This window comes from Corvus moneduloides, chromosome 3 (genome assembly GCF_009650955.1).
Source record: "Corvus moneduloides isolate bCorMon1 chromosome 3, bCorMon1.pri, whole genome shotgun sequence".
In the NCBI taxonomy this organism is placed as follows: Eukaryota; Metazoa; Chordata; class Aves; order Passeriformes; family Corvidae; genus Corvus; species Corvus moneduloides.
In genome coordinates, this window is record NC_045478.1 from 11,974,653 (window position 1) to 12,118,831 (window position 144,179).

A 144,179-nucleotide genomic window follows, 5' to 3' on the forward strand; every position below is an offset into this window, starting at 1 on the left:
TTTTAATTTGATTAAGAAGGTCCCTTTAAATAATTTTGTTTCATATATTCATTGTACCTCTCATCACTCCAAGCCACTAACATGGGGGTCCCCACATCAATCCATTGACTATGGATGGAATCTGGAGGGTTTGAATAAGGAAAAATTTTCTCTCAAATTCTGACTTCTTTTATCATACAGGCTGCGTCATCTGGGCACCTTTGACCTCATTATTGGGATCTTGAATCCACAACTGCCTCCTCTTCATCCTCATCCTCCTCTTCCTCCTCCTCCTCCTCTGTGGTGTCTTCATATGTCTGCACTGCAGAGCGAGACATGTCCCGGGAGGGACGCTCAGCACTGAGACCCTTTTCCTACACTCAGCACTGTTTTTTCCCTACCTCCTTCTGGAAATCTACAACAATATTTCTCCAAGAAAAATCCTAGGGCAGTCCTGGGGGGCAGTTTACCTGCTTGGAGGCAATATCATTAAATCTACCCATTTCCCAGATGCAAGCATCCTTAACTCTCACTCATGCTGAGGGGTGGGCAGGTTGCGCCATAACTGCAGAAAAACTACAAAAATGTTGTTTCCAGACCACAAGGTCATCAAATGTGGACACATAGTGCTGTTCTGTGCTGTATGGTCACATACAGTCTGTCACAGAGGGAGCTAGATCAGGACTGTGGGGTGTTTTAAATATTGAGTTTAATTTACTCATTATTCTTACTCCTTCACCATCATCTCCCCCAGAACAAAGAAAAATTTTATTACTATCCACTTATTCCAGTGAAATGTTTCTTAGAATTGGCCTTAAAGAGACAGAAAATTACCTCAGTGCAATTACATAAATTGTTGATGCCAGTCCAGGAAATCTTAATATTTCTTTTTGTTTGAAAAGTGCATATGTGCTTGTATACATATACTGCAACTCAGAAAAGCTACTGCTTAGCAAATAAAAGCATATTGTCAATGGAAAATTTGTCGAAATCCCAATTTCTAAAGGCTCTTATTTTTCTAGCAGCTTTTATATGTCACCAGTGCCATTGCTGAGAGTAGACTGATTTTGGGGGTTTACACAGGTTAAATTACCTTATGACATTGTATGATTGCTTTGGAACACAGCAATATATCTACTAGATCCAGTGCTTAGGTTCTAGGCACTAGCAACATTACTTAAAGCAAGGAGCTGTCATGAAGATTCTGCACTCACTCTCTGCCCCCATACAATTCATAAGGAGGATACAGGTGCTTCATGCTTCCAAAGATTTTAGCAAAAGAAATCACATTTTTTGTTCCACACTTTTTATTCTGCTTCTGCTATTTACATAGTTAGGATATAGACGAAATTAAAGATTTCTTGCATATTAAATGTAGTGAGAGCTCAGATCTGAAGGGAGAGGGTTCAGGAGCTGTGGTTTTATTATCAGTAACTTTGGGCATCTGTCCCTGATCTTTCCCTGGGCCTGGGATTATAACAGTTATTTTCTGCATTGATGGAGGAGGAAGAGAAAAAGAGGAACAAATGTCAACACAGTGATGTGTTTAAAAGGTCAAAATTAAACATGAAGTTAGATCCGCCACGGGACAGGACAGCAGTGCACTAAAAAAGGAATGACCATCCCTGAGGAAGTGTCCTGGCAGTTCTGCACCAGGGCAACAGCCAGGAGTTTTCACTGTATTTGCCAGCAAGGACACAACTCCTGCCACAGTGGCATCAGGGACAGTGAAAAGCCAGTCTCTGTCCTCTGCATGGACTCCACCACTCTGCCCAGCTGCCGGTGGCTCTGCACTGCCCCTTAGGCATGGAGATGTCACAGGTCCAGCCACCTGAAAATCTGCTGGGCGGTTTCCAAGCCATTGTCAGATCCCACAGACAACAGACCTCAAGGCTCTTCTTTCCTGTATGAAAACAAAACAAATATCTGATTTATCCCTGGTTTTAATTTATAATATCTAATATGACTGGAAACAAGTAATTTGTAAATATGGACAATATTTGACTTATTTTTAATTTTTATTTTAATCAATATCCCAAGGCATATCCCCAAGGATTTTTGTTAATACTGACTTTAAGCAATTAACAGATGTGATTCTTCTACCAAATGTTAATTAAGGTAGTATAGTGAACAACCTGTACTAAGACTAGATCTTGAAAGGATGTGCAGAAATTCTTCTTAAAAATCTGGTGCTTTTCCACAGCAATTAACAATCCTTTCCACTCATGTTACGATGAATCTATAGGAATTTACAGGAATCTCAAAGCATTCTGGATCCCAGAGGATGCCAGGGGGTGATGCCAAAGCTAATCAATGCTCTCTCTCTCAGCTATCCACCCCCTAAAACTCATTATGAACAATTGTCAATGACATTATAGTATTTGCTGCAGGATGAGAAATAAATTAAAAAAAAAAAAAAAAAAAAAAAGAAAAAATAAAAAAAAAAAAAAGCTCCCAGACAAATACATTTTGAAACAAACAAAAACCCCAAAACCACCAAAAAAAACCTCAGAAAACCCACCGAAGTAGCTGTTGGTTACAGGGAAATGTAAACGTCAACGAGATGCTTTCCCTACCTCTTCTTTTTTTTTTTTTTGGTAATATATTTCATTTTGTTTGTTCTGAGCACCACCTGCTGGATGTCGCCAGCTTGCACGAATATCCATCCCTGCAGTGAGGTTATTTTAACACACAAGCTGAGTGAGGTGGATCCTGCTCCCACATACAAAGACAACACCTTTTATATAAATATCGCCCCAATCCTCATAAAGCAGAGGCAAGTGATATATGTTTTACCATTTATTTCTAAACACATGAGAAGCACTTAGTAGGTCATGGATTGCATCAGTGTTGGAGGTGCTGAAATGAATCAGTGGTCAGTGGCACAGCTGAGTGCTCCTGCATTAGGCACTAATCTGCTCTGACCTCCAGACAAGCATTGGCCAGAGTGTGCCTGGGGAAGGACAAGCTCTAGTCCTAATTGTCAGACTCATGTTTACTTGGTGTTAGAAGGTGTAAAAAGAGGGGTTTAACCTTCCACTTCTGTTTTAGGCTTACTATCCTGCCTTGTAATGTAGCGGCCATATTCTGATGTGTTTGCTCCTTGGAAAATCCCATCTGAATTTCCCCAAAAGGTCTGGTTACACTGACTCTCGTACTTCCCCATTAGAGCTTACTAGACTTGTATGAGGAAAACACAATCTTATCTCATCTTGTGATCCCCAAGACACCTACTTTAGAAGCCTTTCAAACTATGTGCACGTAAGCTGTGACATTAAAGTGTCCAAACTGGTCTTTATTAGCTGCAGCTTAATTTTTTTTACATTAATTTTGCAAAATTTAGGGGGTTTTGACAGGTATTTCATGCAAATCTTGAGGGAAAAGAATAGCAATATTATAAATCGTTATCTGCTGAATTGCTAACATACAATTATTATCTGTGTGGAGCTGATACAGTTATGAAGAGGACTGTACCAATCGCTTTTGAGCAGAAAAGTATCCCTGACTGAGCTATACCTTGAAGAGAGAATGAGATAAAGAAGGAACCATCTCTTCCAGAATTGTCTTTCATTTTTTGCCACAAATCCCCTGACTTCTCCCTGAAAACTGAGGCAAAATGCAGATGTTGCTAAGGGCAAGGCAAAGCTAACTAGTGCAGAGAGAAGGAGCAAAATAGAACATACCTAGAACCCCGTTTGAGAAGGATTCTATCCATGTGCCCCAAAATTCAAGCTATTTACTCCATAAAGGACACATGTTAAACAGAAACCACTTCAGGACAATTTCCACTTGTTATTTTTCCTTTGGTAGCACAGGATATATAGACCAAATTGAATATACAGTCTACAGTGTTTACAAAAATAAATTTGTTCCACTTTGGATTTTATTGTGAATATATGAAGAATATAGGAGTCTAGATAATAGTATGTGTCTGCAAAGGGTAGATCAAGAACCATCACTGTGAATTTTAAAACACCCTCATAATTCCTTAGAGAATTCTTTCCTTAGAGACTTTCTTTTCTGAAATAGAAAAATTATTAAAAAGTTGGGGTTTTTTATTCCTTAGTCCCACTGTGATTGCTCTAGCATTCCAAAAGATAATATCCAGGGTTCATAAGCAAAGAAATAGATTGCTGGGTGACAGAACAAAAGAGTGAGAAATCATACGCCATCATCAAAAGATGAAATCAGATGCACTATTGTTAATAATTTACTCCAGATGGCACAGCACTATTGCCACTGTGATCCAACTGAAGTAGAAAAAAAAATATTTAAGATTTATGGAAAGATGGAGGAAGCTGATGTTCTTATTGCCTGAGAATGTTCTTGCAATATCTGATAACATTAAAATATGTTTACTGAGGTAAAATCAGAGTGTTGTGCCATAACATAGGTTGAAATGGATCTTTGGAAGTCACGTGTCCAACTCCCCACCCAAAGTAGAGCTGGTTACAAAGTTGAATCCAAATTTGAAACCATAAGGTTTGTCAAGCCAAATTTTGTATCTAAGGATCAAGATCCCACAGCCTCTCTTGGCAACCCCTTCCAGTGATTTATCACCCTCATCAGAGTAATTGGCTTTGTCTTACCTCTTAATTGGGATTTTAACTGTCTGTGGCTTGTGCCCATTTCCCCCAGCACTGGAGGCTGTGCACCTCTAAGGGGAATCTGGCTCCATCATCACTATAAACACTCACTCATCCGTTGGAGAAAAAGCAGTTTGTTTGCTCTTCTGTGGGCTGGACAAACGCACCTCCCTACAACATCTCCATGTCACATGTACCAGTCCCCCAATCATGGTGGTGGCCCTCTGCCACTCTCAGCTCAGCTAATCAGTGTCTTATTTGTACTGAGAAGCACAAAATTGGACGTAGTACTTTTAAGGCAGTCTTAGGACTGTTACACTGAATAGACAGCAGCAATCACATCCCTCTTCCTGTACCTGTGGTCTTACTAGTACAGTTATTGATGTTCTTAGACTTCACTGAAATACACACAAACCAGCTGCATATAAACCAAACACTGCTGTGTACTGTGTTGCTCTAATATAATTGTAATGTTGCTGTGTTGGACTGTAACTGAATTTCCAGACACAATGTGTTGTTAACTGCTGGTGTTATTTAATTAATAAACATGCAATGTAAGCCGTATTATCTATTTTTAAGATAATATCTTAATGAAGGTCTGTAAGCTGGAGAATCTCTCCTATGAGCTATACAACAAAATACCGTGTGGAAAAACGCAGCAAATGCAACTGCAGTAGAGACACACACCACTTTGCACTGCTGCAGTCAGTTTTATCCAACACTAATGAAGCTTTGTAGAACTCCTACAGAGCAGATAATTGTTATATTATACAGAGGGGAGGAACTGAAGCATAAATAAGCAACTGAACTAATTTTGAAGTCCGCAGTTATGGCCTAAATGACCTCTTACTGAGTGGGAGTTTTAGGAATGATTTAATTAGAGAAGAACTGGGTCAAGGCTAAATGCTTTCTAAAATCTCAAGCTACCTTTTCTAACTCAAGGTCGAGCAGAGAACAGAAATCAAAGAAGGCTCCCCTCCTAATCCTACAATTTATTTATGCATATCATACTCATAAACAGTAAATCAGATTCCTCCTATCCATGTTCTACCATTCCCATTGGGAGCAACACAGAGTAAAAAATGTGATAGTATATGGATTTTTTTGAACCATTTAATAATTCAGATATTTAGTTTTTATGTACAATACATTGGTATCCAGAACACTTTTCACACATTGCAAATAAATGATATCCCATGAACACCATGTTAGCAGGGCACCATGTCAAGCTACCTTCTTAAGAACATGTTTTCATAGCATGATAAGACACTTTGCTTACCTTCAAATCCTGAAATATCTTTTAGAAGATGTAAGGACTTTTTATTTAACAGAATGAAAATTTTTGTTAGAAGTGAGATAAAAGATCTCAAAAATGTTTCTGGGTGAACAGTGAGATTTTCTTTAATTGTTTTCTTGGAAAAACATTTCACGACTCATATTAAAGACCTTAAAATCAGGGGTGCTTATTGTATCACAAAGAAATTTACACTCTTGAAAATGTCAACTTTATAAAGTAATATAGCAGAAAAATCAGGAAATAGCCACACAAGTTATGAGTGCCACAAGATGGCACTGCTTCGTGCCATCGGCTCTATTCTAAGTGTCCTAAAACTACAAACAGGTTAGCAGAGATGGTAAAATAAAACCCATAAAGGATACATGTATAGGTTTATATATATAAAATTAATAGTAATAAATTAACACAAAATATGAAATATTAGCTAAATAGCAGATTCCATAGAAATAGGGTAGAACTCATTCAGCAATGACATATTTGCCTCAATGTTATCCAGCGGTGGAGAAGGCCTGGAGGTAAAGAACTCATCATTAAGATGGTCTAGTATTAAAGCTTTCATTGTAAGACTTAAGGTTCAGGAAATATTTGTCCCCACAGCATTCCTCAACCTTTTTCTTTTCCTTGAAAGATAAAATTCATCTACACTGGTTTCTATGGTCAGAACAAGTATTTTGCAGAAGAAAGGAATTCTGTAGCATGGGCACTTACACATTTGTGCAGAATGTGTGTATTAACATTATTGACAGGCCTAAGAAGAATTGTACCCAAGCTTCCCAGAACAGCAGCGTGACACAAAGCTCCATGTTTTGATCCTGGAGAACAGGAATTTGTTTCAAGTTGGGAGAAAGGTGGATCAAAATAACTTATTGGGCACACCCAATACAGTCAGTTTGGTATTGTCGGTGGAAACTTAAGACAGCTGATGCTTATTCAGACCTAAAAAGTTGTGTCTCTTCTATTAGTGGGTTGCTCCATAAAGCTCAGGTAGCTTTATTCCCCACATTCCTGCATGAATGTCAAGATCAATTTTACCTGGAAGGTCTTGTCCTGCACCTTCTTTGCATTTCTCAAGGAACATTTTGTTCCCAAAGGCCTATGGAAGAAGGCGTTCATTCCCACTGACATCACTGGGAAAATGTAGGCCGTTAAATCTTTGTCTGGTTAGCAGTCTTAAGTTCTACATACAAGTCCTGCTGGGGAGTGCGTCACAAAATTAATGTGCAGCCTGTCTGTATGTCTGTCTTTGTGTCAACACAGGTGAGGGCAACTTTCTCTCTTGAGGGAAAATGTTAATTTACAATATTTTTCAGGTGTATCTTAGAAAAACAGGCCTGGGACATTTGACTGTGTTTTGAGTTGCAACTCATCACAAGTAGATCTGTGTCTTCAAACAAAGCCAACAATAAAAGGAAAATCTCTGCTGAATTTAAAGGGATGTCTGAAATTCTTTCCTTTTTGGATTATTTAAATATTGCCCTTATTTTTTCTACCTCTGTATTTGGAATATGCAAGAAAAGAAAATATTTAGCTACAAAATGTGCATGTCTGTGTACAATATTACCTCAAGTAAGAAACATCAAATTTGATAAGCATTGCTAGAAGCCTTTCTAAAAAGTATTAATTTGCTATTCTAAAACATTTTCCAACCCTTTCTTAATAGTAGAATCAATTAGGTTGGAAAAGACCTTAAGACTGAGTTCAACCATCAACCCATCCCTGCCAAGCCCAGCACTAAACCATGTCCCTGAGCACCACATCCACATGCCTGCAGGGATGGTGACTCACTTCCCCATCCCAACACTTGACAACTCTTCTGGCAAACAGATTTTTCCTAATACCCAATCTAAACCTACCCTGGTGCAACCTGAGGCCATTTCCTGTCATCCTGTTGCTTGTTACTTGGGAAAAGAGATTGACACCCACACCACTACCCAACATGGTGAAGTGCACTGCAATAGACTGTCTTGAAAAGCTACGACTTCATTGATTAAAGGTCCGTTCAGCTCTACTATTGGAAAAAATATTTTTTTGCAGGCATTATTTTAGCAGCCTTCATGGAGAAGGAAAGCAGCAAAAAAAAAAAGGGGGAGTAGGATGAGGGATTTGGGATATTTTAATATATTCAAGACAGGAAACGAATAATAACTGTGAATCTTGGCAAAGGGTTTCTCAGCTCAGATCTTTATGTGTTTGCTGGGAAGGGAGGAGAGATAGGAGCAGGGAAAAACAGACATAGTGTTTGGAAGGTTGGCTCAGGACCCTGAAAAATGTGTTTGTAGAGAGTTCCTATTCTGCAGATAGTCCAGCCTTGTCATGTCTCTAAGCAACAAGATCTATAATATGCACTTGCACTGAGAGAGAGTAAATTGCCTCAAATGTGCATAAATTTTAAGCCAGACCTGAATCTTTATTTAGTGATTGCTTTCTTATCACAGTAAGTAGGGGAATAAATATTGTCATGGCTTCAAGACCTTCATAAAGCTTATTATTTTGCAGTATTCATGTAATATCTAGAAATTATTTATATTCAGAGTTCTGAGTAATGCTCAAAATTACTGTGTGGGCAAGGCCCTTCACCTGCAAAATTCACCTCTTAATATTTTTCAGAGGATAGTGATGACAGAATGTAGAAATCTCTGGATTATGGAATATTCATTTGTGTTATACCTTTATGTAAAATACACATTTTTATCAGTGCTTGTGATCTATATGACACTAAAAGTTTACATAAATAGTAATAAATGAATGCTCTAAATCTAGGAATAAATTGAGTTGAATTATGAATAAAAGATTTCATAATTCCATTAGAAGTAGACTTCTAAATTGCCACATGTAAATATGAAGTATACTACCTCTATTCCAGGTATATTTATATATTTACATAATTATATTTAATTTTTTTATAAAAAATGTCACAAATTAGATTTAAATCTTTCTGTTTATTTACAACACTCATTAAAAACTGTACAAGAGCTGAAATAATATTTTTAAATGGAAAACCAATGTTTTGAAGATTAGAAAAAACCCCAGTATTTATGGGACTTGAAAATTGGACATTTTTTCTTTTTTATACCTGCATTAAGGTAACTAGAAACATTTCAATATGACTGAATAAGTCTACTATAAATGATTGAATTTTACCACACAGAAACAACATTCTAGAGCTCAAAGAACAAAGAGAAGATAGTAACAGCTCAAATGACATATTAAAAGTGTGAATTTGGCCATCATGATAAAGTTGGTGCTATTGAAGATATGGGAGATTTATTTATTCATTAAATATGCCAAGGTAGGTGTATAGCAACAACACTCTAACTGGTAACATTGGAGGTCAATGTGTAATCAATACAAATTGCTATATAACTATATACAGGACAATACAAATTAGCTAGGTTGGACAAGAACTTGGGGGAGAATTTGGTATCTGTACTTCCCTTGATAAAGTCTCTTTCATTGGTAATGTCCTCTGAACTGGATCATCTTGTCAAATAATAATAAACACCAAGCACACATACAGACTCCTACAGTTAGAAACATAAGCATAGGTGCCTCCATCTCAAGTTTAATTCCATCCTAGATGTATTTCTAGAAGACCATTAGAGAGCTGACGTGATGGTCCATGCCTTGACGTCTAGGATTGTCAGATATGTGTTAGTGTTGACTTGGTCCCTACCTGCCACTGCAGAATGGCCTGGATCACCTTTGCATTTGACACATCTCTTCAAGGCTTCCAAATATGCAAGGCATGTCAAAAAGCAGTGGGTACTTATGTGTGAGCAGGTGAACAGAGAATATTTTGAGTTTATGTATGCCTTCACAGCAAAAATGGCTCAGCAAGCACTCATCATCTATAATTTTCCTGGTACCAACTAGCTTTAGTATCCTTTTTTTTCCTCTTTCTTTTGTGGAATCTCTTACATAGTCAGGTCTCTGTTTTCAGATAGTTTAAATGGTATTCATCTGTCCTATTTTTGATACTTTTATATGATCAGATCTCTTAGAATAATTTTCTAGTCAAGGTGGCTATGACACAATTTTAGACTGCAATTAAACTCATCCTAAGGTACGTGGTTAAAATAGGTCAGATGAATCACATGCCCATTTCTCCTCATTGTCTGTACAGTATGGCTAATTCAGGTGTACACCTCTAAAGTCAGGTCAAATGAATCATGCAATGTGGTATCTCCTCAAGGACAGATTTGGAGGGAGGAGTTGCATTCCTTCCAAAATGACTTGTTACCACAGTGTTGTCAGAAGTCAGAAAGATTAATTCTACTTGCATATTTGTGTGTGATTGTCATTTTGCATGTTATTGTTTATAAGTCTGAATAAGTAAAAAGTTTCACCTTGGGAAAATAGGTATATCATTAATATTTGACTGAGCATTTTAAAATGGTTTGGTTTAAAAAGAAGCACATAATCATGCTTTCACAGCATTAGCCTCAAACATATGGCACAAAATTTGTTGGATTTATGTCTTTCTGCCATGCTGAACACAGGAGAACAGCAAGCATTTTATGCAGCACAAGGGGGACCAGATAGATAATGACTTAACAATGCATAAAACCTAGCAGCGCAAGGTCCATGCCTCACATAAATTAATCATTAAAAGAGACTTGGATTTACACAGCTGGTTTATACCAGAATAATTATTATTATCATGTGCTTATTTTGTTCTGGTGCTAGGAGTCCTAGACCTAAATTTGCTCTGTCCTCTAAACAAAGACTGAGAGTTGAATGAGGCCTTTCTGGGATGAATATTCTACCAAAAGCTTTTTTCGGCATAGAATAATCCTCTTCGCTTTTGATCCAATTCATCAAATATTCCTTCATGCAAATACAGTTCCTACTGAAACTGGATTGTACACAGATCAGTGAAATTATGGAAGCTATAAATAACTGGCAGCATCTAAAAGTTCAGCAAACAGGAGCAGAAGAAAGAGCAGAAAGCAGGAACGAGGAGGATGAGGGAGCTTCACTGTCAAGCTGGCTTCGGTGTCAAGAAAATGCCACATGTTTACTGCTAGGCAATAAATAACTGCATATGGTCATGACATATGCATATGCAAGTTGCTAAAGCTCAAGGCGCTGAACAACTATGAAATGACAAGAAAGTTGAAATACCTTCCTGATGGAACTGAGGACCAAGAAATCCTTAAAGAAGGAAAAGACGTGGAGGACTAAACCTGAATATCCTTGAAGGGAAGTTCTGAAGAGCTGCGTGAGTTCACATGTGAACCAGCTCTAGTGCAGCCTGGAGATTTAATACTGGAGGAGGTACATGCATATGTGACTGTGAAGCATCTATAAGTTAGACGAAGGATGAGAGAAACCTTTAGAATCCAAATATTACATAAAAACATATGTTACTAGTATTTACATTAAAACTGTTTTCTAAGCCTTTATGACAGTATTGTTTACCTTTACACATATGCCTTCTTAGTGAGAAGGCTGCTCTCTTTAGCGACTCCCAGTTGGATGACCTGGTTCCACATTCCCAAAGCCTGGAACTTGCAAGAGCTGGACACCATAGTAATGGATCAAAGTTATGTTTAACACCTTGCTATTTCACAGGAATTGAAAACAGAGAGACACAGAAAAAGAGGCTTTATAGAAAGGGAAAAGAGATAGCAAAAATTACCTGTAGTTTGCAGTAGTCAGGTAGATGTGAATCTTCGTTAAAAGGGATGTTATGTGCCTCAGAAATTTTTTGCCTCTCCTTTTGAAGCACATTAATGATTATTATAACATGGCATTTTTTGTTGTAGCTCCATGCATTATATATTATCTATAACTATTTTGTCTCTGGGAAAGTTATGAATATTGAAGTTATTTTACTGTCTTGAATTTTGCATCCTAGCTTTCTCACAAAAAAGAAAAAAGGAACAAAGGGGGAAAAAAAGCATTAAACATGTATTCAAATGAAAGATAGTATCTATAAAAAAGATCATCTTGAAATAAGCCAGTAGACCTCCCAGGAATGTTCTATTACAAATATTGTCGCAGTTGGAATGAATACCTCCTGCAGCCTAAGCCTGCTACCATAACTGGTCTGACTCTGTTACAAGGCGTCCCAACAGGAAAAAAAAAAAAAAAAAAAAAAAAAAGTAGGGACATTTTAACGACGTGCGATGACTCTTAAGGGCTGTCCTCATTGACTATGACACAAACATCTAATGTTCCTAGTGTCACTTTCTACAATCAGCACTTTAATATGTGCAGCAATTTTTTTTTTTTTTTAAAGGAGATCCTATTTCACTAGATCTTTTGTAAGGGCTTTTTAGAACTGGTTGCACAGAAGCTGCCAAGACCCATATTTGCCAGTTCTTTGAACAGTTAAGCCTTCTCTCAAGTGACCTCTCTGGTCGCAGTTGGGCCACCAGCCCTACACTTTGTTCCTTTTCTTTTAGCATGCTTATAAACAAAAGTAGCTGCAAGTGTGTATCTATAAAGAAGAAAAGCCATACAAGGTTTGATCAAGAGCCAACCTGTACCTTTACAACTACCTACAAACATTTGGCTTGTGACAGACTCCACATTACCTCCAAATGTCTGTATGGATCTCTGAGACAAAAATGACATGCTCCTGCAGGCATTTGCAGGTCTGACAGAAATGCTGGCCTCTGATGAAGATTCAGAATAGACATGTACAAAAATGGGCCACTGGATTTTTAAATAACTGTTAAGAAAAATAATTACTCATTTCTGACATAACCAGTGGGAAGACAGGAGTTAGGAGCTTTGCTTTTCTAGAACACTTTTTGCTTGAGCCTAAGATACACTAAAATTAAAATTCATTACATACACCATTAAAATTCATGTCTCTTACAGAAATACACTGTTAAGTAATTATAACAGGACTGCATTTTGCTGGCCTTGGCCACATGGCACCGTGGCAGGGGCCATGACTGACCCTATTCCCCCATCCTGGGCTTTGGCACTGGGAAGCGGCGCTGGCGGGGCGAGGGCACCCTTGGTGCTCCCCAAACCGACCCCTGGCCCACACCCCACTGCCCCATGACACCTCATTTGAAACAGAGACCCCCAGCCCTTCCCAAGGTGCCTTCTGCAGAAAATGAATGGGAGCAGCTCAATATGCCATGTCCTTTGCAGGGGACCTCCAAGGGCAGCTTTGACCCCAAGGAGAGGCTGGGCTGGCAGGCAGAGCTCTCCTCCTACCCTTACTGGGCTCCAGGAATGTGTTGACAGTTTGTGCTCATCACCTGGCTGAAGCACAGGGCCTATTCCTGGTTCCTAGAATGGGCTTGATTTGTGAAAGGAGGGTGTAGATGCTTGCTCTAAAATGACAGTAATTTTAAGTAAAGGCTTAAATCAAAGCTGTGGGAAACACAACTGATGAAATATTGAGATATCTGTGAAATAAAGTAGGGATTTTGAGAACTGCTTTCCAGATTAAGATGCCTCAGCCACAAATATCACAACTTGCACTCATCGCTAGGCACCACCTATGTTTTGAGGTGACAGCTGCTGCAGAAAAAAAAAGATTTCTATAATCACAATACATTTTTGTGAAATACATTTTGAGATGTCTTCTTTTTCTTTCCTTCATAGGGTGTATCACTGCTATGTCAATTATCCCAGCCCTTTATTGCTGTTCTTAGCAACTTATCCAGGCCATGATAGCCATTATGACTTGCTGAGATGCACATAGCACAGCACAGTACTAATGCTCCAGCTGTGAATGGGAAATCAGGGATGGAGTCACATTTTTCCCTACTGCATGCAGGTAGTAATTAAAGCTACCAGAGATTTTCTTCATTGGATTCTCCCCTGGCTCCCTGAAGTTCCACTCACAAACTTTATTAAAATACAATCTGTGCAATGTTTTTCTGTGCAAGGTATAAAGTCCCCTTGAGAACAATTGTTTGTGAAGCGATGGGCTTTTGTTGTGCTTTAAAGTAGTTCTGATATTTCTGTATATACAGGAATACACATCACTGTACACATCCAAGTACTTTGTTTGAAGTTTGAGTTTTATCAGTCTACACTAACATAAACATGCCCTTGACAGTTATGGGACTATGTAGATACAGTGTCATAACATTTTAAGACTTCAAAGATGAATTCTCACTATTAGAGGGTTTTGGGTGTTCTATTATATGCACAGAAATGGTTACAGACAGAAGAGAAGGGAATCAGAATGCTCAGGTTTATTTAAGAAAGTCTGATAAATATTGCTGCTCATTTTCAGCTCTTACTTTACAACTTCATGCTTCACATTTTATACATAAAACTCCTCTTGGTGTATTTGTGACTTTTCCAAACTGCAGACTAAAAGTTCAGTGCCAGCTAACTTTGTCTTCTATCAATTTTTTCAATGACAAGAACGTGTGCACATGTGCTTCCTGCTCGAGGTGAGATTCATATTTACAGGATATGGAAAGTTAGCATGACAAAAGTAATGACTGTGTAGAAGGAAACTCACTTTCGTTAGCAGGCATCCTATTTACTCTACTGTCACCTCCCATGATACGCTACATACCATTTCAGACACCAAAGTTCTTTCAGTGAAAACTTCCTGCAGAGAAAATGGAAACTTTGACAGAAAAACAACAATAACATTAAAAAAAAAAAAAGGCTGCGTTTACCCTGGGAAAAAATGTATCAGTGAGATCCTTTCCTCAGATATACCCACCCAGCTTCTACTGAGTCCTCTGATCACATATGAACTTGATCACAGAAGATTATTGAGAATTATTTGGTTTAATAAATAAAAAACCCACTTTTTTTTTTTTTTATGCCCACTGCATTCTACTCACTGAGAGGCCTGGCTGTCTTCAAAATAGTTTTTCCAAAACCTTTTAATTATAACCAAAGCTTAATTTTTCTGTCAATGGCAGAACTGCAGGTCTCACTGTTACTACCCATCTGCCTACATCTTTCCGCAAGAACTGGAAATTTAAGGGAAATCATTTTCCATGCACTTTACTCTCCTACAAGTCCTCTGCACTTAAAAACTGGGCTCCATGTGATTGCAACTCAAAGCACTGAAATGAACATGAAACCAGGAGAAATTCTTGTGAACTAGTGCAAAGACTAATTTTGTTTAAATTTTTTTAGGATTTCCAAAACATAATAAGAAAATAACTATTAATTTGAGTGTTTCAAGAAATGGCAAGCTTTGCATTTTTGCTTTTAAAATGAAAGTTTAGGATGCTGATTTCACCCCAGATTATAATCACCTGCAACCGTTTTTTGCAAAGGCTATAACACTAAAATTTAAAAGAATGTCATTTACCCACATGATAAATTATATTCTGTGAAGCAAGATTTGACTGTAAGTCAGCTCATATGAATGACTGAATTTAGAATCATGGAATAATATTCTTCTGTGCTCTGTGATGCATGAATTTAATTTTGCACAGTGATACGGATCACTGAAAATGACCATTTGCAGGGTTATGGAAGAGCTTGTCACTGATTAGAAACCATTGAGTGCAGCTGAATTTAGGAACAAAAAGGCTGAGAATGAGTATAAAGATCTGAAGTTTTAGCTTCTGAGAAAAAAAATGTGTGAATGGTTCACTAGTTACTAAAATAGATCGAGTGTTACAACAGCAAGAGCTTGTAGACGTTTCTTGTGTAATAAAAATATGGGTGGTTGCAAATTATATTGCTGTGAAGAGCAGATGAGGAGAGACGCCTACTGAAACCTGATGCTGCCTTTGAACTTTAAAATTTTGACTTAATAAGCTTTGCAGTGGCGCTGCTTAGCAAAGAGCTGTCACGAAGGGCAGATTTGTTTCACAGCAGAGTTGCTTTATTAAAAATCCTCAGCATTTCCATGAAGTCCTGATTCAGAAACAGAAGGAGGAGTTACACTGAACTTGACTGCTGACCTGACAGTGAGAATGGAGCTATTGTGCCCAGGACTGAATATGCATATCTGTGCTTCTCGCCGAGCTTCACAGGGCAGTTCCCCTCCAAGAGAGATGAACCCTTTAGAGATCTGAAAGCTTCTACTGCCAGATACTGAAACCCCAAAACAGACCCTAAAGTCTGTAGGTTTCATAGCCATTAAGAGGTTAAAATACAGCTTCTAACCTTCTCCCTTTTTTTCCTCTGCTGTAGGGTAATCAATGGACTGCAAGCCATGTGCAGCAGCGTGGCCCATGGCGTCATCTTTGTGCTATTCAGCAAACTGCAAGCTAGATGTGCTCAATTAATAGTAAAGATTGTCAGGAAAGCAGAGCTGGAAATGCTTAATTGGTACTGCATGAATTGAACCTGCTTGTTTGAATAAAATCCTAATTACCTCACTGACTCTTTTGCATTAAGCCTTCTCTTTATACTGTGCTTTACTTGGTGGGAAGGAGTTAGTACAATTCAGCACAAAATGTGATACAAACTAATGCTTGGGAAGGAAAAACTCTAATGGCACATTAAGTGTTGTCAATTGCATGGCTTTCTCTATTATTGCTGAGCTTTCAGGATAAAGAAAATACCATCTGTAATCATTGGTTGCACAAATAAAACACACAGAAAGGAAATTAATTCCCTCATCTTGAACCTCGGAAAAAGGCAGGGCTCTTTTCTGCTCTGCATGTGTTACTAGGAAGACTGGCATGCAACTAAATCACATTTTTTCCCAAGATTTTAACTGAATTTCAGACTCTGTGATGCAGATAGATCTGCTTGTGATTTTATCTAGTAATGATGACAAGAAAAGGTATTTTAGTTGACTTCTTCTGTGCCATCCTTGAGACATAGAGGCTGTCTTTTCTAGGAAATTTTTTAATCCTTTTTCAATCTTCATCTGTGGTTTTCTTCTTTCTTCATCCTGATGGAAGCTGTGGTGCAGTTAAGCATTTTCTTGTTAAGGCTGCACTGAGACAGAGCTTTTGGTTCACTCTAGCAGCTCCTTCTAAAAGTGATACCAGCAGCAGTAACCACTTCTTTTAAGCAAAGACATGCAGAAAATGCACTGAAAGACTTAGAGAATATGCTTCATTCCTGTTTTGAGATCTGTAAGGAGTCAACAGAAGGCTTTTTATGTTTCATTTGTTTTATGCAAAATCATATTGTTCTACAATTCAGTGCTCAGTTGCTCCTCTAACAACTGAATGAGCAGAATTTTTGTCATAGGAGAAATAGTTTTCTATTGCCACCTATTAATGAGCTAGAAAAGATGTTTGCACATACTGTTGTCCGAGAAATACTTTTTTTTCAGTGACAAACTGAAATCTCTCTACAAGCTAGAATTGCAGGATGTCTGACTAGGACCATTGCAATAAACAATGCCAATGAAAGGAGACCCTCCGAGCTCTTGTCACCAGTGGTGAGAAGCTCCTCTCCCTAGAATGAAAGCTCAAGGCAACATCATGATGGAAGATGGCTTTGTGAGCTTTGGGATGAATGGATCTCAAAAGACACAACATGGAGGGGGATGAGATTAGGAAAGGTGATGTTATTGGCTAAACAGAAGAAAGTGAGATGGAATAAGGTATTTATTTCCTATTCATAGCAATGGATGGGAAAAATGAGGCAAAGATTTATGATCTATTGCTTACCTCTGCTAGGTGGGAACTAAGAGCAGCTTTCTAACCCTTGAGAAGGTTATCAAGAAGACCCATCCCTTCTGCATCCCTGGAAGTTTTCAAGGCCAGGCTGTATGGAGCCCTGAGCAGCCTGGCCTCGTGGAATGAGATGATTTTTGTAGAGGGATTCCTTATGGAACAAGGGCATATGATACCCCTGGAAAGATTGGACAACCCAGGGTTGCTGAGGAAAGGCCCCTGGCTGCAGGCAGGCCTGGAAAGCACCTGGCTGCAGGCAGCCCTGAGAGTCCTTGGCAAGGTATACACTGGCCAGCTCCCCCCTGATTAGAGGCTGTCTAGAGGGACTGGGGGTGAATCTTTGCAAAAGTAGATATAAGTTGGCATAGCTGAACAATAAAGGGAGAATGATGCTTAATCGTATTGGTGTACGTGTCGTTTATCTGGCCAGCTCTCCAGACTCGGTCCCTAACAGATTTTTAAGGTCCCTTCCAACCCAAACTGTTCTGTGATTGATTCTAAGAGAGGGACACGCTCTGCTGAGTGGTGCATGGCAGGTGGAGGAGTTTCAACGCATGTATGGTGAAAAAAGGCAAAGTTCAGACTGGTTGTAAGGCAGTGTCCTCAACACGAGGACAGTCACGGGCAGAACAGCTTTCACACAGAGGCTATGCAGTTTCCTTTCTTGAGGCTTTTCAAGGTCCAACTGGATAAACACCAGAGCAACATGGTCTGATCTCACAGATGACCCTACGTGGAACAGGATGTTGGACTAGAAATTGCCTGAGGTCCCTTCCAACACGAATTATTTTATGATTCTGTGAGCCTATGATTTTTTAATTTTTTGTGGACACAGATCTTTTTCCACACATATAAATGAACCTTCCATTTATCCTTACAATTGACTCAGAATTAATCATTGTTCATTATAAACATCTGTTTGACTGCTGACTATTGACTTTCCATAATTACCACTGTATTTATCTTTCAGATTAGTGATATTTTATTTCATTTACATATAGACTCAATGCTTGTAAGAAGAGATGTAAGGTTATTTAGAGGACTCGGAAGAACATGTTTAGCTTTTCTAGTTCAGATGCCAGAAAAGGACAAAATAGTTTACTAAGAATAAGGATATTTACTTCTTTTTAAGTAGTTTTAACATCATCTAGCTGGAGGATAGTATATGGGCTATAATTATTCTCATTCTAATAAGACAGAATAAAGAATAATGCACTTTTGGAAGTGAGGAAAGCATTATCTCAATGTTCCTAACACTTCTGTTGCTGTGCTGTTTGAATTATGTGCTAGACAAATGATAGTCTAGGCTTGGAATGTCTAAATTGTAGAGGGCCTAAATTTTCATGTTGGCACCATCTCAAATGGAATCTAACAGTACTGATACATGTATACTTTCTTTGAATTTTTGTACACCTTTTTAAAAAGGTAGCATTCTTGATTTTTCAGATTTTAGGTAAAAAAAATAATTATAGGAATGTGAGGGGTTTTTTTGTCAAATGACATGTAAGACAGTTTTATACTTCTCTCCCTTGTTCTCAAATAAAAGAAAAAAGAAGAAAGAGGCCAGTCTCCTACTGGCTTGCATGTAGTATAAATGTTCTACAGTTTGTCAAACATGGATAAAGAGAAAAAAGGGCCCTGCAGAAAAAAACTCATTAGATTTACTCCAAGTAATTTTTATACATCCTGATACTTGTTTTGACACAACAAAGAACAGATAAATACAAGTGACTTTAATAAAAGCTATAGCATGTGCTTCAAGTTATTTCCTATAGCAGAAGAGCCAAATAATTGTAGGAGAATTCAGTTTTTTAAATTCCTTGAGTTTGCTGGGCACTAAGCTGATGCCCACTCCAGGAACAACCAGACCATCTCTCTCCATACTGTGCTGGAGGCTGTCACATCTGCTCATATCTTCTTCTAGAGTTGACAAGGTGAGCAACCTCTTAATATGATTCAGTCAAAATGAAGTGACCCAGGAGAGACCTACTACTTAAACTGTTTAATCTGTCTCATTTTTGACTGTAATAGCAAATCATCCCAGAAAATCTTTGGAGACAATAAACACAGGCAAGCTGGGAGTGGTGATGTGGTGGTACCAATACAATGGAACTGAGAAGATGACATCCATTCACAACTTAATGCTCCTGCAGAGGATGGTCTGGATCCTGCAAATCCTTTCCAAATAGTCAATGCAAGACAGGGTATTAGATCATATTTGGTTTGATGTATTCTTTAAACAATGGAACTGCATACATAAAGCATGCGTTAAAAACAGTATTTAAAGCTGCAAAGTTAAAATTTCAAGAATTAGGAAATATCAGAATCAAGATTTTAATGTACATTTCCCATGGTCCGATTGGGCACCTACCCTACTTTCTGGCTGAAAATCAGAGGCTTGGAGAAATGGTTTATAAACAAACATGAACATTCACGTACCTGGATTTTGCCAAAGTGTATGTATTGGATCCACACTGAGATAATATGGGAAATTCAAAGCCTGGCTTTTCCTATTACAAAAGATAGGAATCTAATTTAGCAATCCAACTGTTACTTCAAAGCACTTGTGTAATTTCCTATAACAACTGCTCATCACTTCATACATCTTCAAATTGGACTCCTGACCTTTTTAAATTACTAACAAAGATTTCAGCTCAATTGAAGTCCACTGACTGCCATGTAGCAACGGGGAAAAATCAGATGGCTGAAATTCCATTTCCATCAGCTCTGTCCCCCTCTCCTTTGACAGAGCCTGCTGTACTCAAGGAAAGCTCTACTGCTTATTTCCTGAAGCATATTTTGAATATTGTGTTGGTCAGTAGCTATATGAAGGTCTAGGCCACCTGAAAACTTCAGTGGCTCAGGAGTTGCTTCAGAAACTGTTCTCTTGCTGCATGTACATTTAACTCTGATATGAGTACAGGAAAAGTGACTGAGGACCATTTCAGCTGTCTAATTTGAATTTATTCTCGGTATAACTGAGTCCTACTGGTCAGCAGAGAAAAATAATTTCAGGAGTAGAACAACAACAGCTGTCATTTTCACTGAGGAGTAGCTGTAGGGCTGTGGTTCAGCCTACCAGCAATGCTTCTTCATTTATTGATGTTGCTTTGAAAGGAGCTACCTAGGCCTGGCTGTTCAGAGTATTCAGACTCCACGATTTTGATCCAGGCTGAGAGCTTGTGAGGAGCACAAATTTAAAAAAAAAAAACAAAACAGGAAAGAATAATCTACTTTTATAAATGTTCTGCATTTATAGGGTACTATACATGGTACATTTCTATAAACAAGCTTTGTCCCTGCTGAACTCCATGGATCTTATCAAATTTTTTTTTTAAATGTTTTATAATACTAGAATATACCAAAGATACACAGGTTTCTGTAAAACGTCTTCTATAGCAAATATATTAAAAAAACTGACACATAACCACCAAAACCAGAAGACAGCTCTCTGAGAAATGTCCTTTCAATGACATTCACAGATGATATAATAACACATATATATAGCACCTCAACTTCATGTTTGCTGTAGATGCTGTGTTAGCTTCCCAATCTTCCAAGTCAGCATTTCTAGGTGTGGTAATGTTGGGAGCCTTTGCTCCTCTTCTTTTCTCCATAAGTTCTATGTGAGTTTGGTGAAAAATAGAGGATTTTCAATACAGAAAATAATAGAGAAGAAGCAGGGCTGTGGTTTGGGATAATCATGACTTCACAACACACAAGTTGGGATGCTTCTTGCTTTCCATGTTTGAGTAAAAGTATGTGAATCATGCCAGATACACGTTTAAGCTGGATAAATACACTGCAGAAAATGTTTAACAGATTATTAAAAAAAAAAATCTAACTCACATAAATTCCTAATCATCTATCTATAGCTCTGAACGATGGAAGTTATCCATCTTGTATTCTCGTGATTCCTGCAGTATTGGTTACCTCATTTGCATAAAATGAATAGAATAAATTGTTACGAATCCAAAAATATACGGTTGCCAGGATACATCTTGCTCGATGCAAATGAAAATGGGTTTGTGCCGACCAGCTTAAAGTAGTTTGGAACTTAGACATTTTCTTATTAACATTAATAGTGATAAATGAAACATTACCTATGCAGTGAGCTATTGAAATTATTAATATTTGTTTTGCAAAAGGAATGTTATTTCAAGAAAATCTGAACTAATGGTTGTACAGTGTAATTCTACTAAAATATCCTGAGGTTGCATTGTAGAAGCAGCATTCAGAGTGAATATTCCATGCTTGCTCCTTTATAAACTTTTTAATTTAAAAGGTAAGTTTCTTGTTAATTGTTTTTATGATTTTCAGTGCTACAGCCTTAATAACAAGTATCTATCAGTGTATAGAAACACTATTATTATGCTTTATCCATGCATAATATGGGGGCAAGTTAGTTACAGTTGACAACCATATCCAAAAAAAATCCTAGGGTCTAACCACATTTCTGTACAATGACATAGAGAAACTCTTATTTAATATATATTATTCTGACTTGCTAAAAATGACAAAAATATAATTTATTTTTATTTTGAGCACTATATTTTATAAATCTCGATTTTTTTAAGCTGTACACATGCATATCAATATTTTTCACTTAATTTTACTTAAATTTATAATTTAATATCAGAAGTTAAACTATATAACCTTTTTGAGTAAATTTCTTTAATTTTCACTGAATGCCTAATGAAGATAATTAATGCATAAAATAATTATATTTTTATTGTTTGTCATTCAAGGTGTGTACATGTCTTTAAAGGGGGAATATATATCCTATATATTGACTTCCAAAGAGGTAGATAACAGATCAGATTTCCAGCTGTATTCAGATGAGACTCCAGTGTTTTTGGTGAGTGTTGTAGCTGCTCTAATCTGCCATGGCTGGTCCCTTGTCAGCAATGTCATGTGCCAGTTGATACAAGAGATATACTGTTTCTGCAGTAAAGGCTCAATGTGCTCTGAGAAAGAAAGCTCTTCAAGCTGAAGATACTTGAGACAATTGAGGTGAGCAAGTTTTCTCTACCCCGTGACTAATGGCTGGTTCTTTGAGAGGAGAGAAAAATATTGACAAAGCCACAGCAGCACTGTTCTTTCATAGGAAACAATTTCAGACACAAGTCAGAGTTGTAAAATTATAGATTAACTCCCTCCTCTCATCTTTTGGTTTGTTGTGTCTCAGAAGTTACTGGCTTCACTGCTAATTTTCAGTCATATAACTGAAAAAGAAGATTATGTCCCTAAATTATAAAATAGCACTGAGGTTCCTCTTCACAAGTTACCATTAAAAACAATATCGGTGGTACTGTGAATTATACAAATGACAGGATCGTACTGAATATTCATATAATTTATTTCACAGAATATATAATTATCCTTTTTTTTCTGTGTTAACCTCAAAAATAAAGGGCTTCCAGACTGAGGAAATGATTGAGGGGCTGATGGAATGGGCACTGAAATTAAAGACCTTCTCCTTTGAATTTGGTAATTTCTGAAGAGAGCTCTAAACCTTTCTTTTCCTGAAAATGCCCTTTGTACTAACCTTCTTCCTTTCAGTCTGCACAGAGCTAAAATGAGCATTAAGGAAGATTTCCTTTTATTCTACAAATATACTCCCACATGCAATACTGGAGAAAAGTGCTAGATAAATACATTAGTTCTGCCTAGCAAGTTAAACATCAAAAGCTGAAAACTCATGTGCCCATCTGTTCTGAGACTGCTGGTTGCATCCAGGTGATTTTGAATGCAATTCTGCATAAAGCCATGAGTTTCAAGACTTGCAAGGCACCATACTCTACAAAAGACTAAACAACACTGTTCCAGGTAAATAAAAAACCAAGTATTTGCCACTATTGCAGATGACTTTATGAATCATGCCTTTTTAAAAAAAGAATCTATGTCACCATTCAAATTTCAGCAGATATTATAAGGCCAGCACCTAAAAAATCCGGAGATTGCTGCTATGCTGCTATGTCCCAGTTGAGCCATGGCAAATGGTTGTGTATACATTGTCATAACCGTGAAATAAAATGTGTTAAAATCTCCTCAGATTTCAGATTGCAAATCGATTTGGATGGGATTCAGTGTGAGATTCAGACTCCTAAACTTTAGATGTCTGTCAGCAGGTGTCTTTAGCTAAGTGACTTAAATATCCACTGCAGTGATGACAGATGCACTTAGCAATGGGCATTCTGAGCTACATTTACAGGTCACAGGACCTACAGGTGCTTCTGGAAGACCAGTAGAAAATAAGGCAAGATACCAAGGGTAACTTAAAAATCTCTGGATGTTTGTGCTTATCCCACCCATGGATCAGGACTGGGGTAGCTTTAAGCTGTGATAACACAGACTGTTACTGGCTGGCCCATTGCACCTCTCACCAGAGAACTGAGCATAAGTGCCTACCTGCTTCTTGTGATGTGTGAAACAACCTCATGAAAGCACCAGACCTGGACTTTAGCACTGCCTGTAATGGGAGATTAGACACCTAATTAGTGTCTAAGAAATGGAGGTGTCTGTATACCCAGATTTAGGGTATATGAAGGTCTTTTCTATTCACACAATTCGCCTCATAAAGGCAAGCACATCCTTTAACCTGAAAAAGTTTAGGGTGCTTGAGGTATTGGGATGGCACTGGTAGAGATGAACCAGAAATTTATGGGTATCCTGAATCTCTTCAAAGAAAAAACAGGTGATATGTGAGATCACTCACAGAGTCTAAGCGATAAGAAATTACTTTATTGAGGAATCTGATCCCTTTGTGTACAAACTGAATTTGTCTCACACAAGCACTAAGATAACAGTTTCACACATACAGTTGTGGCTTGGCTAATATGCCAGTAGCCAGTTAAACAATTGTTTTCTGGTCTCCAACGTCATCGTCCAAAGCTGAGAATCTGAAATCTATCACTCGCCTGCCATTTCCCCTACAGGCTGATCAACTTCACTCTTATGGTAGTATGTTACACTACATGTAGATGTTCTACAGTTCATTTCATCAATATCTAGCAGTCCCTTTGTTTTGGCAGGATTTAAAAGTTGGATTTTTCTAACTCCTAAATATTATCTGTATGCAGAATAAAAATATTCTTGTGGCTAAGTCCTTGATGCATTCAGTGCAGACAACTTAAGAGCATACATAGCATGCGGTCATAGAGTCAGAATATTTCCAAAAGATGGGTGATAGCTGCCTCTTCTTTTGTAAAACTATCCAGTTAAAGACACGACCATTATAAAGCAGTCAGAATGCATGCCCCAGAAAAATAATTAAAAGGGGACATTACGTTGCTAGCTGGGAATCTGAGGTTCAGTTCTTTCTCCTGGTTCAAGTTTTCCATGTGACTGTTCTTCCCGCTTGAAAGTGGAGCAATGCTATTTACTTCTTTTAAAAAGTACTTTGAGACTCGTGGGTAAAAAATGCAAGCCAGCAGCTCAGTGTTCTACTAAGCTGGGTGCTGAAAGGGTAGCTATACTAAATATGTGCTACAGCAACAGACACACAGCCTTTTAATAGACTAAGTATGTCACTTGAATTATTTGCTAGACAATTTGGAATTTTCAGACCAAAAAAAGAACAATTCAAGGACATCTGGATCCAGCCTGGGTAAAGGGAAGCAGTTAAATCATGGAAGTGATGCTGCTCTGGGGTACTTGATCAGAGGGAGTGACAGGCCAGAGGCTCAAGTCAGCAACAGGCCCTACATCCTCATAGCTCCACCAAACCACTCCACTTCTCACAGCGCTCCAAAACTTGCCTCATTCATGAGAATCACACCTCTCGGAGCACAGAGCTCTCCTCAACACATTTGCCCGAGGCAGGAGGCAGTTGTGAACTCTCAGGCTCACAAGCATAGAGCTGTGATAGCTTTGTGGTCAGCATCACAGCTTCTCACAATTAAAGAGCTCAGCAAGCAAAGTCCTGGTATGAACAAATAAGAAGATATTTCTGTACTGTACTCCCAATACTGTCACTTGTAGGTTTTTTTGTTTTGTTTTTCTTTTCTTGCTTTCTTTCTTGCTGTTAATGACGCACAGACTGGCTTTTGGGGAAGGGGGAAACCGAGTGCTGCACAGCCGTTCTGGCGACTTTAACCTCATTTAACCCTCCGCACAGCAAGAGGAAGTACAAAGTATTTTCACGAGCTGTGAATGGGCTCAGATCTGGTTTTGACGTCTTGAGGAAGCGCTGTGTTCTGCAAAGCCAGAAATACAAAAAAAAAAAAAAAAAAAAAAAATGTATGTGAAGTCCCGAACTCCAGCGTTTGTACAGACACCGTCCCGTCCCACCTCCCCCCACCCCGAAACAGAGGCCACCGGAGAGAGGGGGATGGAATCTCTACGAAACGGGGAGGGTTTGGGTCAGCGCCGATGTTCCCCGGCGGGGCGCAGCGCGGGTGACAGCCACACGCACCCCTGCACTGATTCCTGAGCGGACACCCCAGCGCCCCGACCCGCCGACTGGGGACCCAGGGCGTCCCTGCGTGCGGTCTGCACTGGGTGGGGGACCCATCCCTATCCCTATCCCTATCCCTATCCCTATCCCTATCCCTACCCCTATCCCCATCCCCATCCCCATCCCCATCCCCATCCTCATCCCCGTCGGAGGCCGCCTCGCCCCGCGGCGGCGGGAGGCGGGTCCGGGGAGCCGCGCCCGGGGCGGCCGCCGGCGGGAGCCGCACGCAGCCACCGCGGGGCGGGGCGGGTCTGCCAGCGTCGCGCTGGGCCGGGCGGGCTGGGCCGCGCCGCAGCGCCGGCGGCTGACTCGGAGGCAGCGGCGGGGGATGGACGAGGGTACCTGCGGCGGCCAGCGGCGACGGGCGGCCCAGGTAAGAGCGGGGAGGCACGGCGGAAACGGGGGCTGCCGCCCGCCCGGGGGCTGCACGGGGTGGGGGCTGAGCCACCTCTGCCGCTCCTTCTCTCGGCGCCCCCGCATCGCGGCGGGGCGGGGACGGCGCGCTGCAGCCCCGGAGTTTCTCCGCTCCCCTCGCCCCTTGAACCTCCGCAGCCGCCTTTGTGCTCGCTCTCCCGCCCCGGGTCACCCTCCCCGCGGTGCCCCTGCCCCTCGCACAGCGGGGGCTGCGGGCGGTGGCGGGGGGACGCGGAGGGACACAGCCAACTGTTGCCTGGGAAGCGCCGGCCCCGGAGCGCTGCCAGCGGCCCCGGGGCCGTGAGCGCCGGGGGGCCGGATTCGCCCCCAGCCCCGCTCGGAGAGGCATCGGGTGCGGTGCGAGCCCGAGCGGAGGCTCCCGGTTGGCCTCGCCCAGCCGGGGAGACGCTTCCCCGGCCACTGGCTCTCCCGGGTAGGCGCCTCCGGGTTTTTGCTGCCGGGCGGTGGATGCCGGAGCCGCCGCGGCCGCAGGGACGAGCAGCGCGGGTGCGGGAGCCGGCTGTGCCCGCGGCAGGGCCTGGGGGAGCCCGGCGGAGCTCCGCGCTGGCCCGGGCTGTCGGTCGGACAGCGCGTCGCTGTGCCTGGCTGGACTGAGTGCGGTGCGGGGCAAAGGGAGATTAAGCGTCAAACTTTGATTGTACCGAAAACTTTCTGTTCCAGCTGCTGGTGGTTGCTGGATGCGGGGTGCCATAAGCGTGGTGCTTCCAGAGGGATGTATCTAGACAGGAGATGAAAGACAGGTTCTGTAATGCTGCATTCATCTCGTTTGAATCGCTGTCCATTTTGGGAGCTGTTACAGTGAACAGATAGCTCGGTTGCATCTATTCTTCCTATTATTATTTTTCTCCTAATTTGATTCCAAGACCGTTTACTTTTACTTTTTTTTCAATCTGGGGTTTGTTCTGCTAAGGTCTCAGTAATACATTACGCCACTGTGCAAAATCGAATGCTCCATAATTCACTGGCAACACAGCGAGTCACTTAACTGCACAGGCTTTCAGTGGTGCTGCTAATAACTTGCCGAGGGTGATGATGTGAGTTGGTTTCCAGCCTGTTCCTAGTCTCTAATTGCCATACAGACTATCTGTTTTTGTTACCAGTTCTAAAGGCAGTTTATGTGTGTTTGGGGAAAGGGTAGGTTGAGTGGGACAGATGTGTTTGCTTTACTCCTTCTGTTTTGATCATCTGCAAGGCCAGAAAAAAATGAAAATTGCTTTGGCAGTGAACTCTTAGGTGGGGAGATTTGAAATGAAATGCTGTCGTGACATGAGGTTGCCTTGTGGGCAAAGATTTTCACATGCTCAGCACAGCTCTACAAAAATACCCCAACTCCTGTTACACAGGGAAGAACTGAGCTGATACTTCCCTTTTCTCTGTTACGGTAACTTTCGTATTTCTATGAAATGTAAGGAAGACTGTTACATCAGCAATGTACTTTTTAAAAGTAATTTTAAAAAATAAACCTTGTAATTTCTTGTGTTTAAATCTGCTTTCTACTCTCCTGTAATACCCCCGCTCCCCCATCTCACAAGGCCCAAATTAAAAACTAGTGATAAAGTCCTACTACTTCCTACAGTAGACTTTAAAAATATGTTTTAATGAAATGAAATTACAGATTATGGGAACATCATGAAAGGTTTGACTTAACTTTATAAAAAGCATAAGGTAGCAACTAAGAATAAAATTCTTCAATTTGAACTGCTGTAGTATTGTTTAACCGCTGGTCTTTAAAGTTTCACTTGATGTAGACGATGGCAAGTATAAGCAAGGCTTTCTGAGTTACTTATACGGTTTCTCAAAGACTCTGCAATGTTTTATTGTATTCTGCTGTGTACTTTTCCAGTACCCTCCTCTGCTGCTGCTTTTGCAGTGATGCTTTGTTTATTGCCCCGTGAACTTATGCTCTTTATTAAAAACTGAAAATAAACAAACCACAAGCGATTAAAAAGACAATGTGTGTCAGTAATTAGAATAAAACCTCCTTGATTAAGTAAGAAAGGAAAAATGGTGATCATCTTGGATACTACTGCATAGTCACTGTCGTCAGATGTCATTTTGCCATGACAGTGAGCCTATTAGTGAATTTTACAGTGGTGAGAAGATAATTCATTGTTAGTGTGCTTAGCTTGTCCTCATGACATCATTTTTGACGCTGTTTTGTCAGGCTGAAATATCTTGTCCTCAGCAGTATGGCAGCCTTACAAAGACATTGAGGATTTGCATGTGCAATATGTTGCAGATTTCCAGGTTATGTGATATACAAAATGAGCTTAAAATGTCTGTCAAAAATACTAGATGTTATTTAGATGAATAAAAATTCCTATACTTGGACAGAAATAATATTTTGTAGGTATACAAATACTATGAGTAAGACCTCTGTCATATTTTTATCTACTTCCAAATGCCATTCTAATTAGAGTTTTTTGAGAAACTGTAAACTATTTTTGTGGAATTACTGGCATTCTTTAGCAATGGATGCATATTACATGCAATAGCACACGAACTTAATCATTCAGTTCACATTTTATACAAACTAGAAAAATACTATTCTATATCCAAACCCTATATATGATCCAGACATCATTAAGTCTCCTTTTAAAATCCCATTGGGACAAACTGAGTATGTTACTGGGACCTATAACATCAGTGGATAGCGGTGTATGGATGCTAACAATATATGTTAATTTGAAGCAGCCAAACCTCTTAGTGTTTCCTCTGTACTGAATTCAGTATGTATTTGGATCCATTTCAATATTATCAATCATTCTTTTAGCAGTGCTTTCTACTCATGTTATCTAGGAATGCAAAACAGTAACACTAAATCAGAGAAAACAGTTTGAGAGGCATGAATTAAAATATTTAATATATGGGGCAGTTTGAGAGCTGCAAAAAAATGCAGTCATAAATTTGAATTTTGTTGTTTAAATTAAAATTGTAATAGATGCTGCTCTGCACTCGTGTGAATAATGAGTGCAATGTGACTGATTTGAGTTGTACAGGTCCTAATTCTTATGAAGTACCAAGAATTTACTATTCTTCTACTTACATAAAATTCCAATTCTCACTTCCAGTTAAAATGAAAAATGTGCCTAATTTTCTGTCTTTACATACTGCTCAATACAAGTTCTTGATTTAAAGTGGTAGCAGTAATTTAGTATTTAGTATTGTGGATTTAAAATGTTAAGAAATGATGCCATCATGAGGATACCAACCATGAGATTTAGTTAAACATCAGTCAGCCTTACCTTAACTCAGGAATGGTTACTTTTGCATGCTAACAACTAAACTACTCTTGTCTAATTTATAAACTTGTCAATAGACTAGAAAACCAGTGCTCTGAGGGACTTCTTTATGTATATTACCTTTTTTTTTTCCCCTCCTGTCCACTACAGTACTTCTGTAGTGCTTTTCATCGTGGACAGGTAGACTTTTAACAACATGGTTTGGATGATCAGCAGCGCAAAAGGTGAAGCTAATGCGTAAGTCCCAGGATTATCTTTGAGTAAATCTGTGTAAGGAATTGATGATGTTTATAGTGTATGAAAAGTAAATTTTGAAGGTTCCAGTAGCAGTGCAGGTTGTGGTGTTATGTGTGCCTGTCATAAGTGCTAGTCTGGTTTGGTTCAAGTCTTGGGTTAATAAATGTGATTCATGAACACGTGTTCCTCAGGCCTGGTGAAGAGTATCCATAGCATCCATACAGCATGGGAGTTGTCATGTCTAGAATATGGCATGGAGCATACTGGAATCTTGAGTTTCATCCCATTTTTCTGTGGTGAGCTCGGGATGGCAGAGTGTAAGTTCACACAATATAATAACACCGTGGAGGTGGTTTGGTGTTTTAAGGGAATGTGTAGACTTATTTTAGATAAAAGTCATTCTGTACTGTCCTGTATCTCTCTGATACACAAAGGTTTAACTTAAAATTTAAATAGTTGTTAGAAGCTTTCTTATATATAATTTATGGGATTTGGGCAGGGGGGAAATCCTTCTCTCTGCTGTGTTACTGCCTGAATTCATAAATTATTTGAGTGGCCTATTTTACAATTAGATGCCTCAAAGCTGAGGTTGATGGTCCTAAAACTCGTGTCTGAAAGCACACTTTTCTACAATTTTTACTGTGAAGAAAATGAGATGCACAGAGCTTCCATTTTGCATCCATCCATAGCTGTTACCACCGAGGCTGTTCTGGAGAGTGGAATCTCTTTCCTGCCTCACTGCCTTTGGCATCCAGAGATGGGAATGTTCCCTCAGGATTAGAAAAGCTTGTTTTGCTAAGAAATAAGTGTAAGCTATTTACTCAAACTTGAGTAGAAGCATTTGCAATGATGTTAATCTCTCTTCATGTTTTATGGTGCATTAGTTGCATCCCATATTCATTGTGTGACACTTTATTCTCTGTCCTTTTCAGCTTTAAGTACCTTGAGCTCACATCACCCTCTTCCCGAGAGAGTGAAACAGTGTGTCATAAACTGTCCTTTATTTAACCTGCAACCTTTGGAAAAATACCCAGAACAAAACAGTAATTAGGCCAGAGGGAGAGTGACTCCTGCCCTGTGATTAAAGCATTCAGGTGAGAGAAACCTGGTTTCTATAGGTGTTTCATTCTTTCATCCAGTAAATATTTTTCCATTTCATAACTTCAGCAGGAATAGTCTTAGGACAGACAATAGCCTGTGGTTTAGGGCACTACCCTGGTGTGCAGAGATGTGGTTGGGAGCCAGTCTCTCAACCTGAAAAGAGCCTACCACCCACTTCTACTTCCTCTGTGGTTGGTTTCCTGATGCTTTTAGATAGCTCGGTGGTGCTTAAGGGCATGCTCCTGCCCTCTCATCCGAAACTTCAAAATTGCATGACTCCTTTCCTTGGGAGCTTGTGAAAGGAATGACTTTGTATCTTGCTTCTAGGGAGGCCTGAGGGTTTTACAACCCTTTTTGATAACATAGGTACCTCTTCAGCTTCCAGGAATAGGTGACATCAGTTTAAGGTACAGCCTTCACAACTTTCTTACCTGTTAGGTTAGATGGCTTCCTGCTTGCTATCCGAGTTATCTTACTTTCCCTTATATACCTAAATATGTTGCAGCCATGCTCAAAATTCTCCTGTGAGTCCAATTTGGGCTTCTAGACTCATATGGATTAGTAAATCTATGATGAGTATAGATTTTGAAGAGATGAAGGCCAGAATTCAGCAAGACTAAGGACTTCCAGAGAAGGTCTTTTGGGTTTAGGACACAATTTGAGTCTGGTTTGATTCAGTTGTCCAGTGTAAATGTTTTTTCTTTGATGAGATGCTTTGCAACGTCTGTTGCATCTATACTTGGTTAGCAGATGCAAGGAGGCTGGAAAACCCATGTCCTGCATAGGCCCATGTCCTGGAGTACCTACTAGGATATTTTAAAAGAGCTCAGTACTATTTGCCTCTGCAGCTGAACTGAGCCCAGTAGAGTCCTAAGACTATTGTTGCTTAAGCTGAATGTGGTTATACTGAGAAGTGGGAGGGAGGGGTTATTTTAATGTTTTTCAAAGATATTTCAAAGTAAACCTGCTTTTTGTGTTTTTAATATCTAGCTTGATAATTATAATTTTCATTTTGCAGCTGCCCCAGATAAAATCTGGAAGGTTAGCTTGAGTTAATGGCTTTCTGGGAAGAGGGGAGAAAGTTCATCTTCTGGTTTCTCTCGTGCATGTTAATAATGGTGTGGAGCTGTGGGGCAAAAATTCATTACTGATTTTAGCTGGTATCGAAATGCTGAGTGGTAGTGCCACTTACAGAGCAGAACTGACTGAGGAAGAAGGAAAATTTTCTCTGATAACTGATCCATATGATTCTATCTCCAGTAAATTGGTTCCAGAATTGTGTTTAAATAGCCTCCCTAGGAGACATACAGTAGTATTTATGTGGTGTGGGTGATCTGTTGGTCCTAATTTTTCAGAGGGGATTGCTATAATGCTGTGGAAACTGGGGAGGGAAACAATGGCAAGGGGAAAATTCTATAACATTTCTCAGAGTTGTGAGATCTCTTCATATTTGAGAAGGCTAGACTGTTAAATTTGTTATGTTGTATTTCCAGGAACAGTCTAATTTTGTCTGTTACACTTTGTCCCACCCACATACACACAGTCTGACTCCCTGTGCTGTATTGCTCTGTAATTGCAGTGTTTTGCTTCAAGGATCATCTGTAGGCAGTTGGCGACTTCTTCAGATACAGATTTCATGATGGATATTGGCATCTTTAGAAGCTTCTGGGAATAAGTCCTCTCCCTAATAATTGATGGTGGCAGAGGAAATGGGTTCTGATATTTTGTAACCGTTTTCCCTATGTTTTTATTACTAACTCATAAAAGCCCTGTAGGACTGACTGGAGTACTTCCCTCACCCTCTCACAAGGCTGTGCTGCAGCAGGGCTCTGTAACACCAATTACTGCGGGGACAGTTTTGCTGTTCCAGGTGAGATTGTGATGGGGGTGTTGGGAAATGAGTCTCCCTCAAAATGTGTTTTATGCTCTGAATACAAGAGATTGTGTTACTATAGTGCAATGCTTAGGTCTATGGGGTTCATGTTTTTAGTTAGTGAAGGTGAAATCCATTTAGAATTTTTTATCAGCATCTCTTGTATTCGACAGGAAAACAGAAAATATTTCTTGATCTTGAAGTATTTTGGGACTGTGTTGCCTGTAGAACTGATGTGTATTTCCATAACTAGATAATCTTACTGCTTTTATTAATTTTATTTTTTTCCCTGGAAGACAAGGACAGAGCACACATATTAGAGGTCCTACACGTACAGGTAATATGTTTGTCCGTTTTTATACTGTGAGACAGAAAATGATTGGGGTCTGAATACTTACGCCTTTGTTTTACAGAGGTTTTGATTCATTAAGGCACAGACAGTATCATGTTGTCCTTTACTGAACTAAAAGTAAAACTGCCAAAAAAAATCCCCTTTTGTTCTGCTGCTGAGGAGCACTGTGGGCTGCCAAATCCTGACAGTCTGAGTCACCACAATTGTAATAAAGTGTTTGTACTTTGGCGGTTGCTGTTATTCAGCGTCTTCTAAGTTATTCATAAGGCAAAGGGACACCTACAGGTTTAAAATACTACTTTTAAAAGAAATAGTCCATGTTTATAAAGAAACAACATTTTCAATAGGGAATTAAATAAACTGTGGTAACACTTCAAATCTTCTAAGGAGTATATGGTTAATCTTTAACAGTAAGAAATATGCTTATATACATATATTTAACAAGTTCCATGTTTTGTGTAATAGCAATGCTAGACTTCAAAAAATGATGGGATCATTTTAAACTCCTTACTGAACTCTGCTGTTTTGGCCATCTGATCTGACCTGATAACAATCTGATAACCAGGGAGACTGCTTCCTTCCTAAAAAAAACCAAAAAAAAAAAAAAAAAAAGTTTTGAGGACAGGGCCTCTAACCCTGGAAATGCTTATCTACATTTTAACTTTGAAGTGTGGGCTGTGACCCAGCAAACATAGCTCATGTAATTGAATTCAGTTGTTTTCAGCATCATTTCCAAACAAAGTAGTCAAAGTTTAAGTTCTAGTAGTCAAATTAAGTTGTAATAGTCAAATAAAACTCAGAATGAGGGCCCATAAAGAGCTGGAGGAAAGCAGGGTGGCTCTGACTCAGGGGTGATACCTGTAAGGCTGACAGGTGTGTTCCCAGACTCACAGCAGGTGTCCTGCCTGTGGCCATATGCACACTGTGGTGCTCTGGCTGATGGATGCTGCTGCCTATGCTTGGGTGGGACATGAGAGTACTTACAAATTCTTGATCACATCACCTGTGCATGGAGAGGAGGTGTATTTCTTTATAATTTCTCAATACTATAGCTGTTTATGGATGTGAGTCCTCATATTGTTTAGTATCAGTTATTGAGGCAGAAACAATGATTCCTTTCTTTCCATTGATAAAATAACAATAAGGCTTTTATTCTTGATACATAGGGAATTTTGTATGTTATTTACCTTTCCCTAACATTAAGCTAATGAAATTTCCACAGTTCTCTCTCTTAAAAAAAGCGACAGATTTGCTAAACTGGATTACTAATAACTTTCCCAGCTTCCATCTTGTAGAGCTGCTGAGAAAAAGGATTGAGGTGAATGTGGGTGGTAGTCACTGGGGCAGTGTGGGACACATGTAAATTCTTGCAGCAGAAAGTACTATAATTTTATTGCTGCTCAGTGTCATACTATCACTACAGCTGTTTCCCAAAGAAGAGGTTTTCCTGCTATTGACAGGACATTCAGACAAAGGAAGGAGATGGTAGATAAGCAAATGCAAATATATTACATGCCTTCTATCCTTTGGTTTCTAATGCATGCTGTGGTGACGGGTTCAGCGTGAAACACTCAGTGACATGTAATTATATATGCATTAAGTGGAAGCTGATTCATAGTGTCCCTCTCTGAGAGTACCTATCCATAAAGCACTGAGGTAGGGATGCAAGAGGAGCAGCACAACTCTGGGCTGCTTAATTCATGTGGCAGTGCAGTCCTGCTCAGCTGCTGACTTCCTTTCTCCTTTTTTTTTTGCCCATAAAAGGAGAAAAGTGCTGCCATATGACTCGCTTTAGAGAGAATCACAAGATGAGGTTGGGGCCAGAGGGAGGGGGGCACGAGGGGGGGAAATTATTCAGGTAGCTTTGTTTCTTGTACATGGTACAAAACATTCAGCTTTCTGTGTTTAATGTGGTATTACGAGCAAAGTATGTGGTAGTATTTCCTTTAAGTGACATTGAAATCAAACATTTCATTCTTATAATAACTTTTTTTTCCTTTTTTTTTTTTTTTTTCTGCATGGATGAGAGATTCTGAAGGGAAGGGATATAAATGAGTTTGGAAAGGAGATAACTTCAGTTCTTAGGGATTAGGCTATCCTTCAAACCTGCAGACACTTTCCTGCTGGTTGTTAAGGAACGACTGTATGTGGTATTCTCCCATCTCGTGCCAGTGACTGTAGGTAGGCATGCCTGAATTCATTGCTTAATTTTGCACTGTTAAAATCTTCATCTCCAGTTTTTCCAGAAAACAGGCTAATTGGGTGATACTCTGAAGACTTGCTCAGAGATCAAATCTGGACACCTCTGTGCCTTTTCACAAAACGTTTGAGCTCTCTTACTCTGCAGTCTCACAGTGACTCTCAGTGTACAATAAAGCAAGAGTTCCTTTGACATATTCTGACAAAAAGCATAGCCCTCTCACTGACGAGGGTTACAGTTTTAGGCAATTAGCAACTTTAAAGAGTTCCACCCAGTTTCTGGCATGGGTCACTAGGTGGTGTTTGATGGGCTCCTGATTCTACATCAGAGTGCAGAGCAAGCACCAGGATGGTCAAGTCCAACCATGCTGCCAGCTAAAGTCCTGTGTGTGTGTGTGTTCAAAGCCATCTCTGAGTCAATATTTCACAGTATTGATCAGCTTGGATTTAGTCAGCCTTGCACATTCCCTTTATTTACTGATGCTGTGAAGCGATTTGACATGGGGGCATATAAATCAGATGTCTCTCTTCTTGCTCACTCCAACACAAGATGTTTTAGAAATCACAGCAAAATAGATGTGTCTGTGCAAACCAGACTTTTTTCTTTGACAACTATGAAAAATGGAGATCTTCAACCCAAACATGTACTTTCATATGAATTGAAGCATTTTGTCAAGGAGTCCAAAGGGAGCTGGAGAAAATTAAGATCTTAGTAATGAACAGTCATTTCCTATATTTCCTAGCATCACCGTTTTCTAGTAGGTATCCTGGGAACAGAGCAAAAGGACCATACTAATTATGGATCTAAAGTAATTTTTTCTTTTTTTCTCTCTAGCTGTTGTTTTTGGGGATTTTTTACATCAGAACTAGGGTGTAGGCCAAGATCTTTGAAAAACAGATGTCTGTCTCATGCCTGCAGTGTTATCATCACTGGGATTTAATAAATTTTTTACTTCACATATGTGGGTGGGTTTTTGTTGTGTTTTAGACTTTTGGTTGTTTTTCTTGAAACATCTGATGGTTTTATGGTTTATTGGAGTAATGGTCTTTAGTTGTGTTGATGTCACTGTTGAGATACATTTGTCATCTTTTCATCTCTTTGGAAGACTGAAATTGTACCTGTAGTTCAAGACACTACAATTAAAGTATTCACTGGTAAATCAGAGCGTAGGAGTTCATCTGGGACTATTAGGTTGGAGCAGATGGTTATTAGGTGGATTATTAGATGGACCCACTGGACCAGATTGGCAGCTGCTATCCCAACAGTTATAAATGGGTGCTCAAGGTTTTACAGAGTAATAAGCAGTTTTGTCAATACTGAGGTGGGTTGACCCTGGTTGGATGGCAGGTGCCCACCAAAGCTGCCCTGTCACTGCCCTCCTCAGCTGGGCAGGGAAGAGAAAACATAATGAAAAGCTTGTGGGCTGAGATAAGGGCAGAGAGAGATCCCTCATCAGTGACTGTCATGGGCAAAACAGACTTCACTTGGGGAAATTAGTTTAACTTACTACCAATCATATCAGAGTAGGATAATGAGAAATAAATCCAAATCTTAAAACACCTTCTCCCCACCCTACTCTTCTTCCTGTACTCAACTTCACTGTCAAATTCTCTACTTCTTTCCCTCAAGCAACACAGGGGGACAGATAATGTAGGTTGCAGTCAGTTCAGCCCACCTCTGCCACTCCTTCCTCCTCACATTCTTCTTCTTCTCCAGCATGGGGTCCCTCGCACAGGAGACAGTCCTTCATGAACTTTCCTAACATGAGTGCTTCCCATGGCCTGCAGTTCATGAAATGCTCCAATGTGATCCCTCCCTCAAGATGCAGTCCTTCAGGAACAGCTTGCTGCAGTGTGGGCTCCTCTCTCCATAGGCCACAGGTCCTGCCAGGAGCCTGCTCCAGCAGGGGCTTCCCACAGAGTCACAGCCTCCTTCAGACATCCACCAGCTCAGGGGTGTGCCTCCATGGGCTGCAGGTGGATCTCTGCTCTGCCGTGTGCCTCCATGGGCTGCAGGGGCACAGCTGCCTCACCGTGGGCTGCACCAGGGGCTGCTGATGGATCTCTGCTCAAGTGCCTGGAGCACCTTCGGCCCCTCTGGCACTCACCTTGGGTCTGCAGGGCTGTTGCTTTCATGCTCTCACTTCTCTCTTTGGCTGCTGTTCTGCAGCAGTTTTTTTTCCCCCCTTCTTAACTCAGTTATCCCAGAGGTGCTGCCACCATCACTGATGGGCTTGTCCTTAGCCAATGGCGAGTTGTGTCATTCTGTCCTGTTCCCCCTCACTGCCCTCCCCACTACCAAAACCTTGCCATGGAAACCCGAAATACAATACCATTGCACTTAAGACTCCAAGGTAAGGAGTTGGCGCTGAAGATGATGATCTGTAGGTCAGCAGGTGTGAAAGGGTTGTATGTTTTTGTACTGTCAGGATGATTTTTCAGTCCCCTATGACACTGCATAATCACATCTATACAAAGTTTTACACACAGTAATTCTGGCCAAGTACAATATTTACATCCAGATTTGCACCACATTAGTTGTGTTTTCCTTTGGAAGGTTTTATGTGCCTCTCTGGTGTTTACAAAAACTTCTTGATTGTGTTCCTTTTTGAGAAAAACAAGGGCAAGTGCTTACAATTCAGGTTTGCATGAAGTTTTTTTAAGTAATTAATTTGATTTCTGACTTCGACAAAAGAAACAAATTTGTGAAGACATACATAACTTTGTGAATTATCGAAAAAAAAGATTTGTTCTTAAAATGCTTGTAAGCATTGATCTTGTAAGATGAATTTCTTCCTTGCCTATCACCACGATGTGGGTGAAGCTTGGAGAAGCAGAGTCTCAGCTGTGCATTGGGATGCAGTTGATAGAGCTATGCCCACTTCATACCAACTGACAGTCAGGGCCAATGTTCTACTGGCAGCAATCCAGGCTTGCCGAAATTAAGAAATCAGATGCTCATGTTCAGTCCATCTGAACACATTAAAAAGCTCCAAAACCTAGAGAGTGCAAATTTTCACTTGTGTTGCCTATGACACCTGTGGAAACACAAATGCTCAGCTCTTATGTTTATGTGGTTCTGTTCCCCTGATCTGAAAGCAACAACCACCTAGGTGAGGGTGACTTGTTAATTCTGAAATGCATTTGGCTGGTTATGGAATTAACTTCTAAAAATTATGTTCTCCAGAAGCAACTGGGTACTGTATTTGTGATGCACGTTCATAGTAGGAACTAAATGAGGAGTGGATATGGCATGCAACTCTACTGTTACATTTTTAGTACTTCTCATGACACAGTTTTGTTCTATGCCAACTAACACTCTCCCAGATAATGCCCAAGCATAGTTCTGGGGTTAGGAGACACTATGGACCATTTCCAAAAGGCGGTTTGGATCTGGCCAGGCTGTATGGAGGAGTAGGATTTTAGTTGTCCAGCTTCAAGCTGTGACATGTTTGCTGGTTCCAAGCCCAGAACGTGGCTGTGTGCCCTGGTCTATTTTATTTTTTGACATATATGTGGCCACAGATCCTGCTTTCCAGGAAGCTGGGATTCAGCAGCTTCTTTGGGAAGGCAGTGGCAGCATTGTCACTGTGTGCTTAGGAAGGTAGAAGAAAAATTCTTTCAAGCCTGGAAGTGAGAAGCTGTCTGGAAAGCAGGAAAAATAAGCCAGAGCAACTTAAAATCATAGAATAATTGAGTTTCATATTTTTTTAATAAGACAAGCCCCAGGGAATACACAAATATAATCAGCCATTTTGAAAGCACTTGTTTAAAAAAAAAAAAGAATATATTTGAAGAATTATGGCCTGGCATTTTAAATCAAAATGAATAAACTGAATGTTAAGCAGATGGCATCTACAACATCCTCAACCAGAGGATGTATATCCTGGCAGTAGAGTAAAATTTATCCCTGGCCTAAGCTTTGCCTTCTGTTAGCTAAAGGAGCAGTAGCAACATGCTAGTGCAAACCTGAGTTGGCATGATCCTTAGCTTTTCCCTGGGGAATCCCTGTCTTAAGCAGATGTCTCAGCCCTCTTCTTCTAATTGTCTGTTTGCCTCCTGTCAGGGAGGTGCAAGTCTAACCTTATATTTAGCAAAAACTGTAGGGTGTGAAGTTTTGTGTGTGGGTGTTTTTTACTTTAAGCAGTGTTAAAGCTATTAGCATCCTAATGACTTAACAGTGTCTGGTCCAACAGACAGCTCAAGGGTTGACTCTAGTCAGTAGAGCACAGCCATCTGTCTCACCACCTCGCTTCTGCAGGACACGAGGAATAGCTGCTGGGATGGCATAGGCTTCTTGGTAACCTTGTCATGTATTTCTCCACCTGGAAGTGGTCCAGCAATCAGAAACTGAGCTCCCAGTCCCCACACTGACAGTGACAAGGCTGAGTGCCATCCCTGGGCTGGGAATTCCTGGTGCAGTTTGTGCTTTGAGGGTTGTGTGGGGAGAGAATTGGAAGTGCAGGTCAGGATGCTCTAAGGATGAGCTGCCCTGAATTACCTATATTGCCATTGACATCTCTCGCATTTTTCTGCGTAATATTTAAATAGTACTGGCTTGGTAGTAGAAGTTTTAAGGATTCTGTGCTTTTTCAGTTTATACATAGATAAGTGTGTTCAGCTGCTGCTCCTTTTTTGTATTTTAAATCAGAATAGAATTCATTGCTTCATTTTGGAACTTTTACTTTCTACTTCTTGAGTAAAGGACTTTAAAACATGAAATAATGTTGTGGTTGCATATTTAGGATTGAGAGTTTGACCTCTGATGCACACTTCATCTCATTTAACTCTTCTCTTTTGCCTTTGAACTACAACATTATGTATTCTGTTCTGTAATGCAGCTTCACTTAACTCTTTATTTCCAAATAGAATTAATTTAACATCTTTGCTATTTATGCTTACTTGAATACTGATTGTACAGCCTTAATTATTTCTTACACAGCAGGAAACTTTCAAAATAGCAGCTGTGTTTTTCCTTAATCAAATTGGTTGTGAACTACGACTGCTCAAATCCCTAGGTGGATAATAAGCTTTACTCCCCGCAGGTCCCCCAGACTACTACACTGAGGGAACTGAACTGACTCCCATGTTTCATTGTATAAATGCATTTTAACTATGGATAAATTGACTTGCTGGATCTTGCCAAAGTAGTAAAAGAGAATTTTCTCTTCTGTGTTAATATGTGATGCCTCCTTGTTAATATCCTTCCCTTAAAGCAGCATTAAGGTTTCTACTAAAGTAGAAAAGAGTGCCTTATTTATTTCAGTCCATTTTTATCAGGCTGGTGTTTAAGAAATGATCACTTTACTTTTTTTCTGACTCACAAATTCTCCCAAGGACAGGAGCAGTTACTCATAAATATGTTTCTTCACCCTGTGGTTATGTAACAGTGTTGTAAGGAGTATCTTGATATTTAGTTATTTTCTAAACTCATTAAATTGTTGTTCCTCTTCATTCCCCTCAGCTTTCCTATGGAAAACTCTTGATACCAATCTTGGGATGTTTATCTCCACTTTAAAAGGAATATTTTAAAGATATGAAACTGGAAACTCTAAACTTTTCAGAGTAGTTTATCCTCCTTCCCTTCCATGGCATCGGCTTTCCCACTCGATGGCATCTCAATCCAAATGTGATACCTCAGTGAACTTGCCTTGCAGCCCATTCCGTGCAGTTATTGCTCACGAACAAGAAATGCTTCCTGGCATCTGTTCGTAGTCTTCTTTTTAATGCCCCTTTCATACCTGCTAATCACATTAACCCCGTGAATTACACTGACATCGTTTTTACATCCCGTTTGATTTTGTGTTTCATTTTGTTTTATATTGAAAGAAATTTAGATATCTGAGATAATTTTTTTAAAAGATTAAAAAGCAGACTTCCAGAATGTTGTGTGTATTTGATTAAAAAGCTAATTCAGTCCTAGTTACTACTTAAGTTGTGCTGAGGGATAGCTATTCTGTGTAAGTTGCAAAAGTTTTGTAATTTTATAATTCAGCTGAAAAGGAGGTTCTCCTTGATAGTTGATGGGTTTTTATTTCCAAAATTTAGTTTTTCTATATAAATGTAATCAATGCTGGAATTAGAGAGTCTTTCAGGCCTGTCATTTTTGTTGTTGTTGGGTCAAAAGGTAAGGGGACAAAACAATGGTATTTAGAGCTGGTTTTTGCAGTCCTGTAGCACTGGAGGGTCAGAAGTTGTCTCTTACTACATCACTTCTCTATGGGAAAGGGTGGGTTTCTGGGTTCTGTGAGGTGCTGCCAGTCCTTTCCCTGTCCTGAGGTGTTCCTGCAACAGTAGTTCACTACCCTGGTGTGTGGCAGTATGAGATTAATTGACCTTTGGCTCTGGGAGTAATGCACGGTAGAAGACACCTTGCAGAGTGCTCTTTGCTTTTGAAAAAAGGGAAGTTATTCTCTATTGAAGGCATTTAAGTAACTTTTCTGATTTTTACTCAGTAATTAAAACTGTTTCATTGATAACAATCCTTTTAAATAAATTTTAAAATTCACAGATTGCAGCCTCTGTCTAAGTATTGGGAAGGCTCTGGATCATCCTCAACAAGGTAAGAGTCAACTCTAGTACTTTCAGGCTTGCACAGAACAGCTGTTGAGCAGATTTGAACATCATCAATGATAAATGAACACTCAGCCCCCCTTGAATACCATCCTTTATGCAGTTTTACTCTTGCACCTCACTGATGCTTTCAGAATGCTATCTGGGCATAATATTCTCGCCTTGAGGTTTTTATTTGTTTGCTTTTCTCATTATAGAACAACAATTGAGAATAATTCTTCCCATGTACTTTTTTCATTTACTCCACTGTTTGTTTTGAGTCATTTCACTGTTATTGTTCTGGTCTGGGTAAACCCTTGGGACAGAATTGGCTTAGGCAGAGAGCAGGATTTGTTCACATCCCTTTTGAAGTCCTGGTTCTGTAATTTTTATGGGTCTCCTACTGCCATTTTTTTTTTCCAAATCTTGACCAAGTTCCCATCAAACTCTCTGAAATATAAGTTGTAAATACCATGCATTGCTACAGAACTGGAGAGAATTTGCAGCCAGCAGCAAAGTAAAGCAATGCTAAAAAAAAAAATGTTTTTCCCCTAGAGAAAGGGAGTTTCCTGACTTGACTGGCTACTAATTGGTACAAAGATTTGTTTACACAGAGGAGCTATTGCTAATTAGTTCCCTGTGTGGGTGTTCTACTGGGAAATTAGTGTTACATTTTGATATAATTTAATCATCTTTTATAATGAATTGTTACAATTTGCAGTAAGGAACATCTTTTTAGGAAAAAAACGAATCTGCCCGGCACCACCCCTGAGTTTCAAAAGGTAATTCCTCTCTAAGCAGCAGTCAAGGTTACTATTTGGAAATTAAATGAATAAAAATCCATAATTAGATTAAACCCAGTTTTTAGTCACATGTTTATAAATATAGCTCCAGAAACACAACCATGTGTTTTTCAAAGCCAAAACTTAATTAAGCTGAATTAAGCTGATTTATGAACCGGATAGCTTGACCTCTGAGATCGTGAGGACAGTGAAACTGAATATTTGGGAAGAGTGTTTGTGCAGTTACATTAACATTATTGAGGTTATGGTCAAAACAGAAGTTCACTTCCAAGCTTTTCTGTGGGGAATTTATTTTCCTTGTTACCTTCACTATTATTTTGGGAGCAAGCTTGCACTTCTCTTAAGTTATTTTATTTAGAGAGTTGAAAAAGTAACATTAAAATAGCTGTCCTATAGAACCTTATGAAGGAGCCGGTCCCCTTGTTTTTCTAGTGGCCTCCCCTGCCTCAATACTTGCAAAATGAAATGACCACTATTGGGCATTTAAATTACATTCTTTATTTCAGTAGTTTCAAAAGATTGGAAAATTAATTTCTGAATTTAGAACTGCTTTAACTGGACTTTTTTCAATATAAATGTTGTTTTACATAAATATAGCCTTTATACTAAATTGCTAAATGTTTTGGAAATGAATTCCTATTTCCATGATTTCGTTATTATATCTTTTAATTCTTAATATAATGCATACCATTACCAGTGCACATTATTTTCCTTTGGCTGTACCAGTCTTAGCAACAGCTTATTCTAAAATCCAATTTAAATTGAATCTGTTCAGCAGAATTATATGGAATAAAATCTAGTTTGAATACCTGATCATTTCAGCCCAGCTTCATTTTTAATGGTATTACTACAAAAATTTTTGGATGTTACAAATTTCACTTTGAATAGAATAATTTCCATTTCTCATGGAAATTTCTTTTTTAAGCTAGAAAGTTGCATTGCAAAATTGAGATAGGGAAGAGCAAAGTGATCCCAAGTGTAATCTTGAATGTTTTTCATGACAGACGGACGTTGAATGTTTAGCATCACCTCTTTGGATTTTTGAATGTGAATTGGAACCACTGTATTTCTAGGTAAGACATAACCGAGTGTTTGTGTTAAGCACCCCCTTCCTTTTATACCTGAATTGTGGGAAAGCTAAAGAGGGCAATATGCTGGACTTTGCTTTGTGCAATGCTTATGTATTTGTTGAATTAGTGCAATGTTATTTGAGATTTTAAGTACTAATAGTTCATTTGTCCTAAATTTCTATGTTCCCTGAGAGAAACCACAACAGCCACTCTTGTATGGTCAGTATACGTACAGGACTGAATTTTGTGATCAGGTGTATAGTTGTTCTATTAGCTCATTGTCATCTAGAGGGGTAGGTGAGTGCTGTCTGCCCCTTCTCTTGCATCAACACCTTCACTCAGCAGGATATGCTGGTTTAGGGAATTTGCTGCTGAAAATCTGTGGGATTGCAAAGGCTTCCCAGAGGATTACTTTTCTGTCAGTTTAGACCTCTGCATCAGCTCACTGCAGATTCACACAAGTACTGGTGTCAGTGCAAGGGAATCAGTGCCAGTACCTGCAGCAACAAATTGTTTTATTGGCTTTGAACTCCTTATTTCTCTCTGCTCCAAGAAAAGGTTTGATACATGAGGAAGACTGTGAAGGGGTTGTGAACAGCTGCAGACTTTAATAGCTGGGGAGAAAGCAGATGGGGATAGAGATGAACTAGAAAGTTTTGATCTGTAGATGTAATTAAGAGAAAATTTGTCACTGAAGATTACCTTCTTCTTAGTGAAATGCCAGTCTGGCTTCGCATGTTTTCTACAAAGGTTATAGGGACCAGAAGGGAGATCTCTGTCACACTTCACATGCAGCTGAGTTGTGGCCAGCACTGCACTGGGGCTGCACGGCTGAGAGTCACAGACATCAGTTCTGGTGGTTGTGACCCAAACAGTGCTGTTTGCCAGCCCTTCCTGGACTCCAGGGAAACGTGAAGCAGACAGGACATTTGACCTGGAGTGCTTTGCAGCATGCAAAGCCTAAAATCTGAAAGGCAATAGTATCTTAACTAGTAGTTGTGTGGATATTAAGTATTGTGGATAGTAAGGCTGTGCGAGATGGTGGCTTTGATCCAGTGGTTTCTCAGAGAGATGGAAGCCACTGGGTATGGAAGGGATTCTTTAAGCTAACCCTGCTTTAGTAACAGTGCATGCTGTCATTAATTCAGCTTGCTGTGAGAGGCATCCAAAAAGTGGTGTTGTGGGCAAAAGCCTGCAAAAACTTCCATTTGTTGTAGGTGAAAATAAGCCCAACATGGCAGCAGCCTGACTGGGTTTCTGTCGAAGCTGGTTCACAGTACCCAGGTGAACCCAGGGGAGTCTGTCAAAATAAAGGTGTTTGCTGGTCATGTGGAGGTTTGTTCAAAAGAAATAAAGCCACCTGCAGAGGTGGAAGGTGTAGAGATTTATCACTTTAAGGTCACAAAGGATGTGGAACCAGCATAGCTGACAGACAGCGATATTCCTGTTTCATTTCACTGGATGGCTGAACAAACCCAGGTCCAAGGGACAAAGTGGATGGGAGGGGTGGCAGGAGAGACTTAAGATGAACAGCTGCAGCCAGAGCTTGACAATTTCTGCAGTGTAGAAAATTATTCTCTGTTTTAAACGACTGATGTGAACTTGTAAGGACTGTATACATAAGCAGCAAAGCTATTTTGCTTATTTTATTTTTAGGTTTTATTTTCTCCATTAAAAGAGCTTCCAACCTTCTATTTTGTTACAGTCATATGGGATTTGAAATAGGAATTATGTATATGACATACCTATTAAATTTTATAATAGCACTTCAACTAAAATTAATGGCCCAGGATGATCCTTCTGGGCCAGAGAGGAGAGAAACTCAAAAATGAGTGCTCAGCATGGACTTATCTACTCCACTGGGGGGGAGTGAGATGAGTTGAAGGGAGATCTTGGAGGCAGTACAAATAGAATGAAAAGGAAGAATAAAAGGAAAAATGGTAGGAGTGATGAATAATACTCTTGGTGTATCAGAAGACACAGGAAATGAGGAGAAAAAAAAAGGGAGTGAAATGAGGGAATAGAGATTTGTTAAATTATGGGCTATTTCATATTTATTCCATAGAAAGTTAATATGACTGCAGTGTGGTTCACTTTTATTAAGTTCATTGGTAGAAAATAATAAACTGGTAGGAATTACACCTGGTAAGAAAATTAGTATTTTGTTTTACCTGCTATATTTGTGAAGTCCTCACTGTTTGCTCTTTGAGATCTTTTACAGTTAAGACTTTTTTTTTCAAAATGAAACCCTTAAATATGACTTCACTGATCTTAAATATTGGGTTTTTTTCAGACTGGCAAAATACAAGCTGTAGAAGCATATGAAGATTTTTTTTGTAAAAGGAAAGGTTCTGAAAATCAAATCTTAATATAAAAGTGACAAGCCAGTAATAAATTTTAAATACTAATGCAGCAGAAGCAATATTTTGTGCTCTTAGCTGTGAGCTGTTTGAGCTGTGCTGGGAATTTTACATGATAAGGTTTTAATTTCTGTCAGTGCAAAGAGAAAGACTGAACCTCGTACACTATTTTTAAATGGCCGATATCTCTTACAACTTTTGAAAGGTGTGACATGTATTATTGCTTTAATTCTCCAGAGTTTGAATGTTCTTATCAGATTAAATAATTGTATAACTGTTTTCAGAAGTGTTTTGTATATACATGTATATGGTGATCTATTACTCTTGCTTTTTTAAATGACCTTGGGAGCAGCAGCACATGGGGTGGGAAGCGAGTAAACTAGTTTTCATTTTCAGTTTCCTGTTTTCTAAGAATACATTGGAAAGTTTCTTAGTTAAATAATATCATAACAGACAGTTGGAAGACAAACTATGATGATTATATTCAGGTCTTCACATGGTAAGTATGTTCTTAAAATAGTAACTGCTTGACAAGAATTAGGCATCATTTTCTACCAAAAGTAGTGTGAACTGTTAAGATGAAGTTAGCAATGCAGGGACAGCAAGATCAAACATTTAACCTAGTCCAGACAATTAAGTTGGATGCCTAAAGTAGGCTTCACTAACTGCTTCAAGATTGATGCTTAAGTGCCAGAATTAAGATCTAAAGCTGAATCGCTGGAGTGAATTTGTACTTCACACACAAATGTGTCCTTAGTTTACCTTAGGCCATGATAACTTACTAACATCTCGGCTATCTTGATACAATGAGGAGCACGGTGGTCATAGAAGTTCAGAATGCATTTCAGACATTTTTTTAGGAAGTAATTAAAAGTTCATAAACAAGATGATAACTTTCCACGCCTGTTGCTGTGCAGTTTTTGAGACTGATTTTATCTCACATAGTATCTTGTATGGGCGTGTTCTGTACGGTTATGAGGAGTACCATGTAATGAAGTTTTCAACACAGACCTCTAGTCTAATTCATTGCCAGGTATTTTACAGATAAAATGCATAAATGTGTTTCAGGGAGAACTGTGAAGAAAAGTACTGTGGTAATTGTAGGGGTTGCCTTGTATTGTTGGCCAGATGTGTTTTCCCAAGAACTGGGTACACTCTCAATCTGGAATTCAGCTTTATGCCAGATTTTGGTCTGTAGTGCTAGACTGTGACTCAGAGCCTAAAATTAAAATGCTTTTCCTGAGTTTTATGTCTTCAAAGAAGGATGGTTTTCCAGCAGGTGTTAATGATGAGATGTCTGCTTATTTACAGACACCTCAAACTTAATGAAGTTTTTGAAATTAAGGGTAAAATTTTTCAAAAGTAGCAAAAGAGAAACTCAGTCACTTCTTCTGAAACAAAGGCTCTAATTTTTCACCAATAGGAAAAAATAAGGCCTTTTGTTATCTCTTTTTTAATAAAAAAACCTCTTTCACATATATTTTTCTTCCATGAAAAAGATTGTAAGCCCTTTTTTTGCAATGTTCACCTTCATTAGCACAACTTGCTGACTTCCTTCCTCAGCTGCAGTTCTTCCTACACTCAGAGGTCAGAAAAGAGCAGGATCAACAAGCCACACATCTGGCTGTCTCTCTTTCCAACTGGAACAAAGAAACAATTTTTTAATGGCTTTTTGAGTTAATTGTAAACAATTTGGTTTTGGAGTCGCTGACTTGCAGCAAATGTTTGTCGTAGGCGGATGTAGGGAAAAAGGACTATGTCCTAATGCAATTCCTCTGTGGCCAGCGAGGAGAAAAAAATCACTTAAAAAAAAAGAAAAGGAATGTCTTGCTCCTTGTAGCACTGAAGTATGCTGAGAATTTTGAGTGCATATATAAGACATTTCACAAGCTTAAAATATATGTTTTGATGAGGCTGAGAGACAGAAGTACTTGCTCATTTAATTTTTCTGTAATCTTCTATACAGTAATACTGATTTTTCCACCTCCCTTTATTTTCAGGAGCTGTTTATGTATGAACAAACTTGATAGTGATAAAAGACCAGGGACAAACAATAGGAATAGGGAAAAACTATTTTAAAATGAGAGTTCTGTTCTAATACTTTTCTCTGGTATTTATATTGTTCCTAAAGGCATTTTTCCAGTAAACAATTGTCAAAACCCTATACTTACAGTCATTAACCCTTAATTAATATTTTGAAAACAAATCCTTAAATAATTAGTGAAGTGTAGTAGTTTTCTTACTTTCCCAATTATTGTAATCTTTAATACTCTCTAGAATCAGGTAGCCTCATATCTAAATTATTAGAATTACCTATTTTTTTTTTAAGTGTTTTATCTAAAGTAAACATCTGGTGTGACTTTTATACTTTTATACTTCACAACAGGAAATACTACACTTGTTGATTTACAGCACTTCTGAAACCCCAGCTACTTTTAAAATACCTTGTTGTAGTTTAATGTGTCTTATTTTAAACTCATATTGCTCCCATATCTTGCTTGCTTTGTTTAATAGGTTTGTCATGATGGTTTTATTTCTAATAAATGTCTTGATCTGAAAAGTAAGTTGCTAATGCTGTTTGGAATTATGCCAAAGCTTATGACAAAATTGAATAAAATGAATCATTCAAAGGAAACGTTTTCCATCAATTTGTTTGTAGGAGGTAAAGTGTGCTGTATTATGATCACTTTTTGTCAAAATTAGGTGTTTGGGTTGCTAATGCCACTTAGTGGATATCTGCCTTAACTGCAGCCTGTTCCAAAGCCAAATCAGGTGTCTGACAGCTCTCTTGATTTGTATATTGGAGTTTTCCTCCTGCCTAGAATATGTTGACTATAGCATGTTTTCAAGAAACTTTTAATTATCAGGTGCATTTTAGGAAGTTTATTACAGCTAGTTCATTTCTTGGATTAAATGCATTAAAATGTAGGAATTATTTATTACAGAATTTTAAACTTAGAGGAAAATGAGGATCTTATTTGCATATTTCGGATTATTTGAAACATTAAACAACCATCTTGGTCACTTTGCACTGATTCTTTAGGTTAATGAAATATAAATTGATACTAAGGGGATAATTTTGGTGGTTTAGGCAATGCTTTGTTTTAACCCTTTTGGTTGGAAGATTGATGGCTGGGCAAACACTGACCTGGATGGAACAAGCTGACAGTTCAAGAATGGAATTGAAGAGTTGAAAGTAGTGAGTGCCTTTTGCTTGGTGTATCCAAAATGGGAGTGGGATAGGCCCTGCTGTAGCTGGACTTCCTCAGACTTCAAATAATTGGTTAGAGCAGGGTGCGGATGGTGTCAAAGTTGTGGGTTTGATCCCTGTATGGGCCATTCACTTCAGAGTTGAACTTTATGATCCTCTTGGGTCCCTTCCAGCTCCGAATATTCTGTGATTCTCCTTTGGAAGATCAGAAAGGTGAGATAGACATCAAATGTCTGTTCTACCACCGTCATTGAAAGTTATAATTTCCTGAATATAATTTTTTAATAAAGACTCTTTATTGCTAAGCAGTTTGGATGGTAGTATTAATAACTTGTTGTATTTGATACAAAATTTAAATATATTTTTAAAAATCTTTTATCTGATACCAATACATATACACATATATAATCTATATTGTAAGTATTTTTTTCTAATATTAGTGTTTTTTAAAAAATCTATAATAAAATAATATCATCCTTTTTGCAATTTAAAGGCTTTTTTTTTTTTTATGGAAAAGATTTTTTTCACTTTTGAAATGGATATTGATTTAGGTCTTTCTTTTCGGTCCTTAAACTCTGTTCTTTGAACTTTTTTTTGACCTCAGTAAATTTCTGTTATTTCCCATCAACCCTGATAATCTTCAATCACTAAGTATTTTTTACCTAATCTTTCAGGCTTTTCTGAAGTTTTAATTTATGCTGTTTTTATTAGTAAATCAGTTGAATAATTTGCATCTAAAATAGTAATTGGCTCAGAGGAGAATAAACCAAAATTCAGCTTCCAGACATATTTTAGTGCTGTATTACAGGCTGTTTAAATTAATGGTGAAGTTTGCACGACAATACAAAGACTTTTGTTGGCTTGTATAACAATATTTTTTATAAAATTTCTTATCTTCCATTTGTTTACAGTGAAATTAGGAATAATTGCAGGGTTTTATCTGCCTTCTGCCATCCTCCAGTGAGCTCATGACATCTTAAGTCATGAGCTAAGAGGAACCTGAGCTGTAGGACTCTTTCTAATGCAGCTGAAGTCACCCAGGCGTTCCACCTGCCCATAGATGGCTTTCAGTCACCAAACAGAAAGCTTTGGTTGAGTCAATGAGTTTAATGTTTTGATTTTGTTACAGTTTTAATCTTGATGTATCTGACATTTTTTTCTGTAATAAGCAGCCAGTTCCCAGTTCTTGGTTAAAGAAGCTCATTTGCAAGTCCCTGTGTACATGCATACAGTGGGTGTTTGCATGTCTGCGTGTGTAGTTTTTATAAAATTTAAGTTTTTCAACAAAGTTTTAAAATATTTTTACATTTCCTATTTAAATAGTTGTTTATAATTTGAAATTTTCTCAGAAACTAATGAATGTTGCCTTTTCAGGGATTTGTTTATTTTAGATGTGACTTCTGTCACTTCCAATGTGAATGGCAAGTTAGTTACAAGTGAAAATGAAACAAGGTTATGCAAAAGTAAAATTTTAAATTTTGCTCTAAACCTAAATATAGTGTATTTTCTATAGTTCCTAATTCTAAAAGGCATGATTTGCCTTTGAAACAGGATTCAGCAAAGGCAGTAAGAAAGTCTTGGATGTGACTGCTTCCTTCCATTTTTGATAGCAGGTAACTGGCATTTTAAAATTAGAGATGTCATCCCGTGTATCTTTTAGTCAGACTACAAAACCATTTCTTCTTTCTCAACTTCTAGGCTGCTCCTTAACTTCAAAAGAAGTAATATTATTCCATACTGCTTGAGAAAGTGTAAATAAAACCAGTGTTCCTGTACAGATGGAGAAGACAGGATTGGTGCCAGAGCTGATGTGGCATGTGGCAGATGCTGGGCGGGGATGCCCTGCTGAGAACCCTCACCAGCCTCAGGATCTCGCTGTGCTAAGCGTGAGCAGCTCCCATGTGCTGTTCAGTGCTTGAGTGAAAGTGACACTAATGATAATTTCAGATGCAGCCACAGTTACTTTTAATTCTGAATTTCAGCAGGAAGAAAGGGAAAGCAATATAATTTGGTTTTTAATATTTGTATTAGTTCTGAAATGTGGTCATTATATTATTGTCTGAACTAGTTTGGGTTTTGCTTGAGCTGTAAGAGTAGAAGAGAAGGTCACCCACTGGTAAAGGAGCTGGAGCCCATGCAGAAATCCAGGCTGACTGTGCAGAGGGAATTGGTGCTGTTGGGCTGATCTCAACTGGTGTGAGGGCTCTGTGGCCTTTACTTAGGTGGGAAGGTAGACTATGGAAACAGCCAGGGAACTGGTGCACCTCATTTGTGAGAAAAGGCTGAGGGAGCTGGGCCTGTTTAGCCTGGAGAGGAGAAAACCTGAGTGTAGGCTCCATCAATGTGTGTAGAAGGAGGGGTGTCAAGAGGGTGGACCCGGCTCTGCTCGGTGGTGCCCAGCAGTAGCTCAAGAGGCAATGGCAGAAACTGATGCCCAGGAAGTTCCCCTGAACATGAGGAAGAACTTCCTTGTACGGGTGCTCGAGCAGTGGAGCAGATCGCCCGGAGGGGCTGCGGATTGCCCGGAGGGGCTGTGGATTGCCCGGAGAGACTGTGGGTTGCCCGGAGGGGCTGTGGATTGCCCGGAGGGGCTGCGGATTGCCCGGAGGGGCTGCGGATTGCTCGGGGAGCCTGTGGGTTGCCCGGAGGGGCTGTGGATTGCCCGGAGAGACTGTGGGTTGCCCGGAGGGGCTGCGGATTGCTCGGGGAGCCTGTGGGTTGCCCGGAGGGGCTGTGGATTGCCCGGAGGGGCTGTGGATTGCCCGGAGAGACTGTGGGTTGCCCGGAGGGGCTGCGGATTGCCCGGAGAGACTGTGGGTTGCCCGGAGGGGCTGTGGATTGCTCGGGGAGCCTGTGGGTTGCCCGGAGGGGCTGCGGATTGCTCGGGGAGCCTGTGGGTTGCCCGGAGGGGCTGCGGATTGCTCGGGGAGCCTGTGGGTTGCCCGGAGGGGCTGTGGGTTGCCCGGAGAGACTGTGGGTTGCCCGGAGGGGCTGTGGGTTGATCTCCCCCGCTGGAGCTGAAGCCCGGGGCGCTGCGGTGGCGGCCGTGCGGCAGCAGGGGGTGCTCCCGCGCCGCCCCGTCCCGCGCTCCCCGATCGGGCGCGCTCCGCTTTCCCTGGCTCATGGATAATGGATAATGAGCCTCTGCAGGCTCGTGCATCCCCCAGGACAGGGAACAAACTGGCATAAGTGGGCCTTGGACCGGCCGCCATCCGCACTGGTCAGTCAGCAAAAAATACATACATACAGGAAAGTGAGAGTAGGGTATAGAGTCACTACGGTGCATCAATTTTACTGTCTTAATAAAAAGTTATTGTGCAAATTTCATTACTATACTAGGAATAGCTTCCAGGAGTGATTAGAATTAATTACTGCAGAGCTTGCCAGGGTCAGTACATGCTTTCAATTTTCATTTACACTTACAAGAAATCTAAGTTTTAATTAAAAGGATGGTTTTAATTCTGCACCATCCATAGCAGTCCTTCCCTGTTTGTCATTTTAGGCAAATAGTAGACTTGTTAATATACCCCAAAAAAGTTGCAGTGGTTTTAGCAGCTCATGTTGAGGCGAAAAGCTTGTTTGCCAATCAATGTAAGTAAAACATATTATTTGAAAATAGATTTACTAGGGAACGTGCTTCTTAAAGTATTAGGCACAATGCAAAATTAAGAATCTCTTTGTGTTTGCATCATTAAGAGGGGTAATGTGCTTGCCTATTAACACAATTTTCAAGGCAGGCTCTTTTGCAGAAAAATGTCATGCACCCTTTCTGCCCTGTATGTCTTAATGAATTGAGTCTTTAATTTGAAAGTATGTGCACTAACAAAATGCTGTCAGAAGGATTAAAAAAATTACACTGAGGTAATTAAGAAAAAAGGAAGAGTTTTGTTGAAATTTATACTTTTCAGTAATTCCTGCATACTTAAAGGTTAGACTAATGTTTTGGAGAAAACCTCTTATTGTTCAATATTCAGTCTCCTCATCCCTTAACTTGACTGTGAGAGCAGTCATTGAAAAATTCCAGAGTTTAGCAACTTTCTAACCTGCCTTATGTTTAATTTATAGTCCAGTATAATGATTAAATATTTTCTTCTCAGTCTTTCTGCTTACCAGTCTATCTGCATTTTTGGGATTGATTTGCTTTTTTCCTTGAGTTGAATAATTTACATTTGTATTTATGGAATGTCTTCTGGATAGTATCTCCAGCTTATTAAAGTATTTTGAATTATGACCCTATTTTCCAAAATATTTTAATTCCCTTCTAGCCTAGTGCGTATTTTAAAAGGGTATTTTCTTCTTCTTTGCCTGTTAGTAATTAAAAGTATTGAACAAAACCAGATCTATACAACCGTTACTGTTTAAAAATACTGTTGTCTTTTTTTTGGCCAGTAAACTTCTGACAGCTGCTTTTTCAGGTTTTCAGTGTTCTAGCAAATTTATGGTAGTAAATAACATTTTCTCGTTCCTCATCTCTAGTGCTTTGTCAAAGCTCCCTCTATTTCTTCAATTCTGCCCTATGCTTATACAGGTATATTGATTTCTGAGCCTCTGTTTTATCTTTCTTGTCCATCAGAATAACCTGTTGTGTATTGTCTTAACTGCTGAGCTTTCTGCACTCCCTTATCCCTTAAATCAACTTGCCAAGAGACCTGTCCTTCCAGGTACCTGAGATTACTGAAACTGCTTTTGTAAAATCAGTTTAATTTGCTGTTTTCTCCTTGTTTAGTAACCTCCTCTCTTTTTAATTTCTCTTGTATTTTCATCCTTATATTCAGTTATTTCTCTCCATAACTACCATAAAAGTAAAAAATAGCCTCTAGAAATGGCATTACTTACTCCAGAAGCCTGTGCAGATACATGGTTAATTAATCCTCCTGAAGCTTCTTGCCCCATTCTGTCACTCATACACCTCCATACTTCAGCAGAGCCTTCTTAAACACTTTCCTAGGTTAGGTGGTCTCTCAGGTTGCTGTTTTGGGATGTTACCTGTTGTTTCTTTTTTTCCGTTTCCCAGACACACATAGAAGTTTTACTTTTTTTCTGAAATCTTGAATACATTTTTAAAATATACATTATCCTCCAGTTTATTTACAGTGGTTTTTGGGTTTTTTTTCCTAATGGAACTCTTGCTATTTCCATCAGCAGCCTTGCAACAGCCTTGTAATAGGTCAGCAAGTTTTCTTATTTTTGTAATGAGATATTAAATAAGACCACTATGACACAAATGGAAATATTTTAAACTAAAAGCAGCAAATCCCTAGAAAGATCCACATTTCATCTTTAATTCCTCAAATCTTGAGCTATTGGTAAATATTGTCAGCCATATCTGTCTTACTTCCACTAATGTCAATATCTTTGATTGAATTAATTGTCTGTTTAGTATTTTAAGATGTTCTTTCACTTCTCTCCCCTTTCCTAGGAAACAATACTTGTAAAGACTGTTTCAGATCCATATCTTACAGACTCTTACCCTCCAAACCATAAATACAAAATGGCAAAATGCATTATATCTTACATACTGACACATTCAGAACAGATTGCTAGGAAATACACACTAAGAAATCCAGCCCCTGTGGGATTTATGTTTGACTTACTGAGATTAGGTGTACTGTTTTGGCATTTATGTATTAAAATGAGAAGTAGAATAGAAAGAGAAGAAAGCTAGCATGCAAAGACTTAACTCCTGTTATCAACTGGCACAATAAGTAACTGGAAAATAAAATCACTCTGAGGAAAGTTTTTACCATAGTTGTCCAGAGAACTAGAGTATGATGGTTTTCATCTTGCTTCTCAGACACATGCATTGGATTTTTTGTGAGTATAATAAAAATGCTCTGTGTGGCATAGTCATAAGGCTGAATAATTGAATAATCAGCAGTCATTTACAGGCAGAAAGGACCAGGAACATTTTTTTTCTTTTTCTGAATTTCTATCCAAGAGTCATGTTTCTGATTCTATGTCTAAGAACTTACCTGATGTCGCATACATTTTTCACTCATTATACTCACAAGTGTTGAAACCAGGTAACTTCTCAAATGTTCAAATCATTAGATTGCCAAAACTGAGTGTGTTCTAAGATGGCTTATATCCTTTCTCACTATGAATTTGGTGAGAGATGATGAGGACAAGAAAACTTTGAAGAGGAAGATGATGGTGTGGCTCTCTTGCAAGAGGTTGGAGGAACTAGGTCAAACTCCACTTGGAACAAAATACAGTGGTTTTATTTTGAAAGAAGAAACACTCAAACTAGCCAAACCTGACATGTATCTTTTAAAAGTGTCTCCCTGCTGTGAAAATTGATGAGAGGCTCCATTTATTGTGTACAGAGTAATTATGTCTTTGGTTTGTGTAACGCATCTGTGCAGGCAATGCCATATTCAGACTAGCTTACTGTAGTTACTCTACACTCAGGCAGAAGGATCAAAGTGCAACAGTGCTTTTTTAAAGTCAAATATAATTTTACTCTAATTACTTAATTGGATTCCATTCTACATTTTTGTTGGTGGTTTTTTGTTTGTCTGGTTTGTGTTCTGTTTTGTTTTTTATTATGACCTATGAATCAAAATCCAGATATTTTGGTTGTGCCTGGTTTTTGTTCTTTCATGACGGCTGCTCTGACATTATATACTTTAAAAATATACAGGAGTTCAAAGTAAATTCAGGTGTGGGAGTTGGCATATAGAAAAATCCCCCCGTTGGATACCTTTTAGGTTCATCTAAGGTAATTTTTTCTTTTACCTTTTAATTTTAGAGAGACTGCAAGCCAAGCTCTGTAATCCTTGGGGCTACAGGTACTAATGTTGGCCAACTCTTTAAACATTTTATGATTAGTGAAAAACATATTTGTCATTACAAAGCATTTATTAATTCCATGTAACTTGCATCACTTTTTTTGTAGGTTTTAATTGTCAATTAAAACCTACAATCTGCATATCAGCAGCAAAAGCTCTTAGCTGGAAGTGTACCTTAGCTAGGAATTTTAATAAAATGGTTGTTCAAAGAGGGAATGATTCTTTTATCTTGAGTTACTTTCACCTTGAGCGACTTTATTCTCTTATTCCACTCCTCAGTTCTTTATAGCTATTTTCTGGCTTTGAGTTTTGTTGGAGTTTCTTTTTGTCTGTTTATACTTCACCTGCCTATGGAATGTGTGGCACTGATTTTCCTTTGCTTGCGTATAGGTTGCCACTTGGTGGACTTTATGTATGTTATTTATGTTATGAAAACCTTATAAATACAGTGTTTAGAGGCCAGCATTGGGGATAATTTCTTTTTTCTGGAAAATGAATATAGCTTGCTTTCTGAAAAGAATTTGGTTATGTTTTTCTCTTACCTCTGCCTTTCTAGAGAATACTTTACATACTTCATTACCAAATATCTTTGGGGGTTTTGCACAATTAGCACCTCAAACACAAATGTATGACTAATTTTATTTTTTTTCTTAGTATAACAATACATTTTTTAACTTATTTCTAGAATGAAGTCCATAGAGGAATAATACCATTTTTAAAAACTAACTGTATTTGCACAACTGAGACTATTAAAGTATCAGTTGTTATATTTTTCTTCATCGATGCAACTGCAGTTTATAAGATTTAAACACTTAGCAGTAAAACAACTGAAGATAATAATACCATATCCATGCAAATATCCTCATTTATAAGAAAATTGAAGTGATTATTAAAAAGAAACCTACTGTGGAATTTGATGGGAAGAAGTAATAGAAACAGAGAATCGTTTAGGTTGGACAAGACCTCCAAGTTCATTGAGTCCAGCTGTTGACCTGATCCTGCCAAATCCACCATGTCCCTAAGCATGACATCTATGAGTCTTTTAAATACCTCCAGAGATGGTGACTCTTCCACTTCCTGGGTCAGCTTGTGCAAGTGTTTGACAGCCCTCTCAGAGAACAAATGTTTCCTAATATCCAATCTAAACCTCCCTGGTGCAACTTGTGGCCATTTCCTCTTGTCTTACTTCTCTGCCCTGGTCCCGCTGGCCACGCTATTGCTGATACAGGCCAGGTGCCATTGGCCTTGTTGGCCACCTGGGCACACCTGGCTCATGTTCAGCCACAGTTGACCAACACCTCCAGATCCTTTTGCTCTTGGTCACTTTCCAGCCACTCTTCCCCAGCCTTTAGCACTGCAGAGGTTGTTGTGAGCCAAGGGCAGGACCTGGCACTTGGCCTTGTGCAACCTCCTACAAGTGGCCTTGGCCCATCAATGCAGCCTGTCCAGATCCCTCTGCAGACCTTTCCTGCTCTCCAGCAGATCAACACTCCCACTCAACCTGGTGTCATCTGACACTGAACTGAATGAGAGTGCAATCGATCACAGAATCATTTAGGTTGGAAAAGAGCTCCAAGGTTATTGAGTCCAACCTTTGGCTGAACACCATCAGGCCGACTAGAGCATGGCACTAAGTGCCATCTCCAGTTTGTTGAACACTGCCAGGGGTGGTGACTCCACCACCTCCTGGGCCAGTCTGTTCCTATGTTTAACCACTTTTTCCATGAAGAAATCCTTCCTGGTGTCCAACCTGAGCCTTCACTGGTGCAATTGGAGGCCATATCCTCTCGTCCTGTCGCCAGTTGCCTGGGGAAAGAGACCAACCCCCGTCTGGCTACAACCTCTTTTCAGGCGGCTGTAGAGCGTGATAAGGTCTCCCCTGAGCCTCCTTTTCTCCAGGCTGATCACCTCCAGCTCCCTCAGCTGCTCCTCATCAGACTTGTGCCCCAGACCCTTCACCAGCTTTATTTCCCTTCTCTGGACACACTCCAGCTCCTCAATGTCTTTCTTGTAGTAAGGGGCCCAAAACTGGACACAGCACTTGGGTTGTGGCCTCACCACTGCAAATCCTCTTGCCCAGATCACTGGTAAGTGTTAAATGGGACTGGCCCCAGTACTTAGCCCTGGAGAACACCACTGGTGTCCAGCCACCATCTGGATGTAACTCCATTCACCACCACTCTGTTCCAGACAGTTTTTCAGCCAGTGCCTGGTGCACCTGTCCAAGCCATGAGCAGCCAGTTTCTCCAAGATAATTTTTTGAGTCTTGCACTTTTGCTGTTTCCTTACAAGCACCTGAACCAACTGTATGAGTAAATATCAGAAAGATTTGGAATCATGCTTTTGATCTGAGAGATCTTGAGATTGCTCAGATGCTGGTATATTTTTGAAACCACAATTAATTATTCATGGAGGAAGGTCGGTTCCAGTGCTTTAATGATGCTGATGTGCTTAGTACATTTCCCTCAGACTGTGGACTGGATACCTCCTGTCTCTGCCCACTTAGGTGTGCCACTAGAAGTTATCATTCTGAATCATCCATTGCCACTCCTGAGCTTGGGAGCCTCTGTTTCTCCTGATACTCCCAGTGGAGTGAAAACACGCACAGCCCTGCTTTCGTTAGGATGATCTAAATGAGGTTAAGCAGTAGGTATTTGCTGATCCAGCTCATTTTGACAAAAGCCTTTCAGACCATGTTTATGTGAGCAGGCAGATTTAGGAAATATTATCTGGCAGAGGAGTACTGCTGAGCTGCAAAGGCTTGAGCTGGTGAATCTGTCCTTCACTAACACAATGTTTTAAAGCTTTGACTCTCTGTTAGATCTTCAGTGTACTGCAGTGCTGCTGATGGTGTTGAATTGATACTGATTAAATTAGTCCTGTAAGAGAAGAAATCAGTCAGTACTTCTCTAGCAATTTGTATAGTACTTTAGCTGTCATTAGAAAGTGGTGCAAAACTTCACACTTGAAAATTGTGTAGTTGCTTAAAACAGTGTGTAAGTAAAGATTTTAAAGAAGAGTTGAATAACATGATATTTAGTTGTGAACATTCAGTGTTCAGTTAATAATACTGAGTTTGGGAACACTTACTAAATTTTCAGAAGTGGATTTAAGTATATAATAAATATATTTCAGTATACTTTCAGTATATGTTTGTAAAATCCATGGCAGATTTGTAGGGTTGAATTCTGATTTGTTTTGGGGGGGGATAGTATTTTATATATCACAGCTCAAAAATAAACTGATTGCTTTAGTGGGGTAGAAGGAGTTTATTTTCTCATACAAGTTAATACCTCTAGAATGTTGAAACTAAATCAGTGAAATTTTAGGAACACAGTTATGTGTTGGAAAACCAACCTGTGATATTTTGTTCAAAGCTAAGATTTTTAAACATGCTACTGGAAAATGGTAAATAAAATGAAAAATGCTAAATGTGCTTTCCTGTTCATTGCTGGGTTATGGTTTATTTATGTCTATGGGCTACTAATTAAGTGATGAGCATCAAAAATCAAGCAATGAGCTTTAAAATGTCAACAGTAGCTTAAAAGCTATTTTCTATATGCTTATGTAATATCTTAGGGTAAGTTTTAATGGTTTAGAAAGCAATAGCGAAAAACAAAATGCAAACATCATTTTCAACATGTGATAATTTTAAAAGCATAGTTAAAAGTTGAAATTTTAAGGGATTTAGACACTAAAGAGAAGCAGCTAGCATTTAGTGTTGCGGCATCAGCAATATTTTTATATATGCATTGAATCTCAGTTCAGCATTTAAACTGATTTTACAGTAAGTAAAATAAAATGCTTTCCAGTTTAATGAAATAGAATTTTATGCTCTTCTGTTAAACCTTTGTGATTTGCTTCTGTACCTCAGCTGTTATTTGCATTTCTCCTGCAACCACAGTATATATATTGACCTGCTCAGAGTGTGTGCCATTAGTTACTTTGAAATCTCATTAAAATTATCCTGGAGGTGACTTTCAGTTCCTGAGGTTTGGAGTATGTTATTAGAGTTTTTAAGGAAAGACAGTTTGAAAGAGCCAAGTACTGGAAAGCAGCAAGCTATGCAGAATTAAATAATTCAGTTTGAGGCAAAGATTTGTGTTTATTAGCACTTCCTTTAAGGTGAAGTTTGGCCCTTTAATTCGGAATTAAAAACTTAGTGTTGAATAATGAGTTACACTTGAAAGTGAAAATTTCTTGGAACCAGGTATTGCTTTTAGTTTGTTTTTTTAGGAAACCATAAAGAAATTACATAAAATCATAAATAATTAAAACATGTTTAGCCACTGCCTGAGCCATATTTTCTAGATGTTGATGTTGAATATGACTATTTTTGGGGTTGATGTGCTTTGAAAATAGATGGTGTCAAACCAGAGCCTTGAGGATCACTGGAAAATGCTGCCTGCATGAACACGTGTACATAAGTTTGTGGTAGGGTTCTGTTTCATACTTGTGACCTGAATAGCTGGATCAGTTTCTACACAGGGATTGAAGGAGAGGGAATAAAGTGAAAAACAAGCTAGGAACTACAACAAAAGTTCCGGTACAATACTCAGAAATCTCCCAAGCCGAGATGTGCTGTACTTGTGTAAGAAGGATCAGAGGCAGAGCTTGGGCACATGACCTCAAGCTACTCAATGCAAATGAGGGAGCGTATCCTCAGGTTTTTGGCACAAAGGGTTCCTCGCTGTTCGAAGCATGCTATCAGCTAAACCAGTTCTGGATGCAGTGCAAGCTTTGGCAGTAGAAGAAATGCTTGGATACTCTCTGAAGATTGAAGGCGATGAGGTAAGTTGTGGCTTAGAAAGAGTTGAAAGTGAAGAATCCAAGCTGAGTCAGTCATTTAGATTGTGATAGTATTACATAATATAACTTTATCTTTCAAGGTTATGAAAAGGAAAATAAGTGTGTATATGTTACCGTGTTTCTTCTCGCTGATGCTGATAAAATGTATTATACCAGTGTGATGAAGATGTTAAATTATTGAAGATACAAGTTTTAACACTGCATAAAATCTATTTTGCTCTGTTTGCATGTTTTTCCCCTTTCTAGGCTAATCAGAAAGTCAAACTCAGTTTATAAGGTGCTGATCTTGTTCAGAAAGTAAAAGTGTAAATATTTTTCCAGCATATAATGAATGTAACTTTACGAATAATGGAAAATGTTTCTTTATGTTTCAATTTTGTATATGCAAGATGTTGCTAATTACAAAGGGCTTGACAGTCTGCTGACTGGATTTGTTCTGGAGAGAAAATTTTGAAGTATTAAATGCAAAACAAAGCCATTTATTTATCAAAAGCCTTGCTTACATGAAACTGCATGTTCTGAACAGATTATTGATTAAATTTATATCATTTTATGGTATGACTGTGGCTGCTTTGAAATCTCCAAGCCTCACATTACTTTCCTAGGTTTTCCTGATGTAGAAATACATCCTTTATATGCACATAGAAATTAGGGTTGATGGTACTTTTCCTACTGTAATACTTGTGGGAAAACTTGAAAAAAGCTTTGTCTCCTCATGTGGAGTATCAGCCATGTACATGCTTAGAATAATTTTTTATGATCTGATCTCTTAAGTGGGAAGAGATTTAAACTGAATCGCAGATGAACATCAGATGTGAGCCCCAAGAGCCGTGGTTTAGAGTAATGAGAATATTTCTCTTTGAGGCAAAAATCAGTTTTCAATCTGTGTTTTAAATCTAAAATTACATTTTTCTACATCCCTCCAGGCAGATCTCTTTATCCTGATATGTGCTTTTCATGGTTTAATTTTTCTCTCTTCTGAGTAAAAGTTTACGTTTGACCAAGAAAGCTCTACTTTTACATAGTTTTAGAAAAACTTATCTTCATAAGGACTGCACTGGTAAAAAACATTTCTTCAAATCTACTTCCTTTTTATCTTCCATAGAGACTTGCTCTTTGAGAACTGGTCACTTTTCCTCTTGGGAGTTGTTCATAACTTGAAATGCAAAGAATTCCAAGATGATAAAAGATAGGAATAACAGATAAAAAGATAGAGTACAAAACTCCCCTTTTTCCTGTCGTTTTTTTTTTTTAATGCATGCTTACATTTTTAAAAGCTAAAAAGCTTTTTAGCTGTCCTTTTTGATAGAATTTTATAGTAATATATTATAAAATCTTACTGATTGGAAATAACTAGATTTTTTTTTTCCCTTATAGTGAGTTATTTTCCTAAAATGACATGGATTTTTTTGCTGAAGATTCTAAGACCTCAGTTTTTACTTTGAAATTATATTCAGTAATCTGGAGTCCAGCAGTTTAGAGAATTTACAAATAGAGATGTAGCTCTGAGTTTGTTTCTCCTGCTAAGTAAATAAACTCATAAATATCTGTTTATACACTGGGATGTTATCCTGATGTTTAAATTCCAATTTGTTGAATAGAATTATTTCAGTGTTTATCTGAGGTCTTCCTCTTTCTGCCCCCATGCGTAAATATCATGACCATCAAAATGTTTCTCTTGGTCCAGAACTTGGCAAAATGTTGAATACATGATGCAGACTGTGTCAAGCCCTTAGCTGTATGAGTTTACATGTATAACTGTTTATGATTTTGTTGCATTTACTAGGTTTGCTGGGATGGGTAATCTTCTTAAGGTCCTTACCAGGGAAATTGAAAACTATCCACATTTTTTCCTGGATTTTGAAAGTAAGTTCAAACAATTACAAGACAATGAGAGAATCTTTTCCCTGACTTAACAGCAAACTGAGGAAAAACTTTTAAAATCTAAATGCTTACAGTGTGTATTTTCCAGCACAACCAATCTGTCCAAGTCCTTGTCTCTAAAATCATTTGTTCACTCAGGACTGCTTTTCTCTTCCTTTTCTATTTTTCAGGAACCAAATGGGAAATCTTTTAAAAGTTCTCACTTGCACAGAGCTTGATCAGGGGCCAAATTTTTTCCTTGACTTTGAAAGTGAGCAAAGCTTCTTGCCTGGCTTGCCTTCTTTGCTTATTATTTCTTAATAAACTGCATGTGCTTATGCATCATAAAGCAATTCAAAAGGGATTTGCAAACAAATCAAATTACAATTCAGTAGAATACTGCTTTTTGATTTTTGTAAAACCGTACAAAATTACTTCATTCTGAGCAGAGAAAGGTAGATATGCAAGTAAAACCTTATCTTGAATTAAACTCAAAACATTTATGAGCCATTGTTAAATTTACACATGAATAAACTTGTTCTCAACTTTCTTTAACAAATCAGGGCTAAAAAAATTATGATTCTTTCTTGAACGGAAATACATGTTGGAAATAAAAAGCTGAAAAAAAAAAAGCAGTGGAGGTGGAACTACTTTTCTGGGATAATAGTTTCTAAAAAGTAGTGAAGTGGTCAAAGTGTATGTGCTTGATTGCATCTCTCTTAATTGCATGGTTATCAGTTTGCAGAACAGCATTTCCCATTCCAGTTTTCTTGCCACATCTATATTTGATTCAAAGCTGTTTTCACTTTTGCTGACTACAGTTTCCCTGCATGTACTTCTAGACACTGTTAGCAAATCCCTTAATATGGGTTTAATCTGTTTTCACTACATATGTGAAAAGCATTTTCTTTGAAACACTAACAGTGTGTGATGTTTTCTCTCTTAATACCTCTATTCTAAAAAAATAAAGAAAAGCCAAAAGTTTAAAGAAAATCCAGTGTTTTAAAATACTTTCCTTTTGTAGCATGGTTTCAAAGAGCATTTCAGGTGATTATACACATATTTTGTCATCTTGAAATAGTTTTGTTCTTTAATCATTTATTCCTGAATTATTTTTCTGAAAAGAGTAACTGACATTCTGTAAGTGTGTATGTCTGTGTACACTCAGAATCACCACTTCCAGAAGTCATTTAGACACATACTTAAATCTCATGAAATTGCTCAAACCTGCTTGCTTAGGTGAGAGCTAGAATGTATGACTGGAACTGTACACGTACCTTAATCTTCTCATCTAGATCTTAATTACCTCATTATGAAAAAACAGTTTTAAATGATGAAAAAAAGGTTAGTTAGTTTGGGTTTAGGAGAAGGTACCATGAGCCATGGTATCTTCTCTGTCTGTAAAATTTGAAAATTTTACTGTCATCCCAGGATGTCAAACTTATATCCAAACCACCACCTAAATTTTTTCTACCAAACTTTTGAGGGCCTTGGCAGTGCCCTGTGGCTTTGCCAAGCTATTGTGAAAGTTTTCAGCTGCTCTGAGCTTCCAGGTTTAATCAGCCCCATTGTGTCCTTGTTGGCAAGAATGTGTTCCTGACCCAGGCTGCAGGCTTGGCAGGAAACAGCTGGCCTGGCAGCAGGGAGCCTTGGTAGAGGTGGTGGTGAGAGGGGGAAATACTGAATTTGTTGCCTTGGCAGCGAAGGTTGGTTTTTATTCCAAAAGCATGTGGCCAAGAACTGAATGAAGCCCCCTCTCCCGCAGGAGATGCCAGTGGTTAGGGCACACTAGTAAGGCACATCTACCTGGAGAGGAACAAAACTGTCAGCTCCAAATTTCAGGGAGTTTCACGCTCATGAGTGAATGTTTAAAAGTTTTTCTCACAAAATACAGTCCCAGAGGTTTTTAGTGGCAGAAAATCTGTATTGGCTCAAGGGATGTGACTGAAAAGGGCTATGGTTCTGTGCTTTGGTCTCCTTTAGCTCTCCTGCTTTTTTGGTCTCCTGGCCATTGTGAAGTGGAAAAGGACTCTCTGAATGAGTGAACACGGGTCAGAGTCTGGTGTGGGCTTGCTGGACGTGTGGCCTTCTGTGGCCTGAGCCATCAGTTCAAGCTCATGGGTGAACATGATCACTACAGTTGGCTATTTGGAGGATGAGGGGTGTGCTGAGCTGATGTTTTACTGTATTCATTATTTGTATCAGCATATTGCTTTCTAGTCTCTGTGTGCTTTTTCATTAGCTGGCTACAAAAAAAAAAAAGAACAAAGAAGTTTGACATCATCTCTTTTCCCCTACTTTTGTGCAGGTGACCACATTGTCAGTTGCAATTCTTTTTAACACCTAAGTTTATTCTTCAATCCAAACTGGAAACCAAGTTTTGTAACTTCATGGTCATACTTGAAAAAACTTGAATCCAGCATTAGTTTCAGTTTATGCTGTAGAGCAAAAGCAGTTCTGTTTGGTCCCCAGTAATAATTTAGTTGAGCAAGTTACGCTGGGTCCTCTGGAGAATAACATTGTCCATGCAGGTGGAAAGGCCTTTTCTTTGAGGGGTATTGCAGACTAAATGCATTCAGCCAAATTATTCTTTTTTAAGGTCTACTGAAAGGTTTACATAAAGAAAAATAATTTCATCCTTCATAGAAAGTGCACCATATTGCTATTTTACACTTGGATCTTGATGGGAATATTTTAATCAAACTGCTACCCTCTTAGGTTTGATTATATACACCACTTACTTTACCTTAATTCCTTCTTAGCTCTCAGTTTGAAAATAATGTTAGGAAAGTCTGGCAAATCTTGAGAGTCTGGATTTCAGGATTCCATGGCAAATTCTCTTGAATGGATTTTGTCAGTTCAAGAATTATTTTGTTCTCTAAATTTTGACCTTATTTAAATTAGTTGCAGATAAATGAATTCTGGGTATCTGAGCTCTTTCTGCACAATTTTAAAATTGCTCTTTTTTTGCAGTAAATCTATTGTCAAATTACTGCTGCCTTTTTCAGGCAAAGTAAACAAATAATTCCACATGAATTCTTGGAAGTAATTTGAAAGTGGAGGCAACAATTTATTTCAAATATAAAAGACAAAAGTTTATAGATTATTTGGAGGACATGTCCTTAAGTGACACCTGCAGTCCCATCCTCTCCTCAAATACTTTTTCTAGACCTCTCAAATCTTATTGTGAGCAGGTTCTTTTTTTTTTTTTTTTTAATTTTGGCTAGGTGGACTTGATCCTAGTTAAATCCCTCTCATCCCCTTCACGAATCTTATTTTCTAGGATTCCCTCACATGCCCAGAAAGATTCATGAAATTTTTAGTTACTGTTCATGTATGATTAAAAGGGTCTGTTATTAGAACGTGTCTGGCAGCAGAGCAACTACCCACTTTTTGTATAATAGGCTATTAATTAATACCCTTTCTGCACAGACAGCAAGGCTGGGGATATAGTTGGGGTCCAGCCTGAGGGAGGGTGCACTCAGTTCCTGAGCTGTGGAGTGTCCTGAGCCAGAAACTGCAGCTCAGTCAGAGAGGTGCTGTGTGTCCATCCCCTGTCTGATGGAGCTGAAGCTGGGCACTGATCTCCCTGGCACAGCACCCTGCCTGGAGCCAGTATTAACAATTTAGTGAGTTTAACTTTATTCCAGCTAGTTTAGAAGGAATGAGATTCAAAAATCCCTTGTAGCCTGGATGGGGTACTGCTTCTATCCAGTACTGGGTGTTCTTTAATGTATGGAGTATAGCAGGTTCTGGTACCCTCTAGAGTGCATTACTCGCTGTAATTGTAATGCCTTTGCTCATTTCTAAGAGTTTTTCTTTTAATTTTTGTCCCAGATTGCCATGGAAAAAAATCATTGTCATGGTGATAAATCTGAAATAGGACTTTAGCATTATGCACTAAATATGTGTACTGCTCTCTAACTTGCTGGACAGGACAAGAAGAGCTGAAAGCAGAGCCCATGAAAGCTCTTGTTTAACATGCTTTCTTTTGCTATGTTGTTGAGGCCAGAAGGGTATAGTATTTTTATGACAAATATGATTCTACACTCACTGAAGTGAAAGAACTAACCAACCTCAGTGGGAATCTTCTTAATCACCTGAGGGTGGAATAAAGTTCTGAGCTTTTGATCTGCATTTCAGATTCAGAAAGGGAGTGTGAGTTGGAAGTGCTTCTTTTAATACTGTTGTTAGTACTGTTCATAGTACTGTTCTTTCTTCATTAAAATTAATTACTGAGATATTGTTACACTTCATTTGGTATTGGTAAATACCAAATGAACACATCCTTTCTATATTTAGTCTTGTCCTATGAGAATTAATGTTTGACCTACCTAGCAGTTTCTATGGTTTTTTTCTAATGCACATTTGGTGAAGGATGAGGTAGATACCTTACACTGTTAGGAGGGTTTTCTGAAACAAATGACAGGTATCTTGCTAAGAAAATAATGATGACCCCACTTTCATGCTTCACCATTCACCTGAAATGCTTAATGCATCCACAAATGAATTGTATTGGGTCCAGGTTTCTGCCTGCTCTTTATGAAGTCTGTAGTTCCATACAAAACATGGCATAGACCATGTGTAAACATGAAAGAGAGCATGTGTTCATGGAATGGATGAATTACCATATCCTGATTATTTCTGATGCAGCCAGTGGAAATGTATTTCTCTCCAGAGCTAAAGTTTTCCAGTTTTGCTGGTAGAATCTATATATGGAAGATTCAAGCCTCATCTGACTCATATTAATTTGATACAGGATACAAACATGTAGTTGGTTTGGTGTAGGGGTTCACAATTAGAAACATTTGTCCAAAGGGAGGTAAAAGGGTTCTTCTCGTATTTTGTCTTATTAAGACAGAATACTCTGAATGCTAATCATGAGTACTCTAAAAACTCAGACTTGAAATGCAGTGAGTCTGGCCATTATGGTAACTTGTTACTGAGAGGGCTTGGAGTCACTGTAGGTTAGTCAGTAGCAGTGGTTTCATTTAGAGATGGGCTCAGGTTCCTGAAGCACTTGCTGGTTCTCTGGTGGTGTGGGGATAAGAGGTGAGCACCTCCAAGCAGTGATTCCACACTGTGATTCAGGATTGGCATTTTTTAATTGAGAGCAGAGAAACTAGCTTTGGTTTCATTGGAATAAAAACCAGTTTTAAAAGCCAAAATCTGTCATGAAGAAGTCTCGATTTCTTTTAGTTGCTGTTGCTATTATTGTTGTTGTTGTTGACAGTAAGATGAAATTGTTTTCAAAGTGATCCAGTACAGTTATTTTAGCTGACCATTTTTGGCAGGATCTTCTTGTAAAATCCCTTTTGAAACATGGCCATGGTCTTATCAGAACATCTGATTGCATAACTTTTATTTCATAAATAAGATGCATGCTTTTTTTAAAAAAAAGCCTGAATCATCCTCCCTACCTTTCTTTTTAAGCTAAATACTTCCAACATAAATATAAACTGCATCCGCAAATGCAAGCTAAGCCTGTTGCTCTGGAGCCTTTGCAGTCCTTTTCCTCTCCCTTCCCTTTCTTTCCCTCTTCCACATACCTACCTGCCTCTTGCCCCTTCTTCCCCAGGTGCTGGGATACTACAGAAAGCTCAATGAGTTTCAAATATTCCTCCTTCCACCAACTTCCAAAAGATGAATTCAGAAATTTTGAAAAACGCTTACAATAAAGGGTGTTACTAAAGGCCATTTTGAAGTCCCAAAGTGCTGGACCATCTATAACATTTACATCCCCCTTATGCACTAGTACTTTTAAAGCAAATAAATTGTAAAAATTAACATAGAAGTACCTTGTAAACCAACAAGGTTAAACAAGATGCTTCAGGTGACCTGCACATGCAAATTTTACATTCATGAACTGCCCTAACAAATTATTTATTCTCTTGTGCTAGTATTCACTCAAAATGTTATTTTCATTAACTAATTTAACTATTAAAATACCGATACTGATTTTTATGTGACTCCTACCTTCCCCTGCTCTGTTGTTGTATGGTATGTAACTGTTTTGCAGGATCTCTTCTTTCGTTCTTAAAGTCAGAAGGGTTTTCTGTTTTGCTTTTTATCACAAGGTGGCAACCGCCTTATGGTGTGTACCTGAGATTTCTTGCAGCTTGAGGAAAGAACCAGTCTGGAACACTGTAAATTTAATGTGACTGATGGGTCAGTTCAACAGCCATGTCCCAGATGGGATTTTCCTGTGGGGACAGTTTTTCCCTTCTGTGCTCATTTCCCTCACTTCTTGAAGGATAGTGGGATTTTTAGTTACATGAAGTATTTTGGCTATAAAACCCAGCTAAGTTCAGTTTATGTTTATTTTCACTTTTTAAATAAGATAAAGGAAGACTTCCAGAATAAAAGGAAAGTCCCGTTAGTATTACGTGCCCAGTTTTGTTGTACTCATGGTACACAGGAGCTTGGGAAGGGTTTTAAGTACGAGTTGCTTTGGAGCTGCAGACATGTAAATCTCAGCCATTTGTGTCCCATTCATGCAAGGTCCATAGATAACTTGAAACATTTAAATAAATTATCTGAACCTGAAACATCATGGAGAGAATGCCAATTTTCCATACACTCCAGTGTGAACCAGTGCTTTTGTTTCTAATGGGGACTGGGTAAATGAATCCCATTCTGATACATTAGTAGAAAACTCTGTCAGTTTTCTTAAGAAGAGTGAGATGACTAAATAGAAAAAGTATTTTTAATATTCTTGTCTATTAATGTAGAGATTAATACAGTAGCTTGTCCTAATTGGTGAGCTTTGAACTGAACTTAGCTCGTTGCTTTTAATTCAAACAAGTAGTCTTTAAGTTCTAAGACTCAACTTCAGGGTAGTTTTTTTCTTTCATAAAAATTAACATTCTATCTTTACAAGCTAATACAAATCTAAGGGAAAAAAATAGTTTTGTCTCTGTAGAAATCTGCTGGGACAATGTCATTGTTCCTTCACATATAGACTGCAATCCCATATATAGGTTATCCAGTCTTTGGTCAGTGCCTGTCATCTTTATGTTTTAAAGCAAAAGAAGACAGGAGAACTCTACCTTGTCTAATGTGTTAGTGTTCTGGGGATAACATCACTCTCTGGTGTCACACTGCTGTGTAAATCCCATAGGAGGAGATTTGAATAGGAAAATTGATCTACTTTCAAATGTCATTTCTCTCAACAATAAAGGTCTACAGGTCACTCACACCCTGAAAACTGATTACTGACAGAGCTGGATTTATTTTAGTGGCATGAATGATCCCTGACATACATGAGGAAAAAATTATTTTTAATAGTACTGTATCTGTGTTTTACAAAAGGAGAAATAAATTACCCTGGTTAAGGAAGCCTGGAGGAAAGTCAAAGTGGAGCAATATCCCACTGCTCCATCCATTGAAAGGCCTGATTTTATCCCCAAGCTGCAAGAAAAGTGAGCAATTTTTTGTGATTGAGCCATGGAGCTAGTGAAAGAGAGGGACTGATGCATTATCCTATTTTCTAATAACATTGCTTTATGATACTGCTGCTCTTTAAAATGCTGCATTTTGAGAAGAGGCATTGTGAGCCAGAGCATACAAAAACTGTACTGTTTTTCCTTCCTTGCTATAAAAAGCAGAAGCTTGGATGTTAGCAGAATGGCAGTATAATTGTATATTTGAAAAAAACTTCATCAGAATGGAGTTACACACAGTTAAGCTGGATGTGGTATTGTTAAGTAGAACTGAGTAATCTTGCCATTTGTACTGCAGCTTCCTTTTGACTTTGTGCATTTTGCTTTTCTCATTCTTAGATGCACAGCCCACGGATGGAGAAAGGGAGGTCTGGAACCAGATCAGTGCAGTTTTACAGGATTCAGAAAGCATGCTTGCAGACCTTCAGGCTTACAAAGGAGCTGGACAAGAAATTAGAGATGTATGTTTGTTAATTACAGTTTTTTTGGAAGCAAAATCAGGCAAAACTCGATGTGTTCCCTGCTTCTGTTCTCTGCCCAAGCACATTCTATGAACTCAAATGAATATCTCCTTAAAAATTGTATTTGTAAAATACGTAACAGATTGTGCATAACATTAAGTATAAAGCTCTAATTTGAAATCATTAAATGATGGCTGTTGGAACTTCTTTCAGGTTTTCTGTTAGTAATTAGTTATTATTTTTCACTTCAAGAAGCACCATTTCATATACCTTGTTTCATGTATCTCATGGCAGAAGTCAAATTTGAGGACATGGAAGAATACTCAGGTGTCAGAAATACATGATACAGATAGTTGTTCTTTTGTGTAAATGGAATAATGAATCCTGGTAAATTATAACTTCACATCCACTTTAGAGGCATCTTATTCTGTGAAACTGGTCCTGAAGTAGAATTTTGAACTGTAACTTAGAATTTTTCTCAGGTGACCAAAACTTTTCCTTCATCAGATTTGCAGATGCTCATAGTGTGAGCTGTTGGTTACTTAAGAAACTCAGCATATTGAAGATTTCAAAAGCATCAAAACCTGAAAAGAAGGCTACTTTTGCAACCAGTAGTTACATAAAAGGTTTTACCTGATGCTTCTACAATAGTTTTGCTCCCAAAAGAATATGTCAGTGGTTCACTGTAATGAATGATTTTAAAACAGTATGTTACAGGGGTGAGGGAAGGTGAAAAACATGGTATTTTTTGGAATCCTATGCAATGTAGTTTCTCAGAGTTCTTCCATGCTTTACAATACTTTTTAAAATAATGTAGAAAAATTCCAAACCACCTCTTGCTTGTTATTCGTTTATCACAGGTCTTTATGGTAATATTTTCATTTCAGGCAATACAAAATCCCAATGATATCCAGCTGCAAGAAAAAGCATGGAATTCAGTCTGTCCCCTGGTTGTAAGGCTAAAGCGCTTTTACGAGTTTTCACTTCAGACTAGTGAGCCCTGTTTTAGTATGTACGTTTAATAAGTTTTTTATATAAAATGAAAGAGGAAGTTTTGTCTTTCCACAAGCTTTTAAAGAGTTTTAGAGTTAATATTATTTCTGTTTGATATCAACAGACATTTATCTGCAATTGCATTTATCGAGGCATCTCTTTAATCTTAATTTCATAGTTTGTTAGTTTGTCTATATTACCTAAATAGCATACAAGCAAAAAACATGATAAAACTATAATGTTTTTCATTGTTTCCTGCCACTTTTCTGCACTTCACTGGTCCTTGCTGGACTAATGGAATTTATTTTTTGTAATTTGGATCCTTTGGAGTTTTAGAAGGAATGTAAGCCAGTAATAGTTTGAGACTTCTTAAAAGCAGGGATAATGGGGAAAGAGTATCAATAAACTCACAGGGTGAAAATCTAAAGCTGGATGTGTTGTACACTGACTTTGTCATCCCAACAGACACAAAAGGTGATGTAGTTACTTTTTGAATTAGGATTCTGGAATGCAAATATATGTATGAAATGAGAGGGCTCCCAGTGCAAGGGAATTCTTCTACAACGTCCTCTAACTATGTCTTTCACTTTTTGAGTTATGCTAGTAATTACAGGCACAGAAGCTGATTTATATTGCTATCAGTGCCTAAGAGTACACTTTTAGTAACAGAGATGCCAGAATAATCTCTATACTGAGCTGTTCGCTGATTGAGGAAGATGAAAGTGCTGGATATCTGAATGCAAGAAAAATGCTTCCACTAGCATTTTTGATAGGGATCCCAGATAAAGGGTGACAAAAAATGGAAAAGAGTTCAGTGATACAAAATGGAGAGAAAATGGCAGAGCCTGAAGAGGGAGGTGTCTTCAATTAATGCTTCTCACTTCAGAATAGTAAGAAAAACCACTTCTGTTATGTCTCTGCGTGTTTGGAGGGTTCCCTCCCTTCGAATGCAGTATGTTTAGATATGTAGTTAAAACTTTGTCTTTGTGTGGACTGACTACAATTTGTGCTTCTGATTTTTATTCAGAGAAAGCCCTGCAGAGTTTGTTGGAATCCTTGACATGCCCTCCCTACACTCCAACTCAGCACCTGGAACGGGAACAGGCTCTAGCAAAAGAGTTTGCAGAAATCTTACATTTTACTCTTCGTTTTGATGAACTTAAGGTTAATAAAGTCTTTCAATACATGTTGACTTTTGCTGTGTATTTTGAACCAAAACTGATTATTTCCTGTTTTTCTTCCTGGAAGATGAGAAACCCAGCAATTCAGAACGACTTCAGTTATTACAGGCGGACAATAAGTCGCAACAGAATAAACAATATGCATGTAAGTAAATAAACTCTGATGTGCTGCACACAGTGAGGTATTTATTTATCAGGATGCATTTATGCCATTTGTGGTAAAGTTTTTGCTTTTGATTCAGTAGCTGTCATATTCTCTCCTTCACACTGAGAATTAATCAGCAGTCCGGATGAAGTGATTAGAGAGAACTATTCATGCAACAGTCTGCTTGCTGACATGAACATGTACTGTATCTTTTTCTTGCTGCTGGCAAGATTTAAAGAGCTTTACTGACTATTTTTCTCCTGTTTCCATCAGCTAGACATTGAGAATGAAGTGAACAATGAAATGGCCAATAGGATGTCCCTGTTCTATGCAGAGGCCACACAATGCTGAAAAACCCTCAGTAACGCAAACAACACATTTTGTGTCAGAAGTACGTAAAGGGGGAGAAAGGTCTAACACAGACATTCTTGATTTTAATTTTAAAAGATAGTTTACTGAACACTGACTTTTTCTTACCCTTCCAGAACAAAACGTTACCAATTGAAAATACAACAGACTGTCTAAGTACTATGGCCAGCGTATGTAAAGTCATGTTGGAAACACCGTAAGTTTTATCTTAAATCTTGGGAGGTTTGTACAACAGAACTTGTACTTTAATTAGTCACCTGGGATAATGCAGTTTTTTCCAAGTGAATTCCTGTATCTTTGCCTTAAGTTGTTACTACTTTTGTATACAAAGCATGACCTGGTATTAGAAAGCCTTGCCTCCTAACCCCCTTATGATATCTTTCATGAATCAGTGCTGAGTTCTGTTGGGGAGAGCTTACATGGTCAGCCTGCATTTCAACAAAAGGTTAAAATATGAGTGTAATAATCTTACGCACTCACAGGCTTCAGTGTCTATGTCTTGTCTAACCAGGGCCAAAGGCTGACTGCTGCCTCCTGCTTTCCCATGGTGCTCAATTATTAGCACACAGAGGGGCAAGATTTTGGCACTTCCAAGCAGCACTTTAGCAAATACACAAGAACTATTTCAAGGATCATTTAAGTAGATCTTTTTTTGTATGCAGCCATCTTATTCTAGATATGAAAAAATTCAGCTGTATGAATTTTCATTCATATAAATGTATTCAGCTGTACAATTGTGTTTGTATCTGCTAGTGTAGATAATAGCCAGTGGGCTATTTTTTTAAAAAATTATTATTTTACTATGCATTTGGTGGAGTATATTTTAGGTTAGATGTCTCTTTGACTGGAAAGCACATACAAGATAGAGTCAAGGTAGTCTTTCTGCCTGTGAGTCATTTGTTCATGGTACCATGTAAAGGGTAGAATTCCTGAGGTTTGTGTTTGTTCATGAAAATTCTGGAGAAGTGTCTGTAGGGATGGGACTCATATCACAATCCTGAGGCATCATAAAAGTAGTAATTGAAAAGTAGCCTTATGACTCAGCTCATTTTTTTGACAAAAGCAGAGAAAAAGAGTTGTGAGTCATCTAAAAGATTATCTGATATTTAATTCTAATTGTGGGATAATCAAGCATTTTCACATCAAAATTTCTGTAGCCTTTAAATCTGTTCATGTTACGATGCTGTGGAAGAATAAAAGTTGAAGTTGTTGTAAACTGAGAGGTTCTACAGTACAGAGAGAGAGAGAGCACAATGACTATTACAATCCTCCTTGGTGAAGCCCTGAACTTCCCAGCTGCTGAACTTAGATCCCACTTAACTATTCCAAAGTAGGAATTTAAGCGAAAACGTAGCTTTCCTTTGAGGTCCCAGCATGTGGTGTTTCTGAGTTTAAACAGAAGTATGATCAGTCTCCATTATATTTCCTGAAGTTTTCCCTGAAGCCATCATCACATACATTTTGAGGATCCCAACTGTGCGTGGGTATGACAAGAGGTTTACATCTTTGTACTCTCTAACCATTCTTCTAAGCTGGCAAGGACTTACAGAATTCACAGATATTTAAAGTCTTACTAGTGAGCATCTGCAACCTTAAAATACACCTTTGGTTCAGATTTCATGCACTCACAGTCTAGTTTTTAAAGTTGTCTAGTAAAAGGTCTAGAATGTTTATTTCTTTTGTTCTGTTTTCCAGAGAGTACAGGAGTAGATTCACCAGTGAAGAGACCCTTATGTTCTGCATGAGAGTAATGGTGGGAGTTATTATTCTGTATGATCATGTTCATCCTGTGGGAGCTTTCTCAAAGACATCAAAGATTGATGTAAGAGAGGCCTTTCTTTAAAACTCTGCAGGTTTGATAATACTAGTCTGCAGCTCTTTTTCAGCACAAGCTTACAGCTTGGTATAAATAATTTTAATTACTTCTGAATGGCAAAATTTAGAATTTGTCTTCACCTGTGCACTTTAATACATCAGTTTGTTTGAAAATAAAATAAGGACCAGCTATTTTTATTTTCTTGCACACACAGATAATAATTTTTCTTTGTTATCTCTGCTTTCTTGCCAACTGTATAGTTAGGCTAAAATAATTTCGTATTACACCTAGCCTGGAATATGTTCTGTGGTCATAATTTTTTTTAAATCATGTAGTTTATCAGTGCTGAAATGCTCATCTTAGGCAGTAATTCTCTTGTAAATAAGTAGGTATTCAACGCTGTCTCTGCTTTGTCTGAGATCTGCATCAGCAGAACTGAAATGTTACTGTTCTACTGTTGATAATGACCCTTCAGTTTTATCTTTGGCACGGCCAGTCACAGAGAAATCAACATTATTTTTCCATTTGAGGAATTGCAAGCACACATTAAAAGAGTACTCATTTTTTCTACATGTTTTTACTAACTTAAATCTCATGCACCACTTTGTTTTTACTTAAAAAGATGCCAAGTCTTTCCCTTTACAAGAGAGCCTGCTACAAAAGAAAAGAAAAAAGCATATATTATTGCCCTCCATGACACTGGGTCTTTGTTAGCATTTTGCATCTGCAGATACCAGAATTTTGCCCCATCTCCTCTTTGACTCTGTACAGGGGGAAAGATTTGTCACAACAAGGTGAATAGATTTGCTCAAGGTCATGAAGCAGATAGAGGCTGGGACTTGAATGCAGATTTCTTGACTGCTAGTTCAGTCTCTTGCCTACAGAAGCAACACAAATGAAATTCTGATAGGCCCTAATATACATTGTGTGTACTTTGTTTCTCACATTTATCCTAAAGCCCTGTAATCGTACAGGAGAGTTAGCTAGATGTAAGTGGGAGGCAGGAGATGTATGACACAGTTTTAAAAAATGACTACGTGGTTCCAAATCTTGATTTGTGTAATTAGTTTAGCAATTTTTCTGTAATTAAAAAAATCTCCTAATGTTTCAAATGATGAGTTTATTTTACTGTGGTAAACAATTCTTTTCTCCAAATTACTCACTTCAGGCATTCAAGCCATTTCAAGAGACTTTCAGGGACCGTGGAGTATATTACCCTTTCCTTACTCTTTCAAGACTGGAGGCTGTATTTCAAGCTATTAATTACAGTCTCCTAGCTTAGACATCCTAATTGTTTTAGGGATTCTGATTCTAACTAAAACTAAAAAGAATCATTTGAATTTTTATTCCCTGTGACCTGGTCTGGTCTGATCAGATCTGCTGGGGCAGGTAAACCTGTACTGAGTGATGTGCACTTAGACTTGAGTTTCTCTAAGTTAGACAAAATAACTGTCACTTCAAGGCACATGATACTGGCCTGAGAATCTCATCTGATCTGTTATTTGCAAAGCAAGTTAACACCTTCCGGGTAAAAATGAGCCAGCTGAGCAGTGAGCAGTGTCTGTTGGGCTGGTCACTGTTGAGGATGCTGAGCTACATTTTCTGATTCATTTTTGCTGGCAAATAAGTGGACTTCAATTAAGTATTTCATCATCCATTTCCTTAAAAAGGCAGAAGTGCTCTTTAGCTGAAAAGAAAATCTGACGTGTAGATTTAGCACTCCAGTGTGACTTGGAAAATTAAAGGATTCTGATCTTGACTCGGCCGTGTCTTTACCTGTCGCTTTGAATAAGATGGAATTAATCTAGGCTAATTTCTGGATAGCTAGATTAGGATGTCTTCATAGCAATGGGAAGAAAGAAGTACTTCTGGGGCATAATTCATTACATATAAAAATACATTCTGAATAGGTGAGAATATTTCTTGTTTCTCTCTACTGACTAGCTAGGGAGTCTGTACAGTGGGGGTCACATGAGTTCTACTCCTGCTTTCTCTGCTTCATTTCCCCTTTTGTAAATTTGGACAGATTTCAGCCCATTATTACAGTCTCTACAAAGATGGTTCAATTCGGTGTGGTGTTAAAATCAACACCATGGACTTCTTAGATTAAATTTTTAACCACTAGTTATGAAACAAATCATAAGTTGTCACTGGTTAGGTTTACAGTTAAAAACTGAATACTGAAAATTACTTCCTTGTATGCAAACATAAAAAGTCTAAGCTGAAACATCTCTTCTTAGAGTTCTTAACAGCAATGACATGGAACTCCCAAACTCTCTTTTTTTTAGCTTATATCAGCTGGTTTTGATTTTTATATTTTTAATTTGGAATTGGAGAAATTGTCTGCAAGCTAAATATAGACACTTGATATATAGTTTACTCTCTACAAATGCTTATTAAAATAAATGTTTTCTCCAAAATTGGGTTTTTAACTTTGAGATAATTTTAGTAAGTTACAATGCTTTTATTGTGTCATCTAAAGCAGCATTAACGCTCAGTAAGAAAAGAAACCTACCTGTATATGGTGAAAATTTTCCTTGTTTTCAGCTAGTGCAATTCATATATTATTGTTCAATAGTGGCATGCTTCTGTTCCCAGATGAAGGGATGCATAAAAGTTTTAAAGGAACAACCACCTGACTCTGTGGAAGGACTTCTGAATGCTCTCAGGTATGTGTGGTTCAGCCTTAGAAAATTCCTCTTTGTTTTTCTCCCACTCTCTTTATATTTAAGACTTCACTTTAGAAGCTTGATTTAGTAAGATTATCCTTTCAGGTTTTCCTTCATCACCTGGGGTTTTCTTGATATTCATTTCTTTCCATTTAATTTCACTTGAAGAAACAATTACTATTAATATTGTAAATAGTGTATCCTAGCTAAGATTTGCTATATAAAATATCCCAGCATCTAGAACATTTTAGAAATGAAGTATCAGATTTCTATTTCTCAAACCCTTGGTACTTCCCATCTCCCTTTCCGTCTTAATAAGACTTTTTCTTTTGTTAATCTTGCTAAATTAAACAGCTTCAAGAAAACAGCATCCTAAATCCCAGTCCTGTAGCTGAATGTTTATGGTGCTGTCTTGGGAAGGAAGACACACAGGAGTCTGACACTTCTCTGAAGCTGAGAAGGGAGTCAGTACCAAGTTTTTCAGAGCTGTTTTGAGTTCTCTAGTTGTTGAATGCTTGGATAGAGGGAGAACTGTACCTCCATATTTGCTTATCATGTCTTTTGAACTAAAGTTGATGTGGAGTTAAATCTACAAGTATCAAGTGTGTTTTGAGTTTATGTAATAATCAATCTCTCTATGAGCATAGGTGGTGGAGAATGTTTGGGTTTAAATGGAAAAAACACACTAAAGCTCTTCAGTCCTCTCAGGATATTTAAGAAAACTGCTTAAAGTCATAGATTGTACCAAAATTCAGTCTAGGTTCCTAATTTATTTTAGTATTTACTGTATTTCTTATGTCTTTTCATGATTTTGCTTCTTAGGAGGCTTTTAACTGGAAAAAATGAGAAATAATTTTGACCCAAGATGATGACAGTGTCATAGACAGATAGCAAACAGGATTTAGCCACAGTTCTCCACCTTTTAACAGGGAATAATTTATTGCATAGCGTATTTAGAAGATAAAGAGCACCAGACTCTTACCAGTTAAATTCCAGTGATCAGTAGAGGAACATGTAAATTCCTCCTTTGTGTAACTGAACTGTGCTGATTTCAAAAACAGGCTCAAGTGTTCAGACTTTCCCTATCCCTGTTCATTTTATAAATTATTGTTCTAACTTGTAATTTCTAGGTTCACTACAAAACACCTGAATGATGAATCTACTTCAAAACAAATTCGAGCTATGCTGCAGTAGTATCCAGAGACAAGTAGATGTTTGTATTGATCACAGAAGATGTGTATGTTTACATAATTTAATACAGTTTGATGTTAATACTTGTGTGTATTTACATAACCATTTTCTTCACATTGCTAAAATATATGAATCTGTTCATAACCTAACTGACTTTATATAGTGCAACCTAAGTTTTTATGCTAGCCTTTATCTTTTGACTTTTAAAATACTTTTTTACTTAGATACTTCAGTTATGACAGTTTATCTGTGCATTTTAATCCTTAAACACCTTCTCTATCAGAGAAGTAAGCAGTAGTGAAGACAAAATGGAAATCAAACTGAAACGTCAAAGGTACTGCAGAAAAGAAACTTTAAAGAAGAAGAAAGTTAATATAAGAGAAAGTAAAATGCATTGGGTATGTTTTAAAGAACGTGTGCACAGTTTTTTGGTCAGTTTTAGGATCTTGTCAAACTAGTATGCATAGAAGAATACCTGAGTGTTCATCACTCTCATAAAAAGCATTGTCTTTCCTGTAATAAGTGGAGATCCACCTGATTTTAAGGATTATGTGCTGTCTGGCATCCAAAAATGTATTTCAAACAGGTACTTTTACCTTTTTAATTAAATATAACCTGTACCTTTCAACAATTGAAGTCATTAATATTCATTTTCAGATTCAGTATAAATATACAGAAAATATGCTTAAAGATCGTTGATAGATTTTGAAAACTCTGTATAATTTTATTAGATTTAGAAAGGAAAGGGAAAATGCTAATGCCTTGACTTAACTGGAAAAGGTTTGTCAGTGTAAATATATCACAATGCACATTAACTCCCAGACAGCTCTAGCTGGTAAGTAAGTATTTTGCTGATCTAGACTAGTACACTCTTCTGTAGCAAACTTCCCTAGTGTCAAATCAGCCTCATCATACTAGGGATGGTTCAAATTTAAGAGCTGAACTGTTCTTAGGAACTCCATCAAGTTCCTGATGGTGTTATGCATTACATGATTCAGAGTCAGCACAGAAATACTTATCAGCTGACTGCTCTTCACTGGCTTTTGAGATTTGATTGATACTTCAAGGAGTTAAGTTCCTTGCTGAGTTGTTTCCTACTTTCTGGTAAATTTTCCAATTAATGGAATAGAAATACTTTGCCAAAAGCAGCAAAGTGCTTATGCTCTGTTAAGTGTGTCTACTGGGTGGTCTGCAGTTGCTGTACATATTCTTGCAGAGGTCACGTTCTGAAAATGTGTTTGATTTTGTGTACTTTGCTTGCATGTATGTGTGGAAACTCCAGTGCTTGTGCACAGATTCAGATTTGTATTTGCTTATTCCCGTGTAGATAAATCAGGGTTTGTGTGCCTTCACTGGAAGTTTCATGCACATCTCTTCTAAAAACATTACCTTAAGGCTTTGAAGATGCATTTGGTCTGCTGGAACTCGGCTGCACTGTGACAAACTGTCACTGAACTCAGTCCTTAAACAGTATTAATGTCACAAGTTCTCTGGAGTAGGGATTGACTTAAGAGTTTATTTCTGAGCAGAGCAACCACTGTGAGGTTTCTCAGGCCTGATCAGAACCCACAGGTGCCAGTGTCACACATGCCATGATGCTGGACAGCACCACAACTCCAGCATTCATGTCACACCTCTGCAGGTGCAGCAGCCGGTTGCTATGTTGTTGTCGGGGACAGAATTAGAGCTCACTCACATTAGGTTTTTTTCTTTTTCCGAAAGCAATGATCACACTTTTTTCACAGTAGTAAATCCACTGTTTACAAGCTCAATTTTTAATTGGGGGGACATTTAAAAATGTATATTAGGGAAAATCCTGCTTTGTTCATAGTCACTTCCAGTTAGGTGAATTAGGTGGCTATTCTGGTGAGCTTTGGTAACTGAAGTTAATATATGCTTACCTGCAATTTTTTTGTCAGACAATGAAGTCTTATCTTTAAGTAGCCCAGAAAAAAGCTATTTGTCACTTGTATAATAAAAATGTAAACCTTAAAGCATTCTGTGCGTTGTCATGTGCTATTTGCTGAAGTCACGGGATTTCTTTGCCTGCTTTGATGTTTTTGTACAGAAGTTTGTTTGAAATAATAAAAAATTTGGTACCGTAAACTTTGGGACTCCCTATATTTAGAGACAACATAAACAGGTTGAGAAATACATCATTTAGAGTTCTGGATCATATAGTAGGCTCACCTTTATGTGTCCAGTTTGTAGTTTATTTTAAAAGCACTTGTTTCACTTGTATGCTACAACAGTATAACCTCACATGACATTAAAAATCCTGGTTTTCTGACATGTCTTAGCACTTGTTTGCCATCATGACCAAGGGAAATTGTTGATACTGCTGAGGGCATGAATCCCTTTTCTGACTTTCATATCTTCACATTAGCCATCCTGGCCTATGGAGGCCATCTCAGGTTGTGTTTGTAATCAATAAGGTCACCAGAAGATGATTCATTTAATTGTAAGATAAATTCAAATGAGTTGCTTTTGGAAGAAGAGCTATATAGATTAATGGTCAAAGTTATTGATCTCCATTTTGTCAGTGCTTCTTCTTATTTTGTCTCATCATTATGTAAGAGTACATGTTTGTGGTATGTTAAATATTTAAGCCTCATAATGACAGCACTTCAGAATGCTCATAAATGACCATGAATAGTTTGGGTCAGAAGAGCCCTAAAGATTTGCTAGTTTTGTGGTGGAAGAAAATACTATTTGAGGGTTGTATGAATTTGAAAGACTAAGATTTGTCACTAAGAACGATTGAATGTGTTTGAAACATAATTTTTGACTTCTTAGCTTTCTGCTGCTAGTAAGTGGCTGTCATGAGATAGCTTCTGAGACTGCAGTTACTGGTATCTGGTAGACCACATCACTCAGATAAATTATCTTACATTTTCCATGTCTACTAAAATTTACAAACCAACAAAAAGTCCTCTCTGTGTTGATTTCTGTGTTGTATTTCAGCTAGATCTAAACTGGAAGTAAGACATAAATATATGAAATTGCTTGCATTCTTACATATGTTCTGAATTAAAACAATGTAGGACATAAATTCTTCATGCAAAATGATCTGTCCTCCCCCTCCCCCATTTACTTCTTGAGCCGTTAATTGTAATCAATATATTCCTAGGAAAATACAGTGCCAGTTCAGTAGATTCCCGTTTGGGAAATGGTGCATCACTTTTTCATGCCACATCTGAACCAAAGCAGTACAGGTGTCCAGTTCCCAGTCTGTCAAGGTCCCTCTGAATGGCAGCACAACCATCTGGTGTATCAACAGCTCCTCCCAGTCTTGTATCAGCTGCAAAATTCCTGAGGGTATGTTCTGCCCCACCCTCTGGGTCATTAATGAAGATGTCAAACAGTATTGATCCCAGTACCAACCACAGGAGAACAGCGCTAGTAACTGTCCTCAAGATGTATTTTGTGCTGCTGGTGACATCCCCTTTGAGCTTGGAGTATAGCCAGTTCTCAGTATATCCCAGTGCCAGTTTATCTCATCCAGAGTTCACCAGTTTGCCTCTGAGGAAGTTACAGGGCCAGAAGCCTTGCTGAAGACAAGATAAACAAGACATTGGCCAGCTCAGTCCACATTTATGGCGCATCCCATCAGGTCCCACTGATTGTGTAGGTCCAGCTTGCTTAAGTGTTCCCACCCTGATCCCTGATCTGCCCAAAGTCTTTCTTGCTCCAGACTTTCTCTCTGGTTTCAGGCGCTTGGGATTCCTGAAGGTAAATCCTACCATTAAAAGACTGAGAGGCAAAGTGGACATTAAATTCCTTGACCTTCTCTGTGTTCTTTGTCACAGGTCCCATACCCCATTTAGCAGCAGGAAGACATTTTCCACAGCTTTCCTGTTGCTGCTGATATACCTGTAGAATCCCTTTTTTATAGACCTTTATGTCCTTCACCAAATTTCATTTCAGAAGGGTTTTGGCTTTCCTAAGTCCAACCATGCCATCTTTGCATGTCAGAAGAGACCATTCTTGAGCTTGGAGGAGGTGGTCCTTGAAAGTAAGCCAGCTCTCCTGGACAAATCTTCTCTGTGGGGCTGTATGCCATGCAATGCTTCCAACCAGATCCCTGAACAAGCTAAATTAAAATTCCCAAATTAAATCTTTTTTTGTAAATCCTCTTGTGGCTGTGTAGTCAGAAATAAGCTTTTAAAATTGCACGCATTCTTGGACTATTAGAAGTTTGTGGTTCTGTGAACATCAAAAGTCAGGAAATACAAAATCTTGTATATCCAAAAGTCTTCAAATAGATGCAAATAGTTGGAAGAGATGGGGTTTTGGTTCTTTTTCTTTAAAATGTGGGACACTAATTACTGTTTCCTTGCCTCAGATGAATTCTCTAATCCAAAATTACAGAATCTGTTACTTCGTACTGTGAAGTGCATTAGGTAACGCAATGCAAGTGAGCAGGCTGAAGCAGTGACATGGATTTGAATTGCCAATAAGAGAATAAAACTCCATTTTTGCTAAAAAGCCAGTATAGCAAACGAGTATTTTAATTTAGCTGTCTGTAATGCTTCCTGCTACGAACTAATAAATGTGAATTCTTTGCTGCCACATAATCCAGATTCAGCAAACACAGAAATCTTTCATAGGGATTTGAGGCAAGTATAATGCAATGGGTTTCATTAGAGGGGTTTCTGATTGACACAGGTGTAAACAATGCCCTTTGTCTTTCCTCAGTTGTGGCCTTTGACCCGGGTTGCTTATTACTGAGCAAATTGAGTCTTCTTCTCGTGAGGATCAATGGCATAATGTTATAATCTTGCAGAGATCTCCTGTGCATGACTACTTTGAAAAATAAAGCTAAAATGAACAATCCAGTACGTGTTCTAGAAAATAAGTATATAGTTAAAAGGCAGGCCAACCAAGCACTATTCCCTAGTTTAAGAGGAAGAAACATAATGATTTTCCAACACATCTTAATTGGGGGTTAAGCTGAAATTGATATGACTCTCTTGTCTTGGGTATTTGGGCTGTTGACAATTAAATATGTAGACTTTGGTATTAAGAACTTGACATACCTCTTGACATTTTAAAATTGCTCACAGAACTTAAAGGTTAGAATATCTGTATGTGGCTTGTATCAAAAGTGCTACTACAGCTTGTGAAAATTCTCATTCTGTGAGGATCCATTTCATGTAAGATAATGGATCTTGGGTTTGGTTTTGGTTTTGTTTTCTTTTTTTTGGTTTTACTTTTGTTTGGGGGTGGGTTTTGTATTGCATACAAGGCTGTGGTTAACTACAGGCACTTTCACTATTAAACTCAGGCTTAAATAACATGCAGCATGAGAGCTCAAAGGCTCTTTAATAGAAACCTTCCCAAATAAGATTCCTTACAGGGGAATTGAATTAGGTTTCTTAGATGAACTTACTGAACAAGTTAATGTGGTCCTAGTTGCTGAGATACTGAATATATCAGTATAAGACTGAAGCAGGTATTACATCTCTATGGAAGTTTTTAGTTTGGGGAAAGAAAAGTTGTGGTATATAGCCAACCTAATTAACGGATTCTTTAGAAATTTTTATTATGGATCAAATATATCTATCAAATGAAACAAACATATTTGTTCTGATTAATTTTGAAATGCTCATATTCAGGTATACATTCATAGTAATATCTATGATATTTATACAATGAGAGATTTTTTGTAACCACTGATTTAGCCAATTCTTTGCAGCTGTGTTTTAAAACTACAGAGTGAATGCCACATTTGTTTTACGCAGCCTGTCAGATTGACATTTATAACATTTGAAGCTTAAAATTCCTTTTGTTCGGTGGTTTCAGACTCACATTGAGACCCACTGTTCTGATTATATGTTGTACAACTGTAATTAATTTGAGATACACACATAAGACCATTTTTTTTCTTTATTCTTATCATTTGCTATATAATTGGCCAGAGTTTTACATAATACAAGGTTAGGTTAAATAAAATCAGCAAAAGTACTCAAATACATGCTACCTGAAAATGACTTTAAATTATTTTGTTGAAAAATATTACTTCTGACACAATATTATTTTTCAAACAAGTAACAGTATTTTTGTATTTTGTATTTTTCAAATAGAAACTGAGAGTTTACTGTTACAGATATTGCCTGGGTATGTGAGTAGTTTAAATCAAGAGGTGCAGTGTAACTGAGCTGAGAAAAGACAGAACAATTTTGTTAGAGTTTGACACAGGTTCCCAAGACACTGATCACTGTTCATGTTGGAAAGTTAGAGATTCCTCAGTTCTTTCATACTGATGAAATTAGGAAAAAAAAAAAAAAAGTAATTTGTCTTTGACCCCAAGAACAATTTGAAATGCCATACTTAATAAAAATTAGCCAGTCTAACAAGCAAATGTTGTGGGTTTTAGCTTTGAAATGTACAGGCTTAAATTTAATTCAGCATATTTTCATGCCAGAGAGTAGTGGGTACATTACCATGTAAAACAAAAGGTCCAGGAAACAGCGGAGATTTGGCCCTGCCGAAGTCTGGGATTTTGCATGTGTGTGGAAAGTTAAATTCTCCTGGGGTTTTCATTCAATTGTATCATAGTTGTATTGGAAACTTTTGCTGGACAAATTCTGGGACATCTTCTATTGACTTTATGGGTCAAGAAGGAAAAAAATGAAAGATAGCCTTCTAGACTTGGCAATATCAGGTCATTTAACTCCCTGATCCTAAGAGCAAAATGAAAATAATTCCTGATCAGAGTACTGGTATCAGAGTTCCTAAAATGTCATCTCTCACATTCTTTTTAATGACATTAATTTTTTGATTTCTTTTTATTCTCTCTTTTCAAAATTAGAAAATGTATTTTTGCCTCCGCTTGAAGTAGACTAATTCTTCCATAGCTTTGTTCATATTAACCTGATATGCTGTTTGAAACACAGAATTTTGTGTCCTGCCTGACACAAACATCTTGAAAATACAGGTGACAGGTGTTACAAGCTTAGTTTTCATATGACATTTCAAGGGAGAGCACTTGGAACAGCCATAGGCTTTGCTTGCAGTAGCAAATTATGGCATGTGTGCAGTCCTCAAAAGAGTATGGACAGACAGACCTCTAAACACCCTTGTTCTTTGTGTTGGGGTAGACTAAATTGTTCCAAGAAGTCATAGAATGGTTTGAATTGGAAAGGACATTAAAGCTTTCAGTTCTGACCACCCTGCAGTGGGCTGGGACACCTTTCACCAGACCAGGTTGCTTAGAGCCCCATCCAACCTGGCCCTGAACACTACCAGGGATGGGCCATCCACACCTTCTTTGGACAACCTGTTCCAGTGCCTCACCACCCTTACATTAAATAATTTCACATTAGATATTATTCCTAATATCTAAATTGACCTACTCTCTTTCAGTTTGAAGCCATTCCCCCTTGTCACAGGTTCTTGTAAAAAGTCCTCCATCTATCTTGGTGGCTCTCTTCAGGTACTGGAAGGACACAATTAGGTCATCCCAGAGCCTTCTCTTCTCCAGGCTGAAAAATCCCAATTCTCTCAGCCTTTCCTCACATGAGAGGTGCTCCATCCCTCAAATCATCTTGCTGTCCTCCTCTGGACTGACTCCAGCAGATCCATGTCCTTCCTGTGCTGGGGACCCCAGAGCTGGATGCAGCACTGCAGGTGGGGTCTCACCAGAGCAGAGCAGAGGGGCAGAATCGCCCCCCTCCCCTGCTGCCCACGGTGCTTTGGATGCAGCCCAGGACACAACTGGCACTCTGGGCTGCAAGGGCACATGGCTGGGTCATGTCCAGCCTCTCACCCACCAGCACCCCCAAGTCCTTCTTGGCAGGGCTGCTCTGCATCTGTTCATCCCCCAGCCTGGATTGATACCAGGAGTTGCCTCAACCCTGGTGCAGCACCGGCACTTGGTCTTGTTGAACGTCATGGGATTCCCATGGGCCCCATTCTCTGTCTCTCCACTGTTGCCTGTGGAGATCCTGGGTTATTACCTTGGATGAAATGCCAGCTCTTACAATCATCTTCAGCAGAGGCAACAAAGTATCTAAGTGTTCTCAGTAACTGAAAGTTTTTGCTTTGAGCAGTGTCTGTTGCTGTCCTGTTCTGGGATTTTTGTAACAGCAAGAGGGAGGCAACACAAACAGCATTATAAAATAAATGACAGGGTTTTCATTCTAATTTAGTTTATCTTTGAGGATCTGATTCAAAGCCTGTTTGAGTCATTAGCTTTCAAATTGCCAAACTGAAAATAAACCAAAAAAAAAGCCAAACAAAACTTCACTCTTACAAGCTGTAACTTTTTCTTATGTGTGCTTATAAATCATCTACTCTGTCTAGTACACTCAGCTACCTGACAGCATCACCAGCGATGCTAATTTCCTCGACAGGGTTCAGCAGTTCAACCTTACTGGGTTACTAGGAGCTCCTTTGACTTACCCTCTCAGGTCTCTTCCATCTGTATCCACTTAGAATAAATGTCCTCTAAATACCACATTTTAAGACATGTTACCTTACATTTGCCAAAACATGAGTTTTGTGCTCTGCCACAGGAGTGGAGACTTACCCAGCATTTCTTTAGTAATGTCTGGGTGCAATTCTGCACTCATTGTATATTTGAATTACAAGAATCTTAATTGTAATTACAAGTAATTTTTAATTCTAATTACAAATAATTGTTCAAATGGAACTATTCAATAGATAATCAAAGCATCTACGTTGGCAACAGTGTGCAACAGCTCATAAAAACACAGAGTTTTTTTATCACATAGATTCTAGAAACAGCAGCAATTACTAAAATAAAACTAAACAATAAATATAAATAATATCTATTTATATTTATTATATTCTGGGGGTTTCCTTGCATTTTAAAATAAATATATTTCCCATTTTATGCCCATTACTATGTTTGTTTTCTTTGAGATATAAGGAGTGTTTGCTGATAGAAAAAGGTCTAAGTGGGGATTCTAGAGCACACAGAAGAAAGATTTTACTCCTGAAACCATTCCAAAGGTTTGGCTCATCCTAACAAAGAATAGTAAGCATTCAGCTCAACTGGAGATCTCAGCATCAGAACAAACCATTGTTTAATAACAGCTTTCAAAAAATACTGATATTTTGCATTGGAATCCACTGAAGAAAATTACAATATACTGATGGGAAAAAACTAACAAAATAATTCAAATTTATGTTGAGTTTCAGCTTGCGTTCAGTAGAAAGCATGAATCTTGTCTGACTTTGGAGCAGGTTTAAGCTGATTTGTAATGCTTGCTTTTGTTTTGGTCAGATCAGGTGCAACTAAACATACATCTCATTCTTAAATTTATTGTGATAACATGAGTGAGAATTTTTCTGAGTAAAGTTGAGGGACTGGGTTGTTTAATAAGAGTGAATTTGCTTTTATTGTTTGTATTTTTCCCTGAGTTAGACTTGATTACTTTGCCCATGGCTGGCAAACATTCTGCCAGCCATGGGCAAAGAACTCTCTGCTGGCATGACCCCATTAATATAAGTGTCCTAGACATTAAAACCAGCCTTTCTCACACATGTGGTGCATTGCATGAGGCAAAGGCTTTCATGTGCTATTTATACATTGTGAAATGCAAGACAGCATAGGAAAGGACAGAATTTGGCCCTTAGTTTAATCTTATTAGGCATTTATTTTTTCTGGGCTTTCACTGTGAGACAGATTTCTCCCTTATTACCAGTCCTACTCTGGCAACTTTTTTTTCCTGTACTTATATTTCATATAACTTTTTTATTTTACTTCTAGTCAGATCTGCTTTTGTCTTATAGGGAAAGAAAATTAAGAGACTGGTCCGTTATCTCACATTTCAGTTAAGTCTAACATATATTTGCTTAGGGGTAAAAAAGGTTGAGGAAAAAATGGAAATGTCAGAAATGAATAATAAATGGCATATAAACAGAAGCAGATTTTCTCTGATATGTTACCCCTGATAAACTTGATAATGTTTCCCAAATGTGTTGCCTTGGTTCAAATCCAAATCTACTGGTCAAGTTTTACGTGCTATTTTTAATTTTACTGCTTAAAAAACTTTACATCATCTTGTAGGAATTCCCTCCTACTGCATAGCTGTATCTAGTTATTTGTAGGTTAAAATTCATCTTAATATAGATTCATATAAAACATGTGTCAGCACAGAGGCAGCAAAAAGGCAGATCTGGGTGGGTAAAACAAGCTGGATTTTCAAGGAAACTCTTTTTTCTTTTTAATGAAATATGTTTTCCTTTGAGGTCAGTCTGCTGTTTGATATTGTAGACTCAAGGTCTTTCCATTCAGTAAACTTTCCTTGCCCTTTAAACAGTGAAATCAGAACGTGAGAGGCGAATACAAACAACCAGGGACAGGGAGACCTGGAAACATTTAGGATCCACAAAAAGCCTCTAGAACTAGGCAGTGAACTTGAGACATTGCAGAGCAGTTCAGCTTTTTGGAATGCTTAAAAACAGAAACTGTCTCCTATAAGCATTGACTTAGTAGAGTTACTCTACTTCTACACTGATAGGAGTAGAGATATTTATAAAGAAGCTTTCTCAACATAAAATATTAAAGATGTGGAAGCATTAAAATTGATGGAGAAAGGAAGGGAATTATACTTCCATTGGCACAATACGGAGGTGAGAAACAGAACTCTAGTAACAGAAGAGCTTTGCAGTGTTACTTGCTGCTCAGTCCATTAGCTAGTGTTTATTCACCATTATCCCACAGCACAGGAGATATCACAGAATCACAGAATATTTGGAGTTGGAAGGGCCCACAAGGATCATCAAGTCCAGCTCTTAAGTGAATGGCCCATGGGGCATCAAACCCACCATCTTGGCTGTATTAGCACCCTGCACTGACCAGCTGAGCTGATCTCACATGCTGCAAGTAATATCCTTAAATACTGAGTCCGTGCTTCAGTGCCCCAGCCTTAGCTAATTGCAGTATTTTGGAATAGGTTGGGCCTGATGAACTTCATCGTATGGAATTTGATGAACTGGGTTAGCACAGAGTGTAGTTACTTCTAAAGGGGAGGTGAGTCATGTGCCTGCCCTTAGAAATCAGGTAGGCGTGTGAAAATAAGCCTGCACAGATAACAGACTGTGCCAGACCATGTCAAAGTTTCCTTAAGAGAAAGAAGTAGCACAGAAGAAGCAGCAATATCAAGTTAATTTGCCTCCATGAGGCTTTTGGTACTACCCCACACAGATGGTCTGTAAGCAGCTAAAGCAATGTGGTCTAGATAAATCTGTCAGAGGGTAAATAAAACCCCTTTCTGGAATGCAGACACTCCAGCTGTACAGGGCACAGGGTGAGGACTGAGAGCCTCTTCAGCCATGCTCCAGTCCCACCCTGTGCCCTGAGAACCCACAAAGGTCTGTGTACAGCTTGAGCCTTTCCTCTGTCAGTTGTGGCAGGGTTGTTTTGGAGGCAGAGGCAGAACAAGGGCATGGCTGTGGCCACATCCTGCCAGTCAGCCCACTGGCTAGGGACATGTTCAATTTATTAGTAGTGATGTAGCCTTTATGTGTAGACACTTTGGATCTTACTCCAGGTAACTGTACTTCAAGAAGGCAGAGCTGTTGGGTGGGGGAAAATAAGTGGTTCACCGGACATGTTTTGTATTCCATTATACCTTTTGTGTAGTTATTCCTTTAAACAAACAGCAAAATCTGTTCATTTGTATTAAGGAAAATGTTCAATTAAGTGGTTAATTATTAAGTGGTATAATATAAAAATGTAGCCAGCTGATAAAATACAACCTCTGCCATGCAGTCTAAAATGTGAAGGACTTAGATGTCATCTCTCATACCTTGCTGAAACACCATAATTGATTTAAAATGTAAGAGTTTATCCTGACTGAATTTTGTGAACATTAAGGCAAAATACTAACTTTCTAACAATATTTTTAAAGCTTTAGTAGAAATTGATGGATAAGATATCCTTGTGCTGGCTCTCACTAGCGAAGCCACCTTTTTGCCTTTATTTACCAGTTCCCAGAACAGGAATAATTATGGAAGGCTAGATCATTTAATCAGTGGGTTAACAGGGCTTGCATGAGTACCCTGGAGTCAGAGATTACATTTGTTTTTCTTCCTTATTTGAGTGCCCTTTAACTATGAGGGGTTTGCAAAAGCCATGATTTATAATTAATATAATCTGAGAAAGGTGAAGTGTAGCATAATTGAATATGGGTAAAATGTTACTCTCTCTTATTCCTGCTATATAATCATTATCACCAGATAGTCAAAATAAGACAAAAACAAATTAAAATCTAATTGTTATAATGACAAATTTAATAAACATAGATGCCAAACAACAGCAGAATTTTGTGAACCATTCTTTATCTCACTTCCATCAGTCCTTGATCTCATCTAGCGATGAAAAGACTCCTTCCTTTTCAGCATGAACTGTTGAGAACAATGTTTTTGCAGCAAACTTAAACAAGTATTACACACTTTATTATTTCTTCCCTTTTTTTTTTTTCCCCTCAGTACGGCTGTAGAGTAAAACCAGGGGCATGTGAGTTACAGCTGACACGGGCTAAATGCTGAGCCATGGAGTTCCCCACCCTGTGGCTCACTCTGCTGCCAGCAGCTGAGGGTCTCCGGATCTGCTCAGAGGAGCTCCCTGTCCCTGGCCAGGGCTGATCCCACAATGTGTTCCTGTGGTCTGCAGGCTGGTTTCAGCACTCTTCGTGCTGAAAGGCAGGAATCCAAGCTCTGTTACATCCTGCAAAGAGGTCAAAGAAGGAAGCAGGACACAGCAGCAGTAACAATAAAAGGAGAAAAATGGGCTGTGTACAGGACTGGAGGAGAGGAAAGCAGCAAAAAACACAAAAAGGCCTCTGAATGAGTTGGAAGAGGGAACAATACAGCTTTTTACAAACCACAGTCTGTGGAAAATGATGTATGTGCAGCTCAGAACAAGGGTTTCCTCACTCAGACGCCTATGTAAACATGGCTGAGGAGCCCAGCTCTCTTCTTTTGCATATTGTTTATATTTTTATGCAATTCCATTAGTTTAAAACCCATCAGAAGGCAATTCTCAGAAAAAAAAAAACCGAACCCAACAAACCTTTCCTTTAATCTAAAAGTTAGGAAAATAAATTATTATCCCTCTGGTAAAAGCTTAAGAAGAAAAATCTCATCTGTCAGATACACATAATATTGTGCCATTCATAGTGGGAAGGTAACAAGGGCAGGGCAGTATAGAAATTATATATGGCTTGTATCCTGTTGAAGCACAGAATGGTGCAGGTGCAGTTTTTGAGTGCCTGTCAATGAAAGCAAATTAATACAAAGATACAATGATTTCTAGAGCAGGCAGCTGAGATCTCTGGTGAACTGAACCCTTCCACAAGATTTCCACCTGAGTAAGGTCTTGAAAACTGAGGAGAGATCAGTGTTGGGTTTAATTCTGGATGTATAACAGGAGACATATGAAGCCACCTTACCATGTCATTTAGGTTGTGATTTTTGCTTGTGAGTGCAGATTTTTTGCTTGTTTTGTCTCCTGCCTTGTTTACACAGGGATTACTACAGGTGTTATCTGCAGTAAGCATTGGCAGCAGGTTTACTATCAGCTCAATGAACTTGTGGGACAGCCTTCTCTCTGTTTTGCCCTACTTAATCATAACCAAACTGGAAAGACAACCCAAATCCCACATAGGTACCACAGAAGTACAGGGTCAAGATGGTGCAATCAGAAGTCAGCATGGGCATAAGAAAAAAAAAACATCAAAGGGGGAACTGCAATCTTGTAATCCACCTACAATGGACATTTATATTTCTTAAGTACATTACTTTACTCCTATCCTATTTAATCCTATTTCCAGTGAATTTCCCACTTGTCAAGATTTTGAACTCTGTTTCTGATTTTCAGTGTTTATTGGGATGCAATTGCAAGGTGCCTTTACAAAGTCTGTGGCTGAAAGGACACACTGTTCTGAGCCAGGTGTCATGTCACTTTCCCATATATCATGTGCCGTGCCAACTCCTGTAAATGTGCCTGAGAGAAAGCAGGGGAAAATGGCACCATTTTTCAGTAGCAAGATGTACCTGAGTCTTTTTTCTCAGTCCTTCCTACATTGATATTGCCTACAAATGTATTGGAAGTATTCTCTGGTCTATTGGCCATGACTTCCTCGGGAGAAGAAATTTGCACCCGCAAATCTTTTCCTTCTGGCAGTGAACTACTGATTACTCTAAGTATATTTTGCCTTTATGAGATTCATTTAAGTGAATTATTTTGGATTAATCTGGATATTTTGATTTATTTTGGTTTTTTTTTTTCATTTTTATAGGCAGATTTGTCTACAATAATGTTCATGCTAAGTTGGTAATTTCTAAGGGCAACTATTGATGTGCACTTTTAGAGTATCCTTGGACAGGAGCTTTATATGTGCGGAGATGTTAAATCAAAAAACTGTCCCTGCCAACTGTGAGGAATATATTCCTTCATCAGTCTTCAAATACACTGTGTCTAATTTTTAGGAACTTTTTCTTCATATCAAAACATCTCCTGATTTGGCACAAATCAGAATAGCTCTATTTAATGAGTATCTCTAATTAATCCAAGTAGAGGATGTGACCTTACCAAGCACTGCATTCTGAGGCAAATTATGGACAGTTTACACTTGAAACCCTGTGGAACTACATTGCCTGTGTAGAAATACAGGCTCCTATTTTTGGTGTTCATTTATATAACTATATAAAAAAAAGGCAAAATTAGAAGACGGAAGATTTCAGTGTGAGCTGAGGATAAAATGTAATTTTTACCTAATAGGCCACAGCAGCTACAGAACTACCAACACTAGAAGTGATGATGATGGGGACCCCTGGGCATCAGCGGTATCTTCATCAGTGCTGGGAAAGCTACACACACAGAATCTGCAAGAATGGGTTTTAGCTATATTAGTTTTGTGCAAAGCATGGAGGATTTTGGATGCATTCATCTCTGAGGTCAGGTGGTAGGTGCTGCAGACTTAAAGTGTGCTCATGCACTCTGCATTCTGCTCCTCAGAGATGATAAAGTAAGAGATGGGTGCACCATGCTGGCTTTCCAGGCAGGAATACAATTTCATCATCACGTCCTTTTTCACTAGTCTCTGCCAGAGTGTACAACAAATGCAGAAAGCTTTGTCATTCCCATGGAAAAAAAGCTGCAGTGCCACTCTTTTGAAGAGAGAAATTTATCTGACTCTGATGAAACTTTTTATTCAACTCTCAAAAAATTAAACAAGAAAAATCAAGAGATGGATGAGAGGCATGTGCAATTTCACTACAAGAAAACAAAGCTTTTACCTGAGGAGACACTGGTTTTGGAGGGAAGAGATTTTACATGTATGGGTGTAAGCCAAGCTGTGATCTTTAGCACGGTTTATTTTCAAGCATAGACATAGCCTGAGGTCATCAGGCACATATTTCCCACTTCTTTAATGTCCAGTCTGCAGATCAAATTGAAGAAATGTGAGTTGCATTTCCCCCTCTTCTCCAGCAAATGAAATGTATGTGGTGGGGGCAGGACTGTTGTGGCTTATTTTGCAAAGGCAAGAGCCCACAGATGGACCTGAGACGAGGGAGAGTGACATGGCAGAATTTGCATCCATGTACAGCAGGCCCATGTGATAACTAAGCAACATATTTGGGTGTATCTGCCTTAATTTTTTTAATATATATCAGGGGAATAGAGTTTTTGGAGCAGGTCTCTGACCCATGTGATAGAACATGTCTTGGAGCACACAAAACAATTACGGTGCCCTGATAGCAAATGAGGTGATATGCTCCAAATATCACTTCACAGCTCTGGCTTCTAATGAGCATTCAGTTCATGTCCCCAGAATAGATCTGGCCTTACATAAAACCTCCAAAACATGCCTACAGGGGACATCATGTCAGCACCATGAATTTTGCTCTACAGATTCACTCCTTTTCAGCCACAAAAGTAAATTGGGCCAAATCCATTGTCATTTAACACTAGTCAGTTATATATAACTATACAGTTATTACAATGCATTTTATCACAATCAACTGGACATGATGGTAAAAGGCTCAGCCTCTTCCGTGATCTCCCAGCAACCACCAGAAGATGTAACTTGCATCAATATTCATCTTTAGAAAAAATTTCTATCAAGCTGACCAGTGCTGCAGCATATCAAACAGGAACCAATGAAAAAATAAAAAAAACAATCCTCCCAGAAAATTATACCAAAAACCAGCAAAGCCCAGTTCCCTACAACCAGGTGAACTCCTGCTTGTGAACATCAGGGAGTAAAGCATACTACTATACAGCATCTTACTTACAAAGTAATTTGATAAAAATGAACTTCCCTTTAAAATTCTGCTGTTGCAGTGTTGCATAATAAAATAGTCCCAACATTCTGTAAAACTTAGAATTCCCAGGAAACCAGCCTGAATTTTTGCCCATGTCTGGAAGTGTGCTTCACTGGAGGCAATTTCACCCAGATGACTAAACTGGGATCCAGTTTAGGATGATCATCCCAAGGGGCCAAAACCCGAATTGTCTCTCCACTTTTTCCCGTGTTCATCTTCTTATTTCTAGCAGTTGCTTGTAATAATTTCCAAGTGTGGAAGCCTGATAGGGTGAAATGATGGAGAACTTTTTGCTGTTAGCAGCAACCTGAACTAATTCTGCTTTATTAACATTGTGCGGGATAATTTCTTCCAAACTGTAAAGGCTTCCTTGGGAATATTTCTAACAAAATCTTCTAGAAGTTGGTTTCATCATGAGATAAAGATGTTTTCTAAATTCTGTACTGTATGTTTTCTGTCAGAAACATTTAACAGCTGATTCTAATCTCATTAGGCAATTTCAGTAATCTAAAACTACTATACATGTATATAAAATTGCTTATAGCAAAGTTTTTCATTAGTGAGAACAGCAAGGAACAAGTTGGAGTTTCAACACATGGACAGAGACTGTACACAGAAGGATCAGGTACTATAATTTATGGGAGTGTATTATCAGGGCAATTAAAAATAAATACTGTGACACAAGTAACTTTTATCAGTGCAGGTAGCCAAACATTAATGGCATGATGTTACACCATATGATAGTGTTCCTTAGAAAATGGCATAAATGTTGCACAATTCCCCAATGTGAATAGTTTCATTAAACTATGAGGAACACATGAATGACAAAGCAAGCAGGTTTTTAATTGTAATTTAATATTTTGACTATGCCCAGCAGTGCTTCTCTGAGTCATAGTGAAGAGAGGTATTCCCAGGGTTTCTGTTCAGCTGTATTCACTCATCTAAGTCAAATTCTTTGGACTGGATCCAGCAGCTTTACACAAGTGCAAGTTCTGCCTGCTAGAAATGTCAAGATCACCTGTGATTTCAAAGCAAAACTTATGTGCTTGCAAACAGTTGTGCCCCAGCAGCCTAACAGCCTCATTAAAGATGGTCTCAGGAATGCAGAAATCCAGCACCAGAAAGTGAGCAAGTTAAACGGGGGTGCAGGAGGAACATGTAAAGCACCAGTTAGGGAAATTCACCAGGGTCTCAAAACTAAGATATTATCTCTATTAGCTAGAGATATTAGCTAATATCTCTATTAGCTAAGCAAGGTAAAATACAAATTGTTTGAACCACTTATTAATTAATTAGAACCACTTTCACTTTCTGCAAAGTATCACAGAAAATTACTGATAGATATCACCAGTTCATGCCTTAAACTGAGCACAGGAGAGTGGTTGCATCAAGCAAATTCATTGAACAGCATGGAGATGTCAGCAATGGTTTGAGAACGAGCAGTCTAAAATCATCTATTGCAAATTATAGAAATAAAGGAATTAGGGGGGTTATTTTTTTATGTAAATCCATACAGCTTGCAGCTGGTTTATTCAACAAGAAGGGTAGCATTGGTATACAATGCCAATCCGAACTTGAATTTTTTGAAAGTCTCTCTAATACTGTATTGAATTCAATTTTTTTTAAATTTAAAATTAAAGTATCACTGCCTAAAATGACTTTACTGCACTGCTTCTAAATGGCCTGTTTATATGCTGACAAAATCTAAATAAAATCTGACCATCAGCAGTATGAAGTGCTTCATGAAATTAGTAAGAGCAGGTCTGTGTTTTTTGTGAGGTTTGGAAATTGCCAGACTTAAGCTGGTACCAGGTTTCCCTTTTACCTTTGAAAGCCAGAGCAGTTCACCTCAGCTTTCTATCTTGTTGCTTTTCCAGTCCATGTAGCTGTTCTTTGCATGGCTGCTTTCTCGTTCAGTGTCTCGGTGTTATTACCCGTGTAGCAGCCTGCATTCCTCGTTGCTCACCTGAAGTTTGAATGAGTCTGAGTTCCTCACCTGTGAGCTGGGTAACACTGTGCACTCAGAGGCCTCTCTGTCAGTTTTGCTCTGTTTCACTGAAGTATTAGTATTTGTGTATTGGCTGTTAGCTGGGGCAGTAATGGGTACATCGGGCAAGGTCTGTCAGGAGCAAGCTCAGACCATTTCTTATTGCTTCCCCAAGCTTATTTTTATGTCTCTGAATCATCATCTACAGGTGCAACTACTGCACCCTACGTGCACATCAAAGACGAGCATTTAATCCCCTCCCTAAAGCACAATCTCCTCCCCCTGCCACAAATTAGCTATGCTCAATAACTCTGTTTGCAGGGAAAGCACACCTTCATGCTGGTGATCTTTTTAAAGATCACTTCTTTTCCATTCGGTCCTTATCCCCTTCCAAGGCTAATTAATTACATTATCTATTTTATAATATTTGTACTTAATCCTTCATGACCCTTCTTGTCTCATTATCTGACATATTATAGAAAGTGAGTGAAAAAATCCAGGTTAAACTGCAGGGTAGCTCCTGCTTTCTAATCAGAGATCTTTTTTAGCTTAAAAGTGTCACTACTGCTGTGCTAACAGAATTTTTAAAGCTTCTTTTTTTTTTTTTTAGTAAATATGGGTTTGAAGTACATATCCAAGAGAACTTTAGATACTTCACAGCATCAGTAGGGCTACAAAGATGATCAGGGGAGGGGAGCATCTCTCTTAGAAGGAACAGCTGAGGAAGGTGGGCCTGTTCAGCCTGGAGAAGACTGAGAGGACACCTCATCAAAGTCTGTAATTATCTGACGGGAGGGTGTCAAGAGGATGGACCAGGCTCTCCTTGGTGGTGCCGAGCAACAGGACAAGAGCCAACAGGCAGAAACTGATGCACAGGAAGTTCCACCTGAATGTGAGGAGGAATCTTTACTGTGCAGGTGACCACACACTGGATCTGATTGTCCAGAGAGGCTGTGGATCTGCCTCACTGGAGTTGAGGCACAACTCTGAATGATGTGATCTAGGGAACCCTGCTTGAGCAGAGAGGTTGGAGGACATGACCTCCAGTGGTCCCTTTCAGCCTTAACTATTCTGTGATTCTGTGATTCTGTGATCTTAGACAGCTTTGAGGGAAGTGATTGAATCACAGAGCTAAATGTTTCGGTTACTGGAGAGCAAAATAAGCTGCTATAGAGGTGTGGCTATTTACTCATATGGAAGCAACTAGACTGAAACATCTTGACCTGCCAAGGAAGTTAGATAGTTCCTGTCTTTTTGGAAAAGAACCATATATGTTCACAGGCTAACATCTTCTTGAGCTGGGACTTGTGAAAGACTACTTTCAACTGTCCAGTGAAGGATGGAGCAGGAGGAATCCACCTCTTCTTCTCCTGTTCCTCTCCAAATGTCTCCTTCCAGGAGTCTTGAGTAATATAGTCCATAACATTTGTGCAGTAGTCACATCTGATGGCAATTACAACCACAAAGCACAGAGTACCTAATGGATGAGAAGGCCATCCAGTGCCATCAGGGACTAAAAGTGTGAGGGAGCGATGGCAGCCAACACCCAGGAACATGGATCAACGAAAGGTCTACAGGCTTGGGTCGCATCAGCACACACACACAACACTGCACACACAGACACCTGGATAGCACTGCCACCCCCAGCACTGTCACCCCGCAGCAATGTCACCCTCCAGCACTGTCAGCCCCCTGGCACTGTCACCCTCCAGCACTGTCACCCCCAGCACTGTCACCCCCAGCACTGTCACCCTCCAGCACTGTCACCCCCGGCACTGCCACCCTCCAGCAATGTCACCCCCAGCACTGCCACCCTCCAGCACTGTCACCCCCGGCACTGTCACCCTCCAGCAATGTCACCCCCAGCACTGCCACCCCCAGCACTGCCACCCTCCAGCACTGTCACCCCCGGCACTGTCACCCTCCAGCAATGTCACCCCCAGCACTGCCACCCCCAGCACTGTCACCCCCGGCACTGTCACCCCCGGCACTGTCACCCTCCAGCAATGTCACCCCCAGCACTGCCACCCCCAGCACTGCCACCCTCCAGCACTGTCACCCCCAGCACTGTCACCCTCCAGCAATGTCACCCCCAGCACTGCCACCCCCAGCACTGCCACCCCCCAGCACTGCCACCCTCCAGCAGTGTCACATACCCCAGAAGCCACTCCCCCAGCAGCGCCCCCCAGCCGTGTCCCGCGGGGCAGGGCCGGCTGCGGCCGCCGGAGGCCCGGGCGGGCAGGGGCGGGGATCGGGCGCTCCGTGCCGGCCACGGCCCCGCAGTGCCGGGGAGCGCCGGGGGAACCGTGTCGGATTCTGCTCATCCATCACCCGCCGGGGCTCTGCCCGGCAGCCCGGGATGAAAGGGCCCCGCTTTGTCTATTGTCGCTCTCGCCGGCCGGGCTGGAGCTACTCCCGCCCCGCCGCACTGGTGCGGGTCCCGGAGAGCCGGGGCTGCCCGGCCGCCGAGTCAGTGAGAAATCGTTTGGGGCAGATGTTCTGTTGCTTTGCCTTCCCTGCGATCCCCTCCCCGTCTTGAGGCTCTGGACCTTTGCCAGACGCGCCCAGCGTTTTCCCATCATCGCCAGGGTCTGGTTCGGCTGTGCCCGCAGTCCGCTCCCCCGGGGACGGGATCACTGACAATATGGACTCTGCAAAGCCGCACACAACTCCCTGCAAGCTTTTTGTTATCCGTTAGGCACGTAATAAATTTTAAAATTATCTATTAGACGTGCATTAGTAGAGTGTAAGGAGCAGTGTCTCAACACTGAACTACAGGGACAAGAGTCTACATCTTCAATTCTGCAAGGAACATCTTGTCCCCGTAGCAATCTGAACATGGGCAACCTGTTCTGGAAGCACCACGAGTGGTGATGAATGATGTCCCTCAGGGGTCCGTATTGGGAGCACTGCTGTTTAATATCTTCATCAGTAACATTAGGATCAAGTGCATCCTCAGTGAAGACTGGGAGAAGAACTCATCGAGAGCAGCCCTGCCAAGAAGGACTTGGGGGTGCTGGTGGGTGAGAGGCTGGACATGACCCAGCCATGTGCCCTTGCAGCCCAGAGTGCCAGTTGTGTCCTGGGCTGCATCCAAAGCACCGTGGGCAGCAGGGGAGGGGGGCGATTCTGCCCCTCTGCTCTGCTCTGGTGAGACCCCACCTGCAGTGCTGCATCCAGCTCTGGGGTCCCCAGCACAGGAAGGACATGGATCTGTTGGAGTCAGTCCAGAGGAGGCCACCAGGATCATTAGAGAGATGGAGAACCTCTCCTACAAGGACAGGCTGAGAGAAGTGGGTTGTTCAGTCTGGAGAGGAGAAGCCTTTGGGGACACCTTAATACAGCCTTTCAATACTTAAAGGGAGCTGATAAGAAAGATGGGGACAAGAGTTTTTAGTAGGGTCTGTAGCAACAGAACAAGGGGTAACGATTTTAAACTTTTAAAAGAGCGTAGATTCAGGTTAGCTAGAACCATGAGGATGGTGAAACAAAGAAACAAGGGTCTCCCAGAGGTTGTAGATGCCTCACCCTGGAAACATTCAAGGTCATGTTGGACAGGGCTCTGAGCTACCTGATCTTGTGGAAGATGCCACCATTTGCAGGGGGGTTGGACTAGATTACCTTTAAAGGTGCCTTCCAACCCAAACTATTCAATGATACTAAGAGCTCAATACTGTGGATGCAATCAGCTCGTGCCGGTTGACTTGGAAGCCCAAGGACAGGACTTTGTCTCTTTCTTGCTCCGAGGATTCTGGTCTCCAAGGAGTTCACATGAAGAGGAGAAAGCGAGGCTGCAAAAGGTGCATTGCTGTAACAGTGCACACAAAGTGAAGGCTATTAGCAAAATTCATGCCTTCTTGTAAGGTCTTGAGTTATCTCGTAAGGAAAAACATAAATTTCTTAGAGAGCTAAGAGTTCTGGAAATAAAATACAATCATGTTTTCAATCAATATAAATCTGCATATCACCAGTATGGTATGTAACATAACTGGAATTTTAATGCTCTGAAAAGAAAGAAATGTCTTTTTCACATTAACATTAGCCTCTCACTATTATTTCTCACCAGTCAAAACAGGGGGTTCTGTCTCACTTTAAGTCATTTTGCAGTAATAGGCAAAGGAGCTCTTGGTTAGTGGTTCTTTGGGTTGTTTTTCATTTTTTCTCGGAAAATCTGCTACCTTTGACATACCTCTCCTCTTTCTGGAGTTTTTCCAGTGACTTTGGTTTGTGCAAAATTCACTTAATGACATGCTTTTTGAAATCCCACCTTATAATTTTCATTTAGAAGCTGTTGGAAAAATCAGATTTTAGTGGGAAACAATCAGTAAGGTTGACAGCATGCAAGTAATGCATATATAATAAGGGAATATGATGCATTTTCAATCCGTTTTTACAAGAACTAGGGAAGAATGGACTTGCAAAGAGACTTCTACATTGCAGGTTTTCTCAGTGCAACTAACTCGACCAAAGGTAATTCTTGTGATTAGTGCGCAAGAGGTCTGGATGCAGAGGTGTCACAAACATAAAAGCTGTACTCTGTATGCTGCTAGCTTGAATTAAGCTCAAGGTGAGCTTTTACTTCTCCTGGCCCATGAGAAGACTCTATTCCCTTAGAACAGTGAGGCTGAGTTGCAGCTGCACAATACCAAAATAAGAACAAATATGAACTGCTCCAATTCTCATTAAAGTGCCACCTGTTAAATGTCTTTCAGGGAAGGAATATTGAAAGCAAAGATCTAGCATTTCTTACACCTGCTGTCCCATGGAAATTTCTCCTTTCCTAGCATTTGTGTCCATAAACTTTTGATGATCATTGTAGCGTAGAATATTTTCCTCCTTAGCAATACCATTTCAAGAGTGTTCAGTGGCTTCTGCCCCCTGTGATCACACAAAATGCCAATTACCTTGTAGTATTCCCACTCCCTGCTCCCAGCTAGCTGGTATTATCTAAAATCAAAATATTTCTTGTGGATAGATTCCATGTGCGATTATCTACATCAGAAAAAAAAAAAAAAAAAAAAAAGCCCCAAATCCAAGTTATCTCCCAAATCCAGAAAAGCCGCTTTTTCAAGATATCTTTGTGTGCATAAACTTGATATTGTTTAAAAGCTTTGTAGTGCTACATATTGAATAGGAGAGGACCAGACTGAGACATCTTACAGAGATGAGGCTGCACTAGTCAGCAAACAATCTCTTCGTTCTCTTGGCAAGGGCAGGTAGATGCAGAGATGTTCTGGTGAGAAATGAGGTCTTTTGGTGTGATTTACAAGCTCCTTGGGTGGTGGGAGAGCTTAGGAACGGAGGCTGTTCTCTTGGCAGCTGAAGGATGTCTTTTTTAGCTCAGGAGATATTTTCTAGTGCTTTTTCTACCAAACTGACATTTGACATTGCATTTCAGAAGTGCATGAGCAACTGTGATGAATCCTGATTTCGCTGTTTCCCTTGTGACCAGAGTTTCATGGCCTAGTGCCTGTCAGCTGAGTGGCAGTAGCTCACTTTTTGTGTGTGCATTTAGTCTGTAGCAAATGTGGTTAAAAATAATCACACCAGACCTAGGTGGAAAAGGTAATACTTGTGTGTTATCCTTGGTGGCAGCAATGGGCTGCATTTAAGTACACGGGAGCTGCTGTGGTTCAGCTGATGCAAGGTAACTCATTAATATTCAATAACTTGATAATGTATCAGAGCCCTCCATTTTCTTTAGCTCCTTTAAAAATTCTTAGGCAGGGATTGTACCTTGGGAAGGACTGCCTGCCTTGGACAGGTATGATTTTCCCAGGAGTTTAAGCCGCAGCAGCTGGAGGGTGTTCTGCCCTTGAGATTCTGCTGTGAATCACATCTAAGTATGAAAAAAATTCAGATCCTACCCTGGCCTATGGCTGCTACAGTAAATCTGTAAAAATCACTCCTACTGAGCTGTATGGATCCACATAGGCCTGTGCAGAATGTAAATCACATAATCCTGAGAAAGCTGCCGGGGCCGCACAGGAGAGAAACTGCAGCATGCACAGAATATGTAAGAGTGTGGAAAGGCAGGGTCTCCCCCCCACAGGTGATTTGTGAGAGTTAACATTTGGGTTGTGAGATATTTGACCAATGCCTTATTCTCCCTCAGATTGTTTGGTAAGGGCTAGAGGGGAAGATGCAAGCAGTCCCCTGAAGCATAAAAACCCCTGAGCTGGGGGACGGGGTGTGGGGGGCCAGGTAAAAATAAGTGTCACAAAGCAGATTTTTAAAAACAGGGAATTAAGCTCAGGATATGATATGCCTTCTGTCAGCTAAAGTGGATTTTTATGGATATCATCTCGTGGTGCTTGACTGAAGGTATGGCAGGAATGCTGGATAGGTCAGCTGGGTGAGGAACTGACATGTCCTAAAGGATAAAGATATGATGCAAGAGAAATACCACCATTAAAACACATGTTAGGATATGTCAGGACAGAAAATTATCAACTTTTAATAGTCTTCAGTCTGCACAGCAGCAGTGAGTGGACCATGAGATGTTTTATTGATGACACCTTGCACTGTGAGACAAACTCCATAGATAAAGATTTTCAGGTTTGCTTTATGGCCTTTCCAATAAGGAACAATCTTTTTTCAATAAGATAAGAATTATTGGCAATCCTTTAAATTATAACAGATGTCTGAAATATACTTTAGCTAATTTAGCTTTAATAGTAAGATAATTAAAGAGCCAATACATACCTATTGATTGCTGCAATTGTGTCTACTGACCTTCATCAACTATTTACTCTTACATGCACACAGCCTGCCAGATCTTTCAATTCATTTTTTAAAGTCTTAGAGAGGGCCCATATTAAGGATATTGTTAAGGTTATTAGGTATTAAGGTTAGAGAAGTTTCTGCATACAGGAATCCAATTTCAGTTATTTAGAAGTTTTCCTATTTTCTTGACTGTATTTTTTTTTAATCCAAGAGTCTGTCTTGTATGGAATTCTGAGCATATGCACAGAAATTTTTATTGAAAATTCTTCAGCTGTTTCTGAAAACTAATACATGAGTTTTAAGAAAAGTTATATGATTTTATAGATGTTACAGAGAGGTGATTTACTTAAAGTAATTGAATTACCCACATGCTATGAGACTTTAAATATGGAAGGGGGGGATTGCGCTTTTTACATCATGATCTTCGTCTTCCCACAGCAGCACAATATGTCACCACATTCTTCCTGTAAAGTCATTCCTTTTCTCATTTCATTGTCTGCACTTTTACAGACCAACATGTTCTCAGGCCAAGGCTTTTTTTGTATATGAGTGGGAGCTTGGACAGAGACCTCCCAAAGCCCTGGCCCAGGAAGCCGGTGTGACCTCTCTTTCTCTGTCCAGCCTCAGGTACCTCCTGCTCACAATTTCCTCCCAGTCTCCTGCCACAGGCTGCTTTTATTATTATTATTATTACTACTATTATTATTATTATTTTGTTTTGTTGCCTTTTTTTTTTTCACAGAAACACAGTGTCAAGTTCAAACCCTTATTTCATATTCCTAAAACTTTGCTGTTCGTGAACTTTATTGTGGATTCCTTTTCCCTATATTTTTTTTCCTCAATTTTCCTGGGATCTTTTCCTTTTCTGAGGCACATTTAACCCTGTCTGGATGCTTCTAAATTCCTGTAGTGCCACACTAAAACTGCAGCCTTTTCCCTATAGGGGACCAAAAATATTAGAAAGAGTGGTGAAGCTCCTTGAAATTTCACCTGCACACCTGCACAAGGGTGAGGCTCCATTTGCTTCCTCGGGGCTCACTCACACCTCATGGCCTCATTCAAAATCCCCACTCAGGTAAAACTGCCCTTGAAATCAATGGCTGTAGAGACTAATTAAGTGCTTCTGGTCTGGAACCAGACATCTTGTTGGAAGCTAATTAATGATGATTCAAAGTTGATGGTCTACAGCAAATAAAATAGGCATTCTTCGTTTTCTTTTCTGCTCTTCTGGGAAAGCTGAGAGTGGCTGAAGAAAAAATGTTTGTGTTGATGTGCTTCATGTGTGGCTGTATGTTGGTGGCTTCTTTTTGTGACTGTTCAACACTGCACAAAACTTCTTGCTAAAAGAAAGAAACAAATGATAATAAAATTTTAAAAAGGTGCTAACATTCACATCACTCTTTCAATGACCATGTCTGGGCTGTGTACAACAGGATATAGTTCCTGTAGACACAAGAATTCCTGTAGAGCTGAGTTTATTATTTAAGAAAATGTGTTCTCTGGTAACAACAAAATAAACTAGTTTGTACTTAGGATGATGTTGTAGAAGCCTGGGTGCTGATGTGTCTTTGCCAGGCAAATCGGCCTGAGTATTTTCACTATAGTCTGAGATATGTAGTTTGTGTGAGAAATTTTCAATGAACAATACTAAAACACTAAAAATTCTCATTTATGACTTTATTTTTTCTCTCAACGACCTTTGGAATTTCATTCATGATGATATTCATGGACAGCAGTTTTCAAAAAATAAGCACAGAATAGTAATTCTTTCTGCAATATATTTCAGATGTGGTAATATTTCTCTGACTCCATTTCTTTCCTTGACCAAGTGGGGGTGTTCTTGGCATAATATTTCTCAAGAATACAATCCACAAATATACGAAAATTCTCTGCTGACACCTGAGAAGAGCTGGTTTCAGTCTAGGTTCCAGGTCTGACAGCAACCAGGTCACCACTTTGACTGGATCTTAGGAATGGTCTTGTTCTGAGACTTCTATTACAACAAAATCCACAGCAATGGTTCTGGAGAAATGCATTATAATTAACATAATCATAATCAAACATAACAATGTGAAATAATTGCCCTGACAAAAATGTTCTGTTTAATGTTTAAATCTCTAGCTGAGGGGGGGGGGGGGGGGGGGGGGGGGTAGAAGGTTGTTTATTTGTTTTGTTTGTTTTAAGTAATGGAACAAAATAAGAATTCTGCAAATAGTTTCCTGTAGTCTATAAAAAGCCTTTTTTCTGAACTCAGTTGTTTATCCTACCTCTGTGAGTGATTAAGTAGCTCTGGAATTACATTAATCTCGACTTAATGTTTACATGGTTGTATATAGACTTTTATGCTTTAGTACCCTTATACCTAAAAAGAGAAAGGAGTCATCATTTGCAAGGACCCTGTTGGACAGGGTGAAAAATGGTACAAGATTTCAAGTCACAAAGAAAGGCCATGACCAAATCAGGAAATGAAGTCAAGGTAGTGCCAAATATAACACCATCTTTTCTATTTTCTTGTCACTCTTTAATGATTAATAAAAATAAGAGTTAAGTAAGTAGCTCAGAAAACTGATCCACTTGTCCCACTGCCAAGAAGAACTGAGCATGAAGAAGATTCAATTCAGTTTTGCAGACCTTTACATTAGAGCTGTGGAGTTTCTCTTGAAGGTGACTTCTACTTCCCAAAAATGAAAGTGCTGTCACCTGAAATATCAGCTCCCTGGTCATGTAAGTGGGGTAACCAGCAATCAACAGTCATGGCCATCGTCATCATCATCGTGTAAGGTGAGAATTCCTCAGCTTACAGGGACCATGAAATTGTGATGTGAAAGTAATGAAGAGTTTAACAATGTGGATGGAAGGGATACTATTTTCTAACAGGAGGTGTTGCTGAAGCTGCTTTTCCAAATAAAGCATAAAGTTAGATTTCATGTTTCCTTTGTCCCACACAGTGCTCTATGCACAAGCCTGGACTGACTCTTCAGCCAAAAGGTGTGTGTTTTCAAGAGCATGTCTGTACTCACTGTCATCTCTGCAGACATCATAACCTTGACACAAGGCATGTTTCAGCTTTTGTTATTGAAATCACAAGCCAGGAGATAATATCCTAGGTCCATGTGATGGTCCCTGCAGTGAGCAGTGAGAGATTACACTCCACTTGTGCATATACAGGAATCTGTGCACATGGGTCTGCCACACTGTCCATCTACATCCCAATAACTCTGAATCACTTAACTAGTTTCAACCCAGGATAGCAGAAGTTAGCAGAATTTAAATATCCAGTTCTGTAGGAATAGGTGGCTGAGCAGGAACAAGAGGTGTCATTAGTGGTCTAATCAAGTCAGATCTTCTCTAATCACAAGGTTGCAGTGTGGTCTCCACCCACTGGAGAATTCACACAGAAGACAACTATTATGACTGCCCCAACCACAGGAATGGTTTTAATTGGTACTCACACCAAAGAACCCAACCACAAGGCACAAATCCATTAAAAATCCCAAGCTTCATTAGATCTGTTGCAGATGGATCTGCTTGTCTCTCCAGGAACCACTCTGTACTTTATTTGTGGCAATTTCACTAGACTTTTCATGTTCCATTTCATTTGAGCTAATCTCTCTCCATCACAGCTGGCCTGCTGAGCTCTGAGGAACAGATGTATGTGGTCACTGACTGCTGCTTGGCAAACCTGGCTTGTGCCATTTCAGCACTGAGTGATTCTGCCACATCTGCTCCCTTTCTGATCTCTGAGCACTTTGAGCTATCACAGGGCAGCTGTGAATCAGTGAAGGTTTCACAGAGAGTCCTCTTATATTTACAGGGAAAAAAAAATGTCTGCAAGTCCTTTATTTGTCTTCTTTTTCCGAAAAGATCACCTCCAGTGTCCCAATGTTTGCTAATGGAGACAGTGAATTGGTTTTGGAGCATAAGTATTTCATCCCTAAACTAAATCCAGTTGTCTGAGCAAGCTTGGTATGACCTCCTCTTATCAATAAAGTGTTTTTTCCTGTCTCTGTAAACTGCAGATTTTCCTCTCTGTGAATTGCTTAAAGGCACCTCTGCAGAGAGACATTCAGGCCAGCTGTTTTTAGGACACATTATAGGCATTCCTTCACAGTGCCTATGTATATTACTAATGTGCAGGAGGGATGTGTTTGATGAGTAGCTTTGATTGGGTATTTAAACTTGGACATTTGAAAATGTTACAAAATATTACTCAAAATATACGGTCTATAACCTGTCACATACATAACATAAAGCAGGACATAATTTCCAATTGAGAAAGGAGATTTGAAAGTTAAGTGATTTTTTTGGTGACAGCCCAATCCTAATTTGAAATAAACTGGCATCAGCAGCCAACAAAATCAATAAGATCACGTAATAAAACAGCAGCTAAGGATGTGGACTTTAAAATTTTTATTTTCACTAGGTAGAAAATGCTAGGGAGGCAGCTGTGGCCTTGAGAAGAGCCAAGCAAAACCATTCTTTCTCTATGCCCATCTCTATCAGCAGGGAAGAAATGCTGACACAAAAAAAAGTGTCAACCCAAATGGACAAGAGGCTGGTGAAGTCAGTCTATTTCCACACCAGATGGGAGCTCCATATTCTCTTTGCCAAGAGTGGACAAGAAGATACAATTCCCCATGATGACAATGGAGTCATAGAGATGTTAGCTGCCCCTTCATGTTTTATTTGTAGCGCTCTTTAGCTATGGAAGGAGAAAAACCCTTGAGCTGTCATCGTTAGGTTCAAATCAGATGAGCTGCTTTAATTACCAGATTCCTAAAGTCCTCCAAATGCTCAGGCCCTTTATATAGGTTACAAGGAAAAGATAATACAACAATTAATGCTTATTCAAAGTTATATCTCACCCTTGTGGGATATAATCAATCCTTTATGTCTCTAATTATAATAAATCCTATTTTATATTAAAATATAAGGCTTTTTGATTCAGATTGCTTTCCTAATTATTATAAAAATTATTAACCTCTTTATCCATTTTTAATGTAAAATTCTGCAGTATATTGGAAGTACATGACAGTACCACTCTAGATTTTAAGACAGGCTAGTGGAGAACAGCTGTAACTTACTGAGATAGCCAAGAAATTTCAGAAAACTGCCTATCCCCAAACAAGTTTGGCTGCAGATTAATATCCTTTTGCCTTGGAAAACATGCACTGCAATATGCAAAAGCCTCCATCACATTTTTATGTCACCCAAGGGCAACAACATAGAGGACTTTAACACAATTTAAGGAATACATCATCAAATTATTCTGAAATATTCCTTCTCTAGATACAATTCTAGAAGTCCTTGATTTATGTTAGGTCTGATAGGTTTGGTGACTACTGTGGAGCATATTCCATTATGTGTGATGTGTGATATTCTTTTATGAAGTCAGCTAAAGGGAAAGATGGGACCACAGTACCTATTACCTTTTAATTTTTTGAAACCTCAGGATACCAGAATTTCTTACTTTTAACATCTTCATGTGAATATCAGGAAAGAAATGACCACTACTGAGATGTACATATTCCTGGCAAGAGGCCAGGCGTTCCTGTTCAGTTACATTGCAGTGCTGGCACCAAGCCAAGGAATCAGCAGTTTTGCTTTCCATAAGGAAAAAATTTTTCCCAGAGAGTTTCTATGTGATGGGGTTTTAATGTGATCCAAGATGTTTCTTAGGTCTGCAAGTCTTTTCTGTGTGGTGAAAGGAAGCATTATGAAGAGGAAGGCCCTAAAACCTGGCAGTCAGGGTGTTTTTGGAGGTAACCCTACCCCTGCTCTTGGCGTGCTGTCCCTCACTGCATGCAGGGAAACTGTGTTTGGTTAATGATATCCGTAGCTGGGGACTTCAGAGAGCTGTGACAAACGCAGCTGATTGATTGCTTTTCTCAGAAAACAGAGTTGCTTGCTCTGTTTTTCAAGTGCAGACCAGCTGCTGGGAGATGTTACATCAATTCTTGCTGTAAGCCACAGCTCTTAGTCTGAGGTGCTACTTCAGCCTTTTCTGGAAACATCAGTTCCCCCAAACTGAAACCATGGACACTGTACAGGGGCATTTGATTAATTTTCCTTTTGTATTTTAAGCAATATCTGTTAGCATTCAAATTATTCTCTGCTTCCTGCAATGGTCTCTAAGATAAGAGTGGTTCAAGAATGTTCGTTTGTGGTAATTAAACCATCTTGGAAGTGCAGTGTCAGGAAATGTATGGTTCTCTGCTCTTTTTTCCCCTTCTCTTTTTTTTTTCCCTCCTGCCAGCTACTTGTCTATTTATAGAAATATACCTCACCATTTACTTCAGAGCAGTGACACGGAGAAGCAGACATTTAGAGGAAGTCCATTCACTTGACAAAAACATCCATTACCTTTATCACCAGTGGAGACCAAAAAAAGAATCAATTACAATACTTCACTTGGGAATGACTAATTGGATTGTGAAATATACTGACACTCTGAAGTCACTGTGGTGAGCTAAATACTGGCACATGTAAAAGTCAGGAAATGTAGATAAGATGCTGATTCAATTGATTTGAGGTTAGAATGCATTTTCAGTTTGTGTTGATGCTCTAAGCTTGTCTAATTTCCACCAAGTCTTATTAATCAATGGTCAGGGAATTAGCTCAGAAGAGAGAACTGCAGAGGATTTGTACCTACTTGGTTCAGCTCTGAAATTAGCTGAGTGCTAAATGCACCACATCTCATCCTGCAGTCACAGATCAGCTGTCAGCTCTTTGTTTAATCACAGAACCACTTAAAGTAGTCATTTGGCTGGATCTAGTGGTGCATCTATCATATGTCCTCTGTCATCCTCCTCCACACTTGCTAGCACCTTCAGATTCTGCATGCGAAGGCAGAGGCAAAGGGTGTTGCTGGGTGGCCTCAGCTGGATGTGCTCTGACTCCTGCTGCTGTTTGTCTGCATCATATATTAATGTACTTTGAAAAGCTCCACTGGATGTTCCAGGGGACTGGAACTTCATCTTAGGAAGATCCTTGGCACAACTTTAGCTGGAGCCATCCTTCCCATTCCAAATGCCTCAGAAATGGTTCAGAAGTTATCATGGGGCAAATACCATTTCCAGAAGGCACTTTGGGTGAATGGCCTCCATTTGGGCATTCATGCTGGGTGCAATGTTCTCAACACAGGTTTTACTGTGTTGTTTGACCTCAGTGGCAGAGAATGATATGTCTCAAGTTTAATGTACTGGTGCAGTTTCCATGCTGCAGTAAGTAACTTTTCAAGATAAAATACTGAAACTCAGGAACTCTAACCAAAAAAAATGAGGTTTTTTATATATACTGCAAAATAATCAAATAATGTGTTAATAAAACTCAGTCAATTCAAATAGAAAAAGCTGCAGATGGATATAATAAAATTATTATGCTGGCTTAGTAACAAGCATGTGGTTAATTACTGAAGGAGACTTGCATGTGCTATGGGGATCCTTTCTTTCCCATTCCCCTGAGCTCCAGGAAGGAAGAAGGGGTGACCTTCCTGCCCCAGTGGAATCCACCCTACAGACACATCCAAATCAAAAGGTAGCTTTTATTTCTAGGGCTTTCTGAAAAGCTTCTGAAGAGGAAAACGCTTTGGTCTTTGCAATGTCCTGAGGGCCTGATCCAAGCACTTTGCAAGCAAAGAGAATTGCTGAGTTTGCTACAGAAGGTGAAATCTCAGTGCCATTGAAATAAATGCTGTCGTCCCCTTGATCCACTGAAGTTAGGATTTAACTTCATTTCTTCTTCAGTTCATCATATTGAAGAATTCTATCTCCATATCTCTCAGCTTTAACACTTTGAAAAAACAGTAGTTCAGCAACATGCTTCAGTGTAGTCAATGCTTCTTTTACCTACAAAGGAAATAAAAGAACATTCTACAGGTATACTTAATTAAAACTGCTTTCTAATTGATTTTTTCTAATATATTTGGTTTAAACACTAGAAGGGCTGGTCTTGTTTACAAAATGAAGTGTTAGATTCTCTGGATTCTCTCTCTGAAATTGACTCAGTCTCCTTTGTGTCTAAGGGATTTGTGATTCATCATGGTGTCAGGAAGGAATGTTTCTGTTAGAACTGATCAGGTTATTCACCACAGCAGAAAAAAAATATTCAGGAAAGAAATGTGTGTTTATGACCTGTGATCTGAAGAATAGATGCTTTGAAGGGTAGAGAGTAAGAGCCTATGTCTACTACTAAGCTCAAGGCAGATGCAAAGGGAAGGGAGAAAGTGAAGGAGAGGTAAAAAAGGTAATTTACTGCATATTTTTAGTTATCAAAAATTATATATTTTGATATATTTTAAATATAATAATATTTAAGTATTATTATTAAATAATAGTAATTTTTATTACCATTAAATTATAATACTGCATATTATTTACATTGCAAGATACTTTGATGCTGGACATCTCGTGAGAAATGGTATTTTAGGTACATTCTACCAGTGTGGAATAACTGGCACAAGAACCTTTCCATTTTCAGGCAGGACCAAGGTGTAATTTTACATTAAATAGAGTGCACATGGCCCACTGGATGACGTGATTCTATTGAGTGGGACTTGGCACTAATTCTGTGTCAAACTCTGCTGGAGAGAGCAGTATCCATAACTTAGATGGACAAATATCAGGGGAGGAAACATCTGAAGTTGGAATAACTTGCCTGTGGACAGACAACAGCAAGCTGGCAGGACTGGAGGTTAAACTTGGTTTTCTAACTCTTAACCCTGCTTGTTCAGTGATAACAGGCAGAAGTATAAAACAAAACAGAAATTGCAATGAACTCCTCTCTCTCTTTTCCTTTCTTTTCCCTTCCCTTTATTCCCTAGTGGCTTAAGGTAAAGCTTTCACTTAAAACATGACTTCCCAGCTAAACCGTTTCCTTAAACCTCTTTAAAATAAGTTTTGAATCAAAGAGGATACAATGTTGTGTCACATAATTTTTGATCAGTTATTTCTGCTTGTGGATAAGACACAAATTTGTTTATTACTATAGAGACAAAGCTAAGAGTCCAAAATGTAGCTTCAGAAAAAAAACTTAAAGAACACAGGCTTGTTAAATAGAGATGCCAAGTGATTTCTGCGTTCGAACACAGGGCACATAGCAATTCTGTATTTTAGAAATGTTTTCACACATGGTGTGGATGCCTAAATGAACATGTTCTAGAGCTCTTGAAATCCAACAAGTTTAGAAAATTGTGATGTCATCATGAAAAAACAGATGTTTTTACAAGGAAGCTCTCAAAGTGTACACAAGAACAAGTACACATTTTTTCAGTTGTGTCATATGCAAAAAAATGACACTCACACCAACATCATTGCCAAGGGTTTACACCACATATTTCCAGTGCACCTATTATGGAAATAAAAATTTCACTGCCAACTGAAATTTTATGTGACCATGTCCACATTCTGTAGTAAAAGTTGGCTTGCAACTGAAAAGTGAAACACTAGAGCCTGAGGATGGCGCTGAGGAAAAAGACCCTCACTTTACCCATGTTTTCAACTAAGTAGAAGATGAGCTTCTTAGATGAACTTAATTTTGTATAAAAAGGCATTCATGATTATAGATGTACTGTGGGAAAATGAGTCTGGCCAATGAACTGGAATGAGGTGGACAGGAATGCAAGCTGTAATTTCTTTAAAGTCCTTTGGCAATATCTAGTTAGGTTTATCACAAAACAAGAATGATATTTGACACAGTAAAATCTTTGTTTGTGTTCTCTTCCTGTAAATCTTTACACTAGCACCTATTTACAGCATTTCCATTTCCTGAAAAATTACCTTTAGTAATCCCTTTTGGGAATTATTCCCATGTTGCCGTCAATAGATTTTACATTGTTCTTAAATGATGACAAGTGTGCAGAGACCCCAACAACTGGTTAGAGCCTTGACAACTGCAAAACAAAGATGTTCTGTGCTGGCCTAAGCTTGCGAGAATGAGAGAAGTGCTGGAGCCAACCACATATTTTGGGAGTTTTCCAGCTCTGTCAGAAAACCCTTTTTTTTCTTGTTTGGCAACAAATGGCACTAATGAGAACAATGAATTTCAGTAATTGGGTTAAGAGGCTTAAACAAACAGCCTAACTAGAACAATGAAAGATGAAGATGGGAATATAGATTATTGTGAGCTTATTGTCATTGTAGACTGATGACAGTTTAGTGAGCTAGCTGACATTACCATTATTCATCTCCTCACAAAGTTCATTCCAGACCTGCCCATTTCTCTATCTGCTGTTTGGGTTTAGGAGCAAGAAAGCTGCATAACAGAACTGGAAGAAAGTAAATCTGAGAGATGCTGCGGGGTGAATTGACTGCACAGGAAGCACATTCCTTGTTCAGCCAAAGAACAGCTGTAGTTTTTTTTCAGAAAGGAAGCTCAGTCCATGAGTTAATGTCTCATAAGTTTTTAGAGAATAGGGTTCAAATCCCTGCTCTTCTGCACATTTTTTGATCTTGAACAATTCACTTGAAGTTTCTGATTAGCTAAAAATGGCACTAAAATATGGAAACAATTCTGTCTTGCAGGAGTGTTGCAAAGCTTATGACATGCTCAGATACCAGATAGTGAATTCATTTAAACATCTTACAAACCACTGAATAATATATTGCAAATTACCCTACTCATTGGCTTTGGCTGAAACCTGAAGCCTTGTGCATGCAGGTTGATGTTTTTTGGTGGTTTTTTTTCTCTGTGAGACTTGTTCAATGGCTCTTTACCTGGGAAGCTGCTATATGTTTTCCAAATTTGCCCTTTTTTTAAGCTGTATAGTCAGTCATGGCAAACATGTTTGCAAAGAGAGTTCATGTTTAGAACAATTAGTAGAGAAATGAGGAGGGACACTTCACCGGAGTGGGAACAACTTCATTTTAGTATTCAGGACAGAAATTGATGTAATCATAAAAGTCAGTTTTGCTGATAAATTTCCTCAGGAACAAGTGAAGCTTCTTTCCATGCTTTCAAGCTTCCACAGTGGTGTAACAGGATGTGTTCAGATAAAGGTAAGAATGGTCTTGGACTGGAAACATGCTGCTTAAAGACCAGTGATTGTAATATTTAAGGTGAAGAATATATATCTCAAATATTAATTATTTAGTATTTACTTCAAAGTGTCTTCAGAAGCGTTCAATTTACAAAGGCAAAACCAGTTTGATGGTGAGGAGGGTTTGGACTGGAAATTTAGACTGATGATGTGTTTTGCTTTAACACATATTTGCTACATACCTAAACTTTCTAATAATTCACATCCAAGTCTCTCAATTGTTTATAAATACACCTGATTACATTAAGAAGTAAGACAGCAGTTAGGAAAAAAACCCAAACACAATGATATACAATATGTAACTTGCATGCTAAAAAATACTGAAAAAAATAATGTTAGAAACTAAAAATATGGAGGAAAAACGTTAGCATGATAAAATGTAGGTTTTTAAAGTATGTTGGTATAGAAGTATATCGAACATAAAGTGATGTTGGAAAACATCAGTGTCATAATGTTGGAAACAAATCATCAAATTCTTTTTAGAAGACATAGAATAGTTAAAATTCATAAAAATAGCTGGATTCCTAGAAATAAAATACAGATGCTGTACTTCTACCATATAAGAACAACAAATTTCTTTCTGTCTTGTTGTGGTCTGAGGAAAATACAAAGCAACTTTAAGTAGAATTAAACAATTCTAATTCAGTGGAAACAGATAGTTCGCACACAAATTGCTCTAGGAAATTTTTAATCTTTAATTCTCATTTTTAACAAATTCTGGAATACCAGGAAAATTCCAGAAGACTGAAATTGAGTTTACAGTGAACCAATATTAAAAAAAATCTGACAAGATGATTGGAGTCAGTGTAGGTCAATTAATCTGACATCTGTTCCAGAAAATATAACAGAAAAGCTAGGAAGAGAATCAGCTGAGAAATAATTAAAGGATAGAAATAAAATTAATTCCAGACAACATGGTTTTATGAAAAGCAGATCATGTCAAAGAAATCTCACTTTATTCTTTGATGAAATTGCAAGCTTGTTTGAGTAATCTGATTTTTGTAAAATATTTGAATTTGGCAGCACAGCATGTTCTGATTTAAACATTAGCATCATATACTATTAATAAAGCAAATGTTTTATGAATTAAGAACTGGTTAAGTGATAGATCTTAGATTGTCTCCAGGAAATTATCAACAGCTGAACATACTTATAATGGAGTTTCATGGGGATCAGTAGCAGACCTGATACCATTCAACGACTTCACTGATTATTTTTGAAAGTAAATAATAAATCACTTATGATAACATTTGTAATTAAAACTGAAAAAAGAAAAACAACTTGGTAAAATAGTACATAAGGATAAGACAATGAGGCAAGACAATGATCTTTTCATAAACAGGACCCTGAAAAAGACCTAGGGATCAAAACAAAGGAGCAACCTAATGTGAGGTCTCAGCATGGTAAAAGTGCTGATAATTAGCTGTAATTGCAGTCTACCTGCAAATGCAGCCATGCTATTCCCTGGCTTCTGGCTCTTCAGTGTGCAATCAGCACTGGGGTGTCTGTGCTGCACTTCTCTACACTTCCTCTTGCGCTGGTTTATATAAACTGAGACAGCTCAAATGCCTTGGATGCCTCTGCCAGCATGATGTAGTTTTGCCCTTGATCACAATCACACTACTTTCACAGGGAGAACGTAATGGGTATTAAATAACCCTTCAATCTAAGAGGAAGGAAGTAACAAGAACCAATGTCTGGAAGTTGAAGACATGCACATTTGAGTTAAAATGTATAATTGTTCCTATATACACATCACTGGAAGAAATTATCAGGGGAATGTCCAGCTTTGGTCAAGCCTGTGCCTTTGGAAGCATGTAATTTTGTGAAAGCGGGTGGCAAATTTCATGAGACCTAGGTGAAAAAAACAATGTGTTACTCTCATTACTGTTTTTAAGAACAGTGACCTGGTTGCAAGTTCTGTTTACTGCTCAGAACAATTAGCTTGCTGACACTGATTTTGGAGGGGAAAGGGTTGAAATCTCATACGTATAGGCAAAGAACATAATATGTACAGAAAAATCTGTAAAGGAAAAGAAAGTTCATAATACAAAGCACTAAAAGTCAAATCTGAAGCTCTGCTCTCAGGCAACAAACCTGCCAATTGAAAAAAGAAGTCTTAGATTGCCCATGGTTAATGCCTTTCAGATGACAGAAAGGGTATGACCTTGAGAGGTCAACCCCTATCTTAAGTCAAGATCAACTCCACTGAAAGCTGATTAAGAGAAAAATGAAATGCCAGAAATGTTAAACTCACAGGTATAAAAAATGTCCTTGCTGCAACAACATAAATGACTTCTAATCCAACTGAGCTCCCCCCTGTCCCAGGCATGGCAGGGAAATAAGAACAGCTTCTCATGCAATCTGTGAATGCGTGGACCCTTCCAGAAGAATCCTTAAATTTCCCAAATGTGTTGTTCTCTCAGACACTCCAGGCTGCAAATCTGTGTATTGTAACTAGTTTGAGTCAAGGATTAAAGTGTCCTGACCCTGAGTAAGTCCAGCTAGTGTGGAAGTGCTGAACAGGTTGTACTTCAATCACAGAATGAGAACAATTAGGTCAACTACAAGTGAACGAAGTTCTCAACATAGAAAAGACTCCTTATTCAAGAATATACTCTTTTGAAACCAATTTTATAGGAAGATTCTGTAGTCAGTACCCTAACTTGCCTGTACTTCTCCTTCTGCCCACTGCTGAAACTAACCCTTCTGGACTTCAGTTCCTGTAGAATCACTTTTCCTATCTGACAATAATTCCTAAGGGATCTTTAAATAAAGGTTGTTGATTTGGAAAACCACAGTAGTTTGCAATGAAAGAGTGATTTTGAATAATTTTCTTGGTAAAAGGACCTTAACAATCACAGCCTATTCAGTATTTTTTAGATGGTGTGTAGTTGTACATGTTCAGTGCAATTTCATTTAGGAAATGTTGCCATAAGATGGGCTGACTGGGGGAGCATGCTACTGGCAGTGTTAATTTTCCATTATGAATTATCTTGGGATGTAGATGCTCTCCCATTAATGATTTGAGTACAAATATTTAAATATTGACTACAATATTGAAAGAGATATTCTCCTTCCTTCTAGACAAAATAATGCAAGAAATAAAAAAGTACTGATACAGCTGCTTTGGGAACATCTGAACTGTTACTTGTGTAAGACAATGATTGACAGAATCTACTTGAATTGTATCTTACAAACCCCAGACCAAGAGATAAAGGAATGTAGAATTGATAACATTACATCAATTTTAATAAGCAAAGCTTGACCTAAAAATAGTCCAGAGGAGGCCACAAAGATGCTGGAGCACCACTCCTGTGAAGACAGGCAGAAAGGACTGGGGCTGTTTGGCCTGAAGAAGAGAAGACTCTGGGGAGATCTTATTGCATCTTCCAGTACCCAAAGGAGCTGCAAGAGAGCTGGAGAGGCACTTTTGACAAGGGCATGTTGTAATAGAGGGGATGGCTTTAAACTGAAAGGGGGCACATTTAGATGAGGTATTAAGAAAAAATTCTTTCCTTTGAGAGCTGTGTGACACTGGATTGGGTTGTCCAGAGAAGTTGTGAATGCCCCACCCTGGGAAGTTTTAAGAACAATTTGGATGGGGCTTTGAGCAACCTGGTCTAGTAGAAGGTGTCCCTGGCCATGGCAGCAGGGCTGGAACTGGATGATCTTTAAAGTCCCTTCCAACCTAAACCATTCTATGACACTATGAATGCCATGGTCACCTTCTGCTCCCTCTCACTTTCACAGTGGTGTCTGTCAAGGATAATATATTTTACAGAATTACAGAATATGCTGAGTTGGAAGGGACCCACAAGGATCATTGAGGCCAACTCCTGGCTCTGCACAGGAGCACTCCAAGAGTCACACCATGTAGCTGAGAGCATCGTCCAAACACTCCTTGAGCTCTGTCAGGCTGGTGCTGTGACCACTTCCCCGGGGTGCTGTTCCAGTGCCCAACCACCCTCTGGGTGAAGAACCTTTTCCTAGTATCCAACCTAAACCTCTCCTGATACAACTTCAGGCCATTGCCTCAGGTCCTGTCACCAGTCACCACAGAAACCTATGGTTTTCAATTTACAAAGACTAAGAAATTGAAATTACTTTTTACATTTTAAATTTATTTTAAGTGAGAACAAATTTTGAGACAAGAATTGTAGGTTCTATCATAAAGGCACTTGCACTGGTGTGAGAACCTGTATTAACTGGGAAGAAACTGGGGTAACAAGAGAGCAGGATTACCTTGTCAGCAGAAGAATAGGTGAGCTCAAGGCAGCTGTGAAACCCCACTTGAAGTCTCTTTTATCAAGTTAGCCTGGAGCCAAAACTCCCTGATGGGCCAGCTCTTGTCCAAAGCAAGTGGAGCAGGTCTTGAGGCAGGGGTCCTGTCTTACATAGGAGCTCTGGCCACACATCTGTACAGTAGGGGTGGCTCAGGCTTGATCTCACACTGCTCAAACAAGTGGTGCAGACATCACAGTGCTTCACAGACCCTCTTATGCTGTGTGTGATGCACATACACAAGTAAAAGAATGTGCCTGATCCAGTTTTAAAGAACTTAAAAGACCAGTCTAAAAACAAAGTTAGGAGGTGGCAGAAACCACCAGATGCAGCAGAAAGAGGTGTGTGGGAATTTCCATGGGAACAGTGGATCAGTTGTCCTTCCATTAAGCAGCTATTTATACACAAGGTGAGACTCTAACAGTCAACACGCAGCATGTAAACCACTTTTCAAACTCAGATCACACAGATGACATTGCCATTTTCTCCCAATACCAAAGGCAGTACAGCAGCAGCTTGTGTCTCCTAGTGCTTTCTCTAATGGACATCACAACCATTCTCCTTTGGGATAATGTTTGCTTTGCAGTGCCAATCCCAACTGATATGCTCAATAACAACTCTTTGGTCACAGGCTGGAGGCCCTGTTTGATGAGAAATATCAAGGAGGTTATATGTTTACTGTCCAGATTCCAAGGCTTGATGATCAGGAGGATGGAGAGCAGCCAGAATAGCCTCTCCCACAAGAGTGGGGGATTACTTCTGCTTCTTTGTGGGCTTACCGACTGTCTTCTCCAGGTTAGTAAACACTGGTGGAGGAGACACCTGTGTTATTCCATCCCTGGAAGTGTTCAAGGCCAGGTTGAATGGGGTCCTGAGCAACCTCATCTAGTGGAAGCTGACCCTGCCCATGGCAGGGAGGTTGAAACTGGATGATCTTTAAAGTCCCTTCCAAACCTAACCATTCTATAATTCTGTGATTCTATGAGTCTAGGAGCCTATGAAATGCAATTGATAAAGGAGGAGAGGAATTTAAATAGTCTCTCTAAAAGAGGTCACACACTGCTTTTGCTCAAGTAAACCCAACCTTTGAGCCTAATGTATCAGAGAGGAATATGCAAAAGACTTCATGTAGGAGATAGAAGCATTCTTATAGACTTAGGTTATATGAACCCCTGTCACACTGTGTTACTTATGTGGACAGTAAATTAGTCTTTGCTTTAAGAAAGAGTATGTGTTGGCTCATTGTTGACAGTCATTAAAGGAAAACCTTTAAGCAGCTTCAAGATGTGTTCAGCAAACATATTTCTCAGTCCCGGCAGTGTGGACTGAATTTACTGCTCTGCTCCTAGTCTCAGAGGTTATCTAAAACAGAGTCCTTAATAATTTTGTTGGAACACTTCTCATGCTTTACTATAAGCACAAACTTATATTGCTGTAACTTTCTAAAGAGTTACTCTGGCAAAAACTCACGTACAGATTCAGTTACATGGGTGAACAATATCAGCATATTCTTGTGTCTATGCTGGCTACCCTCATCTGAACACCTCTGTACAGGCACTTCTTCATTGCCTGGAACTGTAGTCACACTGTGCTCGATAAAGCACCCTATGCTGTGCTGCTGTCTTTCTGGCCTGGGGCAAGAATTGACGCTGAATTTTTAACTTGAACCATTAAAAGCCAAAGGTAGTGTTGCTGCAGAATGACAGCTTTTCCTCTCTACCTCCAACTGCCCACATCACACTCAGCTTTGCAGAACTCTTTGAACTTATGGGTTCTCTTTGGTGCAATGCACAAGTACAAAGAGTAGAGGCTTCAGCTGTGAGTTTTCATACATGTGCAGACTTCAGCAGTCCTGAATGCATAAACTTTACCAAAAGTGATGCAGCTGATTCATTTTTTATTTAAACACTGTAATAATATTTTGTCATAGAACATTCCTATTTCGGGCGTTATCTTAGGGCTTTGCTACTCAGATGTAACCATTGCAGAACCAAAAAAGAACTACCAGCTCAGAAGGTGGAGTGGATGTCAAGTAAAGGGCCACCAGCCAACAGAACATGAGAAAAGAATTAACACATTTTGAGAGGACAGCGGCTGGGCTCTGAAGGATGAAACACAGTTCAGTGTTTCTGTCACTGCTCCAGCTGGCTGACCTACAGATTGGCTCCAGACCTGGGAACAGCTTGACCAGTTATCAGCCCAGAAACAAATGCTTCAGCAACTGAGCATGTCAAATAGAAAAGAAAGAAAGAAAGATAAGTGCTAATGAGATTTTATATAGAATTTTGTAAGTGAAATATAGAAATAATGAAATAACACATCCAAAGTCGTAGTGCTTGGGAGGGGAAAAAAAAAAGACATTTTTGTCTGGATTTGGAAAGTGCTAAATTTAAGAATTTAGAAAGTAGCAGACATTAAATAAATAAATAATGAGGCCCACAAAGATGAATAAACTTTACAGACTTACATTACCAAGGGTGCTAAAAAGAGTGTTGGTAATTATTAAATATACTTCCTAGTTAACTGGCAGCCTGTTTAGATCTGTTTATTGTGGAAATGCAGAATCTCATTCTAAATCTGAGTAAGGTAGCATATCCACCTGGGGAGTGTGAAGCTCATGTAGAGGAGTTGTCTCAGTCTGCAACTGTATAATTACATCTGTTCATGATATAAGTAAGTGAGTTCCTTATGGAAGGACTAAAAAGCCATTGGATATAGGTGGAGCATCAGTTCATGCACTGTGTGCTTGAAGACTTGAGAGAAAAGGTATAAATGTGCTTATTTCTACACACAGTAGGTACATCTTTATTAGCTATGTAAAAATCTGTAGAAGCTCTTTTTTCCTCCATTGCCTGAGTCACTGAAAAATGAAATTTTGAGAAATACAATAATGCAGAATGTTTCTCAGCTACTGGGGGAAGTGAAGAATCCAAGAGAAAAATGTAGACTCATGAATGAATAATGCTGAAAGGATGAATATGATGGGAATGTATGAAAGGCAGAATGTGCCAATTCTGTGGGCGCAGGAAGGACTAAACACCAGTTTCTTTTGAGTGGAGGTGCTGCAGTGATGTCTCATGGATTGCTACAGCTTTAGTGTTTCATTCGATAGTAAGGTGCAGGATTATTGTGCTTAGTAAATGGATCCTGGATGACGTTTCCTCAGACTTTTTGAACTGCACTGGTGTCTCTAGGTCTTCTTTTGTGTCACCTCAACTTCTCCTGAAGTTATCACAGCATTTGCTTCCTCAGGTGCTGCAGTCAGTCCTGCAATGCCCTGTTTTGGTACCCAGTGAGTATTGGTTAGATGATGGAGCATAAACCTGCTTTATCTGTGAGCAGTGACAACAGGCCCAGCCACATATCCAGGGCAGCAAAGCAAGAAGTTGGATTGCATGTTTTGGATCTTATCCTCCTCTGTTTCCTGCATTCTCAGGAGATACTCAGCTTTAGAGAGATGGACTCTCTAGCATGGCTTTAGGCTGTCTTCTCCCTCTGAGTTTCTGCAATACACAATAAACATAACCAGGAATAAGGAGAAAAAAAAAAGGGAAATTCTGAGCACAAAATCAAAGCAATTCTTGCAGGATGAATAAAATACAAATGTGTAAGCAAAGAAAAGGACTTGAACACCTGCAGTAATAAAGGTTCTTCTGCAAAAATATGTTTCAATATTTAAATAACCATCTCTGGTAGCCTTTTGGGTAACAATATAGCTTGATTGCTGGCCATTTCCTACAATGGAAACTTGAGGGCCATCCAGTATAATTTTACTGTAATAAATAGAATCTGAAAAAAGCAAACTGTAAGGTGGCAAAGCAGACTGCTTTTCTGAACTGCTTTTCCCTCTGAAATATTTTGTTGGCATGACATACACTGTTTATTGTTTTACATGTCTTTATAGCCTTCAGCCTCTCTCTCTGTCAACACATTACTCTTCAGCTTCATTGTGCTCTTCTGTCTTCTCTGGTGCCGTGGGAACATAAAGCAAATGATTCTACTGTTCCCAGCTAGAAATTGTTTTTCATTATAATTTCAAGAGGGGCTTTGAAGTATCTACTTAGGCTCTCACAGCTAATAAGCAACAAGGCAGTTGCTATGCTACTTGTTGATTAAATGAAAACCAGACCCGATAACATGTCAAATCTTCCTGAGGGAGGTGTTTCTCTTATGGAGATGAGTACTGAACAGTTAAGACCTGAAGCTGTATGTCTAAGGTTAAATGCCTAAATGGTCATTTTAAGCTCTGAAAGCAATGAGGTGGCTATCTGGAGGCAGAGTGTCAGTGGGTGTAAAACGTCACTGACACTTCCCAAGCATTTGGGCACTAGGGGCTTTGAGGACAAAATGTTCATTTTATATTCTGAGCATTAAAATTGCTAAATTTTTATTTAAGAACTAAATAAAAAAAATTCTTCTTCTGAGGTGCAATGTGACAGAAAATTCTAATGACACCCAGGAGAAGATCCTCAGTTCTGCCAAAACCAAGATATCATATTTATGGCAATAAATTACATGTAATATAACATGAAATAACATTTCATACTTGTCACAGTTTGAAAATTACTTTATGCTGAAAAGCCCAAAATACTATTTATGTTTCTGAAACAGAGTATAGACCTCTAAATTCAAGACATCAGTCTAATCTAAAGCCCAGAATATGTTTAGACATTGGAAGTTTCTCATATATGTTGAAACCCTTAAGTCAGATTTAACACATTCTGAGAGCACTGAGTTTGGAATAAAATAAAAGTCGCAGTGACTTTCACAGTGAAACACAATAAACAGAGGTTCCGGAGCATTAATGGTTTTGTATATTTAATTTAAAATATCATACTTAAAACTGCAACTCTCTTTTTTTTCGTTTGCTGTTGAAAATGGGTAACTCTGCAGCAGAGGATGTGACAGTCATGAAACCAAAGAAGGAATAAGTAAGAGAAAGCATAATTTTATAGCCCAGTGATTTAAGCATTGTTGGAAGAGAATAGAACTGGTTCTGCTCTGTACATCATTTCCTCTTATGTGTGTTTATCTGGTTCAATTGAAATGCAGAAGCAATCTACAGCAGCAGAATAGAATATGATATTACACCATGTCTCATTTGCTGTATTTTTGGTCCCACACTGTGGTTAGCATGTGAACTGCTTGAGGAGTAGTGAATGTACCTACAAGATAGTGGTTATTGTCTTAGAGATCTGAGTTTAGTTCCCTTAAGCTAAGACGGGCTTTCTTCTGTTCCATTTATTGACAGCAAAACGCTTGATTTTGTAGCTGCTCACAAACCATTAGGATAGCAAAGATCTGCATTCTGGCTTAACTGAGGAGGAAACATCAATTGCATGTAAACATTGGACGGCAAAATTCAAGGCAAAGAGAGATGTACATTTTTCAAATACATTTCTATCTCCAGCTGGAACAATCAGCCAGCTGCTGTCTGCACGCTCCTCTCCCATGTGTGTTTTCCACCCCTTCTCCAGATTATCTAGATTTGAGGTGATATATTACTGTCTGTTGTATCATAGGACTTTTTTGGAATGGGGTTCTACACAGGAGTGATCAAGATGTGTTATCTACCAATGTATTTCTTGTATATGATGTGTTAAAGTTTCAATGATTGCCTTAATGCCTTCCCCTGTATACTAGGGAAGAAATAACTGTTCATTATCAATGTGTTGTTAGACAGTAACACTGGAATTTTTCTGAAAATAGCAGTTTCTGAAAGAAAAAAATACTTTAGATGTTACAATACTAGCACACTTATTCTATTAATTCGTGCTTTCTGAAAAGGACATGAAAATAGGGAGATTACCCTAGGGCAGTAGTGTCCACAGAGACTCCCACTTTATACCTTTGTTTCCCCTTCATAAAAGGAAATTATATGCTGGGATAATTTTTTGTTTATTATGTCAGATTTCCTTTATTGTACTTGGCAATTTCATCCAATCTGTGCACTGAAAAAAAGAAATCTTGTATTTCCAAAACAAACAAAAGTTTCAGTTGCATGGTAACCAGCCCACACTAAGGCCTAGAAATGTCGCGTCCAGAGGACTCAGGACTTTGCCAAAGAAACAGAGTGCTTTTAACTGATTTCTTCATAAGATAATAACAGTGATTTTAACCACTACATCATACAAAATGATGCTGTAGCCAAATTCTTTACTGCCACTGAAGTCAAGGGAGTTACGTTGTTGGCGAAGGGGATTCCAGCTCTTCCCCAGCAGTTTGTCCTTGTGCAGCCTGAAGAGGGGAGTTTGCCTCCACACAGGGGAGGTCTCACCAGGCCACATGCCTGTTCTGTCGAAAAGGAACTTTACTTTAAAGACACTGTGAACTTTAGAACCATAGAGCAAGAGGGCATAAGAATAAAGGGCATGGGGGGGATGAAGAAAGGCCCCTCAGTGTTTGCCATCCATCTCATATTACAGAGATAAAAAGGCAGACACAGTTGCATGATTTTTCTCTGGGCATTTCATATCGACTTGATAGTTTCAAAGGCTATAGTTACTTTGGCTCCCCTGATGATGTAGAACCACTGGAGATATGTTTCAAGAAGCTGGAAGGAGCCACAAAACTGGTGGAAGTGCCTTGCTGAGTATCATGAGACACGGTTTAACCCCAGCCAGCAACCAAGTACTGTGCAGGCACTCACTCGCTCTTCTCCCCTACCCCAATGGGAGGAGGAGCAGAATCAGAAAGAAAAAATAAAACTCACAGGTTGAGATAAGAACAGTGTAATAAATGATACAAAGTAAAATACAATTAATACTACTAATAAAAAGGAGACAGAGAGATCAAATACAAGAAAAGTAAATGATGCATGACACCACCCACTGACCAACGCCCAACCCATCCCTGAGCAACAGCTGTCTCCTCCCAGTCAACTCTCCCCCAGTTTATGTACTGCTCTCTTAAGCAAGAGAAAAGAAGGTCCTAAACCAAAAACTTCTTCACAGTTCAGTTTGTAATTCATCTTAATGAATAACAAGCTAACAAAGTTTCTTATTCATAGCGTGTTGTTTCTCCATAATCATGAACTTAAGCAAGTGAGCTGACATCAAAGTAATCATTGAGATGATAGTCTTGATTTTCTGCCTAACATTGAATGCACCTTGGACTACGGCTTTCACATCAATGTTTCATTCAGTTATAGTTTTTGATTCACTTAGATCCTCAACCGACCTTTAATCCACAGACCATGGCTGAGGTAAAAGAGTAGTTACTGTCTATGGCAATGTAGACATTGTGCATTGAAATCAGTATTGGGTGCTTAACAGAGGGAGCTGGAAATACCTGCCATAATACAAAATTTCAAAGAAGGTAAAGATCACCATCATTGCTGGATACATGTTTGAGTGGGCAGGGTACACCTGACTCTCACTACCAAAGTTTGGAGACACTTTTCATTCCAAAGTTGATTCATTTTGAATGATGGAGTCGAAGCGCCATTTTTTCAGTTGTGTTTTCAGCCTGAACACAAACACATGCACACAGAGGCACCTGGTATTCCAGGGGTATGATTCCTCACAAGCATATGAACTCCAGGAGAGAACTGTTAATTACTGGGAGGACTGGTGATTCAGCAGACTGACAGTGGTGAATCTCAGCTGAAATGAGCCATGTTTCATTCACACCTGTGGGTTTGCACTCTACATGTCCCCAGTTTTGTGAGCAACGCTTGGTCCTCAGATTTGCCACGGTTCAGTCTGACACACCTGTTTGTGGCAGCCCAACCCACGTGGTCTTTTTGATTGCCCCTCCATCTCTCCTTTTGTCCCAGGTCCTTTACTTACTGCATTTTTGACTCTGTGCTTGTGACAGAAAGAATCTCTTTTGACATTTTCAGGTCTATAAGTTTGTCTCTTGATTTAGGTGTTCTCTCTCTTGCTAACCACAAAAGTACCAACCAGACACAGTCCCAGTAATACATCTAGGCTTGTCCAGTCTGTCTGGACATAAATCTGGATAGCACAAGGTCAATAGTCTCCTGCTCTGTGGTTGTCACTGTAGGATCTATGCTACCCATGCCCTCCAGGGTGGACTATCAGACTTCTAATGATCTAGTTTCAACTGGTGTGGTTGATTGACCAGAAAAATAAGTGGGTGAAACTCAGACTCTTTGATCTAGGTATGGTGCTTTTGCAGCAGATTCGCTGTTGGAATAAGACAGGATTCAAGAGAACCAGCTGGAGTCTGGTATGTAGGATTTTCTGGACTAAAGCCAGGGAGCTTAGTTAATAAGTCAGCAAGACAGGCTGCTTGATCTTCTAATTGGCTGCCAGCTTCAGGCTCTGAGTACCCAGTTACTTATTCAGGGACCAGCACTGAAAAAGATCTGTATTGGTACAGCTTTCATAGTTGGTTTATTCTGCTAAAAGTGGTTGAATTAATCTGTCTCTTTGCATATAAAACACAGGTTGCAAGTGGCTTGTGGGCTGCAGAACCTCTGAATCAAACTGTGCCCTTTACTCCATTTGAGCGTCACCATCCTTATAAAGAGCTGGTGTTAAGTTCTGTGTTGTTTTCTCAAGACAATACCAGACCTGAGGTCCAGAAAGCCCTCCGTATTGTGTCTGTCTGAGCTAGAGATAAAACAGCATATGTGATACCAGAGGAGACTATTCTGTTCCACAAAATTGTCTACACTCTCAGTAGTTGTGAATCACATACCTGTTGTAATGGGGAACAATATCTGATTGCAAGGGATCCTTCTCTAAGACCTGTCCTACTTGAGTCTTTGCCTTTGGACATTTTGTTTCAGAATTATAGTCTGAGCTGAACCTCACAACCAGGAACCTGTAAGATTTTTTTAGGCAATATGAAGTTAAACACCTTGCAAACAGGCAGTTAAATCTGTAGAAAACCTCTTGTAAAGTGCATGCATCAAAAACAGTGCCATTGTAATGTTCAGGCTGAGAAAGGATTTGGGGGAATGCTGCCTTAGGAGAGATTTATGTGTGCCCAGGACACTGAGGTGGGAAAAACAACATTTAAAAGAGAAGCACTGGTCACTCTCCAAACAAGTGTTGAGAACCTACTTCTCAAAACAAGTAAAGAGAGCTTATCAAGAATGATTTTTTGGGGGGTAAAGTGCTGGGTGAAAAAGGCACGAAACTGTTCTAACAGGAACAAACCTCCTCTTGTTTGCTTCTTCCTAAATTCATCTGAATAGATCTTTGTATAATCTGTAAATAAAAGAGATTGGTGAGACACGTGAGTTGAGCATTCATACCTCCTGTAAACTGAAAGAAGCTTCAAGGCTCAATTGTTCTCTAACCAGGAATATCAAAGGAGGCACTGTAGAGAGTCCCTTATGGAACTGAATTCAGAAGAGGCACAAAATCCTTGAGCATGAAATAGAAAAGGGTATAGCTGAATTACCCCTGTGGAAAATCATGGCACTGCAGAATAGAGAAATGAAAGAGCAGGAAAGCCACCATGGTGGTGGCAAGAGAGGCAGAAAATATCTACAACTGTATATGAAATTATGTGGAAAGTAAGGGAAGAAGGGAGGTCATGTAGTCTAGAAGAGAAATTATGACAAACAGGCAATATGTCTGGGCAGCAGGGATGTTGAGGACAAGACTGATTTTGTTGGTACTGTGGAAAAAGAAGCAGCAGGACATTAGGGTGGGAAAAAGGGTGAAAGAAATGAAAGGTGACATGAAGGTTGAGAGCCTGAAAAGAGAAAGAAAATGTTTCAACCTCCAAAGATCCAACTGTGATTATGCAGCTGTCAGCCCTGCCCCTTTAATTAAGTAATTGATTAATTAAAATAAAGCACTTAATCTCTCCATTTACATATTATGCCTCCCACTAACTAGCACTGACTGCAGGGTCCTCATAAGAAAGCTCCTTCCTATTTGAATTCATGTTGGTTCCCAAACATATTACTTTGTAAATAGGAAATGACAACATTGGCTCGGTGCCCCAGTATCGTGGCAGCATTGCCATATGTCAGTATCATGCTAAACATAGTAAGCAGAAGACCCAACAATATAATTATTGAGGACATCTGTCAGCAGCACAAGCTACATCTGGGATTAGTAGCTGTAATACTGGGAAGACCTAAGAAGCAGAGAGGAAAGTCCTTTTGTGTTGGCTTGGATTTTCAAGAATAGGAGCCAGATCCTCAGCTGGTGTAAATTTAAGCCATTCGAAGAAGCTAATGAATCCCGCATCAACTGATACTAGCTGAGGAACTGACACTGAAAATGAGGCCAATGTCATTAAGTATGAGGTTTAATATTTTCTGTGTGAAGGTAGAATGCCTCAAAACAATCTGAGTTTACAACATGGAAGATCTTTTATTAGTGGAGCCAGCAGGTACAGACTGTCTTTTATCGCAGATCTGAAGGACTGTGGACAAGTCTGGAAAGCTCCTGAAGAATATTAAAAATTCTCTTTAATGTTCCTTGTACATCAAGCATGCGGTAATTTTATATTTCAAATAATTATAGGTAGAAAAAAAAAGAATCTTTTGAGCACATTTAATAACACTTGCTAAATTTTCTTCACCCACGGCAGAGTTTATCTTGTAGTCTGCACAGGCAGACTGTCCTGTGAAACCAGTGACACTTACAGATTATACCTATTTATTAATCTGAGGGCAAGCTCCTGTTGGGAAGCCAAGTAGCTGCATTAATGGAATGCTCCTTTTGAGTTAATATCCCCTGTAGAAATCATATAGCCATGTCTGTACCATGCTGTGCTCATTCTGACATGCTGTAGCTCTCAGCAAGCCTTAATATTTCAAACACCAGGTTGTCCTAATATTGGTTATATGGCATCTAGGATGGAGGCTCTCTCTGTTTAAATACATGGCAGAAAGGCTTCACTCCATGCATCTGCACACAAGCCCTGAGGACTTCCAGTCTGCTCCCAGCCCTGTTGTTTGAGCACCAAGTATTTGATGATGAGTTGTATAACTGCCTTTAACAGAGAAGCTGAAGGGATTATGCCTAAGAAATGTTAAGAAGCAGATTTTGGGCAATATCAAGAAAGGTTGCTTTCTGAAGAAAGTGCCTAGTGATGTATTGGATGAGAAATAAAGGAGAAGAAAGGTTAATCTCCCCAGAGAAAAGCTCTTCCTTCGTGTGTCACATGAAACTTTTCACTCATTTACACTCTGTATTGATCAACAAGGGCATCCTTGCCCCCAAGTCAGGTTTGTAATAAAGAGAAAATGAGCTCGTGTACTGAACTCTCCCCACTTTTTAATTTTTTTTTTTGCTTTGCAAGATTTCTTTGAGCCCTAAATCCATAACCTATATGTAACAAAGGATTACAATAAAACAGAAGATTACAGAATTGACAGAATGTAAGGTTTGGTTTTTTTTCCTTAAACTGAGAAAAATCTTTCCTTATACATTACAAGTTTGAGGGAAATCTAAGAGAGGTATGCCTCTTCACTCATTCAGCAGGAGATTCACCAAGACACTTATGCTTATGAATGTATATCTGTGTGCTTGTACATGAGCTAAGTGTTTAAACTCTTCCTGTAAGTCAGCAAAGACTCATCCCAGGAAGCCTGTACATCTACAGAGACACCCAGCTGACTAAAGGCTCTACTTGAACTCCGATGCTTTGAATTGCCTTGCTGAGGTGTTCATTGCTCTTTTGTGACTGTAGAGGAAGCATATGGAGCCTAAATCCATAACTGAGTGCCTCTGTACATCCCCCCAGCAGCATACTCTGTTTAGGCTGGCAAACAAGGTAGCCAATTAAACGAGGTTAGAAATATTGGTTATTGTGATGAGATGTGAAAAAATAATCTGATACAAACCTATGACAGCACTAAAGCCATCAGTATATTTTCATGTGCATAACACATAAAGAACTTTTTCCTTCCAAAACTCAATTGTGTCCTTGCTGGATAGGACAAGAGGAAAAAGAGGTATGAGCCCTGAAATGCAGAGGCCTCTGTCTTGCTCCTGTTGGTGCTTTTCAGTGGTCTGGACACTGCTTGAACACTGTGTAAGTGTGATGATGAAAACACGTAAGTGTTAGTTGACTGCAGGTATTTTTGTGTCAAAGGCAGGATCTGAATGAGCAGTGGCTTTGCTTAATTACATTTTCTTAATAAAACAGAAAAAAGCTCATTTAAAATTGTTTCAGGCCTCTGGTATCCCAGCAATACATCCTCCCCTTTTCACATGACAGAGTAGCTGAGAAAATTTTTCCCTCAGATAGAAAAATAACAAAAGACCAACCAATCAAGCAAAAAAAAAAAAAAACCAAAACCAAACAAAACCCCAAAACCTATCCCCCCCCCCAAAAAAAACTCCCCGTCCCTACACACACCAAACCAACCAACCAACCAATCAAACCCCCCTAAAAACAAAACCAAACCAACTCAAACAAACAAACAAAATGTGACAGGTTATTTAGATGGCAATGGAAAAGTTAAAAAAAATTAAAATTGGAAATTTTTTATTGTTTGATTTTCAGGAATTTTTTTCCTCAGATAAATGAGGATAGCTGTTTTTTATTTTTTTTTATTAAAAGGCAAGACAATCCAAATGGCTTGAGCCTATGGTCTGACCCTGAAAACATAAATTTTTCTGCATCAGTAAACCTCATTGACATTACTTACATTTGGAAATCTCTGTCTTGTTCCAAGTGGGGCTAAAGTGAGACTCAGGTACACATCTTTACCTTGGGGGTAGATTTCACTATTACTGTTTGGGGGAAACACCCAGTTCAGAAAACTACTCTATTTCTTTCTTTAAATAAAAGACGTTTCAGGAACACAGACATACAGAATGAATAACTAATTCTTGTCTGATTGCAGCTCTGGAGTGAATTTTGATGGTCGAGTTGAAAATAGTGCTTGGATGAAAAGGAGTCTATAATGGAAACCATGCAGGAACCACCAGCAGTGCCAGCAGAGAGCTCATAAGAATATCAGTCATATGGGGAACTGTGCACCTACTGGACATTTTCACCAAAAGATTACCTTCAAAATCTATAGCCTCAGTTTCCTGAGTTTAACTGTGTTTGAATGATCTGTGAATTTTAGGGTAATGTGTATTTAACATGCATCTCTATAGGAACTATACAGTGTGTCTTTATTTGCAATGCTATGGACCTTACAAGCATTCATTTAGGTGTAGCTTATTTAATTTTTTAATGGGCTAATCCTTGTTCTTTCAGGAGAGTTTTTCTACATACAAAGCAATTACTTAAACTGGTGTTTGTTTAGCTCACCTAACCAGAGCAGTCACGTAATCTTTGGGCTTTTTCATATCTTGCCAACAATTTTATTAATGGAATCAGGCTGTTCCTGTCTGAAATATTCTCTTGCAAATGTTTCCAGACAGAACAAGAATGTGAATAACCTAGTGTTCAGCAAGGAGTTTTAAACAGATTTTTATTCTCCTGTCTGATTTTGATAAAGTAAATGCAGTAGCACATAGATGACATTTATACCTTTGCAGTTGATTTTTGTATATGGCAGTTAGCTAATGTTTGTGTTCTTGCAGGGAGGATTTGAGAGAGAGATGGAGGATGGAGTTAGGAGTTTTATTTGTTCACATTTCCAAATCTCTCCCAAAGCACTACTTTTTTTTTTGGTATCATGCTGCAAGGTGTGGCTGAAATTTTGACTTCCATTTTCTCAGTGTCCTGCTGTATCATTTTGTTGCTCGGACTTCTACCTCTGTTCCCCCTCATGAGGGCACATCCATACACACACATCAAACAACAAAGAGAACTTAGATTCCAACCTTTGTTAAAACCCAAACTGTACATCCTAGCTGTTGCAACAGCTGCTTTTTTGGCTACCAGTTTCACAAAGGCATTTCATGACTCCTTATATGGCAGCTCTTTCTTTATGGAATTAATTCAGTTTAACCCTCAGGATAATGGCATTTACTAAAAATAAATGAATAAATAGCATCATTATTCTATTTTTATACTTGAAAGAACTGGGGACTGACTCTCATTTTGGTCAAAATCATAAAAATTCTCCCGACATCAAAGGAACTACCTTCATGTCGAAGTGCTGTAAGCTACTAAAGAATTTGGCCAGGCCATTTCTTGTTGTATGGGAAACATGTAAATTGTGATTAAGCCTGTAAAAGTGAAGCAGTCACAGCCCCTTCTCTGCTGTACATTCAGCAGTCAGACTCACCACTGCTGCACCTAAGGCCAGGGTGCATTAGGGCATGGCTAACATCTATTATATATTTGCTTATTCCTCTCCCTCCCAGATAATAATCATGTGCAACAACCAGTGGAGTACTTAGAGTACACCTATGTGCTTGTCCTGCTCAAGGTAAGGTCAGAGATGTGCAGATTGCTTTCCCAGCAGGAGGTGGTGAGGTTTGTTGTAACTCTTTGTTCCCGTGGGAATTTATTTCCCAGTTTGGGTCAACTCTGAGGGAACTTTGTCTCATGCACTGACACCCTTACAAAAGTCTTACCAAAGCAGCTACTTCCTTTGGCTGGGAAAATTTTGCTGTGCCAGCTTTATGTGTGCTTTCCTCTCAGGATGCTACCAGTGGGCTCACTTTGCCTTTACGTTTTCCTCCTTCACAAAAAAAGAGGTCTTGCTTAACTTTGCACTTTCCACTTCTAAAGTAATCTCATATCCTTCAAGGGGAAATGTCTTTATTTTATACTGCACCATACTGAAAGCAGCGCCTCCAGAGTAATCCTGGTTTCTACCTCCAAAAGCACCACCTGGAGTTTACAGTTGTTGCAAGCTAGCCATCCAAGGGAATTAAATGAAGAAGAATGTAAAAATATTTCACATCAGGAAAGAGGGAGAAGGGAAGCAATCAATGCAGAAAAGTAAATATATAGGGGAAATTCATCATAATGGAAGAAACACATTGAGAAAAGGGGGACTTAAAAACAGAAGAAAATTCCACATTTGAAAAATATAGTAATTGTGATAAAAGCCCATAAAAATTAAAATATAATTGCAAGGTACATAATTTGAACAAAAGAGATGCCTGATTGGTGAACATGCTGGCTTTGCTCCCTGCCAGTATCGTTACTTCAAAGTGGTGTTGAACAGTGTTACAGTCATGAGTAGGAGGCAGATAAACTGTTAAAGCATTACCTGCTACACAGAACATTATTTGCCAGCAGACTGGTCCCAGGTTCTTAATTTTAAAAGAGCATTTGCATGCTTAATTTTATGGCAACACATTGCCTTCAAATTGGATTAAATTATTGCAGTGTTTTAAAAACTTGTGATCTGATTCTGCAATTAAAAAAAATATTACATGTTGTTGCTTCAAGTACAGCAGATTCCTTTCGTTTTCATCTACAATGAAACACTTTGGTACAAGGGGCTCTGAAGACAATTTTTAATGTTGACTCCTCTGCATTCTGGCTTCATTTGTGGAGATACACAAGCAGACACAAAAACAGCCTCAAACATGACTTTCAAAACACACAGCTTTTGTACTTCAAAAGGGATATGTCCCCATTTCTTTCTCATGCCTTTTATTCTTCACAAAGAAATACAGAGCTGACCTGACAAAAATACTTTTCTTGACACAGTAATCAAAATTATCCTGCCTGAGTAAATCTGAGAACTCTTTTCCTGATAGAGCTACCTGGGAGCATAAAGACATATTTAATTTGTATCTCTTGGAAAAATTGTGGAAGAACATAATTATAATTAGACCTGGAATCTTACCAGTCCCTGATCTTCACGAGATAGATAGCTCTCTGAATGTACATAGGGTCTTGAGGACTATAACTGCATTGGGAACCTAGATGCTGACCTGCTTCACCCAAAGCATCCCTACCCTGGAAGGCAACATGCTCCCTGGTCTTGACACCCTCCAGTTGTCCAAAGTGCTTTCAGTGTCAAAGCTGGTGAGTATGCTGAGAACTGATTTTCCAGAGTATCCCCAGAAAGAAGGAAAAACTGGTATAGCTCCTTTTTTCACTTATTCACCTGGAATGAAGAACATGCTCTGATATAGTGGGCTGGCTCTCATTTGCTTTATTGCATTCTTATTGCTACATAAAAAACAATTCTTTAGAATGCCTTATTTTCACCAGTTCACAACTAAAGAAGGTTGTAACTAAAGAAAGTAGAGAAACAACTCAGCACAAGAAGGGCAGAGAAATATTTCTGTGGGAAGATAATAACTACAAGTCTTTACACTAAAAAAAATCAACCCCCCAACCAAGTGAAATCCCTCTTACTTGGCAAGAAAGGCAAGTCATGTGTCTTTGCAGCACCTTGACAGAATTTATGTTGCACCCTTACCCCTTCATCACGGTCACTTGTTCATCCATGGGTCACGATGGTCCTGCCTGGAGCAGCGCACCTGTGTTTTCTTTGCATGGAAACCAAGGATGGGAGGGAAGAACAATTGACTTTCAGCAAGGCCAAGGCACACACTTGAGATGGGGACCAGACAAAGTCTAGACAGGTTCCTTAGCTGTTTGGTTATTTTTTAAACATTCTTTAATACTAAGTATTTGGTTTTTATAAAACATTCAGAATGTTGCATGTATTAATCTTCTCTGGTTGAAGTATTAAAAAAGTCTTTTTCTGGTCTGTTCTGAGTCTATTATTTTAATAAATGCAACATCTCATGTTTCTTATATGATTTAAATGCTAACATAAAAAACATTCAAAAAGACTAATTGGAAAAATACGTCTGAAAAAAATGTTTTCAACTCATTTGAAGGAGGACTGAGAGTAATGCTATGTGTTCTTATTTATAAGGCTTTAGTAAATGAAGGATTTCAGATGCTGACTCTCTGCTTCCCATTCTACACTGCCTTGTATAAAATAAACTCTCTTGCACTTTGGGAGGGGCAGACATTCCCAGGGCTGGACTCACACAGTGTGATGGGAGTCTCTGTTCCATACACAACTGCTGCTGGCCACCTTCCCCACACAGATCCAACAACAGCCCCACAGTAGTGTGGAAAGCTGTAAAGCTGATCAGTAGAACTTTGGTCAGCTGCTTTAACAATGCTGCCTTTAAATCATGTATTGTTAAACCAGTTATGTATTAAAAATAACCTCCATGAAAACAAGCCTGAAAGATAATGGCTTGGATAATGAGTCGATAGTTCCAGAGATTCTGAGAGACATGACTCTAAGTCTGGAATTTATATACATTCCTGGTATTTTCCCATCTCAAAGGCACAGTAAAGCTGCTTAAATATAATGGAGTGGGGGAAATCAGCCATACCAGATGATTCATGTGTGCTTCTGCCTCCACTCAACTCATATTTTAAACATCGCATTGAAATTTATAATCAAATACTTCTATAGTTTTCTTTATGGTATTGGTAAACAATGGCCCCTTTGTCTACAGTCTGTCTCAGAAATATAAAGTCAACTGTACTTCATGTTGTATTAGATCTAGGTATAGGAGACCTTTGTTAACCTAAATAGTTTAGAATTTTCCTAGTTATAACTGATTTTCTTAGAACCCTGGAGTTAAATTTACATTGGCAAATTCATAGATAGGTCTTTGCCAAGAGAAAAACTCATATGGAAAAGATATTTCACATCCATGTAGTTGATGAATATGTCTGATAAAGCAATTGAATAATATGTTATCTTTAAAATATGTATGTTTTTACTCTGTGAGTGACATAAAAGTTTAGGTAGCTTTAGCACCAATTCTCTTTAGGAAATAGGAGGTGTAGAATCAAAATGTTTTCTATTGTTATTTGTTCTATATTATTGTCCTCTATTTGAACAACCTAGATGCCAAAATGCAACTGTCTTGGTCTTTGTTCTCTTTTGAATTTTACAACTTAAAATGTATATAACTTATCACAATCACTGTGCTTTTCACTTGGGAAAACTGACTTTCCCAATCCTTTTTTTATTTTGTTAGAATCATGCAGGACCTTATGATTGTGGAAATTGTATCATTATAGAAATTCAAAAGAGTGCAAATAAGACACTTCAATGAACATAGCGGGGCGCTAACACATATAGAAAACAGCAAAAATGAAGGAATGTCAAGTAAATACACGCCAGACTCCACATCAGAGCCAAGAGTGATCCTACCATCATTCTCTATATAGATACTTTCTTTTTATTCAGGTCTTCCAATAAAATAGAAGAATCACCCAGCAGACTTCACACAGTTAAAAGGACATGGATCTAGTAGACCTTCTAAATCTCTAGTTTTTAAAATCTTCCTTTAAGGCTGAAGTGTAGATCTGAAGCAAACTCATTAAAAAATGGGATGTGAAAACAGCTGTAAATTTGCAAGGCGATGAGGGACCTCCTCTGGAGAGAGTGTCAGACAGAGAGTACACCATACATTGGGCACAGATACGAGGAGCCCGCTTTGTTGGGCACTTACAACATCTCTTGTGCATTTGATCCCAGCAAGCTTGACTTACTGAAATGCAGCAGGGTGGGCAGTGATCTCAGGATGACTGTGTTCTGGGCTTTCAGTATGCCTGGCAACCACAACCAGAAGATGCCTGATGACCACCTCTGGCATATCTGAATGTCAACCATCTGGTCAGAGCCATTATTTTGTGTGGTGCATCAAGCATGTTTCTGGAGCAAATGTATTTCATCTGGCAGAAGTGGTAAGAGGCAAATGTACCATTAGTCCCCACAATTGTTCAGGCTGAAGCCTGATGTGTTCCTCTCTTGAGCTGGAGATGGCTCTGTCTTCCAAATATTTTAACTTTCATTTGCAGACCTCTTCCCTATTTCACTCCACAAAGACTCATTATGAAATAGGGCATTTGCCAGATAATCAGGGAATCATAAAATACATCTCATTGTCAGGGAGTTTTTTGTGGTGACATCCTCTTGAATTGCTCCAGTATCGTCTCTATGTAGATACAGAAATAGCTCCACACTTCTTTCTTATTTACATTATAAGGTTATTTGTGAAATATAGACCTGTCTACCATTGTTCAAATACATGTAGTTTAATTATCATTTCAAGAAATAGGCTCACTGTTTCCACAGAATAGCCATTATCTTTTAGAGTTCAAATACGACCAACCAATTCAATCGCCAGTTCACATTCTGGCAAAAATATTATAAAGTTTGCTTAGATATTTTTCAATCAAGTCTTGCAGACCAATTATCACACTCCTTTGATAGTTCCTACTTGGGCAGAGTATAATTTGTATTTTTTTAATCACTCTTCGTGTGCAGATTCCTTTAGTCCCTTTGAGATATGTTAAAGGACATCAGAAACGTGCATTATAATTATAACTACCATTATGCCTGAGTAACTGCAGGGTACTGCTAATTCTGCTGTTAAAACATTCATAGCTTTAACTGAAATACAGTTTGGATAACAGACACAGTTCTCTTACCCACCTCAGTCAACTCTTTGGAGTACAGTTTCGTGATTTCTCATTAGCTAGCATGTCTGCCTTCTGCCACAAACTGACTTACATTCCTCCCATCTGTTGCAAACCCAATTTAATTATCAGTCACTACTATGAACATGAAAACAAACACTTTTATGCACGAAGGTTCTGCCCTTTTTCCCATTGTCAGAATTTTTGTGAGGTAGTGTTTTGAAGTAAAGTTTTCATAGAAGATTAATTCAAAAGATCTGTTACTGAATACACCATGTTTTTATTAGTGTTATGTTACAAACCCAGTAAGATCAATCAGTAATTCAAATGAAGCCTGTATTTTCATACTGATTTATCCTATTATTTTTCTTCTTGAATGTTTGCAAAATGGAACATTTTTTAGAGTATTTCTACAAGTAACTTAGAGATTTTGCAATTATTTAGTATTCATATACTGCATGCATCATGCCATTGTCAGTTATTAGAACTACCTGAACCAGAATGGTAAATAGAAATGAGAAATCACTAAAAAATTAATTATTATTAAACTAAAAGGAAATTAACTAAAACACAACAATCAATACATAATGGAAATACAAAGCAGAATATTTAAGTGCTGAAGAAGAATGGAATGATTTAAATATAATTAAATATAATAATTTAGTGGGAAAATAAATATCTCTAACAGAAGAACCTGGAACAGGTTGCCTGGAGAAGCTCTGGATGCCCCATCGCTGGAGGTGTTCCAGGCCAAATTTGAGCAACCTCGTCCATGGCAGGGAGGTTGGAACAAGATGATTTTTAGGGTCCTTTACAACCCAAAACATTCTATGGTCCTATGGATTTTCTCTGGACTCCAGGTGATTTTAAGTCCTAGTAATTTTGGGTGAGAGCATGATTTTGGCAGAATTGTTTTGTTACAGCATCTCTGAGCATGTGTGATGCTTATGCTAGGACAGCACTGGGAGACACTTGAGAGAACAAGACCTACCCAGGAGGAATTTGCTAAGCAGATGATGCTAAACCTGGCATAATTAATGTTCATGTTATCTGGCTGGAACATGCTTTGTTGTGCACAGTTTTATCATTCATAGCTGTCTTTCATCTGGGAGAAAGCTGTAATTTCAGCAAAAGCCTGGAGAAATGACCTGGCTCATATCCAATATAAATATATTGAGGACCAGACCTGGGAGTATTTGCCATATCTGGAAGACAACTCTTTGATAAATGCAGGTGCATCCTAAAGCCAGGACGTGAAGAACCTGCATAAATGACAGGGGACCAAGGAGGACATTGAGGGAGTCAGGGTATTGAGAGAACTGAAACAGCATCTCTAATGACTGAACAAGGAAGGGGCAATCACATCCACCAGGAGAAAAGACAGGGAAACAGAAACAACAATAAGGTTTTGTAATTCTTCATTTTCAATTTTATTACTCCCCTTCTAATTTTTCTGCCTTCTTTATGACCTAAACTGCTGCAACCCTTTCAGTTTCTCTATAAAATGCTTTCCAGGTCCCATTGTTTGAATATGCTCAAACACCATGGACACATGCATGGGTCAGTCTGAAGAAAGTCTATTTGTCTATCTATTAAATGATTTTGCATCACCTCCAAGAGTCAAATATAACCCCGGATTATCGGTGCTCACCTTTCGAAGCAAAAACTTTCCATTTTCTCTGCTTTAAAATACAAAGTCTAATTTTTTTCCCCCTCCTTTAAAGCTACTTTTGCACATTTACGCCTCAGGCTTCACCTCTCCATTTATTGACAAGGTGATCATTTGATATTTTGGATTGCCCTTACTGGCAAGCTCAAGAGAGGATCAGAAAAGGCTTGGTATCCTTTGAGAAGGAACTGCTTTCCTACCTCTGATACAAGGTAAGACAAACTAGTGATGTGCTTGCTGCTCACTCCACCTAGGACATCATCAGACAAGTCTGTCAAAACAGAAGCCTTAATAGCAACTGATATGCATATTAACCTCTTCTTGATCAAAACTTCTGTGGAAAGAGACACTTCTATGATCAGAATTTCAGCAAATAATAGCCTTTAAGATACATCTGATGTGATTTGCAAATTCATTTATCATCATTGTTTGAAAGAGTAGAGGAAGACACTATTTAATTTGTAAAAGTGAAAGAAGAGAACAAGTAGTTGGGATATTTAAAGCAGAGTGGGGCAATGAAATGATCAGACTTAGCTGTCAATATCTGAATTTCTTTTGAAACATTTGAAAATCTAATGAAATTCCTATATGCAATCTGCTAAATAATTCTGGAGAGTAGAGATGGAAAAGGCATCTTTTTGATACAGATATATAGATCTTGTCTGACATTATCATTTGACAATCGTTTGTTTTTTGGTGCTGAGGCAGTGGCATTGTGAAAGGAGAGAGGTGTACAAATTTGCAGCTCTGTCTCAAACTGTATGGATAAATTTCAGCACCTTACGTATCACTCCATCAAATCTAAATTTCATGTAGAGAGCTTCCATTGAGAACCATGATTGGATTTTCTAATTCAGGCCTTGAAATGTCTGTGTTGCACCATCTGGCCTTTATTTGTGGGTTTGTGTAATAAAACACTTTTAAAGACCACAAAGTACAACTGTAATTACTAATTTTTAATTTTTTTTTTAAATTTAAAACTTCAGTAGAAATCAATTTATTTCAGCTTAAATAGCTTTTTGGCTCAATTGCAGTATTTCTGCAAGTGGTGACATTGCATGTTGTAAACTGACTATGCAGTGCTGACACCAGCAAGTCCAAATGCAGGCCAATACTGTACACAGTAGTAGTCCAGGGACAAGGACAGCAAATGAGCCTGTATCTAATTAAAGTTCTCTGATAGGATTAATCAGTCGACATTCTGCCACATAAATCAATAGCTGGATTTTCCTCCCAACAAAAAGCCTAATTTTTGCTGAAGAAACTGTTCACTCAGCTAGAATGTCAATGTTCTCGGCAGATGATTGATTCCCCCCTATATTTTATGCATTCGGATTCAAAATACAAACAACAGATGGCTTTCTCTACAGTTCTAAACCTGGATTTGATTGCTATAATCCACTCAACACTGCTGGAATTCACACCATGCAAACTTAAGGCGATCTGTGGATCTCTCTTCTACTCCATCTCATATGTAACCTCTCCAAATTATCAGGTATAGTGGCAAGTAATTGAGACCTCCAAGAAGAGTATGGTAAGACAAGAAGAATTGTGTCACTCTTAAAGCTGCCATGACACTGAAGCAATGGCCACAGCAACCTCACTCTGGGTAGGACCATATTAAGAATGACTGCAAGAAACCAGACCACTCTCCAGATTAGAGCCCTCATCAGCTGGACCCTCCAATTAGTGTGCGATACTCAGAGCTGTTACTTGTTTGAATGGAAATTCTTGGGCTGGGCATGAGAAGATTTAGCTTTTAATTGGGTAATTATAAATCCCTAATTATAGGCTGATAATCTTTTCAATATCTCTTCTTTGGCGCCAACTAGACCAGATGACTCGGATTTATCCTCATCCTTGAGGAGAAAGAGATTTTTCTTCCAGAGATAAGAGTTTTTGTCTGTAGATCATGAGTGATTGGGTGTAAAGATTACTAGTATTTCTTAAGCTGCTTAGACAAGGCACTATGGTTCATTTTTTTAAGTTGCAAATAGCGAATATGTTATAATGTCCTTTCTAGAATTAAATCTGGATCTGTACAACAGCAATACCAAAATTAGCAGGAAAATTAGTATCCATGAATAGTACCTGTGACAACAAACAACATGGTTTTTTCCATGTGGAATGCAGAATTCTGCAAAATTCGGTAAAAAGCTCTTGTAAACAGGAAGAAAATTGGACACTTTATATATGTAATTGAGAGGCCCTACTGTTTCTTTAGTGAAAGCTGGCACTAGTGAAAGATAACAGACTGTTAGGCTTACTCAGGGAAACTACTCACAGGATCAGTTTAGCTTCAGGAAAATACCAGTTTCACCCCAAAAATGATTTTGAGGAATACCAAACCTACTTAAGAATCAGAGTAAAATTCAGAGAACAATCATGGAAACACATGGAAGAAGGGTTAAAGAATATTAAGGATTACTCCTTAGAAAAAGTCACCTAAATTAATGAGAACTCACATTAGACAACTGAGATAAACAACACTAAAGTAAAATTAAATATTTAGTTTTGGATCACATGAACTATGTTTGTTTGCATAAAACCTTGAAATATTTGTTTAGTTCTGAAAAGCTCCTTTTTTTTCTTCTGTTAAAATAATGACTATATTGGTGCAGTCTACCTGCCTCAGTTTTTGTAATTATGTTTATTGGCATGAGGGGTGGGACATTCAATGTATTATTGTAGTTATTGTTATTATTTATTATTTATTATTTATTTGTATTATTATTATTATTTATTTAGACCCTTCTCCCCTCCTTTTTTTTCTGTAAAGAGAGTTTACTTTTAAATAGATGGGCAAGATTATCAAGTGTTTAGAGTTACTTCTGATATCCATCCTGATACCTAGCTTGTGGTAGCCAAGAAGCTAGCCCAAATTAAGAATACGCAAATTCTAGAACAATTCCCATCAAATTACTAAATGTGTTATGTGCAAGGTAGCTTCCTGATCATTACAAAAGTTTTTTAATTTTTATTTTTTATTTTAATCAGTTTTGGACACATTTTCCTCTCTGGTTAACCTACCTCTTACTGGGATGAAAAAGGCATTGTCCTCTGCTGGAAGAGTGATATGAGGAGGAAACCACTTCTGCAGGAGACAAACTTGTGGTCAATTTTCTCCCTGCGTACAGAGCAAAGAAAAAGCTTTCTGTAAAGGAGAATTTAAAATAAGGTTTTCATGAATCATTGTTTGCTGGACATGCCAGGGAAATCTAAATTAAGGAAGACATCCTTCCACTTAGTTAAGGAAAACCACAGTTCATAATTCTTTCAGAAACACACAATGGCAAACTTTGTACGACTTAGATACTGAAAACCAAGCCAGATTAGATTAAAAACTAGCTAGCTGTATTTTATAATTCTCCAGGAAGAGTTTTTCTATGAGAATTGGACGGGGAAAAGAATTAACTGCAGTAGAACTGATCAGGAATTTTTGACTGCATCAATTTTCATTGGAAAAGTTAAATGTTCAAAACCTAAATTTTATAGAAATTTGAAAGTTTCAAAGGAATTACTTTTGGAAAGCTTTATGGTGTCAAAAAAGGATTTCAGGGTTTGTTATACTTAGACAAAAACTGCAGGGATCAAGAGTCTGGCCAATGTCCCATTGCCCTGAGGCACAGGATAACAGGCTTCCAATGTAAAACTTGAATGACATGAAACATGAACACAGATTTGCTATATTCCAGGTGAATGTCCTAATGAAAGGGTACATATTTAATGTTGCTTTTTTTTTTCCTGAAAAAATGTTGTTATTATTACAAGCTTAATTACACAGCTGGTGCTAAATAGTCTGATGGTGTGACATTCACCAGAAATACGGGAGGCTGAGAAGCAGTTCCCAGCTCCAAGAAGGCCAGAAGAGTA

At 38.9% G+C, this 144,179-nt stretch overlaps 1 protein-coding gene and 1 long non-coding RNA gene across 4 annotated transcripts; both read left to right on the plus strand.

Annotated features, from left to right (window-relative positions):
- The first annotated feature begins 26,112 nt into the window (after positions 1-26,112).
- LOC116441803 lies at positions 26,113-58,014 on the plus strand. 3 transcript variants are annotated; one of them, XR_004239243.1, is made up of 6 exons: positions 26,113-26,230; positions 41,808-41,858; positions 43,656-43,724; positions 49,173-49,505; positions 50,844-50,905; positions 50,991-58,014. It is a non-coding gene; the product is annotated as an uncharacterized LOC116441803 (long non-coding RNA). The 3 variants fall into 3 exon arrangements; XR_004239244.1 differs by having other exon boundaries at positions 49,173-49,280; XR_004239242.1 differs by having other exon boundaries at positions 50,844-58,014.
- Positions 58,015-58,094: 80 nt separating this feature from the next.
- CYRIA (CYFIP related Rac1 interactor A) lies at positions 58,095-81,128 on the plus strand. The gene is given in 12 exon segments (XM_032104131.1): positions 58,095-60,874; positions 62,679-62,758; positions 70,537-70,658; positions 71,546-71,651; positions 72,679-72,815; positions 72,900-72,977; positions 73,251-73,346; positions 73,348-73,368; positions 73,463-73,542; positions 75,042-75,168; positions 77,761-77,831; positions 78,962-81,128. Coding segments are annotated over 12 exon segments (987 nt in total). The 5' UTR covers positions 58,095-60,869; the 3' UTR covers positions 79,026-81,128.
- Positions 81,129-144,179: the final 63,051 nt, after the last annotated feature.